The 144,179-nt window shown below is 35.3% G+C and overlaps 10 protein-coding genes, 2 non-coding genes and 1 pseudogene across 22 annotated transcripts; 4 read left to right on the forward strand and 9 right to left on the reverse strand.

Annotated features, from left to right (window-relative positions):
* Positions 1-2,774: 2,774 nt before the first annotated feature.
* On the reverse strand, positions 2,775-2,867 carry TRNAY-GUA (transfer RNA tyrosine (anticodon GUA)). The gene is made up of 2 exons: positions 2,831-2,867; positions 2,775-2,810 (listed from the first exon to the last, which is right to left on the reverse strand). It is a non-coding gene; the product is annotated as a tRNA-Tyr (tRNA).
* A 4,329-nt stretch (positions 2,868-7,196) lies between these two features.
* On the reverse strand, positions 7,197-22,893 carry LOC109806845 (SNARE-interacting protein KEULE). The gene is made up of 21 exons (XM_020369373.3): positions 22,417-22,893; positions 20,371-20,429; positions 19,219-19,300; positions 17,727-17,805; positions 16,741-16,791; positions 16,551-16,647; positions 16,414-16,446; positions 15,624-15,749; positions 15,319-15,510; positions 15,138-15,221; positions 14,927-15,025; positions 14,730-14,806; positions 13,815-13,911; positions 9,416-9,541; positions 9,162-9,257; positions 8,912-9,031; positions 8,760-8,837; positions 8,185-8,390; positions 7,813-7,903; positions 7,633-7,722; positions 7,197-7,537 (listed from the first exon to the last, which is right to left on the reverse strand). Exons 1-21 carry the CDS (start codon positions 22,490-22,492, stop codon positions 7,484-7,486), a joined length of 2,013 nt encoding a protein of 670 aa, XP_020224962.2. The 5' UTR covers positions 22,493-22,893; the 3' UTR covers positions 7,197-7,483.
* A 2,383-nt stretch (positions 22,894-25,276) lies between these two features.
* On the reverse strand, positions 25,277-31,166 carry LOC109808649 (Intron maturase, type II family protein). 9 transcript variants are annotated; one of them, XM_020371720.3, is made up of 4 exons: positions 30,871-31,166; positions 28,292-30,779; positions 27,165-27,239; positions 25,277-25,699 (listed from the first exon to the last, which is right to left on the reverse strand). In XM_020371720.3, the coding sequence occupies exons 1-2, from the start codon at positions 30,974-30,976 to the stop codon at positions 28,489-28,491; spliced, it is 2,397 nt and encodes a 798-aa protein (XP_020227309.1). In that variant the 5' UTR covers positions 30,977-31,166; the 3' UTR covers positions 25,277-25,699; positions 27,165-27,239; positions 28,292-28,488. The 9 variants fall into 9 exon arrangements, with proteins under 9 accessions (XP_020227309.1, XP_020227305.1, XP_082931524.1 ...); XM_020371716.3 differs by having other exon boundaries at positions 27,133-27,239; XM_083075398.1 differs by having other exon boundaries at positions 26,847-27,239.
* Positions 31,167-33,987: 2,821 nt separating this feature from the next.
* Positions 33,988-39,783, forward strand: LOC109808557 (glycine-rich protein). The gene is made up of 7 exons (XM_020371599.3): positions 33,988-34,146; positions 34,611-35,080; positions 35,198-35,400; positions 35,488-35,568; positions 35,730-35,805; positions 37,683-37,757; positions 39,369-39,783. The coding sequence occupies exons 2-7, from the start codon at positions 34,636-34,638 to the stop codon at positions 39,572-39,574; spliced, it is 1,086 nt and encodes a 361-aa protein (XP_020227188.1). The 5' UTR covers positions 33,988-34,146; positions 34,611-34,635; the 3' UTR covers positions 39,575-39,783.
* Positions 39,784-43,041: 3,258 nt separating this feature from the next.
* Positions 43,042-46,521, forward strand: LOC109806839 (Class I peptide chain release factor). Of its 2 annotated transcripts, XM_083075402.1 has the most exons (8): positions 43,057-43,404; positions 43,477-43,536; positions 43,645-43,727; positions 43,973-44,037; positions 44,121-44,154; positions 45,824-45,894; positions 46,041-46,171; positions 46,281-46,521. In XM_083075402.1, exons 1-7 carry the CDS (start codon positions 43,137-43,139, stop codon positions 46,129-46,131), a joined length of 672 nt encoding a protein of 223 aa, XP_082931528.1. In that variant the 5' UTR covers positions 43,057-43,136; the 3' UTR covers positions 46,132-46,171; positions 46,281-46,521. The 2 variants fall into 2 exon arrangements, with proteins under 2 accessions (XP_082931529.1, XP_082931528.1); XM_083075403.1 differs by lacking the exon at positions 46,281-46,521 and having other exon boundaries at positions 43,042-43,404; positions 45,992-46,131.
* Positions 46,522-47,841: 1,320 nt separating this feature from the next.
* Positions 47,842-48,890, reverse strand: LOC109809435 (uncharacterized). Its single transcript, XR_014434117.1, has 2 exons — positions 48,755-48,890; positions 47,842-48,665 (listed from the first exon to the last, which is right to left on the reverse strand). It is a non-coding gene; the product is annotated as an uncharacterized LOC109809435 (transcript).
* Positions 48,891-56,044: 7,154 nt separating this feature from the next.
* Positions 56,045-57,001, reverse strand: LOC109807167 (uncharacterized). Its single transcript, XM_020369692.2, has one exon. The coding sequence runs from the start codon at positions 56,999-57,001 to the stop codon at positions 56,045-56,047; it is 957 nt and encodes a 318-aa protein (XP_020225281.2).
* A 36,818-nt stretch (positions 57,002-93,819) lies between these two features.
* Positions 93,820-97,171, reverse strand: LOC109807528 (uncharacterized). Of its 2 annotated transcripts, XM_020370069.3 has the most exons (5): positions 97,064-97,171; positions 96,350-96,958; positions 95,755-96,015; positions 94,788-95,660; positions 93,820-94,455 (listed from the first exon to the last, which is right to left on the reverse strand). In XM_020370069.3, the coding sequence occupies exons 2-5, from the start codon at positions 96,783-96,785 to the stop codon at positions 93,971-93,973; spliced, it is 2,055 nt and encodes a 684-aa protein (XP_020225658.1). In that variant the 5' UTR covers positions 96,786-96,958; positions 97,064-97,171; the 3' UTR covers positions 93,820-93,970. The 2 variants fall into 2 exon arrangements, with proteins under 2 accessions (XP_020225658.1, XP_082931531.1); XM_083075405.1 differs by having other exon boundaries at positions 96,350-97,096.
* Positions 97,172-106,610: 9,439 nt separating this feature from the next.
* On the forward strand, positions 106,611-107,320 carry LOC109809180 (putative calcium-binding protein CML13). Its single transcript, XM_020372419.3, has one exon. It carries the CDS (start codon positions 106,709-106,711, stop codon positions 107,150-107,152), a length of 444 nt encoding a protein of 147 aa, XP_020228008.1. The 5' UTR covers positions 106,611-106,708; the 3' UTR covers positions 107,153-107,320.
* Positions 107,321-113,902: 6,582 nt separating this feature from the next.
* Positions 113,903-115,821, forward strand: LOC109808584 (small ribosomal subunit protein uS15). Its single transcript, XM_020371635.3, has 5 exons — positions 113,903-114,058; positions 114,151-114,223; positions 114,318-114,456; positions 114,718-114,904; positions 115,505-115,821. Exons 1-5 carry the CDS (start codon positions 114,036-114,038, stop codon positions 115,536-115,538), a joined length of 456 nt encoding a protein of 151 aa, XP_020227224.2. The 5' UTR covers positions 113,903-114,035; the 3' UTR covers positions 115,539-115,821.
* A 2,594-nt stretch (positions 115,822-118,415) lies between these two features.
* Positions 118,416-124,239, reverse strand: LOC109809268 (alpha/beta-Hydrolases superfamily protein). The gene is made up of 8 exons (XM_020372523.3): positions 124,007-124,239; positions 123,773-123,898; positions 122,605-122,703; positions 121,142-121,284; positions 120,512-120,620; positions 119,633-119,740; positions 119,130-119,270; positions 118,416-119,051 (listed from the first exon to the last, which is right to left on the reverse strand). Exons 1-8 carry the CDS (start codon positions 124,076-124,078, stop codon positions 118,629-118,631), a joined length of 1,221 nt encoding a protein of 406 aa, XP_020228112.1. The 5' UTR covers positions 124,079-124,239; the 3' UTR covers positions 118,416-118,628.
* Positions 124,240-131,516: 7,277 nt separating this feature from the next.
* Positions 131,517-133,187, reverse strand: GAE5 (UDP-D-glucuronate 4-epimerase 5). The gene has a single exon (XM_020373181.3). It carries the CDS (start codon positions 133,038-133,040, stop codon positions 131,751-131,753), a length of 1,290 nt encoding a protein of 429 aa, XP_020228770.2. The 5' UTR covers positions 133,041-133,187; the 3' UTR covers positions 131,517-131,750.
* Positions 133,188-143,053: 9,866 nt separating this feature from the next.
* Positions 143,054-144,179, reverse strand: part of LOC145958374 (flavonoid 3',5'-hydroxylase CYP75B138-like) — a 2,002-nt pseudogene continuing 876 nt past the window's right edge.

Here is a 144,179-nt window from a genome sequence, read left to right on the forward strand (position 1 = left end):
AGAAAAAAAACTATAGTTATATATAAATAATATAACCTTTTTGTAGAGGAGGGAAAGGGGTGTTTAAGTAAACTCCTTCATATGTGCCAAAGTGTTGATGACTTACTTTTACGGCTTTTTAAATCCTTGAGAGACCTAATTATATGGCGTACATTTCAGCCTGGCCCTCACAATTTATTCGGACCGTCTTTCTTCTTTATGAAAGAAACTTTTTTTTTTTTTTTTAATTTCCCTCGGATCAATTTAGCATTATGAAAAGAAAAACTCTCTCACGTGCTGATATTTATAATTTATATATAAACTAATCAAGCATACAGATTCCATTAAATAACACCTTCCTCCAATTAAGATCGATATTAACGATGTAAGACATCTAATTTATTCGATGAGTTATGTGTCACGATCACTGAAAAACATTATGTAGGTAGTCACATTTTCAGAATACATTAAACTAAACTACTGTGATGATAAAAAAGTTCAACCCAGAGTTTTAATTTTTTTGATCTTATTATACCACTATAATTGCGTAACTCTGCAACGTGGACAGCTAAAACTAGATACACATGATGGTTGCTGATGGGCATGTTTTTGTGAAATGACAAATATAGGGTTAATAGAATTAAGAATCCAATGCAAGGGAGGGTGGAAAGTGTAGTTTGTGTTTGGGTTTGAGAATCCGAATGAAGTTGCTTTTGTTGCCTGTTTGTTCCTGTACAGAATCTCTAAACGAGATATGGTGGGTACGAGTATTGGCATTTGATTGGGTAGCTTAGTGCTAAAGAAAATTTTGGTTGGATTAGTTATCCACTTTCACATGATATGATGGCTAAGCACAACTTTTAAATTTTCCCCAATTGCTCAAATTACAAGTCACCTCGCCCAGTCATAGAGGAAACACGACAAATACCACCCACTGTGTAAATTGTACCAACATATATACGTGATAAATAATACTCAAAATATGATATTAATCAACAGGGCCTTGCTTGTTTTTTCAGTGGTGCTACACAAAATATTTGCTACCACTAGCAACTCATGTCAAGTAGGTTTTTCTGTCAGCCATAGTGTGTGAATCCGTTTCTATGGCTAATTGTTTTGTTTAGATCTTTGAATTTAGCCACTCGTCAATATATGCACACAAAATAACCGAAAGGGATTGATCTGTAAGGTTTATACGTTCAACGTTTTCGACTTGACGAGGATCATCATTTTATCGTTGAATGTTTCACACATCCTCTTTTACTTTTGGACCAACATGATTTCAAACGAGATACTCTTGTGTCCATGTCCGTGTCCATGTCCTCCTGTATTATGTACATTATATTCTGGAATTATATTAAGCCCGTAATTGTGCATTTATATCGTTTTTTTTTTTTGTCCTTGGAGTAACTACTGTCGATAACAGTGACTAATTTCCTTGTTACGTTAGAGGTATGAGATAGTTGATCTCAAGATTTAACGTGTATTCACGTCGTCAGAAGTCAAACCTAACAACGCGGTTATTAACTCGGAATGGTTTAAAATGTTTTTTTTAAGAGATTGTTTATAAATAAGTCGTTTTTACAAAAAGTCATAAACACACACTAGGACCTGAGATTAAATGTTTCACCGAATGGGGGAAAAGTTTTAGTGAAAGAAAAAATGTCATTATATTTATTATTACTAAACTCAAAATAATAATCATAATTAATTGAATATTTGTTAATGTATATTTCCTAAAACAAGGGAAAGAGGAAAATCTTATTCCTTCTCTTCCATTTTTTGTATGGGCATGACTGAATGAGTAAGTGAGGAAAAAATATTATATGCTATGAGATTATTCTCTCAAATCTTAATTAATCATGATACTTAATTAACTGTTATTGGGTTTTTTTAAAATTAGAAATATTGACTACATGTCATATAAAAATTAGTTAGCACTACAAACAATATTCATTCAAATTTATATCATTTTTCCTCATTTTTTCTTTAAATGAGGAAGATTGAACATGGCCCAATTAGAAAAATCTCATTAATTTTTTTTAATATTTTATAAGTGTTTTACAATATATAGATATTTAGAGATCTCTAAGATTGGTTAGCATAGCTTTATAATACAATCACAACCACAATCATGTTCTTCACATAGTCATATTAGTTGGTTAAGGATTTTAGAAGGCTATAATAAACTTAATTGTGATAGAGCGATTTCAGTAGAATCTATTGATTTTTATAGAAATGTTATTTGAAATCATTATGACCATTTTATAATTGTTTTCTCTTACAAGTTGAGATTGTGTTGGGTGATCCAGACCAAATTGTGGATCATTTATCTTGTGAATCATTTATCGTGGATTGAATATCATTAGAGAAAAAATATTTTCTCAAAATGTGTTAATAGAATCAGACTCTACTTTAATAGTTTTAAATTACTAAAAAAAGTTTGTAACAGTGAATATTCATATTATGTTTTTGTTAATAAAGTAGATAGTATAGTCAGTCTAAATTAACATATTGATTATTCTCATATCTTAAAAGGAAGTTAATTAACATACTAAAATATGTCTTTCATTAGAAGTCGATATTCTTGTTTATGAGCCTCTTTAGATTTATTCTTCTATGCTTCCAGTTATTTCTAATGTAACTCTTCCGTGAATTTTAATTTGGACTTATGACCCTTCTTATATATTTTAAAAAAAATGTATTCATAGCAAAAATTAACAGATATCAGATTTTAGTATTTTATAAGTGCAAGAGAATGCATTCCTATTACTGATAGGAACAAATTAAAAACATCCGACCTGCCGGATTCGAACCAGCGACCTAAGGATTACTCTGAGTATCAGACCCACTACAGTCCTCCGCTCTACCAACTGAGCTAAGGTCGGATTTTATTTCGGTGGCAGCATATTTATTATAAAAACGTATTTTCTTTTGTGGTGATTTGTTGGTTTTTGTGGAAATCGAGAAACGATGAAACAATAAACAATAAAATTTGGCAAAACTGGTATATTGTTAATCAAATAAAAGCCTTCGTGCTATCATCCACAGCCACACTAATGATTAGCATGCGAGAGCTAGTCCTCCTCTTCAAGTTTGTTGGGTTCCCCCACCTTATGGTGTCTTCAAACTTAACATAGATGGCAATCTTGGGTCATCCGAGTTTGGAGGTGTTATTAGGATAGTTGGGGTAACTCGATCATTGAATTCTATGGCTCTTGTGGTCATACAACATCCTTAGCAGCTGAACTTTTTACAATCTATCATGGCCCACATATTGCTTGGGATAAAAGAATCTCGACCTTGATCTGCAAAACTGATTCAAAGTTGGCTTTACAACCTATTCATCTGAGCGACATTACGTTCCACCCCTATGCTACTATCATAAGGAAGATCCAAACTTTTCAGGCATTGGATTGGGAGATACGTTTTAGCATACATATAGAGAGGCTAATATGTGTGCAGATGGACTTGCTAAGGAGGGTTCCTCTACCCATACTGTGATTAAGTTATTTGATTCTTGTCCTACCATTATTTCACCTTTAGTTTTAGCCAATATTTCAAGTGTAACTTACCTGCACTAGGTTTATTTTCTAGTTTTGTTTTTTCTTTTGTTTCCTATTCATAAAAATAATTGTTGAAAAATAATTTTAAAATGATTAATTTTGTTTAGATACAACAAAAAAAAATAATCAGTTTTTATGTAGTATAACAATTGTAGGAGAAAAAAAGTTGTTAAGGAAATAATCATAAATGTCAAATTTTCAAATTAAAGAAAACAACTTAATTTTAACGGAAAAAAAGTTATTTACAAATTAAAGTTATTGTACCAAACAATCAACTTTTTTGTTTTTTTGCAAACAGATTTTTCTTTAAAGAACAATTGAAACGAAGGGGAAAAAAGTTTTTCTAAACGCTATAAGTACATGTTTGAGTTCTTTCGTTGAAATAATATTTAACATAAATTTGGTCCAATGTAATAAAATATTATTTTTACACTATCTACTCTTGTAAAGTACTTGAGAACATCTCTGACCATGAATCAGGTTGAGTTCTTAATTCAAATTTAGTAGTTCCACAATATCACCTAATATTTAAGAATTTTAATTATTTTTTACTCTAATTATGCTACTCCCAAAAGAGAAACGATGCTAACAAGTTTTCATTTTTCCCTAAAAATTTGAGATTAAAAATATTATGATTTTTTAAAAGTTTGTAAGCATCTTTGTGCATCCGTTTTACTTAATAAAAATAAGTATTTTTCTATTTAATTTTGTCCATTTTGATGTATAGGAAACTATAGTTGAATCTATTTCGAGGATTAGATGATTTTGTAATTTTCATTGATGATCATACTCATGGAACATGGACTTACCTTATAAAAACAAATTCAAGATTTATCAAATATTTTTCATTTTTTTATCTTATCAAAAATCAATTTGGTAGGTTTATCAAAAGATTTTTGTCAAACAACACAACTGAATATGTTGATCTTGAATTTTTTAAGTTTGTTACACGATAAGATATTATTCATGAATTAACTTATGTTATTACCTCAAATAAAGTGGGGTTGCATAAAAAAAATGTAACCTACTTAAGGTCACCAAAGTTATATTTTTTGAAGTGTTTGTTCGTAATGTATATGGGAGAAGTTGTCCTAAATGTCACCTTTCTCCTATTTTACAAAATAATAGTTTAGTTGAACCCATGTTGTCTTGTCATTTTTTTTCTCCCCTACTATTAAGTCTCTCATGTATTAGGTTGTGTAGCATTTGCTCATTCTCATAATTCTCATCATGGTAAGTTATATCCACTAGTTGAATATATATTTGAGCATACATAATACACTTAATAATTGATGCATGTGAAATTGCTTCCACATGTTTTTGTTCTTGATCCTTTTTAGGACATTGTACAAAATTAAACTTGTTTCCTTTTCAAATTAGAATGATTGGTGCTCAACACTTTTCCATTTTGAATCTCTTTTGTACTTTATTGATATATATTTGTCTCACCCATATTTGTAATTTTCAACTTAGCAAAAAGAAACTTTTAAGTCTCAAGTAGAACAAAGATCTCTAGTTGTAAGCAAGTTATCATTAACATATAAAATAAAACAACATATGTATTTCCCCTAACATTTAGATATATACACCAATCTACAATGTTTTCCTTAAATTCAAAGGAAATAATTATATCATTAAAATTTTTATACAATTAGCGAAAAGTTTATTTAAATTTGTATATTAATTACTTTAATTTGCACATTAGATGTTATTTTCTATCAACTAAAAATTTTATTGGTTGATCCATGTAAACATTCTCTAAATCTTCGTTAAGAAAAGAGATTTTACATTCATCTAATGCAATGTCAAGTCTTAATGAGATATCAATACCATAAATCCTAAAAAAATCCTTCAATGTGACAAGTAAAAATGTCTTTTTAAAATCAATGTCATCATTATGAGTAAAACTCTTTGAAATAAGTCTAAAATTATAGCTTTCAAGGCTCTCATGAGAGTTACATTTAGAATTTGTTTGGATAAATTTATTCTGAAGCTTTTAGAAAGGAAAAATGAAATAAGTTACTTCATAAGCTAAAATTAGCTTATACATAAGCTAATTTTAGTACAAGCTTTTTCATGTTACTTCTCTAAAATAATTGCATATTAGTTTATGTATAAACTAGTTTTATCTTATGGAGAAATTTATTTTATTTTTTATTTATATTTTTTTTCATAAAAGTATTTCTAGAGAAATTTATCTAAACATACTCTTACATTTTAATACTCATTTACAATTGATTTTCTTGCAACCTTATAACAAATCTACAAAATCTCAAAAACTATTTTGTTCCATAGATTTTAACTTTGTTTTTATAGAATTTAACCACTTGTTAGAATTATCATAATTTCTTAAAAATGAGACTAGATCATTATTGCTAATGCTTAAATTAGTTTTCGACTCTTGTAAATATACTACATAATCAATTAAAATAACTTATCCTTTTTTTTTTTTTTTTTCTGAGACTTCAATGCTACATGTGATTTGTCTACAATTAAGCTCATTATGAATCATAGGTTCATTATTGTGTGATACATCCAAAAAAAAAGTCATTTTAGTGCTAGTCACAAGTCAAAGAGTCTTATACTTTAACTTTTTTCTTATTATTATTATTTCCACATATCATGGAATTTACTCTCATTGATGCACCAATTTTAATAAACCTTCATTTTTTAGTTTTAACTAATGATATTATCTGATATATCCTAATATATCTTATAAGATATTTGAGATTATCTGACATATCTTCTAAAATATTTAAGATTATGTCACATATCTTATAAGATATTTGATATATTTGTATATCTTGTATGATATCTAAGATCATCTCATTATTAACCATTCTTATGTTATAAGTAGGACAATAAAATATATTCCTTTAATTTTTTAGGTAACCCATAAAATATCCATTAACTGATCTTACATCTAATTTTTTTTTCTTACAGATTAGAAATTCTTATTTCTATTTGGTCGCCCTAAACATGTATATACCTTAAATTAAGTGTTCTATTAATCTATAGTTAAAAAGGTATCTTATAAATTACCTGACTAGAAACTTTATTCAACAAGTACATAACATTTTTCGAGACATGCATCCACAAGGATATAGGTAAGGGTAAATTCTTCAACATTCTCCTAACCATATTCATCAATGTTTTCACTTTTTATACACCATGAATTAATGTGTCCCCATCCCAAGAGAGGAGTGTATCTTTAGACTAATATTATTACAACTCTGTCTAGTCTTCTTCCAAAACTCTCATAAAAGATTTTTTTTTTATTAATTTACAATATTTATTGTTTATTGCTAATAAAAATAATGTAAATATTTAAGATATTTTTATTTAAAAAAATAATTACAATGAAAAACAATTTAAAAGAAATCTTATTAAAAGAACCAAAAAAAATATTATCAATAACTTCTTATATAAAAGCGCAAATGTAGTATTGAAAATATTACAAACCTCGTTTGAATTGTAAATAATGCTTCAAAAAAAAATATTGAGATGTTTAAAGATGAAAATGTGGGATTGAGAAAGGTTGAAGAAGTTCCCGGAGATTGGCAAATGGGTGAAGCGGTGTGGTAAGAAAAGAAGTAAAATAGGAATTTATTAAAATAAATATATAAAATAGAGAAGTGTGAAAATCATAGGTCAATATGAAAGAGATAATTTGTTACCCAACTCATTCTGCGCCTAATATCCAATGCAACCAATTCTTGTAAAACGGCTTGAACGATAACATTGACCACAAATTTTTTAAAACTATCGTCTCTAACCAATGAAAAGTTCCTAACATATGCACAGTTTAATATTCAGTGGCTTGGCTGTACCACAGATCAAATGTCCAAAGAATTTGTTACATGAGATGAATAAACTATATGGTTACAACACTATATTAGACAAGCAGAAGACATCTTCCGGTTTTCAAATCCGTCACATCATATTTGGAGATCATCCAATGAAAGTTCTTGTGTTGCTAGCATCTTCAATTTCTACAAAAGACCAAAAACAGTATGCAGGGCGGTTATGTAAAATTGTAATTTAAGGAACACATTTAACCTTTAATAAAAGATAAACACTTCAATACCGTAATAAATTGTGCAGGATCATCAATACTTGACGAGCCCAGAATAACTTCCCTCTTCAGCTTTCCAGTAAGCTTGTGGCAAATCCTAAGCTGATGATTAAAACGATATATCAGCCCAGAAAAGCTCGAAGGAAAAAGTGTGAATGTGACAATCTCTTTGTATCAAATTAATATTCAAACCTCAGATCTGGTCGCTCCACCAACAATGAATATAAATATTCGTTGCCCCATTTTCTTGAAATCACTGGATGCATGTTTTAGCACTGAATCGCTATATACCAGAAGAAAAATATTAAAATTAAATGTGAGTTTTGGAACGGCTGGTCCTAGTTTGAAATTCCAACATATACTCAATAGTTCCCTACAAATTATCTAATAGCAAGCTCATGCAAGTATACACATGTACATTGCTCAGAAGTTAGGAAGAAACATACGGTGGTGGCAGAGAGAGATCAAGATTCATAAATGAAGTGAAAAAAATAACTGATCTCATTAGAAGGGCAGATGCTTATAATATTAATGACTTGTACTGACGAGGAAAGAAAGTAAAACCTTGAATATCCATCATCAGAGCCTCTAGGTCGTGCCCAAGTTGGTGTGCGCCTTGACCTCATTGAATGAGCAGGAGGATTGTGGGTTACTGATCCAGCATACGGTGATCCAGCATAAGGTGTACCGTGGACAGTAGGACTTGGGTCATTTAGACAAGGATAGTCCTGTTTCGATAATTCATTTTTGCTAACTTTTTCGATGAGTTCCTGAATAATGGGCCATACAGTCACCATATGAGGCTTATAAACAACCAATCAAATCATTATAAACTAAAGTTCCACAATGTGGAAATATGGTGTCCTTAATTTTCATTTTAATACAGTGAGACTAAGTAGAAAACAACCATTAGCTGAGTGAGAATCCTACTCTTTGTTAACCAGCATATTTACAACATAACTTGTACGAATATTAAAACAACCAATTACATGAAATTCTTTAGACCCTAGAAAAAAAAAACTATAGGCTCATCTATCATGCAAAGTTCATAAACAAGGCCATAAGATTGTTCAACAATAGTTTACATCCTCCCCGCGAAATGTTCATTTGTGGGAAAATTGTATTAACTTAATTCCTACCTCTATTATGGGATAAAAACGCGATAACTGCCATGTCTCCTCTTCACCAGAACGATCTTTCCTTGCTGCACGCTTTTTCTGACAATTTAAAGAAACACTTTTTAGAAATAACCAATGAAAATTCATCTATTTAAACAATAAATTGCTTTTACCTTGTGCATATCAAACTTAAGAGCAAACGAACTTGTTGAAGTCTTTTTGGTATCAGGTTCTCCCCCAAGCATTCTCAAATTATTTATAGCAATCGCATCCTCATCTGTCAACCTTGCTACCTGAAAAGCATTTGAAAGGTTACAAGAATATTGCTTAGTACCATTATTGATAACAGTATTTATTATTTGACATATTAAATGAACACGCCTAGAGGCAATTTAGTTGACAACAAGTCTAAAGAAACATCACCCTCATCAAATTCTGACCCTTTTCACCCTCAAATTTCTCGGGATATATGGCTGCAAGAATCATTAACAAGCGCAACTTATTTTCACGACTTGTATCCTGCATAAAAAAAGTACTTAGATGAATTTTAACAAATAAAAAAGGAAAAAAAAATTTCTAATTTCATGACCCTTTTTCTGCAATAGAAAAAGCTTTAATTTTTCATCCACTAACTAGGTGTAAGGTACACCCTTTTCATTATCTTAAGAGTTACTTACTTCTTTTGTAGTCAAAAATTTGATCACGTCTTTCATTCCTGCATCTCCAAAAACAATATCTTGCTCCAGCTGCCCAAGTTCCCGAAGTCCTGTCTCCCTAATGATTCTGTTAATTTTTCCTGCAATCTGGACAAAGAAGCTCATCATTTATACACGTGAAACCCATGATCATAATCTGCTCCACTAAAGTAATAAAATCATTCAACACGTTAAAACCTTAATATCAATTGCTGAAGAAAGAAATAACAGAAATATTCAAATATCTAATAAACTTGAGCACAATATTTTTGTTGGGGGCGGGGGGATATCTGGCCAAGGTATCGCCAACATTTGAATAGACATCAATATTTAGTACTGCAAATATTCAAATGTTCACACTTCTAGTTCTTATTAAGTTGGGCAATAATTCACATGCTAACAAGATATAAATGAATTATCATAATGTTAAATCATGCTAGGCTTACCTTTTCTTCTAGGCTGCAGCTCATAAATACAAAATAGTACAAAGGAAACTGTTAATTTGGATAGGGTTAAACTTAAATTTTTTTGTCTTAATAAATTTTTTAATTTTGATTCTAGTCCCTAATAAGTTTTTCACCCAAAATTTGTCCCCATTGATTCAGTGTATACTAAATTAGTCCTTGCCATCAATTATGTGCATTAAGTGATGACACCGTGCTGCTAACAAAATTCCATGTCATCAGTCAAACATGACAAAAGAGGTGGTTAATTATATTTTTTATTCCTATGCAATTAGTGAATTTCCATTTTTGGTCTTGGTTAAATTTTTTTCTTTATTTTGGTGCCTATTTAACTAAATGTTCATAATTGATCCTCGATGTTGATTAAGTGACAAGTTATCAAACAGATATCCATATCAATAACCCACTTGTCATTCACGTCATCGTTAAAGGTCATCCTTTGAAATTTTATACAACTAAGCAAGCTACGGGAGTTGCATGTGGCTTCTCCTTCTACCAAATTATCAAATTCAAACCTCACTAGTACAGTAGCACCCTAGCCAGATTTGTCTTCATGAAGATTACTGAATCACTGCAGACGCAGTTCCCTTCAATATTTAACTTCTATTGTCAAAAAAATCATGACTACCAACATTTTCCTGCCCATTTCACCGTAATAAGCCTTTAGGGAAGGAGGAATTAGATTCTCATTTCTTTTTTGTTTACAAAATATTTTCTCAACAAAAACAACTTCATATTATCCCACTAGGTGTGGTCAGTTACATGGATCACAAAATACCATTGAAGTCGGTCAGAAACCAAACTCCTCATATATTATTCACCATGAAGTCACTTTTAATAATTTCCTCCAATGTCCTTGGTCTCCCTTTACACCTCTTCATGGGACTAGAAAACATGCAATTGACTCTCATTTAATGGTCTTCTTTACACGAGTCCAAATTACTTAAACCGATTTTCTATCATCTTTTCTTCAATAATTGTCTAACCAATATCTCCTTGTATAGGTGTCATTTTGGCCTTAAGCCCTATGGCAAGCCAACTCAGCCCTATATTTTTAGCCCACCAAATGAAGGGGCTCAAAAGTCCCCAACCCACACAGCCCTTAGTAAGGGAGGCTAGGGCAAGGACTTAAGGTGAGTCCGCCTACATGTTATGACTATTTTAAGAATGCTTTTTTTCTCAAGTATACAAAAAATATATTCAACTCAAACCTAGCTAGAGTATTTCAAGATGGCCTTAACTAGAGCATCGTTCACTTGGTCTTGGCCAGGGCATCTTTGGCTCAAATTCGACCAAGGCATCTTCAACTCAAGCTCAAAAAGGGCATTTTTGACTAGTCCTCAGCCAAGTCATTTTCGGCTTGACTTTAAGCAAGATATCTTTGACTCGACCTCAATCAAGACATCTTTGACTCAGCCTAATTTGACATTTAATGCAAAGCCTCGGTTATGACATCTTCAACTCAACCAACACATCTTTGACTCAATCTCGATTAGGACATTTTGAACTTGACCTCAGTTAGGGCATCTTTGACTCGGCTTCAACCTCACTATGTAAATCTTCATCTTGGCCTTGAATATGGAATTTTCAACTCAAATTCGGACAAGACAATACAACTCATCTAGTCATTTTCAACTCGACCAAGGCATCTTTGGCTTGGTATTGGCCGAAGCATCTTCAACTCAGCCTTAACCAAGGCATCTTCGGCTTGACCTGAGACAAGTCTTTTACAACTCAGTCTCAATCACAACATCTTCAACTTAACCTCTGGCAAGGCATCTCCAACTTGGCTTTGGCTAAAGTATCTTCAACTTGCCTCAACTATAGTATCTTCAAATTGAGTCCAACCAAAGTATGTTCAAATCGATCTTAGAGTATTTACAACCTGATTTTGGGTAGTATTTTCAATTCTGTCTCAACCAAAATATTTTCAACTCAATCTCGGCCAGAGTATCTTCAAATCAATTTTGGTTAGAGTATGTTCATCTCGATCATGACCAAAGTATCTTTAACTCAATCTTGGTCAGTGTATCTTCAACTCAAATTTGGCTAGAGTATTTTCAACTCAATCTCGTCCAAGTGTTTTCTACTTGATTTCAACCAAGTATTTTCAACTTGGTTTCAGCTAGAGTATCTTCAACTTGGCCTCAACTAAAGTATTTTCAATTTGATCTTGGCTAGAGTATCCTTAACTTGGCTGAAGCCAAAGTATTCTTAACTCTTCTTTGGTCCAAGTATCTTTAACAGTTTAACTCAATTCCGGTCCCAATATCATAAACTTAGACTCGCTCATAGTATCTTTAGCTCAGCATTGTGTAGAGTATTAAAAAGTAGGGCAAATTATTCAAATTTAAGACTCATGGGCCAACCCTACCATGGAAGTCAAAATCACAATTCAACACATAGAATCACACAATTCTACGCTTTTGCCATGCTTGGGTGAGTTCGTCTGTGAACAAAATCGCTGGAAAGTAGAATCGATAGACTCGCTATGCAAGATCGTAAAAACAGTGGAATCAACGTTTTTTTCCGAGTTCGTTGGTCCAATTCATTTTTGCATTATGTTTTACGTTTTGGGTCAAGTTTCATTTTTTTTTATTGTTTTGGGCTTTTGAAAACTTTGGCCTGTAAAATGCAAGCCCTAAAACCTAAGTTTACTCTAACCAAGCACTTAGAATGAAGAAAAAACATGCCACTGAATTGTTGTATTTTTCAACCATTTTCCCAAACGGCAAACCCTCCTCCAAAACTGCCGCACAACTATTGTGACAACTGACCATAGCTCTCCTCCACCACATCTGGAGCTCTTCTCAGCCACATTTGAAATTGTTGTTCCACTGCCTCTATTATGAAGCAAAGAATTTTTGTGCTCCTTCCTGTAGTTGTCATTCTCGTAGTTCTCTTCTGACTGTTTTTTCCTTTACTCCTGTGACTTTGTTTGCTCACAAGTCATTGGTTATCTTTCTTAGTTTCTGTTTTTTATGATTTTAATTTGGATGATCAATTTTAGTCTTAGAGTTAAAGGTCTAAACTAGGTGTTTTAAGCTGTGTTTTGCTACTGTAATGGAGTACTTTAAGTTGTTTGGTTGGTCATTTCAGTTCTGTATGAAGTTTATTTATTGACTTTATTCTGCTTATAAATCTAGAATTGTGAATTGAAGCTCAAAATGGTTTTTTCCTCTTATTCATATTATATTAGATGCATATATACAAATTTATATCCATATATTTGGACTTAGACTCTTATGTTTCACATTACGATTCCATGAGTTACGATTCTGCAACCCTTTCCTGAGTCCAACTAGAATCTCGATTTTGACTACCTTGAACCTCCCTACCCATAAGGCTTTGTGAAAGCATTTTGGTCCTGTGGGCTGTTTTATGAAGGGCTTTTTGACCCTATGGGCTTTTCTTGACCTTGGCCAACATGGGCAAGGCCTAGCCATTTTTTGACAGCTCTAATGGTAATGGTATACAATCATTTTGTATCTTCTTTCCTATGTGGTCACACAACCATGTTAATATTCTCATTCATTCAACATAAATAAATAAAGGCCATTACGTTGGTGTCACTTTCCTTCTCTTTCTTTTTTTCAAATCAATGATAAGGTGGTAGGTAATAAAGGCAAAAACAAAACTCAAACAAATGCCCAACTAATTAACCTTATTTTTTTTTTTTTGAGAACCAACTAATTAACCTATATCAATTAAAATATGGTATTACCTGAGTGTAAATAAAAATTCACTCAGGTGTACATCAACTGATCAACACACAGTCTCTTGCTTTGTTTCTGCGTGAAGATAGCGCCATTTTTCCAAGCATAATCATACAATTACTCTTTCTTTTTTTGTTTGGGGGAAGGGGGGAGCTGGGGGCGGGCAGGGTGGAATCAAGATTGCATTACAGCAGAACTAACCTCTACATGGAGGGAGAGCTTGTCAATTTGTTCACTGTATTGTGGAAGTGCTTGAACCATCTTCTGCAAGTCCCTCGTCGACATTTCCCCACTACCTCTATAAATGAAATGCAAAGTTGTGAAGTTTATGATGACAGTAACTAGATAATGAACAAACATATTAGAATCATTTTGGACAAGAAGTGACAAAGGTATTTCTGTTGGAACTTCGATTCATGATATTAGAGGAGCCCAAGATTATTTTGGACAGTAATCAAACAAGTCCAAACTGGTCAAATTATGCATTCACATGGTGCAAATATCATTGTGAAACGATATCTGATAGGAACAAGTTCAGATTATGCACAAAAGGAATGAATTTTATTAAGAACCCCAATCCGGGCCCCAATTTCAGAATCAAGAACAAGTCAAAGACAATGAAATCAACAGTTGTTCCCACACAAATAGGACAATCAAGGGGTCCAAGTCAATTCCTTCACAAATTCCCACACAAAATAATTCCTTCCCAATCCTAATTATAAACATAATCACCCACTTGACTCACTAACTAACTAACTAACCAAAGGTAACCTTTCGATATTCAAATGTCATTTGTAGCAGTGATAAGTGGTGGTGTGACTACTGACTATAATATTTAAGGGTAATAGATTAACAGAACCATCAACACTCCATGTATATGCCCCCGCATATGCACACACAAAAGAGTTTCTTTCTAGCATGGCTAGTCACAAAGTTGAGCATCAAAAACTACAAAATTTCCATATCTTCCCAAGTCATAAAAACTTTGGATAAGAATTACCAAATATGACATTTTTATTTTCAACACATTTTACATCATTGCTACAATTAGGACATAGTCAATATCCTCTTGGATCACAATGTCATTAATGAAAAACCCACAAAATTAAAACTAACCTAGAACCATGTTGGATCTGTGCAGCTTTGTTCTTCGAAATGAAGCTGGTCATCTTCTCGTGGAGCCGTTCACTAGCCTGGTAAGGCCATCAATATACAAAGGTTCATGTCACTTAAGTTGTAAATAGAAGAGATGACCGTAAATAGTAAACATAAAGCCTACACTACAAATACCAAATAGTAAAAGCAAGACATACATCTGCGATATGTGCATGACGAAGTTCAAGCCATATAGGATCATGATCCTCCAAGAGAACCTCTTTTCGCTCAGGTGGACCACCAGTCTTGCTAGGAACCTTAAGAATACAGTAGATTTGTGTTCATAACAAGAAATTGGAGACAACAATTTAGAGCGGGGCGGGGGGGGGGGGGGGGGGGGGTGTTGGCAGGGAATAAATTGTTGAATACCTCGTGAACATATTTATTTCCCTCCATATTCAACAAATCACGGCACATGGCATCATATGTCCACTCATGTATCACAGGAGCAATCTATATATCAAGAATAGCATCCTCATTATAAGCAATATGATAATAGTTTATTGAAATAATACTACATGTCAATGACTGGCAAATGGAGATAAGAAACCTGATCAATAGTTCTATCAATGATGAGCAACTCGCAGGTCTCAGTCTGAGGAAAATTAGGTATAGTTTTTTTATATTTCACAAGACAGTCCCAGACACCAGCAGCAAGTTTTGTAGGAATAAGATCATGGAAGGTAGTCATTGTTGTTGCATCTAGGGACTTGGCAGCACGAAACCGAACAAAAGGAAATTCCTAGAGAAATATTTACATGATATAGAAAGTTCTCAATCATTTGTTTGAACAATTAAAGAACTGATTACAACCTTTTAATTTCTATCACAAAGAGCAAAGCAATGACTGCGTACTCTTAACGAAGCAAAAACTGTAGCAATCCGAGTGGCCATCACATGTAAACATTCAACAGCTTTACGATTATTCACCTCATCCCCAAATAGCTCCTCTAAAGCTCTCTCATTGTTTGTAATGAAGCCCTGCATTATCATGACAAAGATTACACAGCAGAAGAATGAAGACACCAAATAATGGGATGATGATGACATTAGAAACTAACAAAGAAGTCCTAATGAGCACATTTGAAGGTTGATAAAATTTCCAAAGGGGAAAGAACCTCAGCAAGCAGGTTTCATTAATTTTGAGTTCCAATAATGTAGCACTTCATGTCAATTTTTTTAGTTGGTGAGATATTGTAAAAGTAATATTCATAATGATTAAAGTTGCCAACTTGTACACATTTTAGGAGTATAGGACGTCCAATCCATATATCTCATAGTAGTTTTATTTTTCACTTCTCAGATAAAACTTCAATTTACTACTCGTTAGACCCCTAATTTTACAGATCCGAACAGTTTGTTACTCTGTTCAATTTATTTAGCTTTGAATAACAAACTTTGTATCTGAAGAAGGTTTTCTTTAACATCTAACAAATTCCAATTGTTTTAACTAGAAGAATATTGTGATCCATCACTTGACTCTCATTCATGGCTACATAGAACTGAACAAAAACGTGTTGCCCTTGTACATCTCATAAATTTTGAAAGTTACTAAGGAAACAAAAGGAAAGTAATACTATTCATATGAAAAAGATGACACTGATAGTTGAACAGTGAAATAAAGTATAAATGTACAACCACATACCTGACTGTCTATGGTAAAATACTCCAAGTTCATCTGCATTCAAAGAAGGTGACAAAATCACAATAAGCAAAATATGAAAATTGTTTTGGGGAAACTTCAATTTCCATGTAGATTCTTAATTAAAAAAAAATCTTCACCTCTCTTAGAGCACCTATACGAGGCAACACCTGTGCATCTTTTTTAATTTCCATAACCAATTCTCTGGCAATAGGTGAACTAAAGAAAACAAATGCCCTACAAGAATACATAATAAAATAAGATTGAAAAACAATAAGAGGAAGTCAAGATAAACTAGCACTGACAGGAGATAGAATAAAAATAACATACTTCCTGTACAAGGGTTTCCTTCCAGACATGTCTGACAAAAACATAATTATACTGCCAACAAACATGAATAAGAAAAATCATTAGGTATGGAACAATTCTATAAAACCCTATTGCATACACAGGTTAACTATAACCTCCATCAAAGCTAAATGGAAACATTTTACAGCCACAAAAGTTTAGATTATTTATGATTCAATAACTTAAATAATACACGCATAACTAGAAGAGAGAGAAAGAGAGACGAAGTGATAGAAAGAATGACAGTGCAATAGTTATGAGTCATGATACAGATATATTTTGTAGACAAAGGAAAAAATAAATTAAAAAAAAAGTTTAATCAATGAAATATTGAGTATAAACATCAAGGAGGAAGTTAAAAAAATAATCAGATTCATAAAAAATGAACTAAAAAGGAAAGTAGTTGGCAGAGAATATAAGAGACCAAAGGGCAAAATTAAAAGAAATAATAATCTCAAATTCAGAACCCGATAACAACTGAGAAATTTTATTTTCAACCAAGAGAAAGAGAGTTATGCTCACAAAATAATTTCAAAAATGCATGTGTCAATATTAGTGACATACTCCACAACAAACTTTTAAATTTACATCTACATACAAAACAAGCAGAGAAAGTCTCTCGTGCACAACAAAAATAATTCCCTGTACTGTTTCAAAACAATAATGCTAAAACTGAAAACTATGAAAAACATAATCTCTCCTTTTGTTTTCTTGACTAGCATCAACACTCTTAGTCACTTTTCTCACCACAAGTATTTTTAACATGTTGCCAAACAATAATCTTCAGCATGAGCAAATTTAATTTTTACAATAGAACTAACAGAAATCATGCAAAAGCAACCATGATAGACCAACAAAAAACCAGCTTCTAGGCCTGCTACTACTTTGTTTAGAGTCTATAAGCAATCTCAAGTTAATTTAAGACAATTCATTAAGTATGCCACAGACATGGAAGAGAGAATATGTACTTTTCTTTGATTGGCTGGATGAAGTATATAGCATCCATGGTGGGCAATGGCTGCCTGCGCTTGTATATGTCTTCGACCACTACAAAAAGAAAAACAATCTCATACCATACAAGAAAAAGAACTAGTTGTGCAAAATTACGGTGTCTATAGAATAATTTTCTTCTATTGCAATATTAATTAAATCCACTATTGATATTTAAGAAAAATATTTCTTAAATGGAATGATTTAAGTGTATTAAAACTTAGCTTAACAAGACATGTAATTAAACCACAAAAGTTGCAAGTTTAACAAGTAGGAAAACATCAATGTTACAATTGAATTTCTAAAGGCACAAAACTATCATCAAATCTTAAAACTAGCTGGCAGCTAATGCAGGATGAAATAAGAGAGGGTGGAAAGGAAACAACTCTCATTGCTTGGAAGTTAAAATATTTATGAAGGGCAATGGAATGTAGAAATTGCATTTTTATTCCCCTCTATTATATTGGTGTGTAATTAGGGAGAATAGCCTTGCTTTTATTTCTACAACATGGTATTTATGACTTTAGCCCATGAGTTGAATTAATTATATTTTCCTTTACCTACTCCTTTCTTGCCTAGTTAATTATCCAAACAAAGGGAACTCTATTCCATTCCATTCTTTCACTTCCCTTTCCATTTTATTACTCCTCTTTTCATTCCATGCTATGCTCACTTCCAAACATAAGAAAAGGAATGCCTAAAAACAGCCAGATTAGAAGTCCCAATAAACTTCATAAAGAAAAGAAAGAAACAAATCAGTTCATTAGAATTCATAGTTCAAATTCAAATAGCTGTTACTTAGAGACAGTGATAAGATGATAATTGTCTGTCCAAGTTCTGAGTTTCTTTCTGAAAAGTGAAAATCAAAGACTTCTAAGTGATGCGTTATGACAATTAATATCAGCAATTAGTAAGTGAAGGCTCAGCTTCTCCCAGAGTTCAAATGTCATATAAAAGGGAATGATATTACACAGTTGAACAGACAACAGAGTGAAAAGTGTAATCATATTCCTTCATTTATAAGTCATTTTTTTCAACAAAGATGGATACAATAGAAGAACATGGAGTCACATTCTTATCTATTCACTACTACACCTGTCTCACCATTACTACTAATCTCAAAATACTTCTTCAGTGGCATCAAGCTAGAAAGGATTTACCAAAAAAAATAAATCAAGCTAGAAAAGAAACAATTGTTCTTTTTTCTTAACTCTTTTGTTTAGGTAAATTTTTCTTTTAATTTTTAGTAGAGAGAAAATGAAGGCAAGGAGAGGGTATTAGACAACAAATTAACAAAAAAAAAAAAAAAAATAGCCACATTTAACAGACTTAAAATTATCTTGAATATCAGAAGAGAATAAATCAACAAACATGCCATTAAATCCAAATCATAGAAAATTAATGAAAAGTCTTTTACTGACAGTAGACAGAAGAAAAACGATTACTTAAGAATAATCTTGTGACTCTTACATGAAACACCTTCGTCAGTGATATCAGCCATCTTGCAAGAATGAGACATTATCTTTACGGTAAGTTTGTCCATTATTAATACCTGCAGGCAAGCAGCTCATGAACCAATACAAAATGGTAAACAATTGAAGTATCAATGTTTTTAGTAGTTTTCAAGCTCAGGCAAGTTTCTTGAAAAAGAGATGCACGTGTGTGACTGTGTGTGGACTAAAAGTCATCCTCCTCGTGAAGAACCAAGAATCCTAAAAGCTTATATTATGGGAGAAAGCTCATGCATGGTTTGAAATCTAACAGTCCTACCAAGGCACATAAGAAAAATACATTGAAAGGAAAGAACATTGCAAAAGCTCTAAAATCACTCTGCATACTAAAAAGGAGAATACACCTTGAGCAGAAAACTGAAGAGAACAAAAAAAAATATTGTTTTTTACTCCACAGCAATGGTAAAGACAATATAAAGTTCATCCCAATAAACTGCTAAATCTAAATGTCAGATTAACCTTAAATTGAAAGGAAAAAGACTCAAAGGTTGTAATTCTTTAGCAATCTCCTAATGAGACAACCATTTTGTAATTCATCCCAATAAACTGCTAAATCTAAATATCAGATTAACCTTAAATTGAAAGGAAAAAGACTCAAAGGTTGTAATTCTTTAGCAATCTCCTAATGAGGCAACCATTTTGTCTCAAAACTCAATCCCCCCCCCCTTTCTCTTTCTGACACTAATGTGTATTCATTAGTTTCTTCAAGCTTTCATGTTGTACCCCTCATTCAAGAACATATATTTATAGTCTGAACTCAGAAGAAGGCATAGTCATCAAACTCTGCTGATCAGTTAGTAGTTAATAGTAGTACAAAATGTACAGAAAAATGATAAATTTTCCACAATGATCCCATTTGAAACTATGCTAAGTAGCAACCATATACATGATTTTAGCTAATTCACTGACCTTACAAGGTGAAATATTGAAGAAAACAAATTGCTAAATCTATCCTATGTCCAATCATCAACATTATAAAATGATTTTTTTTCTGAAGATTTGTACAATGAAACTATAAACTGAAGCCTAAACAGGCAGAAGGCTGGTCCATTTGAATTTATGGTGAATTAAAAAACAAAGGCATAACTCATTTAACTAATAGTATTTATACCTTCCATGTAGATTTTGAATCCCCTGTTTTCGCTGACCTGAGCATTTCATGTAATAATCCTGCAGAAAATTTTAAAAGAGGTGATCAAATAAGAAAGCAATTGATCATGGTTAACTTTTAAGCATTTTACTATTTAATTGTTTAAAGAAAGAAAAGAAAATACAAAAATATGCAATCCTTGCAAAGGAATTACCCACTTCAACAATTCAAAATATGTTTAAGACTTTCAATTAGTCTCTCTGCTTATAAGAAGGATAAAACAGTGTTAATATTGATTTTGGCGTCAATATTATTTTTTAACAGCAAAAAAGTTCATAGGGCATGTAAAGTAGAAGACTGGTCTCTCAACTCTTTAAAGAACTGAACAAATTATTTGGAGTGATATCATTCATCTTAAAACTTTCCTTGTTTTCTTTCCAGGAGACATAAGTGTGATATACAGTTAGAGAAGAAAAATGATGTATAATAACAAAGAAAAAGATAACCAACTAAAGAAAGGAAAAACACAAAAAGCCTACAAACAAGAAAGACACATAAATTAACCAAATTATGCCAGTCTCCATACATGTCTTCTAAAAAGAGCCCTCTAAAATAATTAAGCTGCAAAGCATAAGAACATTAGGAACTAGGAAGACATAACTTCTAGCCTGATTTTATACCATTTGAAATGGAGTTTTGCCATTAAAACACTCCAAAACAGTTTTTACCAAAGCAAAAAAAATGTTGTGGTGGTGTAACAGAGATTCAGACAAGCTCTTCATCCCATAAAGATAAAATGGTTAATAGCAAGAAATTATCCCAAAACTCGTCATTCCTCTCTAACTATAAGCACCAAGTAATAACAAAAATTAAAGTGCTCCAAACTCAATCAACAGATCCAACTTTGAGCAAAAATTACCAAACATCCTACACCACAAATATCTGGCAGCTAGACAGCCAAAAGATAAATGGCTACAAGTATCAAATTGAAGACAAACATATAACACCAACATTTGGTGAGAGAGATCTGTTTGTTCATCAACAACCAATAAAGAAAGACTTCGCATAAAAAGGTGAGCTTAGACTTCCAAAAGGAGATTAGCAATAATAAAATATTCAAAGAGTTAAGAACCAGAATAGTGTTTGTGCCTCCAAGGGCACACCCCAGAGAAGTCTAAAGTCCAAATTTTAACATCCACTAAGGAATAGTTGCAAAGAGGGTCAAGCAAAGCAATTCAGATCAGTGCAGCCAATAAGGTTTTGGAGAAAATGGACCTTCAAAAGAGATTATAGATTTCCCCAAATAACAGAAGCTGCAAATGGTTCCTATTTTTAACATCACAAATCTTAAAGATCATTTCTGCCAGCCATATTTCCAGGGATCTATGAATATTATAACAAAGAATGCAAGCATACTAGTCTCACATACAGTAGTCTAATTCTTAAAACATCAGCCACAACATCCTTTGACAATAAGTAATAAGCTTCTCCATTTAGCAAGGCAGAACATCATATCAAACAGACTAGCATTAACCTCGTATTTTTTTACAGCTTGGGGTAAGTTCATCAGTGAAAAGAAAATCAGCAATTTTCATCCCAAACAAGAAAAATGCAGAAACTAGATATTAATGGCTGAAAGTCAATTTAGCAGCTTCCTTAGCTCCTGGACTAAAAGATTCCAAATCCCATTAAGTCAATGTTCGCAGAGTTCCCCTTAAAGCAACTGAATCTGTCGTTCAGCAGGTGCCACTGCCGTCAAGCTTCACATCTTGACGCACCAGCTGCAGACTTACCTCCACGAGCTTTGACATTTAGCCGATAACACTTTCAAACAATAAAGCACACACCAAACACAAATTCTATTTGAATTCAACTATTCACCGAGATCAGAACCAAGCATGACGAAACGGTCAATAAGCAAACACTATTGAGTATCCTCTAACAGCGAAAAAGAGAATTAAACGGAATAAAAGTTTACTAGATTAAAGATACTTGAAGTGAGTTGAGAACTTCATGCGAGGAACGAATCAGGAATCAAATCAATTATAAAAAGGGAGAGAGACTCACGCTCGCGGCTAACTTGTTTGAGGCTTTTGTATTCGGCGCCATAAGAGGAGGAGGAATCGGAATCCGACAAGGACATGGTGGATGGGTCTCTGAACCCTAAACCTCAATCGGAGACAAGTGATCGCGAGCAGAAGGAGATCGCCGGCGAATCGGAAGCGTGATCAGGGAGTGAGGAAAGAAAGAGAGAGAAACGGAAGCGGTTTCTTGGATTTCAATGAATGGAATGGTGAGGGGGAAAAGTAGAAGAACGGGGGAGTTAATTTATGAGGAAGCGAGCATCAGCGAGAGTTGAAGGGAGCATAACGTGTTGAATGGTGCAAAGGTTGAAGGAGCTGCAATTCGAAAAGGAGAGAGTCAGAGACGAAGAAATTTCGCAGAAGCGGAGTGGACCGATTGAGGACGAGGTCCTGAGCCGGAACCGCATGTTGCTGAACCGCCAGTGGGCTCCACACCCTAACGCCAACTCATTCCGCTACAATGCGCCTCCTCTCCCTTGTTATCGTCGCATTCGATTACTTTTCATTTTATCCAATTTGTTAATTTTTTTTCCTTTTTTTTAAGTAAAATTGCCTATCAAATCTGTTCAATTTTCAACAAACTATTTTTTCCCTTTGCGTGGACATTTTTGTTTTCTTTCTTTGTTTAAAAGGTTGGAAAAGCCTGTACGTTCAAAAATTGGTTAAATCAGTAACTTATTAAATAGAGTACATTAATTAATCAGGTCTGTAATGAGATTTAAAATATTAAAAAATTACAATACATTTTTATGAAATGTAATATGTCAATAACTATAATTTTTCTCATACACTCAGTCTAATGGTGTAATTGAATTTGTCGATGGACACAATAATGTACTGTATGGTTGAAGAAAGAATTTTATTCTAATCTTAATTTTCATGGAAGGTGTAAAATAGGTTGGATTGGATTGGCTCACTTAATCTGACTTATACAAATTAATTATTATTTTAGATTAAGTTAGTTTGATAAAAAAAATTGAATTATAATTATTTTACTCAATTTGATTTATATTGGATCAAGCCTAATTGATTTAATTAAGGAATATATTTTAAAAAGAAATAAATATATTTTATAACGAAGAAAAAATTATAACATAATTAATTGATATTATATTTTGTCATGAAACACCTTATAATTTTACATGTACACAATTTTTCATAATCATTGCATTTGTATTTATTTATCTCATCAATCAAACCAATATTTTTATCATAATTTCATACTTCAAAGGTATTAGACTTAATTTTCTTAGTATTTTCAATATCTTGGTCTTTGTTATTAGTACCGTACTCTTACTTTTATCGTAACTTCATAAGTAGATGCACAAACATAATCATGTCTCTGCCTTTTTCAACAAACGAAACAAAAATGACTAACCATGAACTCAATTTATAAGGACACAATGAGAGTAGTAAAATTCTTATAACGACTAATTCTAACTCTAAGTTTATAATCACAACTTTATTAGCAAACACAAAAGAATGAAAAACTATTACTATTATTATATTATATTTTATTATTTTATAATACATTATAAATTTATAAATTAACAATAATTCAAATTATTTCACTTATTAATTTATCAAGTCAACCCATAAGACTATAGATAAGCCTGACCTGGACTCATTTGACCTGTTAAACTTAGCGAGTTAAATTAAAATAGTCTTGTTCTTATTTAAGTTATTTATTTTTTAAAAGATTCAATCTAACTTTATTTGCAAATTGGTTGAACCCAAATTAACAACTTTAATTTTCACCCATCACAAGTCATATTTAATCTTACATTATCTTTTTCTATAATTATTTAATCTGACATTATAATAACACAAGTTGTTCTAACCCGACAAACATACATACTCGTATGTCTATATATCTATCGTAATTCTTATATCGATAATGGATCTCATGCATGTACTTTAGAGAAATATCAAATTATCCATCATACTTTAACTCCTCTTGATAAAATAAAATCCATAAACTAATAAAAACATAGATATTAGCTGCCTTTAATGTTCAAAAGAAGGGATATATTGGATCAAGATTTTACAAGATTTTTTTAACATAAAAGAATGTTGTAAATTTTAAAAGATTTTATTGAAATTTAAGTATTTTTAAGTTTTTTTAAAAGGCTTTTTAATCAAGATTTTGTAATATAAATTTTAATAAATTTGTATCTTAAATTTATATAATTTGAAAAGATTTTAAAGGGTAATATGGATTTTTAAAAAAAATTGCAATTAATAAAAAGAATAATGTAAATGACAAAGTTTGAATAAAGAAAATAAAATCAATAAATTTTTTAATATTTTAACAAATAATTGATTATGATTTGATGCTCACTTAAGTAATATTTATCGACATATAACCTTCTATACATTTATATTTTCACAATCATACTATTTAATTTGAATAATATGTTCAAATTTATAATATTTATTAACCAGGAGAATTATCATAATATATTTTTAACATATGTTTACAAATTTAATATTTCAATATCAAATTTTATTAAAAATAAACATTTGTTAAATTTTAATAATTTTAAAATAATTAAAACAAATATTGATACATTATATATTAATATCGATAAATAAAATTGTAACAAAATATATTGATAGATGAGATAAGGAGAAGAGAGAGGAGAAAGAGAATAAAAAGAGAAGATGAAAGAGAGAAAGAGAGTGAGAGAGGAAAACTTAGAAAGAAGCAAAAGAGGGCAAAAGAGAAAAAAAGAAGAAAAATAAACGATAAAAAAAAGTCACACGAAATTTCAAGAATTTTTATAAAATTGTTAGGTGAGTAAATTATGTCAATTTTACTAAAAAATTTCACAAAATCCATCTATCAAAATAATCCATTAAAATCTCTATATTTTTTAATATCACTATACTTATTGTAAGTGAAAAATTCAAACATGACGGAATAGCAGCCACATTAGCGGACAGAATCTTGATTGCGGATCCAAGGAATTCTGCAATGAAATAGCATTATAGTGCCGTTATAGTGGCTATTTAACAGCACTGCATCACCTTAACCAATTTCTTGTCATTTTTTCCTCACTTGGTGTTACACTAATATTTTTTCGTATACAAACATTTTGCATTCTGTCCTTTCTTGTGTAGTCACTTGTGTGCGAGACGAGCCAACATCATCTCTAGCTTCAGATATTGTTCCCGCAGGATGACTATGCTCCAAAGACTGAAAGAAGGAAGCGCCAGAACTCCATGCCTTGACTGCTCAGCTTGTCCATTATTATGGCTAGCTTCTAAAATAACAAAGAGCACAAATTAAAGATTAGATGACAAAAACATATGGACCGTTGCTGCTTTGAAGGAAAAAATATTCACTCAACAGCCATAATACAAAGTATTTAGAGATCACTTCATATTACAACCAGTGATTATTACATTGTCATAGTACTATTTGAATGATGCTCCCAATGAAATTTGATATTTGGTTTGCATCTTTTCTAATTTATGTAGAAAAGATGATGGCTACGAGACAGTAAATTTACAAATATAATAGATAAACGAGAATATGTCAACATTAAGAAGCATACTAACAACAGATGCACATTGTTCATCAATCATACTATAGCATTTAAAATACAATTAACCATACTGATAATCAACAATGAAGCCATCCTCTCCATGCCACTGAATGCAATGTGCATCTCTGGCATTGTAACCTTTTACTTCTCACCAATAAAGAACACAAGCTAAGAATATCATCATAATCATGATTGTTTTATTTTTCTGTGCAATACTACGATTGCAAATTCACAACTATGTACACTAAAAAGCACATACATACGGATCTACTTAATTTGCACTGATTTCCGTCAAATAAAAAAACTTGGGATATCCAGCATTTTTGTATTATAGTTATCAATCTTGATAGTGGCAATAGTGGGATTGACCCCAAAAACAACAGTGAGATAGCTGAAAGCAGGATGACAGCTATTCTGAATTTTTTTTTATTACATAAATAATTAAATAGCTGTTTTTTTTTTTCCAAAGAAATCAGAGCACAGAAAAATTTAACAAAAACACTAGAAACCAAAAAGAACAGGGGAAACAATTGAATATGAATTTAAAAACAATAAGACACAGAATAAAGGGGACAAGAAAGTGGTTCTGAACCTACTGAACAGTAGGCAGGAAAACAGCAACAGGGGGAAAACAAAGAAACGCGGATTGAGTCACAGCGGTGCCGGCTGGAAAATGCAGGTGAGAAGCCTGGGCCACACACACTCAGGAGGCAGAGCATCCCATAAAGACATTGCTAGTTCATTTCATATACAACAAAAATTGTACAGTTTCATTTTATGAAAACTCATGCAAATACCTAAAACAACCCTGTTAAAACTTAAAGCCAAAGATTTAAGGGCATTTTAAGGATATCAGGAAGACCTAGCCAAATTGCACGCAGCAGGCTGTCATAGCTGACACTAAACCGTGATGTTGCAGTGTTCAAACAGCAGCCACTGGCATCTCCGCTGTATAGCAGACTATTGATAACCTAGTTCTTTACTAAATTGTTTTATGATTTATTTTCTTGAATTTTAATCATTCAAGTAAACTAGCACTTATAATGCAGTAAATATAACTTTTGGTACAGATATGTACACATAAAACTATCGATATTCTCAAATAAATTGTAGAGATATTTTCTAGAGAATAGATATTAATCACCCACATCCCCAAGTAGCAGAAAGGATAATTATTCACCAATACTTCCAGTCCATCCAGGCAAATAATTTTTACCCTTTCCTTTCCATTCTTCTTCAAAGCCAGCAAGTTCATCTACAAATCACAACCCAAAACCTTCAGGAATGCTGAAATACATGGATATGGAACTGTACAAGTAGATATCAGATAAATAGTTATCAGTCCAGGATAGTGGTTCAAAACTACTATAACAGGATAGCAAATAGTAGGATGACCACAACTAACTACCCATGATTAGATATATAAATCATCAAAAATTAGAAAACTACCCATAATTAAAAGCGTGTTCATAATTAATATTTAAAAGTTATCATTTTAGCCAAATATAAGTTAATAACAATAAGGGTCAAATAAAATAAAAGGAAAAGAAGGTACAGCAAGAAGGGTAACACAAGGCTTACCTATTTGAACACAACACTGAAAGAAAGAGAAAACAAAACAAAGACATTAAAATATGCACACACACACATTTGAAATAAAACATAAACCCTTCATCAAACCCCAAAAGATGTGAACAGAACAGTGTGCATGAGTCCCCCAGAATGTGGGTTAGCCAGAAATGCAGCTGAAAGCTCTGGGTCAGATAGTTTGCTTTAAAGAGAGAACGGCCAATAAGAGTAGTGCAATAGTTAGCCTTTGAAAGAAAGGGAACTGGAAAATAGGGTTCGTGTCCTGATGAAAAGGGGAAGAAATTCTAACTTTTACCCACCGCCCCCACTCCAAAAGCAACAACCGATATTGTTCGGGTGGCCAAAATAGGGGTTATCACCTTTGATGCAATAGTGGTTGTGATAGTATCAAGGGTCCACAGCACTAAAGGCCTGACAGTGCGCTGCAACGCACCGGGCTTCCAAGGAGCAGCCCATAGCCACAACCATGATAGTTGAATCAGGATTCAAATCATGAATCAAAAGGTCTATTTTCGAAATCACAAATCAAACTGTGTCGTGAATCTTAAGATTCATGATCAATAATAAAACATAACATATACAACAAACAAAGACATAAAAGGACAAATTCATAATCAATAACTAAAAACATAACTCCAGAAGCAGTTAAAACATAGAGAAACATACCAAATATCAAAACACATAAAACTTATTCCAGATCTATTGTTGGACACCTACATTTGCCATGCTCCAAGCCGGTAGCTTTGGGTGTGAGGGAGTGTTGGAAAACCACCTTAATTATGGTCACTCCTAGCCCACCTTTGTTGTTGCTTCTTTGGGGACTGCCTTAATTGCAGCCTCAAGGAAGGTGGTCAGTCTCAGTTGAGTTAAACCCTAAAAGCAAATTCTAAGAATAATTGTTTCCCTGCACCACATCACTTCCATGCACCAAAATCAATGGACTGAAGTGATATATGACCAAGATACAAATCCCTCAAATGCTGCTTACACAACCCAACTCGCCGTTTATTTAAGCTTGGGTGAATGCAAGTTGAAAATCCAGTCTTCCAGCTAGGAGATTTCTGTCTTTCCATAACATGAAGAGTATAGACTCTCGGTGCGGAAGATGAGCACCCTATTACAAAACAATTACATGGTCTTGCTTTGGTAACAATTCTTGCTAAAGACAACAAACACAGACCACTATAAGCAATTCCATACGTTAATGCCTCATCATTTTCAAAAGCTTGAACATCCGATGCTTCATTTATCATCCCATTGTCTGCGTCCTCTATTGATGGAATCCTGCTTAGTTCTACATCAAACCGCTTTTCTATCTCAGTTTCATGTACCCGATACTTTGCTGCTAAAGTACGAATGCATGATTTCCTAACATCATCTGAAATCAAGAGCTTTATCTCATCAAAGTTAGAACAATTTTCATACCATTTCAGCCAGCGGCAAGAAATCCCTGAAAACCAGTCAATAATTTCAGTTGTATCTAGCATGATGAGCAAATTAGCAGATCGGGGGAATCCCTTAGTTGTAGTCAATCCATATCTCAGGAGACGCATTTTTATGACATGGATAGGAGCAATAATCTCAGTTTTCGCAATTGGATGTTCTGTTGAGCTGTTATTATTTGGCAAAAGCTTGAGAATAGAATCTGCCTCAGCAGATATATACTGCTCTGCCTGCTTTATAAATTCATAAAAGGAATCTTTTAGCTCTTGTGGAAGAGCTGGCTCTGCAATGCACTTCGATAAAATATTTTCTTTACTCTGGGCAGTTTTTGCTTGAACATCTTGCATCCATATCTTCAACAAGTGCTTATACCAATGATCAGTCTTCATTCCAGACTTGCGGAAACACGAGACCCTATTCAGGAGGGAGCTACTATCAGCTAAATGCCTGATTTCTGATTCCTTAACTTTCTTCAAACCATGACCCAACCATTTCTTCCCTATTCTTACCGTCCCATATTCCCAAGCCTCCACCTTTTGCATAGTAAATAGCTCCACTTTTTCTTTCAACTTGTGAACAGCTTTTACAGCAGGACTCTCCCTGGCAGTTCTTCTCACCAAAGTTCCCAAAAACCGGATACTATGAGGCCCCTCACAGGGCAATATATCCGTTTCATCACCCACATCCAACAGCAAAGAACTCTTCAAATAACTCTGGACCTCAGACATAAAATTAACAGCAGCATCCCTGGAACCAGAAACTGCAAAAAACATCTCGTCCATATATCGACAAGAGTAAACTTTCACACCAGAACTCTTCCTAGCATCAACACCATCCAATTGTCTCCTGAACCAACCACGCAACATGGAACCAGACCTATCTGGATCACTTAACCCTCCATCGTCACATATACCTTCATATTTCATCGACAGCCTGCAAAATTCACTGTCAAAGAGGTCAAGGTAAATATTCATCAGAATGGGAGACAAGACCCCTTCTTGGGGGAGACCATGTCCCTTGGGGAAACCACCAAACTCAAGATTTAACACTCGAGCATCAAACATGCTCCGAATGAAACCATATAACCAAGGATCTTCTATCTTATCCTCCATTATGGAAATCAGCTTTTCCAACACAACAGCATCCAATTTCTTATGCGCAAGCACCGAGAACCACCAATCAGGACTCAAAACACCCTTGCATATATACTTCAACGCGGCGGCGCGGCCCCTCCCACTCCGGCAGCCGTGCGAAATCTTCGAGAAATGCGGCTTGTAAACAACCTCCAACGCTATTCTCATAGCCTCCTGAACAACCTTTAGCTTCAAATTAGGAAGCACCAATATCTCCTTGTTCGCGGAACCTTTCCTCGTCGAAAACGACGACGTATTCACGCACACGTCGAAATCCCCTTTGCCGAGCTCTTCTGCTAGGTCATCCAAAAAGGAAGCGTCGTGGTTCGGAGCGGCGTCGAGTGCGTTGGAGTTGATCCTGATGCAGTGGTAAGCATCGCGAAGGGTTTCTGCATTGGAAATCACGGTTTTCATTAGGTTATGAAACTTGCCATTGGCGTGTTGCTCCTTGACCCGTTTTTTTATTCGGAGCTCGAGAAAGCGCTTCAGCTCCATACGGCTCTTGGGTTTGGGTTTGGATTGAGGTTCCTCGAGTAAAGAAGCGAGGTCCGTCGCCAACGTTGAGTTTCCGATGTGCTCATTATCCGGTGAATATGTGGCGCCGTGCGGTGTTTCAATGTGGGGCTTGTCTGGGGGAAAAAAAATAGATGGTGATTGATTTTTAATTTTGTTATTATAATAGAAAGGCGTGAATGGAATTGGAAGAGGTGCTTCGCTTACCGTTGAGCAGAAAGGAAAGAGAAGAGGAGAGTCTGAGAAAGTGGAGGTTGTGGAGTGATTTGAGAAAGTTGGTGGTGGTGGTGGTGGTGGTAGTGATAATGCGCATAGTTATGCTGTCGTTTCACACAAAAGCAAAACGCAGCTAACACCACTGTCTGTGGTCGGAGCAAGGAAGAGGAAGGGGTGATTAAGTTCCTGCTCCTCCTTAGTCCTTAGTTAAACATTGTCGCTTCCCGCTACACTCAGGTTTGTCTTTTGTTCACCGCATTTTCACTTGTTGCCTACTACTAGGATTCCATTTCCACCCCATGGGCTTTTTAGCCAAATTCCATTTCCATCCCCGCTACGCTGGGGCAATTTTATCTTTATATTTAAAATATAAGAAATAATAGCAAAATAAATAAATTTTTAAATTTAAATTATAGTAAAATTATTTATTTTAAATAAAAAAATATTGTAATATAAGTTTATTTTAACTTTAAATATGAGTATTTTCAATTTAAGACTATTTGAACTTAGTGAGTGAATTTATTTTAAGATTATTTTTTAAAATTATATTAGAATATTTAAATTGATCTAAAATTAAAATTAAAATATAATTAGTAAAAAATAAAAATAGAGTTAAATAAAATTAACTAAAAAATTCATGGTTAAAAACTAAAATATCTAGTAATTAGGTGTACAAAAAATCTAGTAGTAATTATATATATATATGGACTTATTGTAAAAGTTAAATTTATTTAAATTTATTTTACTTAATAATTCATGTTTTATATTTAATTTTAACGATCTAATTATTAAATTATAAATTTTTAATATATAGATCAAGTCTACAAATTTTTTAAAAATTAAAAATTATTTATATATAAAATAATTTTATACTTATTTAAATTTAAATTAATAAAATGAAATATTAAATGATTTTTAAATTTTTTAAAAATTTGTACACTTGATTTATACATTAAAAACTTAAAATTCATCGGTTGAATTGTTAAAATTTGATGTAAAATATGAGTTATTAAATTAAATAAGTTTAAGTATACTTATTCTTTGAGTAAATACATCCCTCTTATATATATATAATTATATATATATAATTATATATATATAATTATATATATATAATTATATATATATAATTATATATATATAATTATATATATATAATTATATATATATAATTATATCTATAATCTATAATGATAGATAAATCTGAAAATATTTTTGACAACACATTTGATTATGCTTTTTTTACTTTTTTTTATCAAATTATATCTTATATTTTCTTTTATAATACAGGACAAATTAATAAATTTTATGAATTATATGAATATAGTAATTAATTAATTAATACTGAATTACTCCACAACTCTTCAAATCGTTTATCAACACTCATTATGAACAACACGATTTATCACCTTAATGGAACTAAGGAAGCCAAAATAAAAATAGTATTTCTTTTATGCACAAAATTATAATTATCTCAGGATTTAACTTAAATAAAAAATATATAAATACAAAGTATCTTTATTTTACTATATTTAATTATATTGATATATCGATGATGATTATTTAACCTTTAACCACTAAACTAACATGCTCTTAAATAACTTATATAATGTTTTAAATTTTAAATTATATATTAATATGCAGTTCAACTCATCTATAATTTAATTACTCTATTAGTATTGTATTGATTACAAAATTTTCTTATTTACTTTAAGACATGATGTGTTTAATTGATATTGTATGTATAAAAGATATATGATATTATTTTTTTTTAAAATTAATTAGAAACAAAATTTAACCGATACATTAACCTGTTCGATCACTAGACCAAATTTTAAAATTATGGTATAAAACTTTTTTTTTGTTAAACATATGTCAAAATTGTTTATTAGTAGTTGGGGTTTTAAAACTATGGTATAATTTTTTTTTTTTGTTAAACATATCCGTCAAAGTTGTTTGTTACCTATTACTTGTTAGTATAACATATCAAATACTCAAATGATATTGAGTTCAACTCTCATCAAGTATATAGTTATAAATAAGTTGAGCTGTATTCATCTCAACTTGACTTAATAAACATTTAATTCAATTTGATATATAAAAAAAAAATTTGGTTCAAACTAAATTCGATTTAAGTTTGATTCAACTTGTTAGTTCAAATTATATGAACTAAAACTCAATTTCATTTTTTTATTTATATATTTAAAATTTTTAATTTAATGATAAATTTTAGATAAATAATTTTTTTAAAATCAGACAAAACATAACTTATTTTATTAATTTTGTAACATTATAAAGTATGATTATAAAGAAATATAATTGCAACTAAAGTATGTACAAATTAAAACTAATTCACCTTACATAAAATAATAAAAAAACTCAATTCATGACCATGAAATTTTAAAGTGTTAAATTTATTATTATTAACTTATAAGTTATAATTGTAAATTTTAAAGTTTTTTTTTTAATTTAATGAGTTAAAATTAAATAGACAGTTAATTATATATTTATAAGTCAAACTTATTCATGAACTAAAGGGGTCAAACTTTCCACTACTAAAGTTTGACTCATTTATTTATTGTGTTTATTCCAAAGTTTAACAAGTTAATTATTGAGTTTTGAATTATTTTCAAATTGTTTCAATTCATTGTTATCCTTAATTAAATGTAAATTTATTTTATTTTTAAATTTTTAATGAATAAAAGATTCATTTACTTTATGAATATTTATATTTATTTTGTTAATTAACTTATATTTAAGTTTACAAACTTTTAAAATAATTAAAATTATTTAATATTTCATTTCATTAATTCAATTCAACGTATAAAATGAATTAAAATGTTAAATAATTTTTAAATTTTTAAAAAATTTATAAACTTAATTTATATATTAAATTTTTTTAATTTAATTATTAAATAATTAAAATTTAATATTAAATATAAAGTATTAAATAAAATAAGTTTAGACAAATTTATTCATTATTTTTAAAATAAAGAGATGCCTTCATCAAACTTATCTTAGAATTTAACAAAATTATTGTCTTCCCTAAGTGGTTCCGATGCTTTTCTTTTATTTTAAGGCCATTTTATTATGGTTGTCCAAGTTTTTAAATAATTTTTAATATAAATTTCACACATACTCACCACATAAATTTCTGAGTTCGGTGAAGACATGATGGGAGCTGGATAGCGTGCCTAAGCGCATCGATCATCCTAAAATAAAATACTCAGAGAACTATTTTACCTCTATACTCCTGCTGCTTCTCAGGTATTCGCATCTTTCATCCTCCCGTTTTCATTCTAGGGCTTTGAATTTTAATTATGTTGATCTCTTTTCATGTTATGCTCATCATAGGTATAACTTGTCTCTTGTCCACCTATCTTCGTGTTTAATTTGACTCCTCTTGATGCTGTTCAGCTGATTTATTCTGTATTTGAAATTCGATGTATGTAAATAAGCCTTTTGTTTTTCTTCTCTTAGGCCTCTCTGGGGATTATGATGAAGCCGCTAGGGTTTGTAGTAAAAGAAAAATTAAGATTAATATTACCTCCTCTAACAGCTTACGTATGAACGTATGCATTAAGAATTTAACAAAAATATAAAATCATTAGGCTTCCTGAGGATAGGAGTATTATTGATAAGATTATATTCTTAAAAAACTTGTGTTGAATCCTTTAGTACTATTCGGTCTATTGATATTTAATTACCTTGTCTGCATCTTGTACTTCCAGTGAAAACTGCACTTAGAGAGACAAGATGCAAGGACGCGGGGGTGGTAGGGATCCTTTCTTCGATTTCGGTGACCCTTTTGGTGGTTTTGGAGGCTTTGGTTCCTTTGGACCTCCCAGGAGTTTAATCTCAAGCTTTTTTGGGGGAAGGGATCCGTTTGATGATCCTTTCTTCACCCGACCTTTTGGAGGGATGTTTGAGTCAGGTTTTTTTAGTCGTCCTACTGGATTTTCTTTCCCTCCCGGTATGCATCCATCTAGGTTCCTTGAGCATCCACCTCCGGGTATGCATCCATCTGGGTTCCTTGAGCGTCAAGCTCCGGAGCCTAGTAGGCGAAGGGGACCAATCATTCAGGAGTTGGACTCTGATGATGAAAATGAGGACACAACAGAGGAGAAGAAAGAAAATCCTAGAAAGCATCGAAGGTCAAACGATGAACCCTTCATTGAACATCCAGATGATGAAAGTGAAGGTAAGGCGTTATGTGTGTTTTTCCTTAAGCAATAGGTGCTTTTGCTCTATCTCCCAAAATAGGGCTAGCTTGATTTTGCTTAGGCTGATTTATTTTCTTTTTGGGTTCATCTTGCAGGGAAGAAGAGCAAACATTTGCAGGCTGGAAATGAGTACAACAGATCTGATACAACCGTGTCTCAGCCTCAACCTCACAGCTATTCCACTGCGGCTCAACCTAGATCTCACAGCTTCTGCTTCCAGAGCTCAACAGTTAGCTATGGTGGTCCAAATGGAACATATTATACTTCCTCGAGGACAAGGAGGAGTGGTAGTGATGGAGTAAGCATTTGGATTATTGATTAAAAGCTAGACTGAATCCAAGATTCGCAGAATGTTATTCTTCTGATGCCATCTTTGTTGTGTTAGGTAACCTTTGAAGAAAGCAAGGAGGCTGGTAGTTCAACAAGGGAAGCTTCTCACATAATTTCTAGAGGCATTCATGGCAAGGTATTCATACACGGTTCTCTAAAGTTGCTTTAGATTCAGTTGTTTTGGTTTAGGAATAACTTTTGCTGTCAAATTTTTAATGGTTTAACTTCTATCAGGTTTTTTTACTCATTTTTATTGTTTTATACTTTTATTTGTATATGATATTTTATATTTTATAGGGCCATTCCCTGTCAAGAAAACTGAAGTCAGATGGCAATGTGGATACTATGCAGACTTTGCACAATATAAATGAAGGTATGTCATGAATCTGATCATGGTTCTTATGGTGTGATATGTCCATAGTAGTCAATGGTGCGTTATACTGTTAAAGTGACACTATAGTGGTGTTACTGAGGTTTGTGGCCATTGTTATCAATATTGTACGATTCACAATATGATTAGTTCCATGACTTTGTTGATACAAATCGTGCTTCAAATCATTTTTGTACTTGAACCATAGATAAATCATTTGAATCATACATGAATTGCATGAATCACATGATTCACATCTCACTCATAAATTGTTTGATTCAGGTCATGCTCTTCCCAGTTCTGAGAAATCCCTATAAATGCTTCTTTGTTTTTTAAACAAAATTACGTAAAATGATGGAGGAAAGGCCAGTTTTTCCCCTCCAATCTGACCTAAGGTGGCCCACTTTTTTTTTTCTTTCATGTTTTCACTCGTTGTCTCCTTTCATTTCTTCACCCGTTCTTTGTTCCTCCCGATAAAAGAGTGACCCACTCTCCTCTTCTTTTCTTTGTATTTTATTGTGTCGTCTTTTGCTCGTTATTCCATTACACATGCAAGCATGGTGGTATCTCTCCTTTTGGTGGCTTAGTGTGTTTTTCTGCTGCTGGTTGGTGATCCCCTGCCCTGTTATGTATATTCTTGATGTGTGCAACTTGTTTAGCAGCAACCAATGTCTTTTTGGCCTTGTGGTTGTTATGATTTGGATCTTTGTTTGTTTTGAAGTTTATATGTCACTTTGTTAGCTACTCAACTTCAAAATGCTAATATGTGTGCGTGTTTTGATTTTTGGTTTGTTTCTTTATGTTAAACTGCTCGTAGAGTAATGTCTTTTAGCTATTGATTATGAACTTGTCCTTTTATGTGTGTTTTGATATTTGGTATGTTTCTTTATGTTAAACTGCTCCTGGAGATATGTTTTTTAGTTATCGATTATGAATTTGTCCTTTTATGTCTTTGTTTGTTGTATATATTATGTTTTATTATTGATCACAAATCTTACAATTCATGATACAGTTTGATTTGCAATTTGGAAAATAGATCTTCTGATTCCCAATTTGAATCCTGATTCAACTACCATGGTTGTTGTGGCTATGGGCTGCTCCATGGAAGCCAGGTGCGTCACAGCTCATTGTCACACCTAGAGTGTCATGAACCCTTGATGCTATCACGACCACTATTGTTTCAAAGGCAATAGCCCCTATTTTGGCCACCTGAACAATGTCGGTTGTTGCTTTTGGGGTGGCGGTGCATGGGTAAATGTTAGGATTTCCTCCCCCTTTTCATTAAGACATGAACCCTATTTTCCATCTCCCTTCCTTTCAAAGGCTAACTATTGCAATATCCTTACTGGTCGTTCTCTCTTTAAAGCAACCTATCTGTCCCAGGGCTTTCAGTTGCATTTCTGGCCAACCCACATTCTGTGGAACCCAGGAACACTGTTCTGTTCACATCCTTTGGGGTTTGATGAGGGGTTTATGTTTTGTTTTATAAGTTTAATGTCTTTGTTCTGTTTTCTCTTTCTTTCAGCAGTGTGTTCAAATAGGTAAACCTTATGTTACCTTCTTGCTGTACCTTCTTTTCCTTTTATTTTATCTGACCCTTATTGTTATTAACTTGTGTTTTGCTAAAACTATAACTCTTAAATATTAATTATGAATATGCCTTTAATTGTGAGTAATTTTCTTATTTTTGAGGTATGTAATGTAAATTATTTATTTTATATGGAGAAATTTCGTAATTGTGGTCATCCTACTATCTGTTATTCTGCTAGTGGTTTTGAACCACTATCCTGGATTGATAACCATTGATCTGATATCCACTTTCACAGTTCCATATCCTTTTATTTCAGCATTGTTGAAGGTTTTGGGTTGTGATTTTGTAGATGAACTTGCTGGCTTTGAAGAAGAATGGAAAGGAAAAGGTCAAAGGCACTTGCCTGGATGGGCTGGAAGCATTGGTGAGTAATTATCCTTTCTGCTACTTGGGGATGTGGATGATTAATATCTATTCTCTAGAAAATATCTCTGCAATTTATTTGAGAATATTGATAGTTTTATGTTTACATATCTGTACCAAAAGGTATATTACTGGATTATAAGTGCTAGTTTAGTTGAATAATTAAAATTCAAGAAAATAAAACAAAAAATAATTTAGTAAAGAATTAGGTTATCAATAGTGTGCTATACAACACAGATGCGAATGGCTGCTGTTCGCACACTGTAACATCACTATTTAGTTCCCAGCCATGGCAGCCTGTTGCGTGCGGTTGTTTTAGGTATTTGCATGAGTTTTCATAAAAAGGAACTGTAGAATTTTTGTTGTATATGAAATAAACTGGCAATGTCTTTGTGGGATTCTCTGCCTCCTGAGTGTGTGACCCAGGCTTCTCACCTGCATTTTCTAGCTGGCACCTCTGTGACCCAATCCATGTTTCTTTGTTTTCTCCCTGTTGCTGTTTTCCTGCCTACTGTCCAGTACGTTCAGAACCACTTTCTTGTCCCCGTTTTTCTGTGTCTTGTTGTTTTTAAATTCATATTCAATTGTTTCCCCTGTTCTTTTTGGTTTCTAGTGTTTTTTGTTAAATTTTTCTTTGCTCTGTTTTCTTGGAAAAAAAAACAGCTATTTAATTATTTATGCAATAAAAAATAAAATTCAGAATAGTTGTCATCCTGCTTTCCACTATCCCACTATAGTTTTTAGGGTCAATTCCACTCTTGCCACTATCCGGATTGATAACTATGATGCAAAAATCCTGGATACCACAAGTTTTTTTTTTTATATTTTTTTTTGACGAAAATCAGTGCAAATTAAATGACACACTGTTCTGCTATTTTTCAAAACTACGAGGTCAGCTTATTCATGAGCACTTCTTTAGCACCACTCTTTGTGTATTTCCATTTCCAGTCTTTTTTTCTTCATTCTCACTTTCATTTGTGTCAACTTCCACATTCTTTCAAACAATTTTTGAAATAATTTTTAACATGAATGTACAACATATGCCCACTTCTAGTACGTGTGAAGAGAAATGGCTTTCACATACGTATGTGCTTTGTACTGTACATGTGAGTTTGCTATCTTAGTATTGCATAGAAAACTAAAACAATTATGATTATGATCATATTCTTGGCTTGTGTTCTTTATTGGTGAGAATTAAAGGTTTCAATGGCAGAGATGCACAGTGCATCCAGTGGTATGGAGAGGATGGATTCATTGTTAGTATGGTTAATTGTATTTTAAATGCTATAGTATGATTGATGAAACAATGTGCATCTGTTGTGGGTATGCTTCTTAATGTTGACATATTTTCGTTTATCAATTATATTTGCAAATTTACCGTCTCGTGGCCATCATGTTTCTACATAAATTAGAAAAGATGCAAACCAAATATCACATTTCATTGGGAGCATCAGTCAAATAATACTATGACGTTGTAATAGACAGTAATAATCACTGGTTGTAATATGATGTGATCTCTATATACTGTTGAGGGAATATTTTTTCCTTCAAAGCAGCAACAGCCATAATGTTTTTGTCATCTAATCTTAGTTTGTGCTCTTTGTTATTTTAGAAGCTAGCCATAATAATGGACAAGCTGAGCAGTCAAGGCAGGGAGTTCTGGCGCTTCCTTCTTTGGAGCATAATCATCCTGCGGGAACAATATCTGAAGCTAGAGATGATATTGGTTCTTCTCGCACACAAGGGGGGGTAAGGCGTGTTTCAGTGCCAGGAGTACTAAAATTAAAGAACCCTCCAGGAAGGCGTGGCCAAAATTAAAGTACTAATGACAATATCCCTTTGGCATAGCGTCTGATAGATTGTGTGATTCGTCTTTCCTTTCCCTTCCCTATAGGTGTATGACGATGTTTCTTGTGCTTTTATAGGATGCTTTTGTTCATTGAAATTTCACGGTGATGATAGGGATTGTCTGAGACATGCAATATACACAAAATTGCCTCATTCATGATGCATGCGGTGTTTAGTTATCTTCTGACGTGCATGAGTTGTTTTTCTTGTCATCTGCAAGGATAATTTTTATTCCATAGAACGTGTGCATGAGATATTTTACTTGCACCATGTCCAGATCAATAGTTGTGCAAATTCATTGGTGAGTTTAAAAGGACATGCTTTTCAAACGAGCCACTTCTGTTGGGTGGCGCCCTAAATTATGTTTTGCAAAACTAAGGTTGGGTGGTGTCGTCATGTCGTGTTGAAAAGGATTCTATTACTCCATCTAGTTCTCTATATTTTAAATTGGATAATCATTGGATAAATAATGAATCATCCAATGTGATTTGAAATTTAGTAGGTCAAAGTAGTTTAAAATGACTTTTAAACCCTACTGTTTTAACACTTAAGTATGCACTTTTTTTGTAACTAATAAAAAATATTCGAAAGCATAATTCAATCTCTTTTCTTGTTTTTTTTTATTTACCCTTAATGGCCTGACGTAAAAAATTGTTTATAACAACTTTTTAGATGAGCACAAGAACCTACCTCTAAAGTTTTTTTTTTTTTTTTTTTGGATAAATTATCTCTAAACAAGTTAATTGGCTTAAGCTTGTATTAAGTTAGTCAACTTTAGTCTTTGAAAAGAGGCCAACAAATATATATATATATATATATATATATATATATATATATTAAAATAAGTGAGGCTAACATTAGATTTTCTAATTATATTTTGGTTTGATCTTCTTACATTTTGTTTATTTATTATGATCCCTTTTATATTATTTTATTTTAAGTTGATTTTTTTATACACGTTACTGGTTTTAGTAATGATAAAAAAATTGTCAAAGTTGATAAAAACTATCATTATTGATTAAAAAATGAAATAAAAACGAAATAGAGGAACAGAATGTGTTAATCAAGTGAAACCAACTCAAGGGGGTGGATTCAATTCTTAATGAAATTAAAAAGGGAAAACTTCTCCAATCAAAACTTTTCAACACATTTTCAATTCAATTAGATGAATAGAATGTCAATTTATAATGACAAATAATAATGATAGTCTGGAATTCGCAATGATGGATTAATAATAGAGTCACCTGAATTTTGATGGGGAAAGGTCTAATTATATACTATTTTTAATCAATTATATAGTAAAATAATGATTCTTAAAAGTATAAAGAGGGTTAAGTGTTGAGAAAAACGAATATAATGAAATTATTTATACTAGTTCAGGAAATGTGGTTTATATCAATGGGATATGAGGCCTAATATAACAATTTTCAAAAAAGTTGCTTTAGAAAGTTTAAATTAGTGCACCGTGGGTTAGTGCAAAAAAATTGCCAATTAAAACTATGTGAATTATAATTTTTTTAGCGATATTGTTTCAACGTGACAAAGTGTAATATAATTAGTAGATGAGCTTATTTTTTAAATATGTAGATAGGAATTTGATTTCTAATTGAGAAAAATATTTGTTGAGAGAAATGTATTCTTTAAATAAATTTTAGTATATAAAAAAATAAATCCTTAACTTTTGATTAAGAGATATTTTTTATTAAAATAAAAGAAAAAATGTCATCTTTTAATGTGCATTGCTCTATGTGTTTTTTTATGTTCTTTTAGTATAATATATATTTCGTGTTCTCTTTATATTTCGGAAAAAAAAAATCTATTTATATGATAATTGAATGAACAAATTTAAGAAAAATAAGTTAAATGAGTCAAAAGAAGGAAAATAAATTAAAAATCGATTATTTTGATTTAACAACTATAATTTATTTTCACCGGATCATCTTTATAAAAATGAATTGATTTTTAAGATCGTAATTACATATCTGGATTATAGTTCTTAATTAAAAAAAAAAAAAGTTGCAAATCACTTGAGATGATAATTTTTGACGGTGCACTACTTTTTCTATACTCTATTATTTAAAACATTTCTAAATTATTTTTATTATTTAAATATTTTTCAATGATTAAACATATTAAATCAGTCAAATCTAGTGAATTGAGAACTCCCATAATAAGCTAAATCATGTTTCCTAATAATCTTTGCTTGATTAAAATCCATGTTTATATCATCAAAAGAATTTCAATAGAAGAGTGTATGCAGTTCGAAAGTAAGGGATCATTCATATTTTCAATTGTTGCATCGTTCATCCTTACCAAATGAAATACCAAAAATTATGGATTAAAACAAAATAAAAGTTACAGAGGAATAAAAAATTAATTTTAATGTAAAAAAAATTATAGTAAAAATGAATACAATAATAATACTTATTAAAAAGGATAACAATATCAATATTATAATTATGTTAATTAGATACATTAAATAAGTCACTTTGTCAAACACTTTTTTAAAATAACTTAATTCTATGTGTTACTCTTTTTTTTTTTTGGTATATAGTATTAAATGATTTTGTCAATAATTAATTATTGTTAAAAAATCTAACTGATTATTTTTAATGAATCTTTTTATCGGAACTAAAATTTTTTCTATCCACTCTTGGATTTGAAACTTTACTTTAAAGTTATAAGCATTGATTATATTTTGATTTATATATAATTTTTTTTCTATATTTAGATATAAATTTAAAATTACTTTTAAATTTATTCAGAATAAAAAATATTTTTTATAGAGAAGTTTTCAAAAATATTTTAAATTTATATTTAAACATGTTCTAACAAATTAATAAACATGACTAATATGACATTTTATTTATTTATTATAAAAGTTAACACATTTCTATTTTTTTAATTAAATGATCATATAATATTATTTTACATTATTAGTATATAATCTATTTATTTTACAATTTAATTCTTATACTTTCATTTCATCATAACTGAAAAAATTAAGAATAGGAAGTAAAACAAGTAATAATTCCTCTATCTATATATATAAAGAAAAAAATGCTTAAATCTTTTGGACTGAAATATAAATAAATTTCAATCAATGAAAATATTATTTATTATAAATATGTTTTAAAATATTTTAAAAAATATAATATATATTTTATATAAAATTATAAAAATTAAATGCTAACTTTTTTAATATATATGAAATTAATTTATTTTTCTTTATATATAAGTAATCGCTGTAAGGATTAAATTATACCATCCATATGATCAATTTTGTCCCTTAAAGCATGTGATGAAAGAACATGGAAGCATTAATCCCTAACTCCCTCCCAATTAGAAGATACATGGGTTTACCAAAAGAATACAAGAACTAAATAATTAATTAAATTTTCATAAATAAGTTTAATTTTATTTCAACCTGAGGTTAGCACTAAAACTAAAAGAAAGAAAACGACAAAATCAAAATGTGAAATTGTGAATTGAAGATCAACAACAACCTGGGAAAAGAAGAGGGTTGTGGCTTATGCTTATGGCCACCGCCACCACCAGAATGCTAGCGAAGGAGATGTTGCACCTCTCGTTTTCTCCGCTTCGCCTCCGCGCCCTCTCTCCTTCTCTCACCTTCTCACTTCAATTTCCACGGTCGCGCCCTGCAATCCGATGCGCTTCCTCCGACTCCGACGCCGCCAACAAAGTATCATCCCGCCTATCGCAGGTTCAGCAGCTTCTTCAGCAAGCCGAACACCGTGCTCTCTCCGCCGACCAAACTCCTCCTCCTAAAATCACCTTAGGTTACTTCCCTCATCTCTTCCTCAATTTTCGAATAAATGTGAAAACGTAATCGCTTTCTCTTTTGCTTTCAGATCATGTTACTGTGAGCTTTGCCAGAAGTGGAGGACCTGGAGGTCAGAATGTCAATAAAGGTTGGTTGCTTGTTTATTTATTTATTTATTTATTTTTATTTTTATATATATCTCTTTGTGCTATGTTGGGGTTCGTTAGTGTTACTCATTAGACTGCTGATTCAACAGTGAACACCAAGGTGGATATGCGCTTCAACGTTAAAAATGCATATTGGTTAAGTGACAGAATCAGGGAGAAGATTTTGCAATTGGTATGTCACAACTCGAATATCCTGTAATTATCTGTTTAGCCTTATTAGCTCCTTCTTGGAAGTACATAATATTGTTTTATGTGTATTAATATTTGTGCAGTAATTACATACTTCGTAACTTAACTGGTCACTTTTTTTTTTTTAATCTCTCTGATTTTGGTTTGAATTATCATCTACCTTACGTGAGTTACGTCTACGGTCAACCTTATTTTTTAGTGATGTTTAATTTTGTTGGTGCTGAGCAGGAGAAAAATCGTATTAACAAGGATGGGGAGCTTGTGATTTCTTCAACCAAAACAAGGACGCAGAAGTTTGTTTCTTCCTTTTTGTCTGTTTCCCTTGTATACTGCAAGATTGGTTGGTCTTATTCCACCTTTTTTTTCTTCTTCTCAGGGGTAACATCGAGGATGCTTTGGCAAAGCTTCAGGTAACTTAGGAATTTAGTATATAGAAGTTCTTTTATTAAAATTGTTCAAAAGAGTGCTTTAAGATCAGGATGTTATTGTTGAAGAATTATCTCCCCTTAAAGCTTAAATTGTTTGGTGGAGACCCAAATGGTTTTTCCTTTTGGTTTTTGACAGTTATCATTGCTAGGTACATTTGGAATTGATTACGATTCTATATCTGTTGTCTTCTTACTGGAAATACATCGAAAAGAAAGTAATATTTTTGTACTTATTAATGAAAATAAAATATGTAAATAGAAAATTTTCCTTAAACCAAATGGACACTTATTTTTTAAAAAAAAGAAAAATAGAGATTTTGGCACCTTAAAGTGGACTTTTCTAGCATAAAAGACTATTTCTGCTAAGTAGCATCAACTATAGTAGACAAACTAACTTTCTGGTATCTCTGAATTTGATTACTTCTTATGCTTCCCTGGTTTTGGGTTTTGGAGGTGTTCCCTTGTGAAAAATGTGAGGTTTGTAATAATTCTATATCTTGCTTATAAATAAACCAGTGGAAGAATGTAACTTAGGATAGTGATTTGGTAGTAGAGATACCTCTCCCTCATTTTCTGTATTCTTGTTGTGTATTCTGACATGCTGACATGGTAAGTCAAATTTGAAGAATTCTGGTGGTGACTATTTTTGTGATTCTCTAAGGAGTTAAGAATAACATTTTAACGGGAAATGGAATATCCGAATACTCCTTGGAGGAGTTTGTACAATGGTTCCTTATTGTTGAGTGGGTTGATTTTCATGTCCACATTTTGGAACATTTCATTCCCCCAATCGTGGGTCATTTGTGATCCAAAATGCACTTAGTAGTGTTCCAGCTTTCAGACCTTATAGGAGCATAGGACAGTGACTTTACCCTGCTTCTGCATATGCGACTCTTCTCTGTTCCTGTGTTTGGAGAAGGCTCTGCATAAGGAGGTGGCCACAGGGGAGATAGAGAATTAAAGGATGAAATATTTTGAAAACAAAACCTGACTGCTGCTTTGTGCATAACATCACTTGATGGCAATGTTCAGATAATGGATCTAGTCCTATCGAGTTAGTTCAAGCACACAAACTTTTCACTCTATATGTTGTTAACTTTTACTGCCTGTTAGTATAGTAGAACTTAATGCTTATTGCCTAGCACTTAGCAATTTAATGCTAAGCGAACTTCGATCTTAAGTAGCAAACCAAATGGTATACCCCTCTGTACCACATGCCAAATTGTATTGCAAACCATGTATATCACTGGTCCATGGTATACTTGTTTGGATCCCAATATGGACAATAGGATGGGAAATGTCTTAGTTTTATGCAATATATAAAATATATTTTATTTGAGAAAACATGCATGCTGGTGTTTCTCTTGAAAAATATTATGTCTGGTCCATGGTATACTTTTTCGGATCCAGATAAGGAGAATGGGATGGGAAAGCGTTTCACTTGAAAAATATTACGTCGTATCCCTCCTTGGTAGTATCCTCTATGATATCATGTGCTTATTTGGATGTTAGACTTGAGAAGTTGAGTTATCTAATCTTCTTCCCCATTTCAACAATATAGATTGAGTTTATTCACTGCTTTTCTGGTTCCTAAAAATGAGCTTGTACTTAGCAATGGTGTTTTTATGTTTATTTACTGGCAAAAAAATAGGAAATCATTGATGCGGCATCTTATGTCCCGCCACCCCCCTCAGAAGAGCAAAAGAAGAAAATTGCAAAGATGTGAGATTATTTCTCTTTTTGACATTTTCTAATTCTTCCGGTTAAACACAATTTCTTATTTTGGGTACCATCTTGGGTGTGGCTTCTATTACACTAGAATCACTTGATGGTGAAGGGCATGTAACTGACAGATGTTACTTTTGAAGGGCTGCCATAGGAGAACAGAAACGCCTTAAAAGCAAGAAGGTGCTTTCAGATAAGAAAGCCTTTAGGAGAAGTAAAAACAGCTGGGACTAATACGTTGTTGTCCAGAATTTCAGACTGTTTCATCATTTTAGTAAGATCACATTATTGGTTACTTGAGATTCGTTTATCAAATATTCTATTGTTGATTTCATTATGCCTATATTCTCAATTAAACTCTTTTCTGAATCTTGGGGCTGCAGGGTGCAGGAGCACAATCCTCTTATACTACCATATTGGATACACACATTATATAAGTGGTTGAATCGGTTATAACCATGAATTCGAGGTGTATAAGCCCAACAAGCAACCATCGCGCTGGAGGGACCTCAAAGGTGGTTTGTAGCAGCTGCCTATTGGTAGTTAGCCAAAATTGTGATGTTGTTAGGATTTAAACGGATACGATCTTTTCAAATAGAAATGTCATATATTGGTTGAATCTTATGTTTTCTTTGTTAACTTATCCCCTTTTACTGAGCCTTTTGCACGTGTCCTGATCGGTAGATCTACAGACATTGTAGGTCAACAACCCTGGGAACTTGTTTCAACTTGAAAATATGTCGACATATGCTGCTGCTATGGCAACGGATTTTGTAATTTAGGTAGCTGCGAAGGTCGGTTCTTTAGTAGGTTCGTATTGGTACATTTCCGTGATAAAATTTTTAATCTTATCCAAACAGGTAGAACAATGTCATTTGTATTACACACGGAATTTGTTAAAAATTAAAACTTTGATGTATTGCTCTAAAGTCTACACAAATAGACGATAAATATCGTGTCATTTTCTTATTGCTTTGAACTTGATCCATAGCTCATAGTGGTCCTATAAACTATAAGATTTGGGATGTGACAACTAAAATGTGCTTTCGCGTTGGGCATAGGGCCTTGATCTCATGTGTTTTCCGAGAAATTTATCTAAATATGACTTAAATATTTAATTCAGAGGATATTTTCCAAAAAATAATTTAGTTTTCTTATAAAATATTTGTAGTTCTCTTAATAGATGATAAAATATTGAATGCATTTAATGTTTTAAAACATTAAATGTCTGTATTTTTTATTTAATAATTATTTAAACTAGTATTTTAACATGTAAAATATATAAATAAGTTTATTATATTTAATTAAAATTTATAATAAATTATGTACAAATAAATAATATGTTTGAATATATAAATTATATTTAAATTTTATATAAATAGATACTTTTAAACATAAAAATTATATTTTTATTTTATGATAATTTATATTGTATTAAAAAAACTATCTTTATACTAATAATTAATTTTAAAATATTAATATTTAATTCATAACTAATTATGAAAAATAAAAATTAAATTAAATAATAAATTAAAATAACTTACAAATCCTTTAATTGAATAAAAGTCTCTAAAAATACTCTTTTTACAATATAGTCAATCTTATTTATTTAATATATACAATTTAGTTATAAGAGAATTTGTGAAAATGTTTAAAAAAGTGTCATCTACAAACATGGATGAAGAAATGATGAAATAAAAAATAAAAAAAAAAGGCCCATTTACAAATATCATAGAAAGGTAGTATATAACGGATATAAAAGAAAGAATTAATTAGCCATACATTGTTATTGTAAAATTTTTAACGCTAACAACCAATTATATATTTTAAATTATCTTATTTTATTCTTATTTCATTAAATAAGTAAATGACATGATATTATTAAAAAATATGATTAGTTGTCAGTGAAAGAAGTGAAAAAAAAACTTTACATAGTATGGATGATTATATCTAAAAGAAATGGAATGGTCTATGGCATATAAATTCATGCTGTATAAGTGTATTTACAAAATAAAAGAAAAAGAAAAGGTGAATAGTAGAATACAATGGTGGGTTTGGTTAAATGAGTAAACACAGAAGAAGAGTAATTAAGGTTTGGGTTGTTGTGTTTTTGGCTATCCCTAAATTAAAGCAGTGTTTGTTAAAAGTTAAAAGTTAAAAGTAAAATGATGGGCAGAGTTAGGGAATTGAGTATTCATCGTCTAATAACATGAACCTCCCCTGATTGCTGATCAATATGCTTAATCCATCTCTTAGCAGCCGAAGCCCCAACAGCCGACACGTGGGCGATGTCAAGGCCCTTACCAACAGGAAGAAACACGGAGCGAACAAGACGGCGCGACGCTCCCTCAGCCACACTCCGCCACCCAAACCCATTCACGCCCGAGTTAACATTCTTGCATATCAGCACAGCCCCTTTCGCACTCAGCTTCGCCAGGCCCAGCACTCGGGAGAAGTCATCGCGCGTCGAATCCACCACCATGAAGTCCACCCCCGCCAGCCCCTCCATCACCTCCTCCGCCTCCCCCACCGCCATCTCCGCCCGCATCCCCGCCTCCGCCATCCGCTCCGCGTACTCCGACCTCGACCTCTCGTCCGGGACCACGCACACGTGCCGCCCACCCGTGTGCCCCCTGGCCACCGCCAGACCCACGCTCGTCGCCATTGCTCCCCCCCTCCGACCACGTCTCCACGATCAGCTGCGCCTTCCACCCCGCCGCCATCGCCGACACCAGCTCCGCCACCCCCGATTCCCGGAAAACCCGGCACTGCACAAAAAATAAAAAAGCAAAAAGGGTTAGAGGCTTATAGATGGAAGTGGAACTAATGCAGCAAACACGAGTTAGCGCTTTCTTACGGATTGTACTGTTTGGATGTATGCCTTGGATGCTGTTTCTGGAGACCAAACTAGTTTCATTTTCCTTCGATGCGTTGCGTTGCGTTGGTGATTGTGAATATGGGAATATATGGCCAATGAGAGGGATTAATTATATATAAGCGAGAGAGAGAGAGAGAGAGAGAGAGTAGGGTAGGAGCGTTGACATTTATTCCGCGCCAATCTGACGTGTGTATTAGATTCGGATAACTCCGCTTTTCTGTTTCTCTATTCAACTGTTTTTTTGTTTCTCTGTCGCCATTAAGCGATCGATGCTTTCCCTGTCATGTCTTACGTGTATCATACAACTACAACTTACTGTTCCACATTCCAATAAAGGATAAATGGACACAAATAAATAAATTATTTAATTCATTTTTTCTTGTACCAATATCATATACAAGGAAATCAAACTCTGAGATCAAATCAATTATGTAACCGCGACAAATAAGAAATAAATTATGAACTTGTAAATATTTCATGTACGAATATTACATTGTTCCTTCTAGAAAACACATCTCTTAGAAATTTCTTCGGTTTGAACTCAAGAAATTCCTAACAAGTTCCGCAATGCATGACCTCAATGAAGTGCTTAAGGCACATTTAACAAGTGTGTTTTCTTCCTCTAATATGTTTTTTTTTTGAAAGGTGTGTAAATATGTGAATGTGACCTTAAATGAGTGTGGGAGAAGGGGTGCCTGGGGTGGTAAGGATTGAGAATGGTGTCTTAGTCACATGTGAAAAGGTCCAAAGATTATAGACTCCCAAGTTCTTTGCAGTTTAGGGCCTCCCCAGCCATTAATGTGATAGGGTCATAGTACTAGGTTGATACTATAGGTGTACATGTTAAATCGTTAGTAAGTGTTGGCAGTATGTGTACCACTCCAAATTATAAAGTATATTATAAGAACTGTAAGAATAATAAAAAATGATTTTTTGTTGTACAAATATTAATTTCTTTCTATTTTATTTTGGCTGACGTTTAATATTTTTTTTTCACATGCACTAAAAAAATGCAATTAATATCTTAAATTTCATGAAATTTGTTATGTAATTTCTTAATATACTATTTATTTTTCATATTAGATAATTCACTTTCACACACACACACACACACACACACACACACACACACACACATATATATATATATATATATATATATATATATATTATTCTTACCGGAATTTGACCGTAGGGGTGATCCGTCCAGTAAGATCGGTGAGCCTCCTTTGCTTGATGTATTGGTGCTCCAAGATGGGGGATGTACCTGCAAAAGAGACTCTGATGTCAAAGTTAGGGTTTGTATGAGTAATAGTCTCGTATAAGTAATGCACGTACCTTGGAGCGAATTAGGTTTTCTTTGGGCTCTGGGCCTGAGATAATATATGATAGCGGATCTCGTCTGGGGCGAGATCCTCGGTAATCAGTGATTAGATAATGGGTCTCGTATGGGCGAGATCCTCGGGAATCAGTTGTGATTCACCTGAATGCCGAGCTGACGTCGCACGACGCGTGCCCGAGATCATCTTGCACTGTGATGCCGAGCTTGGAGCTCGGCTTCGCGGTACGGTCAGTACACTAGCCCCCCGAGCTCCGAAGACCGTAGGTCGAGGAGTTAAGACCGAGCTCGCTAGGGGGAAGTGACCCTTCACGTATGTCCGCCTGTCGAGATGCCACGCGTGCAAAAGTCGTTTCATGTTTCGAAACTCGAGGTCGGCGCGTTAGTGGTCATGATGGTTATGCAATGATGGCTTTCTCTGTCATAATGGGTCTCATTTAATGCGTGGTCAGGCGTGTCCCTTGGGTGACACGTGTCGTGACCGTTTTGAAATTCTGGGGGAGAGTTTTTTCTTTTCTTTCACTCGCGCCTCTTGGCCTTTTTCACTTTGCTCTTTTCCATTATTGTGGCTTCTTGTGCATGTCGTTGCTCTCGCTTTCGTCCATTCTCCGTCTCCGTTTCAGTCACCGTTTCCGGTAACCCCTTCGTTGTTAGGGTTATTTTCTGAAGAGGAGTATCAGGTACTTCCTTTTTACTGTCTTCTTTTCTCTTCTTCCTGGTTTTTCTTCGAGTCTTTCTTTTCTTTTTCATGGCTAGGGGGAGTAGTGCCGGTTCTTCTGCGCCTTCTCGGGGTAAGGCGCGTGGTAAGGCAGTGGCTGTCGGGAAGGCTACCGCCGAAAAGAGGGATCCGCCCCAGGGCCTGGAGCCAGGCATTCCTGGTTATGACTGGGTCAAGTGTGAGATGGCGGGGGTCCAAAGCGTCTTTCGGACCTTTCTTGATGTTAACAGGATCTCTAGGTCGTGTAGGGTTTGTGACCCTTCTATCTCCCATATGATTCGGCTTGAGCCTTGTCAGGTCGATGAGGGCATGTACATGGGGAAGTCTACTGATCCTCCCCATTTCTATATGTACCTAAGCTTTTTTAGGGATTTAGGTGTCTGCCTTCCCTTCACCCGATTTGAGTGCAATTTTTTGAACTTCATCAACTCAGCTCCTTGTCAGTTGCACCCCAATAGCTGGGGTTTTTTGAGGGCTTTTCAAGTCCTGTGTACAGTGCTGGGGATAGAGGTGTCTCTTCGCGTCTTTCTTCATTTTTATCAACTGAAGTTAGGCGCTCCGCCTTATGGTATTTTGTCTTTGAATGGGAGTAGGGATGGGGGTTTGTTTACTCTCTACTCCCAATCATATAAAAACTTCAAACAGGAGTTCTTCCGGGTTGCCCTTGTGGGTATTGACCCCTTGGAGGATGAGGTGTTCCACTTCGGCGGCTTGTCGAAGTTTCCTTTTTACTGGTGTTCCAAACCGTCTAGGTTTCATGGTTTGGGTAACCTGGAGGTGACGGCTTCGGAGGCAACCGCCATCGAAAACCTTGCCGCGCTCCCTCCCCCGCTGGATTGCAAGCTCGTTCTGTCGCTTACGAATTCGCCCTATAGGGAGAGGGGCTTAGAGAGTGAGTATTTCGTGTTTTGGTGGTTTGCTAGGGTTCGTGTAATTTCCTTTTGCTGATGTGTTTCCGTTTTTGTTTGCAGGCATTATGGGGAAAAACTTGTGGCGTGAGCTTAAGCACCGCTACAACGTTGCCGAGCTCGAGGTTCCCGAGCCTCTGGAGGAGGATGTTGCCCCCCTGAAGGCTAGTCGGAAGAGAAAGAGGGGGGGGGGGGAAAGAGGTCGGGGGAACCTCGGTCCCTCCAGGTGTCGAGGAGGTGACCTCCAAGGCCGCTGATGCTGATGCGGTGGATCTCACTGAGAGTCCACCGCCCCGGGTGGCCTCTGAGGAGGTGGCTCAGACTGCTGAGCCTACTGTGCAGGCCGCCGAGGTGAGTGTCCTTTCTCTTCATGCGCGTCTTTTGCGCTGACTTTGTTTGGTTTATTGAGGCGGAGTGTATCCTTTCGCAGGTCGGGGTGACCGCTGCCGAGGTGGGAGACCAAGCTGCTGAGCGAGTTGCTCGGGTAGCCGGGGTGGTAAGTATCTTGTTTCTTGGGTTTTTCGTTAATACTTTTATTGTGCTTTCTGGTCGCTTGACCTAGGGCCATTTTTTGCAGGCAGGAAATGCCCCTGAGGCAGCGACGCAGGCTGCCGAGTGGGTTGCCCAAGCTGCTAAGGTAGGTAGCATTTGTTTGCTTGATTTTGTGGTTCCCCATATGTCACCTGGTTTATTTTTGACATGGGGTTAATTTTCGCAGGAAAGGTCGGGGGTCCCCATTGTGGACTTTCTGGATCCCGAGCAGGGGACGCCGACTTCCGTCGCTGCTGAGGCCCGTGGAGGAGGCCCTAGTCATGAGGTTCCTTCGTCTGCGGCTGCCGCTTCGGCGTCGCCTCTTTGCCCTTCGCAGGAGGCTTCCCGGAGCCGATATCTGACTCACCGTTTCGGGAAGGGTCTTTCCAAAGTGCGGCTGGACCACGTGAGCGCCTCCGCCGACATGGATTCGCTGTGGAGCGCGGGGGTGACCGGGGAGAAGTTCTACCCTCAGGGTTCGTTGAGCTCCGAGGACCAGGGGTTGATAGACGGGACCGGTCCCGAAGAGAGTTTTGATGCGGCCCAGGTCCTTCTGCAGAGGGTTATGGGCATATTGGGCCATTGGAAGCCCAGGTGGGGCCAACAGCGGGAGAATTTGGTCAAGCAACAAGAGGACCTGGCCAAGTTGAGGGGCCGACTTCAACCTTGGAAGGAGGCAAACAAGATCCTGAGGGAAGAGAATAAAGCTCTTAGCGTAGCCCTTGATGAGGCAAAGCGGCACGAGGCTGAGCTCTGCTCTGCGTGTGGCGACCTTGCACGGGTGCAAAAGTCTCTTGAGATTGCGTTGCGATCCAATGAAGCTTATGCCTCTCAGGTGGGGGAGCTGCAGGAGCTCGTCGCCTTCTCTCGAGGCCGCGCTCGCTCCTTGGAGGATGAGGAGACCTCTTCTCGTGGCCAAGTGCGGGCTTTGGAGGACGTTGTGACCTCCCTTAAGGGAGAGTTGGCGGCGACGGATGAGGAACGCCTCCGTAGCGAGGTCATTCTTGGTGGCCGTGAGGACGAAATTGCCACCTTGAAGGCGGAGCTCGCGGAGCTGGGGGCGGGGAAGGCGGCTACGGACAAGAGGCTCGCGGAGGTCGAACGCTCCGTTGTGGTTGAGCACAAGAGGGGTTTCCAAAAGGCTGCTCGTCAGGCTTGGCTTCTTGCTCTCGGATTCAACTTTTCTTTCATGCATGTGGAGAAATTCGTCCGCTTTGGGAGGCTAGTCAAGGAGGACGATGCCGACGACAGTTCTAGCGGGGATGCTTCAGCCTAGGCCGCCTTCGTAATAGCTAGATTTATTTTTCTTTGGCTTGAATTGATGTACTGAATTTTGAGAACTTTGTTTGTATATATATATTTTGCTCTATCTTGTCCGTATTTGCGTTCAATTTTGGCTATTCGCGCTGTTTGAGGCACATGTTTGGTGTCTGTTATATACTTTTGTATATGGTGATACTTCTACCTTGAGTTGGTGAAGTCGAGATTCGAGGTCGGCCTTAGTTTTTGTTTAGTAGGACTTTTTGTGGGAGTTCGAACCCGGCCGTAAATGAATGTGTTAAGATTCGTATTTGACCCCGAATTTTGACTAAGTAATTGTTGTGAGAGTTCATAAATGACCCTAGACTGGAGTCAAGGTCAGAATTCGACCTTAAGTCGGTCGTGCCGGGGTTTGAATTCGACCCCGATATTGAGAGTGGGGTGTGTTTTGCCAGGGTTCAAAGTCGTCCTCAGGTTTGTGGTTTGGGCTCGACCTTTATCGGGAGTGTCGAGGCTCATATTCGCCCTTACACTTCGATTTTGAGCAACTGATTGATTTTATTGTGGTTTGGATTTGACCGATTTTATTAAGGTTCGGGTTTGACCTTGAAAGTGCCGAGGTTCGTATCCGACCTTAGGCTTTGGTGGGGTTCGGGTTTGATCTTAGATTTGAGCAAAATGATTTAGCTAAGGTTCGAACTCGACTTTTAAGCGGGGACATTGAGGTTCATACCGACCTCGATTTCGAATAAAATGAAGTTTTTGGCGAGGTTTGTATTCGACCTCGCATCTGGATGCTGTGGTTCGTACTCGACCTCCTATGCTAAGGGAGGTTCAGGCTCGACCTCGGACTTCTGTTTGAGTGAGCATTTCTGTGAAGGTTCGATGACCTTGCTTTATTGGCGCCGAGGTTCTGAGCCGACCTCAAACCGGAGTGTAGTGAATTGGATAAGTTGTCCGTATCCGCCCTTAAGTTTAGGGTCATGTATGTTTCGTCACGGTTCGAACTTGACCTTAGGTATACGGCTCGTACTCGGCTTTTAACAATAGTGTCGAGGTTCGTACTCGACCTTAGATTTAGGGTGGTGCATGTTTCATTGAGGTTCGAACTCGATCTCGGATATGTGGTTCGGACTCGACTGCCGAATAAGTTATTAAGGTTCGAACTCGACCCTTGACAAGAGCGTCGGGGTTCGTATTCGACCTCGGATTCGAGTGAAGTGATTTGATTAAGGTTCTGAATCGACCTTTAAAGAAAGCGCCGGGGTTCGTACTCGACCTCGGAAATGTCGAGGTTCGGACTCGACCTCAAATTTGAGATATGCTATTTAGCTAAGGTTTGAACTCAACTTTTAACGAGAGCGTCAAGGTTCGTACTCGACCTCAGGTTTGAGATAAATTATTTAATTAGGGTTCGAACTCGACCTTTAACGGAAGCATCAAGGTTCGTACTCGACCTTTAAAGGAAGCGTCGGGGTTCGTACTCGACCTCGGAGATGTCGAGGTTCGGACTCGACCTCAAATTTGAGATATGCTATTTAGCTAAGGTTCGAAATCGACTTTTAACGAGAGCGTCAAGGTTCGTACTCGACCTCGAATTTCAGCGTTTGCACAGTTAGAGTTCGTTTTCGTCCTTTAGATAATCAGGAAAATAAGAATATGAGATGAGCAAAAGGAGTAGTTTTATTTATGGTGCTTGTGTGCCTCGTTAAAAACCCTTTCAGTCAAAGGCTGAGGCGGGAAAAGAGTGCACAGCTTTGTTCACACTGAAAGAAGAAGAGAGACTTAAAAACTTAAGGGGCTATGGTGGGGGGATTCCCCTTGCTTTGCTAGCTTGACGAGGAAGTCTTCAGGCTCTCGGCGTAGCATTGCCGAGCTGTTTTCTGATTAGCTTTGACGGAGATGACTTTACCGTCCTTGCCCGGGAACTTCATGGTGAGGTTTGGGGTTGACACTACCGCTCCGAGTTGGTTCAAGGTTGGCCTCCCGATGATGATGTTGTAGGAAGTGTTGGCTTCCACGAGGAGGTACCAGACCATGACCCGCCTTCTATCCGGTGGCGTTCTGAAAGTTGTCAGCAAGTCTACGTATCCCCGGGTGTGAACTCGCTCTCCTGCGAAGCCGACTAGGGGCTCCGTGTGAGGCTGGATGAGAGAGTGAGGGACGTCTAGTTTGAGGAATGTTGGCCAGTACAGGACGTCAGCCGAGCTTCCCTGGTCGATGAGTGTTTTCTGCACTTTCCAGTTGGCTATCTCCACAACGATGACCATGGGATCGTCCTGGTTAGGGTTAACGCCGGCGTAGTCTTCGTCGGAGAAGGAGATCGGCGGTGAGCTTTGGTGCGGGGCCGAGGTGGTAGAGTGGACGTAGTTGATGTTTTGTAGGTGTCTTCTTCGGGCCAAGCTGCTGGCGCCTCCTCCCGCAAAACCACCTGCAATCGTGTTGATTATTCCCCGCAAGGGGGCTGAGTCTGTCTCCTGACTTATTTCGGCCTGTACCGTGCCATCAGCATTTTACTGGGACCCTGTGGGTAAGTCTGTGCGAGCTCCTAACCCGCGGCCTCTCCCGCGGCCCCGGCCTCCAGAGCCACCTCGGGAACCTGGCTGTCGCTGGATGTAGTGGCCGAGGTGGCCTGCCTGGATGAGTTCTTCGATGCGGTCCCGGAGCGTGCAGTGCTCGTCAGTGGTGTGACCGTAGTTCCTATGGTACCGGTAGTGTTTGGACTTATCGGCGTTGTTGGGGGTGTGGCCGGGTGGTGGAAGGGCTAGTAGGTTATTGTTACTGGCTTCTTCCAAGATGTGGACTCTCGGGGCATTTAGGGGAGTGTAGAAGTCATACCTCCCGCTTCTGTTGGGTCTGGCCGGCTTCTTGAATTGGCTGTCATTATTGACTTTTACCTTATCTTTGTGGCCCTGTTCTGGTTTTGCGGGGCCCTCCCCGCGAACTTGGTCGCGGAAGGCCGAGTGCTCTTCCATCTGAATGTAGCCGGCAGCGCGGGCACGCAGGTCATCCATGTCGCGGGGGGCGTCGCGGCATAGGCTGTCGACGAACGATCCGGGTTTCAGTGCCATGAGCATGGCGTGCAGGGTGACCTCCGGGTTTAGATTCCGGATCCGAACCGAGATGTTGGAGAAGCGCTCCATGAAAGCTCGTAGAGATTCATCGTCGTTCTGCCTGAGGTTGGCCAAGGCGGCCGAGGTTGTGTGGTGAGGCCGGTTGGTGGCGTATTGTTCCATGAATCGCCGCACCAAGGTGGCAAAGCTGTCGATGGATCCGGCTGGTAGTTGGGTGTACCAATGAAGCGCGGGTCCCTTGAGTGAGGTCGGAAAAACCCTACACAATATAGCGTCGCTGTTAGTGTAAAGGTTTACCTGAGTTGTGTACGAGTCTATGTGCTCGTCGGGGTCCGTGGTGTCGTCGTAGCGGTCAAGGTGGAGGGGCTTCCACCCGCGGGGTAGCGGGGTCTCCATGATGCCATCCACAAAGGGATGACGGCGGAAGGGTTCTTGGCCCTCGGAGACGTGGGTGGGGCCCTGCTGGTACCCTGCCTTGTTCTATGCGTTGATGCATGAGACTAGTGCGTGGCAGGTCGTGAAGTCGGTGCCTTAGTCGTCGCTCGGGATTGGGAGGCTGAATATGTCTCCTCCTCATGATCGTCATTGTCGTGTGGAGGTTGATTGGAGTGATGTCGAGGGAGCTGGGCGCGGATGCGCTCATTCTCGGCGCGTAACGCCGCGAGGTCTGCTTCATTAGCGGTTCGCATTGTTGCGAGGTCATTCTCATACTGGGCACGCATGTTCTGGAGGTCGGCATCGTGCTGTTGTCGCATCTGCTCGACTTGGTCGATCAACCGCCTTAGGGTTGCAGCGTCGCTGTCCATGGTAGTTGAGTGGCTTGCGTGGTCTGCTGCTCGTCTGATGTGGCTTCTAGTAGAGACCATGCAGGTGGCCGATAAGAGTTGTCTTGATCGGCCCCAGGGCGCCAAATGTTCTTACCGGAATTTGACCGTAGGGGTGATCCGTCTAGTAAGATCGGTGAGCCTCCTTTGCTTGATGTATTGGTGCTCCAAGATGGGGGAGGTACTTGCAAAAGAGACTCCGATGCCAAAGTTAGGGTTTGTATGAGTAATAGTCTCGTATAAGTAATGCACGTACCTTGGAGCGAATTAGGTTTTCTTTGGGCTCTAGGCCTGAGATAATATATGATAGCGGATCTCGTCTGGGGCGAGATCCTCGGTAATCAGTGATTAGATAATGGGTCTCGTATGGGCGAGATCCTCGGGAATCAGTTGTGATTCACCTTAATGCCGAGCTGACGTCGCACGATGCGTGCCCGAGATCATCTTGCACTGTGATGCCGAGCTTGGAGCTCGGCTTCGCGGTAAGGTCAGTACATATATATATATATATATATATATATATATATATATTCTTATTTCATAAAAATTAGTTAAGAAAATAATATAAAATTATATTTAATATTTAGAAGGCATTTTCTTCTTATTGAGTTGATTTATTTTCAAGTCATATAAGTGTTATTCTGCATGTTTTTGGGATTTAAATGACTCATTATAATAATGTAGTAAGAGTGCGTATTTATTGTGCTTGGTTTTTTTTATATTGGATTAGTGGAGTTATTATTGTTAGGTTGACTTTTTTAAAATCTTACTCAATGTGTTTCCTTGTAATGGATTAGAATATTTATTATACTTTCTATAATTAATTTTTTTTCTATAAAAAATTATATTTAATATTTATTTAAAATTATAAACTAATAATCAATTTTTTTAAATGTCCATCAAAATAGACCAGATAAATAACTCTTAAAAATGAAATCATGAACAAAAAGTCGTTAGTATAAGTAATTCTATACTTAAACTTCTTTAAAAAAAAGTATGATTCAAATTTTCAGCTTGGCCATAAAATCTATATGAGATACACTTTATTTATATATGAATGACTTTGGTAAAAATAAATAATATCTCTTTATTAAATATAAATAAATAAATGAAATCATGTTGTTAGCCTTAGCCAATAGAGATGGAAGTTACTTTCCTCCTCTTACTGCCCTTGGTTTTGGGTTGAATCCCAGTGCCGCTTGTCATGCACTCACCACTGAAAATAACATCTAACGCATGACCAGGTGTCGGCTATTAATAATTTCATAATTGAAAAAACCCTATTTTAAAATACATATCTATCACTACTACAACATACGTTTTTTACATCGGTCCCGTGAAGCCATCTACATCAGTTTTGAAATCGATGTAAAATAGAGCGACGTAAAAAATATATAGATTTCTACATCGGTTCTGAGAACCAATGTAGATTAGGAATCCTTGTTTTGCTTCTTGCACGCCTCAAGCGCCTCCTCCACTCTCCTCTCAGCAACATTCTGAGAGGCTCATTGGACTCCAAAGTCGCCATCATGAGGCCGTGGAAGGCCTCCACGCGGAGCGGGTCTCGCTTGAGGATTTCCTCGAATAGGTTTCGTGCCTGAGCGTGTTCACCTTCAACAGCGGCCACTCGTACTCCTCCAGTTCGACTTCAATCAAACGATCCAAACCGCCATCGCTTCCTCGATGCGGGCTCTGATTTTGCACTCCATGAGTGCGTGGAGCACGTCGGTGTCGTCGGGATTGGCGGTGAGGCGCTCTTCAAGAGCTCTCTCCACTTGCTGGTCGACCTCCTCCGTAGACTCGGCCTGCGACGGCAACGAGAGCGAGGCGGCAAAGGTGGGCGCGTGGAAGCGCATGAAGAAGAAGGCGGTGGCAGCGACAACGATGCAGGAGGTTTCAACGAGGGGGGAGAAGAATGAGGTTAGGGTTTGGATAAGAGGAGACGAGGGTTCACGAAGAGTTCTCAATATTACATCAGTTACTAGGTGAACCGATGTAGATTTATTTATAATTATTTACAAAATTGTCATCGCGTATTCAATACTACATCGATTTTACTAAAAACGATGTAGAACATTCAATATTTACATCGGTTCCAGTCATAACTGATGTAAATATACTTTATATTATATACTTATTTACAAAAATGCCACCGCATTTAATTTCTACATCGGTTTTACATAAACCGATGTAGAATTGACGATATTAAATAGTAACTTTCTAGTAGTGTATTTATATATAATAAAACGTTTCCTAATTCTAATTTATTAATTGTATCTATATTCTTTACTCTATGAATGTATTTCAGTGTCCTTTCCGTCACGCAAGTATCAAAAGAAACATCACACCACGGTTGCTACTTGCTAGAATATGCATACGCGAGTGTTTTGATTTCTATATTGAATGAATAAAATTATCTCAATAAATACCAAGTATTTTCTTGATAAATCTCTAAATACTAGTGCATGTCATTTTCATTTTATAGAACAATTATAAGATTTTTACATAAAAATATCTTCAAGCATCAAGCCTTAAAAATTAGCTAATTCTAGAATAGAGATAAGAAAACTTCATGCGCGCCTGTCGGAAAGGAATGCCTTGTTGTCTGTAATGAATAAAGTTGGGAAAACGACTTCAACTCCCATATCCTACGTTTGTCAAACATAAATAAAATATAGAACAAAAGACAGAAAGAATAGATGGGTCGTGAGTCATGAGATGATATAAAAGAAAGTATGAAAAATGGAGAATTGGACCTATTCAAATAAATGACTTTACTTAACTCGTGGGTGCATTTTAGGAGAATAAGAATTCAGGTCAGATGAGGGCGGTATTAGATTACTTCCAGAAGCACATATTTATTTGTCAATTCAAGGTCACCGCGTCTAAACGATATTGATATGAAGAGGATCATAGTCCCATTCAAAACCATATTTTCCAAGTATCTATGCTGACATGGTTATGATATGTTCGAATACTTACTCAAACCTGATTTGATTCCATTTTAAAATAATTTGCCCAATTTTCATAAAAAAGAAAAGATGCTACGTATACTTAGCTTTGATGCTACGCTTACAGTAACTCCACAAAGCCAACTACTACTACTTCTATTACATCACAAATCACATTCCATCTGTTGATTAACGTCACCTAGTTAGGTTAGGTTCTTATCCTCCCCTTACTATCGACCTTTTTGCGCAGTCCACGTATCTGGACCATTTGGGTGCACGTATACAGTTTTTTTCTTAAAGTTAAACTTATAACCCTATGATTTAATATTTAAATTAATATACGTAATGACGATAGTCAAATAATTGTTTCTTGTGTGGTGATACAAATCATGGGCTTGCATTACGGGATTTAAACTATGGTGGCCCACTTTCTGGTTATGAGCCTCCGAAGCTATCAGAACCAACGATTCATTTCACCTGCTCCATTTTAGTATAAAGTATATTCCTTCGCGGATTAAGAATTGACACTTATGACTAACCCCGCTGTTTGATTGAGACAGTACGAGAGAACAAAATAAAAGAAAAAATAAATGGAAGAAAATTAGAAGAAGAAAAAAAAACTTTTGTTTTTAAATTCTAAGAGTCTAATTTGTCTTCTTTATTTCTTGTCTTATCAAACAAAAATATTATTATTTATATTTATCTCTTATTTATTTTCTTTCTTCTTATCTTCGTAAAATCATTAAGCAATTTGTTCAAAGAGAGTAATCTTTTATGTACCATTAGTATAAAAAGAATTACATGGCTAATTAATCATAAATTATGTTTAGTATGAATATTAAATTAGTTGTTATAAAAGTTAATAAGATTATCATTTATATAAATAGAGAGAGAGGAGAGATCTGTTTACTTTAGAAGTAAGTCTATCTACACTTACTTCGTTCAATAACTCGTGTTCTACATCAAATTTTAACAATATAATAGTTGCATTTAAAGTCCTTAATGCATATAATAAGTCTGTAAATTTTTAAAAATTTTGAAAATTATTTGATATTTCATTTCATTAATTCAAATTAACGGATTATCATAAAATCATTTTATACATGGATTTGAATTAATGAAATAAATATCAAATTGTTGAAATTTGATGAAGAACATGAGTTATTGAACGGAGTAAGTCTAGGTATATATATAAGGGAGGGTTCAATAACTTTTACTAAGTATTACACCGCCCAATAACTTTATATTAAATGTGAATTTTAGAAATCCAACCGTTAAATTAGAAGTTATTTACTCTTAAATCATATATACAAAATTTTATATTAATCCAAGATGATTTGATACTTCATTCTTATAAAACAAAATTGACATAATATATACATTTCAAAATATAATAAAATATGAACTATAAGAATAGGAATGAAGTAGAGAGAGAGAGGAGGGATCCGTTTACTTTAGGAGTAAGCCTACCTAAACTTATTCTGTTCAATAATTCATATTTTACATCAAATTTCAACAATCTAACTGTTGAATTTAAAGTTTTTAATGCATAAATCAAATTTGCAAATTTTTAGAAAATTTAAAAATCATTTAACACTTCATTTCATTAATTCAAACTAATGTATAAAATGATTTTATGATTATCTGTCAATTTAAATTAATAAAAATAAATCTCTCCTTTTATATATATATATATATATTAGTTAATTGATAATGTAAAAATCATTTATATTGTTTTCTAATGATTGCAACATTTTGTAAGAAAATATGAGAAACTGGTATAAAATTATTTTTTATGCAAAAAGCTACTACTATTCATAAACTCTTGGAACTAAATTTGATTCCAATAAATAAAGAAGAAAAAAAATGGTCATTCATGTGACACATGGACCTAGTGTGCATATAGCTTTTTTATATAAAAATTTGGGCTATATACCACAACAATGAGTTTCACCAATTAATACATATACTCTTGGTTACTAACATGATGGTTTGAGTAAAACTTTTGTAAACTCCTTAATGCTATGCTTAGAAAAGAGGTGAAATTAAAAGGAAGTGAAAAAATAAATAAGAAATGATTTGATAAAAAAATAAAGTTAAATTTATGTTTAACTAATAAACTAGAATAGGTGTGAAATATAGAAAAACTGATATTTTAAAATTATATTTAATTATATTTTTATATAAAATAAATAATACATATAATTACCATTTTATTCTTATCTCTTTATTCACGTTTGTTGTTCCATTGTTTTTTTATATGATTATTGTATTAGCATAATACATTACCATTTTATTATATTGTAATATAGTGATTTTCATGATGATAATTGTATGAGCATAATGCATTACCATTCTAGCATAATGCATTATCATCCTCTCTTTATGCTTCCCAATTCAATACATTATAGTAGCATACACCATTTAGCAAGTCACAGACTCAGACTAGTTAAAAATAAAAGAGGGTTAATTTTGTCAATCATGAAAATTTCACGCCAATCCCCTTGCCATAGAGGATAAATTTTAATCAGTGGGACCCGTCTACATTTTCTCGCCAATCCATCCTATCAAGCACAATTGATTTTTCTATATTACTTTCTTATTATCTTCCTTCTCTCAAATATCCTCTAAATCCACCCACCAAACACACTGTAAATGATTAAAAAATGTGACTGAGAAGGTGATTAGTTAGATCCTTCAATGAAAATTAGTCAATTACAAATTTATGTTAAGAATATGTATAAATATCTTTAAGAAAATAAATAAGTTTTAATAAAAATATTTTATTTATGTTTTAAATATTTAAATTTAATTTGTTTTAATTATTTTGATTTATTTTCTTATTTTTTAGAATAGGATAATATTAATATTTAATTATTGTATCACAATGTTTTTTTATATGTAGAGTTTCTGAATAAAATTATATTATGTTCCTCTAATAAAAATATATCTTTATAAAATATAAATACAAAATATTTCATCATTGATATATCAGAGTCAAGTTCTTGTGACTTATGGATATGTAAGTAAAAACAAATTTTTTACAAATTTTTCTACATATTTTTGGTGAAAAAAGTTATGATCTTTGAACAATGAGAATGGAGACATATCTAGAGATTTTAGATCTTTAGAAAATTGTAAAACAAGATTATGATGTGCACTACTAGACCATCCCACTATTGAAAATTTACAATGAAATAAAAATCAAGAAGGCTAAGCCAAGAATTTGTTTGTTAGCTTGTGTCTCACTAAATGTTTTCACCAAGATCATGACTCTTAAATATTACTTGAAGGAAAAATATGTTGGAGATGAAAGTATTCCATGTATGTGTTGAATTTAATGAGAGAATTTAAGTTACAAAGAATAAAGAAGTCAAAGATAATCAAATTATTATGGACCAAATTAAAATCAAGAGTGTAAAATTAACACACTAGGAGTGCAACCAGAACGGGCCGTTCTAGTTTCAGAATGAGCTGTTCTGGTTCCAAATACATTAAATCATTTTTGCATCCACATATGCATTCACGTGGCATCCACGTGACCAACAGTTAATTCTGTCTAAATAATTTGAACAGAAGCCCAATATTACAATAATTTAAATTATTAGAAACCAAATTAAAACCAAAAATTAAAATAAAATTAAATTGAAACAAATAAATATTATAACCAACTAAATTAGGTTTTTAAGCCTTAACGATATTATTTTACTAATTTTTTAACTTACGACACAGTTAAAGAAACACATATTCCTAGAACTGAGAAAACCATGTCTTACTACTTTTTACATAAAGAAAAATACAATGTTATACAATTACCAAATACCAATGTTCATATAAAATGGAGGATGACATCATTAATATATATTATGACTTCGTCGTACAGTAGAAGTAAAAAAAATGTAATAAAAAAAAGGGGAGACAAGAGAAGGAGGAATCTCAATTCAAATTCAAACAAGACAAAAAGTAAAATTGCAATCGTACGTCCTTCATGAAGCGCAATGAAATTGAAAATCATATTGCTTGAAAAAATGACTAATTGTACGTCTTCAGTTATACGAACATTCAAACCCAGGCACTGTGAATACAAAAAAATCTCTGGTAATGGAATTTACTTTGCAAAAAAAATTTATCTCTCAAATATTGGAACTGAGTCTCTTTTTATAAGAGAATTTCCTTATAACCAAAAATCTCCATTATCTATCCCTTCCCCTTTTTTCTAGCTAACCCTTTTTATCTTTTGAAGAATAAATCTTCACATTATCTTCCTTTTTTTATCTTCTTTTATATATATATATATATATATATATATATATATATATATATTAAAATTTATTTCTTTTTAGAAGGTGATTAATTAGATTATTCGATGAAAATTAGTCAATAACAAATTTATGTTAAAAATATATCTTAATATCTTTTGATAGACATATTTTATTTATATTTCAAATATTTAAATTTAATTTGTTTTTAATTATTTTAGGATTTGTTTTCTTATTTTTAAAATAGGATAATATCAATATTTAATTTTTGTATCATAATTTTTCTCTTTATATATAGTGTTCTTACCGGAAATTTGCTGTAGAGCTGATCCGCCGGGTAAGATCGGCGAGCCTCCTTCACTGGTACGCTGGTGCTCCAAGATGGGGGTGGTACCTGCAAAAGAGACTTCGATGCTAAAGTTAGTGTTTGTGGGAGTATGAGTCTCGTATAAATAATGCACATACCTTTGTGTGAATTAGGGTTGTCTTGGGCCTTGGGCATGAGATAAGACATGATATGATAAGATATCATATGATATGATATGATATGATATGATGAGATATAATATGATATAATTGGAGGGCGGTTCTGATCTGGGACGAGATCCCCGGGTTCGGGAATGATCTGCCCAAATACCGGGCCCCAAATACCGGGCTGACGTCGCTTAGCGTGTGCCTGGGGTGGCTTTGTATCGCTAATCCGGGCTCGATCCTCAAGTGAGCCTGTTGAGGTTCGTACTCGACCTCAGAATTTTAACGAGGTTCGTACTCGACCTCAAATTTTGAGTAAAATGATTTAATATTAGGGTTTTTACTGTCTACCGGTACATTGGCATTGTTAGGGTTTTACCTTGTGATTGCGGTGCGGTGACAAAATTGTATTTTTATTCGTTTGATGACGTGGCATCTTTGGGCCGATGTGGTATTTCGATATCCATGTTTCATGGCCGAGCTGAGGAACTCGACAATAATGAGTTTGCTACTTGGTTAGGCTAGTAAACCTTTGACCGGGTCAATAGATTGGTGAGGGACAAGTTGGCAACTCTGCTGGCCAGTACACTTGCCCCCCAGCACCGAGTGATGTAAGAGCAAAGGGGCTTCTGAGGAGCTCCCAAATTTGATGTTTGAATGTTCTAATTCGATCTTGTTAAGTAGATGTGATTTTTAAGGGTCGAGCTCGACCTTGACATATCAAGGTTCGAACTCGATCTTGGTTAATAAAATGTGATCTCAAGGTTCGGACTCGACCTTGGCATATCAAGGTTCAAACTCGACCTTGGTTGATAAAATGTGATCTCGAGGTTCGGACTCGACCTCGGCATAACAAGGTTCGAACTCGACCTTGGTTAAGAAAATGTGATCTCAAGGTTCAGACTCGACCTTGGCATATCAAGGTTCGAACTGGACCTTGGTTGATAAAATGTGATCTCGAGGTTCGGACTCGACCTCGGCATAACAAGGTTCAAACTCGACCTTGGTTAAGAGAATGTGATCTCGAGGTTTGGATTCGATCTCGGATGAGAGTATTGAGGTTCGTATTCGACCTCAAACCAAAGTTGGATGAACTTTTAACGAGGTTCGAATTCGACCTCGGATGAGAGTATTGAGGTTCGTATTCGACCTCAAACTAAAGTTGGATGAACTTTTAACGAGGTTCGGATTCGACCTCGGATGAGAGTATTGAGGTTCATATTCGACCTCAAACTAAAGATGGCTGAACTTTAAACGAGGTTTGGATTCGACCTCAGATGAGAGTATTGAGGTTCGTATCTGACCTTGTAGACCCCTAAAATTGTCCGGGTCGGAAATAAGACTCGAAGACTATCAAAGATCAATGGAAAGTCAGCCAGAAGGACTCCCAGAAGACCATAGGATGACTATCTGTAGGTTTAGAGGTCTTAGAGTAGCTAAAAATAAGAAAGTGAGAGGAGTGGAGCTCAATACGGCCTCTTTGGAGCTCAGTACGGCCCGTATTGCATTTTTGAACTGCAATACGGCCGTACTGAAACCAATACGACCGTATTGATGTTTTTGAAATTCAATACGGCCGTATTGAATTCAATACGGCCGTATTGAATTCAATACGGCCGTATTGAAGTTCAAAACTTCAATACGGGCTGTATTGACACCAGGGGCCGTACTACGCCTCACCCCTATAAATAAGACGTCATTTGGACGTCATTTGACACTTTTTCACACTTCTTGGACTCTCTCCTTGAGTATTCTGGGGTTTTTGAGCAGTGTTCTGCCCTAGGAATCTCTCCGAGAGCCGATCCGATGAAGTTCTTGAGTTCTGAGCATTTAGCTTGAGAATTCGAACTAGTCGAAGGGAAATCTTTTTGATTTCCATAGTAAAGATTAATTTTTAGGGAAGGAGCGAGCGAGCGTGTAGTGGGAGGGAGCGCCAAAAAGCCTCCTAACATCTGTTTAGATATATAAAAGCACGCTTCAATAGGTTTTCCTTAAAATCCCTTCTTTTATTGCTTTCTGATTGTCGCATATTTAATTTTGTCATCATGTAGATATTTAATTTATAATCGTTTATAATAAATAGGGGTAATTTAGTAATTTTGCACTGTTATTTATGAAATAATCCGTCATAGGGAACCCGAAAGGGGCGTTGTGGGGTGCTAACACCTTCCCCGCACGTAACCGACTCCCTTACCCGACTCTGGTTGTAATGACCAAGGTTGATTTATGAAATCAATTGCCTTATCCCTTTTTCCAATGTTTTGAGTAAAACATTGGTGGCGACTCCAAGAACCCTACCTTTTGCGAAAACCACTAATCCATGGAGGGTCCCGCTTGGGGTTAACATGGATTGGTGAACCATTTTAATAAAATTGTTAGTTCGACAAGGTCTCAGTTTGAGAATAAGTCGTTCTAACAATCCACCACTTTTCAAAACATTAAAACGAGTCCGACCATCGTCGCGAATGCCAAGGTCCATTTCGGCGGGTGGCGACAGATGGCGACTCCACTGGGGAAGCCTCGAGAGTCAATCCCATTTAGTGATGGATTCTTTTCAAAATAATAGTTTAAAATTACTTTATTACCCCTCACTTGTATGATAACATGTTTATCTATTTGGCTTTAATAACTGTTGTATGTTTAAATTCTCGCAATTGTTTGAAATACAAACTGTACACGAACCTTTGCACACAACAGTTCCCTCTATACCCGGGGGCATGAGTGGAAAGCCATAGGGAGTGGATGCTAGTACGGCCGGTTGTCGAATGGGTCTATAGGTGCCCGTAGACCGTTGTCGGAAAACATCACTCAAGGTGATAACCATGAACTCAAGTCTGACAGTGCGTTGGAACTTTCCATCGACTTACGACGAGAGGAATTGGGTCCCTATAATGGGGGCACCTTGGGGGCCTCAGACCAGTGAGAACAGTTAGAACCTCCTTGAATATGCACTTTTCTGCAGGATACCCCTACCTCGTGATTCGCTCGTGACTGTTCGTGGATGAGTGAATTGTTTGTGCATCGTTTACGTGACATTGTTTGAGCATACATTGCATTCTTTAAACATACAACATTCCTTTTTTAAAATAAGAATAAATAGGAATAAGAATCTTCCATTACATGGTGTTAACATCTACCTTCATCACATTCATATAGGTAGTTTCCCTTTTCACCCAAAAAAATACAAAAAACAAAATACCCAAAAAAAAGAAAAAAGGGTTATTTATCCAAACCAAGCAATATCATGCATCATCTTAGGGACATCCTAAAAACATGATAATGCTTAGTTGAATAAACACAATGCATGCATATTCATCGCCATCATCTCATATCATGCATTCTTATCAAAGATCATGGAGGGATCTAGTTTTGCATTTCATACATCCCTCCTGGTAATTCATTAGAAAAAAAACATTAATAAAAAGAAAGGATCAATCGATGCGTATGTTCAAAGAATGGATCGCATGCCGTTCGTTATCAAGTGTAAGCCAACAATCGTGCCAAGCGAACACACGTCAACTCCGTTGTTGGTAATCAAGACGAATAAAGGGGAAGGTCCGACACCGTTAAGGATCACTGCTCCAAGACCTTTCCCCTACGAATCGAATAAGGCTGTGCCATGGATATACGACATCCATTCTTCTGCCGACAGCGATATCTCTAACATCGCTGGACTTGGGGGCATGACTAGGAGTGGCAGGATCTACACTCCCGAAGATCTTCATGACAAAGCTCCCAAGAATAAAGAAAAAGAAAAAGATAAAACCGAGGAAAAAGAATCCGAGGAGGAGACAGACGAGCTGTTAAAGTTTATCCGACAAAGCGAGTACTCCATCGTGGATCAACTTCACAGGACGCCAGCAAAGATTACGCTGTTGTCTTTGATCCTAAGCTCCGAACCGCATCGACAAGCTCTGTTGAAAGTCTTGAACGAGGCATATGTGTCGCACACTATCTCCCAAGACAAATTTGAGGGGATTGTTAGTCACATCACGGCTAGTGATCACCTCTCTTTCACCGATGAAGAGATCCCCGCTGAGGGACCAAACCACAATAAGCCCTTGCACATCTCTGTAAAGTGCAAGGAATATCACATCGCTAAAGTCTTGGTGGATAATGGATCTTCCTTGAACGTGATGCCAAAAAGAACGCTTGATCAAGTGGCAATCAAGGGAATCCAAATGCGCCCGAGCAACATGATCGTTCGAGCTTTCGACGGTTCTAAAAGAGAAGTGGTGGGAGAAGTCAATCTCCCAATCCAAATTGGACCCACCATCTTCAACGTCGAATTTCAAGTGATGGACATTACTCCCGCATACAGCTGTCTCCTCGGCCGACCTTGGATTCATGATGCGAAAGCTGTTCCTTCTACGCTCCACCAGAAAATCAAATTCATAGTGGGTGACAAGCTGGTGACTGTACAAGCTGAAGATGACATACTCATCAGTAAGCTATCCACCATACCTTACGTGGATGCAGCAGAGGAAGCTTTAGAAACCGCCTTCCAAGCATTGGAGATTGCCAATGTTGAAACGTTTCCCCGAGAAATGAAGAAGGTAGCCTACATGCTCACCAAGAACGGATACTTGCCGGGACAAGGACTTGGCAAGGATTCCCAAGGAATTCCCGAGCTACCCACTATCAAAGATAATCCGGGAAAACAAGGGTTAGGATACAACCCTAATAAAGATCAAAGGACGAAGAGGAACCAAGATCCTTCTCGACGTTCTTTAAGCCAGATCTTTAGGAAGGCCGGTTCACAAGCGTCAAGGCCGGTCGTCGTCATCAAGTGTTCTTCTCCTTCCGATAGGGATATATAGACCTGATGACTATTAGAGATTACTCCTCGGGGATAGCCCGACCCCCGAGTCTCGATAGGGCACATGTTTCCATTATGATTATAATAAAATCATTCTTTATTCATTTCTTATTGCTTCTTTTCTCGCTTACAATAAACTTCTAGGCCGCATTATTTAACCCTGTTTGAATAAGCATAAATGAGGTTAAAATTGTCTTAATAATAATAAACCCGCATCATTTTTATGTGGAAGTGTGCGATAACTTAGAACACCTTCCCTTGGCCTCGACAAGTGCCATCATGGATAAAAAGAAATCTTTTAAAATAAAAGAAAGCTCGGCAGGAAACCCAAAAAGGGGGCTGCGCAAAAATAAGAGCAAAAGACCCGCTAGGAATCCCACGAAAGGGTGACCTAGGCAAAAGTTAGGGTTGCAAAAATGAACAAAAACAAAAGTCCGCTAAGACGCCACAAAAGGGTGTTTTAGGCAAAAATAAGGACAATCAAAAAACAAAAGAAATCCATGATGGTACCATGAGCCGAATTCAAAAAAGGTTCAAGGGAAGCTATCTAAGTTGTCAAAATCACAACGTCAATAACAAGATTTTCTTAACTTCATAAGTGTTTAATCAAACAAGCCTAAACACATAAGCCTACCTTGGCCAACCATTCTTACAAAAACCATTTTTGAAAAATAAATCCCCTCTAAAACACAAACTTCAGAACAAAAATATCTTTCCTTTCTTTTCTCTCTTGTCCCAAACGATTTTAGAATAATCTGGTGGAAGCATGGAGAAATAAATCATCACTGAAAATGGATCTAATCTGAATAATAAAATGGTGGAAGAACTGTGCCAAGAATTCAAGATCCAACACCACAACTCTTCCCCATATCGGCCGAAGATGAATGGGGCAATCAAGGCAACCAATAAGAACATCAAGAAAATAGTGCAAAAGATGGTTGTCTCATTTAAAGACTAGCACGAGATGTTACCCTTCGCTCTTCATGGTTATAGGACTTCAGTACGCACATCTACAGGAGCTACTCCATTCTCCCTCGTCTATGGGATGGAGGCAGTTCTACCCGTCGAAGTCGAAATACCTTCTCTAAGGGTAATCATGGAAGCAAAACTTTCCGAGGCAGAATGGGTTCAAAGCCGATACGACCAGTTGAACCTTATCAAAGAGAAACGGCTGAACGCCATATGCCATGGTCAAGCCTATCAGAGGAAGATCAAAAAAGGCTTTTGACAAGAAAGTCCACCCTCGAGTCTACCATGAGGGAGAGTTGGTAATGAAGAAGTTGCTACCAGTTCAAAAGGACAAAATCGGAAAGTGGGCCCCGAATTACGAAGGACCATACGTGGTGAAGCGAGCCTTCTCAGGAGGAGCATTGATCCTCACAGACATGGATGGAGAAGAACTTCGATACCTAGTCAACGCTGACGCGGTAAAGAAGTGCTATGCTTGAAGACGTTGCTTGCATAGGCCCGCTAGGATGAAAACCCGAAAAGGGCGTCCTAGGCAAAAGTTAGGGCAAAATAAAAAGCCCGCCAGTACAAGGGTACTAGGCAAAACAAAGGCAAATTTATCCCCACTAGGATACGTCCTAGGCAAAAATTAGGGGCAAAAGAATAAGACACAAAAACAAAGCAAGCAACGATCACTTGAATCGAAAACCGAAAGGCGGTTCAAGTGATTATCTTCTAGAAGCAAGCGTCTTGCAGTATCTACACTCCTGGCTCAGGCATCTCACCCGAAGCAACTATGGGAACGTAAAGAGCAACAATTACAGATATAATTGTTAAGCCCAATGTATATAGCCTACCCTGGCCAGCCATTCTTCAGAAATTTCCTTCTGTATATCTTTTTGTAAAAACACTTGTGAATATCAATAAAATATCTATTCATTTCTTTTCTCTCTTGACCATGTGATTATGCCTCTAAATTGGTATTTCATAAAAATTGTACGAAATTCCTTTAATAATCGGTCAATAAAGAAAATTGAAGGGGTTCCTATAAAATTTGTAATCTCCTGCGAAAAAGGCTCACAAAGATATTCCCTCACATTGACAACAGAAATTCCTCCAAGAAAAGGAGGATAGGGAGAGCCATTCATTTTTTCTAAAAAGCATTAATAAAATAATTAAACTTGCATTTGTGCATCACACACACATTAGTTGCACATTCAAAGACCTTATCATGAGGCAATCGCATAAAATAGAAAAAATAGAAAAATTGCTTGTGTATAACAGCAGTCAACAGAAAGACCAAAAAAACGACAAAAAAGGCAAAAATACAGAAAAAGCAAAAAAACAAAAAGGCAAAAATATAGAAAAAGTCAAAATTCGACGAAAAAGGCAAAAGATTTAGAAAATCAACCGCATCGTACAGAATAATTGAGCCTGGAGAGGCTTGCCGAAATAATACTCGTACAGAATAATTGAGCCTGGAGAGGCTTGCCGAAATAATACTCGTACAGAATAATTGAGTCTGGAGAGGCTTGCCGAAATAATACTCATACAAAATAACTGAGCCTGGAGAGGCTTGCCGAAATAATACTCCCCAAGGGACATCTCAGCTTGCGCTCTTCGGCTGAACAGAAAATACAGCATTGTACAGAATAACTGAGCCTGGAGAGGCTTGCCGAAATAATACTCCCCAGAGATATCTCAGCTTCTACTCACAGGCCAAATTCCCCAGTGAGAGCTATCAAACCAAGATCAAGCAAGATTCCCCAAGGGAGGCTTGATCATCTAAATAGAATATCCAAGTCGAAAGGACTCATACTTCCTCAGTGGAAGATAGCTTTCCAACTCAAGCAATGAGTGAAGCTAAGCCTGAAGAGGCTTTCTAAATAATACTCTGGGATACATAAAATCCTCAATCCACATTTGCCTACTCAGAGGCACTCCTTCAAAAAAGAGAAAAAATCGAAAAGATCAATAATCATTCCCCAAGCGGAATTCGGCATCAAGCCAATCATTGAACGTCAAGATGATCTGTCTAACAGAAGAGGCTAATCACAATTAATGACAAAATCCCCCAGTGGATAATAGCCTACACAGAGGCAACAAAAACTGGAAAATCAAAAGAGTCACCCGAATAAGGATAACCGGGATACTCCACCAACGTCGAAAGGACGTCAGCCAAATCATAAGGCGCCGCTCACATCAGAAAGAGCATCTTTGTGTCTACATCCCCAAGGAATCAGAAATTCCCCAGTGGGTACCAACTACGCAATGGAAAGTTGGGACACAAGAACTTATGAAATAACTGCACATCCCCTAGATGGATCCCTGCGTTATCCAGCCCTCAGCGGCATCAAAATCAAAAACAGTCGTCGAAGCAGCATCGTGGACTGTGGAGACAAAACTATCACAAATCCCTGGAGAGGGCAAACTCACGTTACCAAAGTGACCAGAAGCACCGAGGTACGCATCTTCCGGCTCGGGCGTCGAGTGAAGCTGACCCTGGAGAGGGCAAACTCATGCTACCGAGGTCGTCAGAAACACCGAGGTATGCAACGAGCCTGGAGAGGCGACGACTAATACTCACCATACCCCGTCGTCAGAAACACGGAGGTATGCAACTTCCAGCTCGGGCGTCGAGTGAAGTTGACCCTGGAGAGGGCAAACTCACATTACCAAAGTGACTAGAAGCACCGAAGTACGCAGCTTCCGGCTCGGGCGTCGAGTGAAGCTGACCCTGGAGAGGGCAAACTCATGCTACCGAGGTTGTCAGAAACACCGAGGTATGCAACGAGCCTGGAGAGGCGACGACTAATACTCACACTACCCCGTCGTCAGAAACACGGAGGTAGGCAACTTCCAACTCGGGCGTCGAGTGAAGTTGAGCCTGGAGAGGCGGTACTCAGCTACCAAGGTTGTCAGGAACACCGAGGTATGCAACGAGCCTGGAGAGGCGACGACTAATACTCAACCTGGAGAGGCTACTCAACAATTTTCCACCGGAAGACACTACAAGTCGGAAGGGTGGCTTATTCCCCGGACAATTGGGTCAACTCCTTTACTTGTCAACCGGTACACTAAAAAGCCGCTTGACTAAGTAAAGGGGGGGCAGCTGTAGACCCCTAAAATTGTCCGGGTCGGAAATAAGACTCGAAGACTATCAAAGATCAATGGAAATTCAGCCAGAAGGACTCCCAGAAGACCATAGGATGACTATCTGTAGGTTTAGAGGTCTTAGAGTAGCTAAAAATAAGAAAGTGAGAGGAGTGGAGCTCAATACGGCCTCTTTGGAGCTCAGTACGGCCTGTATTGCATTTTTGAACTGCAATACGACCGTACTAAAACCAATACGGCCGTATTGATGTTTTTGAAATTCAATACGGCCGTATTGAATTCAATACGGCCGTATTGAAGTTCAAAACTTCAATACGGGCCGTATTGACACCAGGGGCCGTACTACGCCTCACCCCTATAAATAAGACGTCATTTGGACGTCATTTGACACTTTTTCACACTTCTTGGACTCTCTCCTTGAGTATTCTGGGGTTTTTGAGCAGTGTTCTGCCCTAAGAATCTCTCCGAGAGCCGATCCAACGAAGTTCTTGAGTTCTGAGCATTTAGCTTGAGAATTCGAACTAGTCGAAGGGAAATCTTTTTGATTTCCATAGTAAAGATTAATTTTTAGGGAAGGAGCGAGCGAGCGTGTAGTGGGAGGGAGCGCCAAAAAGCCTCCTAACATCTGTTTAGATATATAAAAGCACGCTTCAAGAGGTTTTCCTTAAAATCCCTTCTTTTATTGCTTTCTGATTGTCGCATATTTAATTTTGTCATCATGTAGATATTTAATTTATAATCGTTTATAATAAATAGGGGTAATTTAGTAATTTTGCACTGTTATTTATGAAATAATCCGTCATAGGGAACCCGAAAGGGGCGTTGTGGGGTGCTAACACCTTCCCCGCACGTAACCGACTCCCTTACCCGACTCTGGTTGTAATGACCAAGGTTGATTTATGAAATCAATTGCCTTATCCCTTTTTCCAATGTTTTGAGTAAAACATTGGTGGCGACTCCAAGAACCCTACCTTTTGCGAAAACCACTAATCCATGGAGGGTCCTGCTTGGGGTTAACATGGATTGGTGAACCATTTTAATAAAATTGTTAGTTCGACAAGGTCTCAGTTTGAGAATAAGTCGTTCTAACAATCCACCACTTTTCAAAACATTAAAACGAGTCCGACCATCGTCGCGAATGCCAAGGTCCGTTTCGGCGGGTGGCGACAGACCTCAACTTCGAGTGAAACGATTGAACTAAGGTTCGAATTCGACCTTAGGTGAGAGTATCGAGGTTCGTATTCGACCTCAACTTTGAGTGAAACGATTGAACTAAGGTTCGAATTCGACCTTGGGTGAGAGTATTGAGGTTCGTATTCAACCTCAAACTAAAGTTGGATGAACTTTTAACGAGGTTCGAATTCGACCTCGGATGAGATACTGAGGTGGAGCCCCAAGTTGCTGAGCAGGTCGCTCCAGCTACTGATGTGAGTGGTGTGGCCTGTGGCTTTTTCTATTTGGTGTCTGGTTTCTCTGTTTGGTTTTTGTCTGAACTTTAACGAGGTTCGGATTCGACCTCGGATTAGAGTATTGAGGTTCGTATTCGTCCTCAAACTAAAGTTGGATGAACTTTTAACGAGGTTCAGATTCGACCTCGGATGAGAGTATTGAGGTTCATATTCGACCTCAAACTAAAGATGGCTTAACTTTAAACGAGGTTCGGATTCGACCTCGGATGAGAGTATTGAGGTTCGTATCCAACCTCAACTTCGAGTGAAACGATTGAACTAAGGTTCGAATTCGACCTTAGGTGAGAGTATCGAGGTTCGTATTCGACCTCAACTTTGAGTGAAACGATTGAACTAAGGTTCGAATTCGACCTTGGGTGAGAGTATCGAGGTTCGTATTCGACCTCAAACCGAGTGAAACGATTGACCTAAGGTTCGAATTCGACCTTGGGTGAGAGTATCGAGGTTCGTATTCGACCTCAAACCGAGTGAAACGATTGAACTAAGGTTCGAATTCGACCTTAGGTGAAAGTATCGAGGTTCGTATCCGACCTCAAATTCGAATGGAACGTTTGAACTAAGGTTCGAACTTGAACCTTGGTTAAGAAAATATAGTCTCAAGGTTCTGACTCGACCTTGGCGTAATAAGGTTCGAACTCGACCTTGGAATTTTAACGAGGTTCATTCCCGACCTCGGGTAAGAATATTTAAGGTTCGTGCTCGACCTTATAATTTCAACGAGGTTCGTTCTTGACCTCGGGTAAGAATGTTTAAGGTTCGTACTCGACCTCAGAATTTTAACGAGGTTCGTTCTCGACCTCGGGTAAGAATGTTTAAGGTTCGTACTCGACCTCAGAATTTTAACGAGGTTCGTTCTTGACCTCGGGTAAGAATGTTTAAGGTTCGTACTCGACCTCGGAGTTTTAACGAGGTTCGTTCTCGACCTCGGGTAAGAATGTTTAAGGTTCGTACTCGACCTCAGAATTTTAGCGAGGTTCGTTCTCGACCTCGGGTAAGAATGTTTAAGGTTCGTACTCGACCTCATAATTTTAACGAGGTTCGTTCTCGACCTCGGGTAAGAATGTTTAAGGTTCGTACTCGACCTCAGAATTTTAACAAGGTTCGTTCTCGACCTCGGGTAAGAATGTTTAAGGTTCGTACTCGACCTCAGAATTTTAACAAGGTTCGTTCTCGACCTCGGATAGGAATGTTTAAGGTTCGTACTCTACCTCAGAATTTTAACAAGGTTCGTTCTCGACCTCGGATAGGAATGTTTAAGGTTCGTACTCGACCTCAGAATTTTAAATGTTTAAATGTTTGTGGCCTGACCTTGGTCTTGCTTTCCTTGTGGTTTTCCGCGATCCTGGTCACGGAAGGCGGAGTGTTCTCCCATCTGGATGTATCCAGCAGCACGGGCGCGTAGCTCGTCCATGTCGCGAGGAGCTTCGCGACATAGGCTGTCGACAAACGGTCTGGGCTTGAGTGCCATGAGCATGGCGTGTAGGGCGACCTCGGGATTCAAATTTTGAATTTTCACCGAGATGCTGACAAAGCGTTGCATGAACGTCCGTAGTGGTTCGTCATCGCTCTGTCTGAGGCTGGCCAGAGCAGCTGATGTTATGTGATGAGGCCGACCTGTCGCATACTGCGCTGTGAACCGTCTGGGTGGTGTATAGATTGATATGCTCGTCCGAGTTGGTTGTGCCGTCGTAGCGGTCGAGGTGGAAAGGCTTCCGCCCAAAGGGGAGAGGTGTCTCCATGATACTGTCCACGAAAGGATGGCGGCGGAAGATCGTCTGAATCCCCGTGCCGTGGACAGGGGCGTTGCTGACGTCGTGCATCGACCTGTTCGTCGGCGCGTGAGACGGATGTGTGGGAGGCTTGGGAGTCGGTGCCCTAGCCGGTGTTGGCGGTTGTGAAACCGAGTGCCCTTCATCCTTATTCAGGTTACTCTGCGGAGGGGGTTGATCTGAGGGGCGCCGAGGGAGTTGGGTGTGAATGTGCTCGTTCTCGGCGCGTAGTGCCGCTAGGTCGGCTTCATTAGCGGTGCGCGTTGCTGCTAGATCAGTTTCGTGCTTGGCACGCATGCTTTGTAGGTCGGCGGCGTGTTGTTTCCGCATCTGTTCGACCTGGTCGATCAACCTCCTCAATGTTGCTGCATCACTATCCATGGTAGTTGAGCGATCTAGGTCATCTGTTGCGCGTCAGTTATGGCTTCTAGTGAAAACCATAAGAATGGCCGAGAAGAGCTGGTCTTGATCGGCCCCACGGTGGGCGCCAAATGTTCTTACCGGAAATTTGCTGTAGAGTTGATCCACCGGGTAAGATCGGCGAGCCTCCTTCACTGGTACGCTGGTGCTCCAAGATGGGGGTGGTACCTGCAAAAGAGACTCCGATGCTAAAGTTAGTGTTTGTGGGAGTATGAGTCTCGTATAAATAATGCACATACCTTTGTGTGAATTAGGGTTGTCTTGGGCCTTGGGCATGAGATAAGACATGATATGATAAGATATCATATGATATGATATGATATGATATGATATGATGAGATATGATATGATATAATTGGAGGGTGGTTCTGATCTGGGACGAGATCCCCGGGTTCGGGAATGATCTGCCCAAATACCGGGCCCCAATTACCAGGCTGACGTTGCTCAGCGTGTGCCCGGGGTGGCTTTGTATCGCTAATCCGGGCTCGGAGCCCGGGTGCGAAGTACGGTCAGTACATATAGAAAGTTCATGAATAAAATTAAATGATATAAAATCTGATAAAAATATATTTTTATAAAATAAAAATATAAAATATCTCATCAATTTGATGATAAATTTAGTAAATATTTTGTATCAATAATATAATATTAAAAAAATATGCCCTCTATTAAAAAATAGCTATATTCTTTTTAAAAAGAATGTTCATTAATTAATAATATAGTCAAAATATTCCTTATAAGATCAAAATATTTTTTCTTGAATTGTTTTTAAAAGAAAGTCAGGTCTTGTCTGTTTTTAATATAAAGTATCAATTTTCAGTTAAGAAACAAGAAAAGGTAAAAAAGGAATAAAGAGAAAAATTCCTTCCACTTGGGTCCGAATTCTTTCATTCAGATGTTCACAAGCTTTAAGATCATTTTAGCTAATTTCAATAATTTTGATTTTGTTTATTTGGACTTGCTTTTGTTTGTCCCCTTATAAATAAGCAACTTGCAAACGATATGCACTTTATAAAATTAATTAAACTAACCAAACAAATCGAGAAGCCTTGACAATTTAGTGTACAAAACAAAACAACTCTTTTAAAATTTGGTGCACTACTTTATACAGATATTAGAGAACACTACAAATTCTTGCATCTCATCATTTTGCTTGTTCAAATTTTACTTTAATCAAAACATAGATGATAGATAACCAAAACAACTACCACAACAAGTTTCCCAATAACACCTATAATTAATATATGTTTCGACGGGGCAATCATCAACGAAATTTGTACTATAAATAATTGCCTTTGATTTATTGTTAGCGCACATCCAAATCAATCTAAGGGGTGTGTATTAGATTAGAATTTTAAAATATTTTTTTAGTTAAAAAAAAGTCTTATGGATAAGAAGTGTGTGAGAGGATTATAAAAAATAATAGCCTTTAATTTATTGTTTATACGGATCCAAGTCAATCTAAGAAATGTGTGAGAAGGTAAATTTAAATGAACTTTTTTATATATATATAAATTACATTCACAATAATGAAATTTGAATATAATATTATTATTACATATTATTTTAATTTCTAATGGATTCAATAATTTCAAACATCTGTTTTAAATTATCTATACTTAAATCTAAACACAACTAAAATGGTTAGATTTACCATTATTGTTGTCCAAAATATATTATCCACCACATAAGTAAACTTTTGTTTTAATAGGATTTAGTGAGGGTCCCAACCATTAGGAACGATAGAATTTTTTTAACAGTATTTATAACAATCAAATTGTATTTTATAATGTATTTTTTTGAAAAGACTGATATGAGTGTGAGAGGGATATATGTGATGGAAAAAAATGAGTAGAATATGTACAATAATAATAGAACATACAAAAAGAAAAGAAAAAAGAAAAAATCATCATACAACTTCATTTAACATGGTTCACCTTCTGTTCCTGTGTTAGGGTACACACTCCAATTATCTTAGTTGTGATGGGTCGTCTCGGGTCTCGATCTTCTCGTCTTTATCCGGGTAGTTCGAAGCAAGGTGGGGGTGCCTGCAAAGACACTCCGACGCTCAAGTCAGTGCTCGGCGTAATAAATGTGGTAGTTGAAAAATCAAATACGTACCTCGTTGGGGCCCTATATATAGTTGTTGTTATTGGGCCTCGATTAGGGACTGGGCCCCGAAAAATTAGGGGGCTAATCCTATGCATTATGTTAATTAATCTCTCCGTAATCATCCTGGTGAAAACACGGAGTTTGGCCGAGCATACCGACACGTTCTGGTCCGATTGCTACTGTCGGTGGTCTCGGGTATTCGGCGACCCTCCTCGGGTATCTGTGTTCGGCCTGGTCGACCGCGGGTTTCGTCTTCGGCCTAGTCGGCCACCAGTGGATTGATTTAAGGATAATCTAGAAGAAACGTATAGGCATGATTACGTTCTGGAGAGCAGCCGCGGAAGTGTTTTGTGTGACCGGGGAATGTACTGTAGCCCTACGCATTTATAATCGTTGTAAATTAAAGCAACTGCTTCCTATTCGGTCGGGTCGGCTATGGACTCAAGACTTTAGCCTAGTCGACCCCTATACGGTATACAACCCCCGCAGCGTCGAGGATGTGAAAGACGAAGACGGTTACAAGTCATAAAGTCGGGGTTTTCCGTGTGGAGAAAAGGAAATAAGAAAAAAGGGGTGGACAACCCCTAGACCGAGGGCTCGATTGGGTAAAGCCTTAGACGAAATGTAGGCCGAGGCCTTATTCGTATAAAGACCATTATTGGGCTTCGGCTGAACGAAGTGTAGGTCGCGACCTTTGGTAGACGAAGTCTAGACCGAGGGCTCGACTAGGTAAGTCCTTAGACGCAATGTAGGCCGAGGCCTTATTCGTATGAGACTTCGGCTGAATGTAGTGTAGGCCGAGACCTTTGGTAGACGAAGTCTAGGCCGAGGGCTCGTCTGGGTAAGTCCTGGCCGAAGCCTTAGACGTAGGAAACCCACATGAAGGCCTTGATTATACGAAATCCAAGTCGGGACCTCCAACATGAATATCCGCATCGAGATGCCAAGCGATTGGAAATTACGCCGAGACCTCGGTGGGTGTGGCCTGCCACATTGGCCGTAGCGGTTACAAGCCCAACGGTTACTAAATCTGGACCATTGGATGATCCAGATCGGACAGTTGTGGTGTCGGGACGCCTTTTCACCTCCCGCGTTTACCTCACCTATAAATAGGAGGAGGGCTGTGTGGAAATTTACTTACTGTAAATTTGCCGAGTGCTCTCGACATCGAATCCGTCCGAGCTCACCGATCAAGGTAAATTTTGTATTCTTTATTTTTAGTAATAAATGGACAAGGGTTACTCTTCGGCTAGGAGTTGGACGTCATCGGAGGCGTCGGGCGCTGAGTCATATAAAGAGGGGTCAGATTCGAGTGAGATATCGAGGTTGCCACCGCTGCAATGTGAAGTGGTATTCCCTTCCGACCACCCCGAACAGGACGATAGCGGGGATGAAGTGGTCGAGGTATCACCTCCTATGACCTTAGCCATGGCTTTGGCATGGGCCACCGAGGTGGATGAAAGAGGATTAGGGCGGGTCAGCCAACCGAGACCGCCCGCTGAGGTCATTCAGGTCGAAATAAGCGGAGAGAAGTTGGAGATGCGTGATGATGCCCGAGGTAAAGGTGTGGTCGGTCCGAGCCGTCGGCCAAAGGCAAAGATTGATTACGGCACGGTAGAGATCTCCGGGTATGAATGGGTGGAAGGAGAGGTCGGCGTCTATTTTTCTAAGTTATCCGACCAAGGTTTGTTAGAAACCTTCGTGTCTTTGGAAAAGTGCTTCGGGAGTGAGGACGAGTTTCCGTTACTCGCCGAGGCGTGCGCGGACGATGGGCTGGATACGGACTTCGTTTTTTGGAGCCGGGGTCCGATGAGGACGACTACTTTTACGCCTACATGTGTTGGTTCGAAGACCTCGGCATACAGTTGCCCCTTGACGATTTTCAAATGGGGGTGCTTCGGATACTAAACGTAGCGCCGGCCCAATTGCATCCGAACGCTTGGGCTGCGATGCAGGCATTTCGTAACCTATGTTTGTGCCTTGGTCTCACTCCCCGACCCCTGGCCTTCCTTTATTATTACACCTGTCGTCCGAGCAAGCCGGTGAAATAGGTGTCGCTGGCTCGAGTTCTGAAGCGGGGATTCCTCCGGGCATTCAGATCCTCCTACAAAGGGTTTAAGAGCGGCTTTTTCAAAGTCCGTTGGGGGTCAGAGTTGCAAAACTGCTTTTATGACCGAGACGGAACTCCTTTGTTTCCTTTTTATTGGACGAGGCGACCGACGCGCTTTGAGGCGATACCAGAATCCCAACTCCCTGCCGAGGACAAAGAGATTGTGGATCTCCTCAACCGTTTGCCGAAAGGCTTGCCTGTCCGAGGCCTTTTAGACATTTTTGAGACGTCTCATTTTGAGACAGCCTTGCTAGGTATGTGTTTTTGGTTTCGGAAATTTTGTAGTGTTGAATTGATGTTAAGATTTATTTTGTTGCAGGTTTAATGGCCGGAGGCAAGTTAGATGTGACTGCTATGCTGGCCCAGAAGGCGAAGGAGGCGAAGGCTAGTGGGAAGGTCCCGCCGGCGAGGTCGGATTTGAAAAATCCGCGGGATAAGCCCGCCCACGTGATCATACCCGTGGCCGATGCTAGGAGGAAGGGCAGCACTTCGTGGGTGAGAACTTCCGAGCACAATATAGAGCCGGATCGTCCGAGCTCTTCATCCAAGCGCCCAAAGCAGTTGTCGCTGGAGCAATCGGGTTGCGGCAACTTCGCCATCCCAGCCATCGTCGCCGGCTCCAACTTCCTTGCTCCCAATGTACAGACAGAGAACATGGTCGGCCTGGACCTTGTTACTGGGGGCGGGCTGCAATATTTGGAGGGCATGTCTGCCGAGGCCGCGTACAAGCTTTTTTGTGAGCTTGATACTCGGACCTCCCTCGTTGCCAAACACGTCATGAACAGGCATGTCGTGTCGGAGGAAAGGATCTATGGCCGACTCAGGGATGCCGAGGCCACAGTGAAGGAGGCGTTGGCTGTGAACGCCAAGTTAACTGAGTCGGCTGAGGAACTGAAGAGGGCCACCAACGCCCACAAGAGGGAGGCCGATGACTTGAAGTTGGCAGTGCAGAGAATGAAGGCCGATGCTGCCGCGTCCGTGAACGAGATCGCTCGGTTGAAGGAGGCTGCCGCCAAGTTTGAGGCCGAAGCTACCGAGCAGATACTCGCCCAACACGATGCCGGCTTCCAGCATGCGGTTAGGCAAGCTTATCACTTCTGCGAGGTCCCGGCTGACTTTCAGTTCAATGTTAGCCGAGACTTTTTAGGTGGCAAGTTCATGAGTTTTGCTGAGTTTCCCCAAGGGGCCCAGCCCGATACCGAGGCCCCTCGTCAAGGTATTTCCACCCAAACCCGTGTACAATCACCCGAATAGGAGGATCCCATTATTGATGTTGTTGGCGACGGTGACAGAGGTAATCCTGGCGGCTCGGCAGCTGCTTGAGGGCTCGGCTTGTTAATAGTTAGGTTTAATTACTATTTTTTGTAACCGGGCCGTGAGTGCCTTTTGTTATTTTGGCCATTGGTGCCGGTCGAAAGACAATTTTTTGTAACTAGCCGTTTGGTCGGCCACACTCTTAATGAAACTTTGTTTTGCAATTTGCATGTTTGTGTTTATGTTTATGTATCGGCCTGTAGCTGAACTGTATGCCTAGCTAAAGAGATAAATTTGTAGTTATTGACGGTGTTCGTTTGGAAAGTGCTCGGTCGCGAAATCGTGGAGTGCGCGTTTAATGTACGGGTGTTTGGCCTAAACGTGTTCAGCGGCAGAACTAAGATTTGTAACGCTCGACGTAGATGAATCCTCAGCCGAGGGATTGCTCGGCATGGTAGCATGTAGGGCTCACATGTTGAGTGATCGCCCGCGGGTACTTGCCCTTGGTATATCCTTAGCCTAGGAGGGTACTCGGGAAGAAGACCTGGGGCTCGAGTGAACGTTCGAGTGGTCGGCCAAGTATTGCTCGGCGTTGTCGTGTTTGTTCGTAGTTCTCGGCCTAGGTACATCCTTAATCGAGGAGGTTACTCGGGAGGGAAACCTGTAGGGCTCGAGTGAACGTTGGAGTGGTCGGCCGGGTATTGCTTGGCGTTGTTGTGTTTGTTCGTAGTTCTCGGCCTAGGTACATCCTTAGCCGAGGAGGTTACTCGGGAGGGAAACCTGTAGGGCGCGAGTGAACGTTCGAGTGGTCAACCGAGTATTGCTTGGCGTTGTTGTGTTTGTTCGTAGTATTCGGCCTAATGTCCGACCTAAACAACAATAAAAAATAGGAAACGATGAGATTTGTTTTTATTGATAAAGTGCCTCGTTAAAAACCTTGCCGAGCCAAAACCCTCCTTAGGGAAAAAAGATTTGGCCAAGGAAAAGAGTGCACTATTACATCAACTATAATACACTTTCAAATGTGAGGAATTCCAGGTTCTCGGAATTGGTTCTCCTGATAAGTACTCTAGTTTGTATGCTCCATTGTTTAGGTTGTGTCATATTCGGAAGGGTCCGTCCCAATTCGGGGCAAACTTTCCTTGTCTCGGATCTTTTCTTGCTTCGCCCGTGGCTCTCCAAACGAGATTCCCTTCTCGGAATTCTCTAGGTTTCACCTTGCTGTCGAATCTTCTTTTGTAGCGCTGCTTGGTGGCCTCGGCTACGACTTGTGCTCGGTCCCGAATATTTTCCACGGTGTCCAGGCTAACCCGGAGCTGGGCCTCATTGTTTGATTCGTCGAAGTGAGCTCGGCGGAATGAGGGCTCGCCAATTTCGACCGGAATCATTGCGTCGGTCCCGAAGACTAGCCGAAAGGGGGTCTCTTGTGTGGTCGACTGAGGCGTGCATCGGTAAGCCCAAAGTACCTCAGGTAACTACTCAGCCCATGCTCCCTTTGCTTCTCCTAGTCGTTTCTTTAATTCTGTCAGGATGACCTTGTTGGCGGACTCGGCCTGACCGTTCATTTGTGAATGCTCGACCGACGTGACTTTGTGTTGTACTCCTAGGCCGGCTAGGAACTCGTTAAGTTTTCGGTCGGTGAACTGAAGGCCGTTGTCGGTCACTAGGGTGTGCGGGATGCCGAACCGAGTCATGATGTTCCTCCATAAAATTTTTTGAACTTGATGAGCCGAAATACATGCCAAGGGCTCGAATTCGATCCACTTAGTGAAAAGGTCGACGGAAACGATGAGGAATTTGCACTTCCCTTTGGTAATCGGGAAAGGACCGAGAATGTCGGCCCCCCATGTGGCGAATGGCCACGCTGGGGGAATGCAGTGTAGTTGCTCTGCCGGCTGGTGAATCAAGTTGCCGTGCTTCTGACATGGTTGACACTTCTTCACAAAGGATTCGCAGTCGGTGTTCATGGTCGGCCAGTAGTACCCGGGGCGTAAAAGCTTAGAGACGGTCGTCCTCGCACCTGAATGCATTCCGCAAATGCCCTGGTGTACTTCTCTCATTACGTAATCGACCTCGGCAGGGTCTAGGCACTTTAGTAGCGGGGTAGAGAAGCCACATTTGTAAAGCTGACCGGCGATGACGACATACCTGCTAGCTTGAGTTCTCAACCGTTTGGCCTCGGTCGGATCGACGGGTATGATTCCATCGGTGACGAATGCCTTGATTTTATGTCGCCAGTCAGCGGAGTTATTTTGACAGAAGTGATCGGCTTCAACGCTTGCTACTACTTCCGCTTCGACATTAGGGTGGTCGATTTCTTGCTGAATGATGGTTCTTAGTTGGCCCGGCTTCTTGGTCGCGGCCAACCGAGCCAACTGGTCGGCTCGGGCATTGTCCTCGCGCGGGATGTGCTCGACCAAGATCTCTTGAAAGTTTGCCTTCAACTTTTGATAGGCATGGTAGTATTTCATCATGTTGTGATCTTTCACTTGGAAGTTACCACCTACCTGCTCGGCCACAACCTTGGAATCAGTCAAGCATTTAACTCTCGAAGCGCCCATGTCTTCGGCCAGCCTCAATCCGGCCAATAGGACTTCATACTCGGCTTGGTTATTCGAGGCCTTGAATCGAAAGCGGAGGGATTGTTCTAAAACTACCCCTTTGGGTCCCTCCAGGATTACTCCTGCTCCGCTTCCTTGGCAGTTCGAGGAGCCGTCCACATGAAGGGTCCACCAGTGTTCTTCGAACCGGCCGTGCGGATGGAGTTCGTTCACAAAATCAGCCAGGCATTGAGCTTTGATCGGCCCTCTCGGTTTGAAGGCGATGTCGAACTGTGAGAGTTCCATGGACCATGCCATCATTCTTCCGGCGAGTTCAGGTTTGCCTAAGACCTTTGAGATCGGGCAATCGGTATGGACCACTACTCGGTGGCTCTAGAAATAGTTTCGTAGGCGTCGGGAAGTATGCACTAAGCCAAGTGCCATTTTTTCTATCAGCTGATATCGGGTTTCGGCGTCTTGTAAGAGTCGGCTGATGAAATATATGGGAGCTTGGGTTCTTTCTTTTTCCTGAACCAGAACCGAGCTGATCGCTTCTTCAGAAACAACCAAATACACGAGTAGAGGACTCAAAGGATCTGGTCTCGTGAGGATCGGCGGCGGCGTCAAGGTTCTTTTCAATGTTGCGAAGGCTTCTTCGCATTGTTCGTTCCACGAAAATGTCGACACCTTGCGCAGGAGCTTCGTCATCGGTCTAATCTTGTCGGCCAAGCGAGGAAGGAATCGAGACAGCGCGACCAACCTTCCTGTCAAACGCTGTAATTCCTTGAGGTTGCTTGGGCTTCGCATGTCTAATACAGCCTGGCACTTGTCTCGGTTTGCTTCGATCCCTCTTTCCGAAAGCATAAACCCTAGAAATTTGCCCCCCTTGACCCCGAAGGTGCATTTCTCGGGGTTGAGTCTCATGTTGTGTTTGCGTAGCTCGCCGAAGATTTCGGGTAGGTTGGCTACGTGATTGGCCAGGGAATCGGACTTGACGACCATGTCATCAACGTAAATTTCAATGTTTCGACCGATTTGACCTTGAAACACTTTGTCCATTAGCCTCTGGTAGGTCACCCCGACATTCTTTAGTCCGAACAGCATGACTTGGTAACAAAAGTTGGCATTCTCGGTGATGAACGTCGTTTTCTCCTCGTCGGCCGGGTGCATTCTTATCTGGTTGTAGCCGGAATAGGCGTCGAGAAAACTGAAGATGGAGTGTCCGGACGCACCATCGACAAGCCGGTCGATGCAAGGGAGTGGGTAGGCGTCCTTGGGGCAGGCTTTGTTGAGGTCGGTGTAATCGGTGCATATTCTCCATTTTTTGTTCGGCTTTTTGACCAGAACCACATTAGCTAGCCAAGTCGTGTACGTGACCTCCCTTATGAACTTAGCTTGTAACAACTTTTCTACTTCGGCATTTGCAGCCTTTCTCTTCTCGTCCCCCATTTTTCTTTTCTTTTGCGCGACCGGTCGCGCGTCTCGGCATACGGCTAGTCGGTGGCATAAGAATTTGGGATCAATTCCTGGCATGTCCGACGCTGCCCACGCGAAGAGGTCTCGGTTATCCCTGACTACACACTTGACTCGGCTCGAGTCGGTCTCGTTCAACTGAGATCCCATGTTTGTGACTTGTTCGGATGTTCTGCCGAGTTGAAAGGGCATGAGGTCCTCGGCTGGCTCAATTCGTTCTTCTTCACCCAACCGAGGATCGAGGTCGATGTCCTCCGATGTCTGCTGCCTTACTACATTTACACCCTTCGTCTTCGGGAGGTCAGCCAATGGCTGTACTTTAAGGCTTGAGAGATAGCATTCTCTTGCCGTTTTTTGGTCGGCATGTACGGTTATCACTTGTCCATCTCTCGACGGAAACTTCATGCACAAGTGGGGAGTCGAGACAATCGCCCCTAGGGAATTAATGAAGGGTCATCCCAGTAGGATGTTGTACGACGTGTTTCCATGCACGATAATGTATCAGATTTTGATCTCCCGGGAGGACTTCTGGTCGAATCTGAAACGAGTGTACAGGTCAATACACCCTCTCGTCATTACTCTCTCGCCGGAGAAACCCACTAGCGGCTCGTGATACGGGTCTAGGCTTTCTTCGGGGATCCCTAACTGTACGAAAGTGTTCCAATACAAGATATTGGCCGAGCTTCCCTGGTCGACCAACGTCTTCTTCACATTGCAGTTGTGCATTTCAACCGAAATCACCATGGGGTCATCTTGGATGGGATCGACGCCCCGGAAATCCCGGTCAGAAAGGTTATAGGTGGCATTCTCGGTAGTCTCGGTTGATTAACACTGTTCACTGATCGGATGGCGCGGAGGTGTCACTTTCGCGCGAAAGAGGTGGATCCGCCCCCGGTGAAGCCTCCGACTATTGTGTTGATCACCTTCCGCGGACGGTCATTGTCTTTCCTGGAGTGCCGTGACCGATCCTGCCTCTCGGCTGAACGGGATCGCCGACGTCAGTCTCTCGGCTGACGAGCTTCGCGAGACTGGTGGCTTCTCTCCCTAGGATGATGGTCTTGGGGGGTGACGAAGCTCCTGAGGTGGCCCTATTTGATAAGGTCTTCTAGCTTGTCTTTCAGTGCTGAACACTCTTCAGTGGAGTGCCCCCGGTTTCGGTGGAATCAGCAATTCTTTGCTTTGTCGGCTCTAGGGGGCATGTTCGCTCTTTTTGGCATCACAAGGATTTCTGACGCAAGAGCCTGCTCCATTACTTTGGCCCTGCTTGCATTGAGGGGAGTATATGCTGTATAGCGGGGTCCTCTTGGGGGGCGGGTGTTTAGGGGCTCGGCATTGGTCTTTCTCACCAGTTCTCGTCCGGGCTCTTTTCGGCTATAACCCTCCTCGGCTCTGGCCTGATTTCGGGTTTCCGCCAACTCCTCCATTTGCATGTACTTTTCGGCTCGGCGTCGGAGGTCATTCATATCCAATGGCGGTTTCTTGCACAAGCTGTTTACGAAGGGTCCGGGCCTGAGTGTCGTGCTCAGCCGGTCCATTGCCACGGCAGGGTTGAGGTTGCCAATTTCCATAGTGATCTTGTTAAACCGATCCATGAAAGTCCTCAGACTCTCTTTCTTCTCCTAACGAACCCCCGCTAAGGCTAACGAGGTCGTCCTGTACGGCTTGCTCGTCGCGAACTGGAGAGAGAATTGGGACGACAATTCGTTGAATGAGTCGATGGAAGAGCTTGGTAGCCTTGTGAACCAACCCAAGACCCTTCCTTTCAGAGACGTGGGGAATATTCGGCACAAAGTCGAGTCGTCTTGAGTGGAGAGAGTTGCTTTAGTCAAGAAAACATTCAAGTGCTCCTCGGGGTCGGACGATCCGTCATACTTCTTGATCGGCATGCTCTTCCAATGGTCCAGCAGGGTTGCCTCCATTATTCTTCTGGAAAAATGATGCCTTAGGGAGTGAACGGTGGTGTCGGCCTTGTTGGCTATTCAAGATGTGACCGGAGTTCGGGTGACCTGGTCTGTTGGGGCGTGATAGGCCGACTCTTCCGCGAGTGTGGGAGTGGACGGCACGTATGTTTGGTTCAGGTTCCGGAGCTCAACATTTTGCCAACGTAGCTCGGCCAGCTCTTGGGCGTCGGCCTCTCTTTGCCTTTGGATGGTTGCCATTTCCTCGCGAAGTGCTCGCAAGTCATCTTGGAAGTTCGGTTGAGTTTGATTGGTGCTTGGCTGGACTTGTTGTATACAGGTTCCGGTTGGGTCTGAGGCATCCCGTACGGGTAGCGCTCTTGGTTGGTCATGACGGGATTGTCTTCGGGGTTAACGTTGATGTTAGGAATCGGTTGGGTCGTTGTTGATTGTCCTTTGCGCATAACTACCATGTCTCGGTCTCAGTTGGTAGAGTTAAAAGGGGCTGAAACGTCTCTTCGGCCCCACGGTGGGCGCCAAATGTTCTTGTGTTAGGATACACACTCCAATTATCCTAATTGTGATGGGTCGTCTCGGGTCTCGATCTTCTCGTCTTTATCTGGGTAGTCCGAAGCAAGGTGGGGGGTGCCTACAAAGACACTCCGACGCTCAAGTCAGTGCTTGGCGTAATAAATGCGGTAGTTGAAAAATCAAATACGTACCTCGTTGGGGCCCTATATATAGTGGTTGTTATTGGGCCTCGATTAGGGACTGAGCCCCGAAAAATTAGGGGGCTAATCCTATGCATTATGTTAATTAATCTCTCTGTAATCATCCTGGTGAAAACATGGAGTTTGGCCGAGCATACCGACACGTTCTGGTCCGATTGCTACTGGTCGGTGGTCTCGGGTATTCGGCGACCCTCCTCGGGTATCTGTGTTCGGCCTGGTCGACCGCGGGTTTCGTATTCGGCCTAGTCGGCCGCCAGTGGATTGATTTAAGTATAATCTAGAAGAAACGTATAGGCATGATTACATTCTAGAGAGCAGCCGTGGAAGTGTTTTGTGTGACCGGGGAATGTATTGTAGCCCTACGCATTTATAATCGTAGTAAATTAAAGCAACTGCTTCCTATTCGGTCAGGTCAGTTATGGACTCAAGACTTTAGCCTAGTCGACCCCTATACGACATACCTTCTATGCCCATGTTCATGACATTTCAATGAATGTTCATTATTACAGCATTAGATTTTTTTAAGCAAAATTTGAGAAACTTTATATGTTTTTTATGGAAATTTAATAAGCTTTTCTCACAAATTTTTTTCTATGAGAATTAACAAACTTTCTTTTTATATGACCTCTCTTTTATTTATGGTGATGACCTTTATTATAGGTCAAATTCTGTTTCTCATTTATAAAATGTATCAACAATATAAAATATAAGTGTGTTTAACTAGTCATTTCAATAATTTATAAACTCATTTAATTAGTTTATAAGTTAATTTAATTATAATAAATTTGTTTTGTATGAAAATTTATAATTTATAAATTTTCCACTCTTATAAGTTAATTTTATCAAACACAACTTTAAATTAATCTCTCAATATAATCATATATTTAGAGTAGGTTTCGGACAACTTATGATACCTACTTTTAGCTATCTTTTTTTAGGAAAAAAACTATTTGTAAAATAAATTGTATGTTTGGAAAACCTGCTGAAGTTTGTAAACAATTTTTTCTTTTGAAAATGACTTGTTTTCATGAACTTAAAAACTTGAAACTTAAATGATTATTTTTAATATTTTTTCTCTTTTAAATTTTTTATTTTTATTTTTCACATAAAACTGATCATTTTCTTGCATTCAAATAAAATTAAACATCTTAAAATCATTTTTTAGCAAACTTGTATAAACAAAATTTCATTTTAATTATAAAAAAATCAATTATTTATTTAATTGTTATTAGAATAATTAAATTTTTATAGTTTCTTCAAACATATTCTTATCGTAATAAAAACATTTTATCATAATATATTTCATAAAGAGTCAAAGGCCAGTGGAGGCAAGGCTTTTGTCCTTAGATTTGTCATTAAGCATGTATTTTTAAGTGAAAACTTTAATTAATATATTCTATTTCATCATTTACATGTGTTAGATTTTGGTTGGATAAATTTATCCATAAATATTCATATCAAGAAAAATAAATAAATTTTTATAGAGGTTAAATTAACTTAATTTTTATTAAGTTAAAATTATGTTTATAAAAAAATTAACATAGAATTTCTATCTATCGACTTAAATTATTTTTTTTTAAATTATTTCATTCCATTTTCTTTTTCTATAAATATAAATATTTAGGGAGAAATTTATTCAAATATATCTGGATTTAAATACTTAACCATTCATTGGATCACTAACGAAATCCATTACAACAATCAACTAATTAATTCAAAGGGAGAAGACTGAAGTTAGTTAAACTATTTTTCTAATAAGGTAAGAGTCGAGTTAGTTAAGACTTAATTAAGAGGCAATCTTGAGTGTTGACAGGTGTAGAAAAGTCGTAAAAGGAAAATTTGAAAAGGTTGACCAAACACGGGAAGGTTACGCGCTTTTGCTCTGAATCAGCATCAAGTGCATGTTTGGATTAGCTCTTAAAACATGATTGTCCATTCTGTCTCCATGTTAGATATCAATTTTAGGTGGAAGCAAAAAAAGAAACGTGAAAAAAATTTTGCTTCAAGCAAACCAAACATGCATATATGAATTATTAGTCCAAAATTGTAGATTTCAATATGTATAATCGTACAAAAATATATATGATAAATTACATTCTCTTTTAGGAAGAACGCTCAAATTAATTATTAAAAAAATATATTCTCATGAGAAACAAAATATACCATGCATACTTTTGTAATTTGCTTTTCCCATGGTACATTATTTTTATTTATGCTTAGAAGTTCTTCTTCTCAGATAATTTTTATACTCTTAAATTAATAAATTTTATATTTTTGCGTATGTATTACCCTTTTTCCACTTTGTCTTTCAAATGAATTATTTTAAGACTATTTCTCCCAACAAACTAATGTATAATAGGTTCAACGCGGTTTAGTATTGAGTATACTTGACAAATATACTTTTAAAATTATTTTAAATGAATTATAAATATTTTATAATATATTTTTTATGCATAGGTGACATAAATTGGTTGTTACCTTTTTGTTTTATTTCCATATAAAAGTTTAGAAGGAAATAAAAAAAATGTTGCATAAAATTATTTAAAGTTATACCACTAAGATTGGTAGGGTTTAATGCACAAAATCTTACCTTCCAATTCTGATATTATTATTGTAATTTTAATGGATAAAAAAATATTTAAGTTTAATCCAAAAATTGTTGACTACATGCATGCATGCAACGAAGTATTTGAATAATGAGTGGAAATTTTTGGTTTGCTCTCCGACAAACAAACTAAGTCACCCGTTGTTTAATAAAGGAGTCTAGATGTTATGCTTGTCTATACGATTTTTATTTGATTCCATTGTCCCTTTTTATTTTAAATTATATGATATGAGTAATTTCCTGTAAAAAAATTAACAGCCTACTAAATTAATGACAATTTTAAATCACCTCATTTAATATCAATTTTAGGGTTTGACTTAACCGAAATGCTTCATGAATCATGTGTTAGCGGGTGAATAGTTGGCTTTCAGTTTAGTTTTTGAGTTAATAACTCATACATTGTTGGTGTAAAATTTTTTATACTGGCAACCAATAATATTTTTTAATAGTATCATGTCATTTATTTATTTAATTAAATAAGAATAAAATAAAATATATTAAAAGATATGATTGGTTGTCAGTGTAAAAAATTTTACACTGACAATATATGAGTGATTAACTCTTATTTTTTGTCCGGAAAAACATTTCATGTTAAAATGAGGGAAACTATACCAAATAATCAATGTTATTGGGCTGATCTAATCTCAACCCAGAAGCGCTCCTAAGCCCGCTGATCTCAACCTGCCAGCGACTGGGCTACTCTTTTTGGTCTGGATGTGAATACACCCCTAATATTTTTAGCTTAATAAACATGCATAATAAGTGTAAGTTTTTACATTATCAAAATTATTTTTAATGTAATTTTTATTTTAATTACATTAATTTTTAAAAAATAAAAATTTTATTATATAGAAATATGTAATTAAACAATAATATAAAAATATCTGTGCATATATTATTTATTCATATTTTATTTTCAATACATTATTTTTTATTATTTAAAATTCATCTTAATTGTAATATCGTGTCACATTTTTTCATTAATTAAAATTTATTAAAAATCACAAAATAGTTAAAATTTATTAGAAACGATAAAAACATGATTGAGGATCATTAATTAGAGAGTGAGAGATACTAAATTTTGTAATTTTTAATAAATTTTAACTAATTAAAAAAATATATGTTCAAAAGAATATGAGATAATGTGTTGTTATCATTTTTAAGAAATTGTATTAACATTTCTAAAGTAAAAATATCGTTAGTTATTGTCTCTGCAGTGCCATGGTGTCGCAAGTAGTTTATTTGTAACAAAATTTATTTTAAGACCAATTGATAAAAAGATTATCCTTCAGTGTTAAAAAATAAATCATGAGTTATGATATGATTATTAACAATTTATTTCATCATCTAAAGTTAAGTAGGTACCTTTGAAGGCCCTTCGATCTAACGATTTATAGTAAATGCGTAATGGACATCCTTCGACGCTATTAATCGTGTAGAAATAGAATAAACAAAACAGGATTTCACTTAGATTTAGATTTACAATTATTTGTCAATGGATAAGTTACATGTTACAACTACGCAAAGAGCAAGACAAGGATGAGCCGAGATGTTAGGAAATGTTCAAAAGTCTCATTATTCACATAGAAAGTGGTAGATCATGAAGAATGAGCAGGAAACATGGTCAACTCCTGAATCACCTCCACCATGGTTGGCCTTTGCTCTGGCACTTCATGGGTGCACAGAATTGCAAGCTTTGAAAGAATTGCAGCTTCGGATTTTGAATAATCTCCCTTCAGATTTGAGTCAACAAAATCTTCAAATCTGAAAGATTCAACTGCCACCCGGATTGAACCCCCTATCAATGTCTTTCCAGATAGAAGTTGAAGAACAATAACCCCAAATGCATATATGTCACTCTTCTCTGTGAAGCGTCCAGTAGTGATATATTCAGGAGCCAGGTATCCCATGGCAGCACTCGCTTTAAGAGCTGAGAAAACAACATCATTCGCAAGAAGCTTGGGGAGGCCAGCATCCATGATCAAGGGGTTAAATTCATGGTCAAGAATAACCTTTTCAACTGAAATATTTTGGTGTACTATTGTAGGCTTGCTTGCTTCATTGTTGTGCAGATAACAAATACCTGGTCATAAAGGAATTGGCTTATGGTGAGGAATTTGAATAGTTTGCACTAAGTTCTATGTTCTCATCTATCACTGTCATTGTACATTTATAAAAAAAGATATTATCCAACATTCCATGCAAAACTGGAGAAATTATTAGATAATTTAAGATGATAAAGTATTCATTGTCTTAGTCAATCACTATGTAACATGCATTTAAGTTTTTTAATTTAAAAAAAAATTAATAACTCTTGATTAGTAATTACATGTTATGTATAGATACTAGTTAAAGATCATGCAGTTTAGAAGCACCAAATAATTTATGGCAAAATTGGGGGTAAGAAAAACTAACCTTTTGCAATACCCCTGATGATAGAAACCCTCTTGGACCATTCAAGTACATGGTCACTTCCATCTTCTTTGTCCAGATATTGTGACAGATTACCTTTGGTGGCAAAGTCATAGACAAAAAACCACTCACCTCTACTTCTTGAGAAACAGAAACCTTTCATCTTAACAATGTTTTCATGTCTCAGTGAGGTTAATAGGGTCAAGCCCTTCAGAAATTCAACTTCCTCGGTTTTGCAGTAAGTCACACTAATGCTTCTAATAGCCACAAGAGAACCATCTCTGAGAACTCCTTTATAAACTGCGGAGAATTTGCTCTTACCCAATAAGCTGGACTCAGAAAGGTGCTGTGTTGCTGATTCAATCTCATCAATATTAAATCTAAAACGGTTCAAATATTCATGGGATAATCCACTGGCATTTTGACCATCAAGTGAATCCCAATCATTATACAAATACTCAAGATTAACAAGTGGAGACGAACTTCTGTAGAACTCTTTAGGCTGGTATTGGTAAGGACTAAGTTGGCCTTCAGAATAATCTGATGTGTTCCTAACCCTCTGCCTTTGACGGCGATATATGACAAATATGAAAGTTCCAAAACCAATCAATGTGATAGTAGTGGTTGTAACACTTGCTGCAATGATAACATGAAGAAACCCTCTTGATTTTGAGCAAAGGGTCTGGTTACAATGCAACGTATTTTCAGGCTTCGGGAAAGTTATTGGATGATTTCTGTTTATGGATATATTTGGGGCACTAATCTGACTAACGTCAAATGTTTTATCTTTGTTACAAGCTTTCAAATTAGAAAACCCCTCTCCACAAAGATCTCGGTTGTTTGCACCTTGGAACCCTTCTTTTAATCTCTTCAATGCTTCATTTTCATTTCAAAAGCATTAATTAGAATACGTCCAAAAAGTACAAAAGCAGGTGAATTTTGTTGCAATGAAAAAAGGATAGAGCCATACCAGAAGGAACAGTCCCCAAAAGAGAATTGTTTCGCACATCTAGAACTTCCAAGTTGGCAATATCAGCTAGTGTTGCAGGGATGATGCCATTGAATTTGTTGTAGCTCAAATTTAGCCTCCTTAGCTTCTCCAAGTTACCCAAGCTGAGAGGAATTTGACCAGTTAATTTGTTGTGCTGCAAAGCAACAGCATTAAGCTGCTTCAACAAACCCAGTTGCTCAGGTATGTTCCCCTCTAACTGGTTATAGCCTAACTGCAGCACTAAAAGTATAAAGAACAAAGGAAATGGATTAACAAACAGAACTTAACTAACAGTGTTTGGCAAATTATTTACATAATTTAAATCAATTCAATTCATTTTCCCCCTTTAAAAGTCTTCAACAAGATGCAATTCATGGAATTTAAGATTAAGTAATGAAGTTTCCACCCCCTGTTTTTTTAAAGTCAATTTCAGTCGTGATTGTATCCAAGTTATACAACTAGAATTAAGATATATTCTCCACCGACATAAATTTAAACGCAAAACAGCTTACTAGGTAAAAACAAAATCAGTGTAGACAATTGAGAATAAACTAGCACGAAACTATATGCTAACCTTGGAGGCTAGTCATGTTCCCAATACCAGGAGGAATGGTTCCAGATAGATTATTAAAATTGAGATAGAGATCCAACAATTCTTTAAGATTTGCAATCTCTCTGGGTATGTCTCCAGAGAGATTGTTGTAATGCAAGAATAAACCTGACAAACATTTGAGTTCAGCCACAGCTGGAGAGACACGACCAGAAAGACCCCTTCCTGGCAATGATATATTAGCCACTTTGTTGTGCTCGTTGCACTCAACCCCCAAGAATGAACCACTGCATGGATCACCATCACGGGTCCATGAGCCAAGGAACTTGTCTTCTGGGTCCAGAGAGGATTTCAAGTCCATGAGAGCTCTTAGCTCTGCATTTCCATGAACCATCTGTGGAATGGAAAATGCAACCAAAACCAATAGACACAGAGGAAGGAAAAGATTAAGGAAATTCATTTCCAAATTTGGAGTGAAAATTCTCCAAAACTAAGACGAAAGAGAGGCCCCCATGTGAGCTTTTGTTTCAAAAATTCTAACTTTGGCTTTGGGTTGTAGGACAAATGGTCAATGGTCACTTTGTTTCTAAACTTTGTCTAAGACATTGAATGTGGTAGTTTGTAATAGTGCTTCTGCATAGAGAATGAAGTGAAGGAGGTGTTAAGCATTTTCAAAGAGGGAACAAAGTTAATTAATTAACTTTATGAGTTGCTGACAGACAGGTTGGTTCACATTACCTCTCGCAGAGGAGATGAGAGTCAGCGACGATTTGGAAAACATTTTCTATAGTACAATATTTAAGTCTAATGAATGATGTGGGCACTGTGGACCAACTCACTTTGACTATATGGTTTTCAACTTTTCAATTTGGCTAGAAAAATCGAAAAGTAATTCTGTAGTGCTCCGTATTTTCTAATTTTCTTCTAACGAGATTGGTTACGTTGTCTTTACTCTAAGGTTCTGCTCCAGTGTTTCTTCATCTTGGATTCTTTTCACGATGTAAATGATTATTATCACGACAAATTATCCTGTTTTACCGAACCCAAATTGATTTGTGTGTATATATATAGGTCTATGTCTGAAGAGTTTAATATATAAATTTGCACTTTATCATCACTTTACATTAACGAGTAAAATGATGTGACAAAATCATTAATATTTATTAAGTATAATCTACATTAAAAAAATCATATAAAAAAGAGTACGAGAAGTTATTGTGGTGTGAATGGATATAATAGTATAATACTTGACATACTCTTTTTAGAAATGAATTCCCTTATTATTACGCAAGAGAAGCATAAGGATGATGTGTGAAAAAACACCAAGGGCAAGGGAAGCATAGGGTGTGAAAAGGGTCCAACGTGTGGATGATTGTACCTATGCTTAAATCATGGGCTTTTAGAACGTAGACTTAGGGATCATTAAATATTTTGAACTGGAAAAAGCCAGGGCTGGCCCTGGGATGTGTGATCCACTTCATCAAACACCGGTCCTGCATTGTCAATAAGCCTGTTTAAAGAGAAACTTTCGCTAATGGGAGGAAAAAGCGTAATAGCGATCTTTCCATTTTGCATTTGTTTGTTTCTGTTGAAAGAGACATTACTCGTCCTTAAGTCAAGACTACATAAAAAGTTAAAAATCATGCCGCGCCACTCTGCCACCATACTCGATATGATTGACATAAGAAAACATGTTTTTTTAATTAATATTGAAGTAAAGTATTTCTTATTAAAAATAATGATTAATCTACATTAAAGATCCTCAACACCAATAAAGTAAATTCTTTTTAATATAAAAAAGATATATTTAACACAAAGAAAATTTAAATTCGCTTGATTTTTTTCAAAGAATTTGTGTTTGTTGAAATTATTGTGAAACTATGTTGAGATTAATTTTGAGAAAACAATTATTTGTTGATTTTTAAAATTAATAAAGTTTTATGGATATTTTTTCATCTTCTTATGAAAAATAGTTTTTTTTTATCAAATTAGATAGTAAGTTGTTACTATTATATAATAAATAAAAATAATAAATAAAATGAGAAAAAATTGTGAGAGTGTAGTGAAAAAAAAAATGTGTCACTTAACGGTGATCATGAAGTCATGTTGGATCAAGCTTATTATTGTTCATATCCAACTTAATTTTTTGATGGAATCATTTTTAAAAACTCAAACCCAACTTGACATATGGAACAATGACAGGTCAATCCAACTTTTTTATGTGCAAACACTATGTTTTTTTTTTTTTTTCCTTTTGAAATGTATATATATATATTTAAGAAAATGTCAATTTGACTCAACCAATAACAATGTAACCCCATAAAAAAATAAATTATGTTGTCCCACTTCTCATCCCTTAGCCTTTCAAGTTGGGTCAAGTAAGTCAATTTTAATAATCATAATCTTGATATAACTCTTTCTTTATTAACCCTATTATAATATTGCAGGTTGTTAAGTATTTTTTTTCTTCCAAATTTTCAATTCCTTCATATTTTAATAAGTTAGTAGTTTGAGTTTTTACTCTTTATTCAATGTTCTTAGAAAAATAAAGATGAATATTTTTTTTTTGTAAACTAATTGACTCGAGTTAGCACAAAACATATCAATACAAGCTTTGATAATTTATACTTGTATGTTACCATCCATAAACAATACAATATTATCAATAAATACAAGATGAAAAAGTTAAGCATCTTTTTTGAAAAGTTGAATAGGTTTCTATTACCCTTAGTCTACTACCTTTGGCTCAATAACTTAAGACTATATTTCTAGACAAATAATGAAAAGGTACGATAATAAAGAGTGACTTTGTTAGGTGTCTTGTGAAGTTAACTATTTTAAAACCTTTTCATTATAGATGACACACATAGCTATTGGTGGTTGTTATAAAATGAGAGCCCAAATTGATAAATGATGAGGATACTTAATCACTTTAAGTGTATATATGGTGAGGCCATTTCAGTTTGTCAAATGCCTTTTTTAAATTACACTTAATAATCATCTACTCTTTCATACATTGTCTACTATCCATAGAAATAACCTCACAAGCTATTATTATGTTGTTGTAGCTTTGTCTATTCACAACAAAATTACATTTGGTATACATCATAACACATTTCAATATCTGAGATAAGACTTTAATATAAGGATCCTGTACATAACTAAATGTAATACTTTTTTAGTCATGCTTCAAATCATATTTTGCAAACAACATAATTTCTACTAATTTGGTTATCTCAATGCATTAAACACAACTCAATTAAATACTTTTATTAAAGTAATTGAAAGAGAAAAGATGTGTTGGATATAAATAATTAATATATAGTGTAGAGTGTTGAATCCAAAAGCATTCCTTTCAATAATTTATGAGTGTTGTACTTATTTCTATTTATAAAGATTTATGTTGGACAATCATGGAATAGGGATGACAACTAGAGGTGTTTTCTTTTATAGAATAATACCAAATTTCTCCAATGTATTCAACTGGGAAACCTTGTTTTCTTTTTTAGGCACATCCTTAGATGAAGGGATCCTCGATAGGAAAACCTTATTTGTTTTTATAGGTATCTCCTTAGTCAAGGGATCCTTGGGAGAAAAAATATTTATTTTTATTGGCACATCCTTAGCCAATGGAGTCCTTGATAGGAAAACCTTATTATTTTTATAGGCACATCTTTATTCAAGGGAGTCCTTGGCAGGGAAGCCTTATTTGTTTTATAGGTACGTCCTTAGTCAAGGAGATTCTCGGGAGGAAGGTTTTGTTTGTTTTTATAGGTACATTCTTAGTCGAGGGGATCTTCGAGAGGAAATCTTGTTTGTTTTTATAAGCGCATCTTTCGTTGAGAGGATCTTCGAAAGGAAAGCCTTTGAAAATATTTGCGAGCGTAACATTGTTTATCAAAAAGTTTCTCGTATTATTGATTCATTATAGGTGTCTTGTTTGAAATTTTCTTAGCAAAATCTCTTTCACACTTTTTTTAGGGATAAAAAGCTAAGTAATGAAAAGAATACACTATAATACAAGAGTTTTTAACTATAATATATTTTTAAATGTATGGTGTTCCATGTCCTCAAAATCAATTTTCCATTTAACTCCTCAAGCTTATATGCTCCATTCTTCAAATTCTATTGAATCCTATACAATTCCTCCCAATTAGTTGAGAGCTTTCTTTCTCTGTAATCTCTTCTTGCTTCTTCAGTGGGTTTCCATACTAGATTGTCTTCATGAAACTCTCAGGATTTTACTCCCAGATTGAATATTCTTGTCATTGTCATTTTGCATGCTTCAACATTTATAAGTGCTTTATCTTTATTTTATTCCATTAAATCAAACTCGAATTTCAATTCTTCTAAAATTTGACCTTCTTGAAAATGAATTCTTCTATATGAAGTTCACCAACCTCCACTTGAATCATAGCATTATTTTAATATCTAAGTTTGAAGGGTGTTTCTTTTATGGTAGACCGAGGAATACATTCTTATGCCCATAATACTTCAGGTAATTGTTCAATTCACACACCCTTAGTCGAACCTAACCTCTTCTTCAACTCTGAAAGTATAATCTCGTTTGCTGACTTTACATGCCCACTTGACTGTTGATGCTCCACCAAAGTCATTTATGTTTGATTCATAAGCTTGTTAAGAAGTCATTCAACTTTTTATCAATGAATTGGAGTCTATTATTAGTGATAATTGTGTAAGGTGTTCCTAAATGAGTAATAATATTTTTTAAAACAATTTTTTGTACATTTCAAATCGAGATTGTAGCTAAGGGCTCTTCTTCTGTCCATTTTATGAAAAAGTCTATGGCTATCAAGAGAAATTTTACTTGTCTTTTTGGCCATTAGAAATAGACCGATGATGTTCATTCCCCAAATTGCAAATGGCTAAAGGAAAGTGATGCCATGTAACTCTTTCGTTGGTGCTCTTATCATATTATCATGTTGTTGGCATGGCTCACGTTTATTTACAAACTTTTCACAACCGATTTTGAGGGTTGGAAAATAATAACCAATCCTCAAAATTTTTATTGTTGTTATTCTTGCTCCTGAATGAAATCCACAAATTCCTTCATGCACTTCACTTAATACATAATAGGTTGTTCAGTTGCTAAACATTTAAGTAAAGGTGTCAAAACTCCCCTTCGATACAGATCTCCAACTATCAACACGTACCAAGTTGACTTCATTTTCAATTTGTTTGCTTCTAAGTATTCTTCAGACAATAATCCTGTGTTCATATATTCTACTATATCATCCATCCACTCCTTTCTTAGAGGCTCCACCTAACAACATTCTTCATTCACTATACTAGAAACTTGTAATTTTTGTTGAAGAAATGTATGCAATTGTCCCGACTTCTGACTGCTAGTCAATCTTGCTAGTTGATATGCTTTTTCATTACCAATTTGAGGAGTGTATTTTATTTGTACTTCTTCAGAATTTTCTTTTATTCTTTGGAACATATGAAAATAACTCAACAAATGAGGTTCTTTTAATTGGAATGTTTCGTTAATTTGTTCTATTGGAACCTTATAATCAATGTAACATATCACTCTTTGAGCATTCATCGCATTAGCTGACTGAAGACTTGCCAACAAGGCTTCATATTCTGCTTGTGTTGCTTGATGTTTTGAAATTAAACCAAAGAGGTTGTTTAATTGACATTCTGTTTGGCCCTTCTAGTATAATACCAACACCACTTCCTCATTTATTCAAAGAATAGAGATGGTAATGGTGCCCCGTGAGGGTGAGTAGTAGGATACTCTTACATGCCTTGTTAAATAAAAATTCCCTTTGTACTCGCCCCATACTCGCATGGGTATCCATTTAGTGGGTACCTGCAAATTTTATAAATACCTATGAGTATTCATAGATATTTGTGAATTATTTTAAATTTTTTAAAAAGTATTATAAATAACTTTAAGCTTATATTTGATGTTAAGTATAATGAAATATTAAAGATAAAAAAAATTGATATTAATTTTTGAACTTGTAATTAATGATAATTTATTTTTTAAATATTAAAAAAATAATATAAAAGATGTAAGATAAAAATATGAATATTTAAGTAATATTATTTAGTGAGTACTCGTGGGTATGGATACTACCATACCTGCCCTCGCCCCATTTATAAATGGGTAAAAAAACTTGTACACGTTATGTGTGAGTATCCATTTAGACTATCAATTTATTATCTGTAATATATTTTATTTGCGGATACCCATAGTCAAAGGTATTTTTGCCATCCTTATCGAAGACCCATCAATATGTAGTGTCCACCATGTTGATTCAACTCTCTTCTAGGTGTAATTTGTTGATGAAATCAACTAAGCATTAAGCTTTGATGAGCCATCTCTATTTAAACCGAATAGCAAATTCTGATAACTATATTACCCATGTCATCATTTTTCCTACTAATTCAGGTTTTCTTAGAATCTTGGATATAAAATAATATGTTTTTACAACCACAAAATGACTTTGAAAGTATTATCAAAGTCTTCTTGCAACATATATTGAACTTAAAGTCATTTTCTTTATCAATTGGTAACCAGTCTCGACATCATGTAGTATTTGATTGACAAAATAAACTAGTTGTTGTTTTCCCTTTTCCTCTTAGACTAGTACTACACTAACTGCTTCTTTAAATACTGATAAGTAAATAATGAGATCTTTTGCTATATTTGGCTTCATTAAAACTAGAAGAGAAGCTATTGTTTACTTTAGAACCCAAAAAGCCTTTTCACACTCTTTGGTGCATTAAAATTCGCTTATTTTTCTCAATAATTTGATTATTGATTTTGTTCTTTTAGCCAACCTAGGTATCAACTAGGATAATGACATTAGTCTTCCATTCAATTGTTGCACCTCTTTCAAGTATTTTGAATTTATTGTCTATTACTATCTGACACTTATCCATATTTCCCCGAATACTTTTTTCCAGTCTTTTATGTGTTCTTTTACATTGTTGGGTTTTACCATCATATAATCAACATATACTTCCACATTCCTTTTGATTTATTTATTAAAGATTTTATCCATCATCTTGTGATATGAAGCTTCTGCATTTTTCAACTCAAAGGGTATCACCTTATAACAATAATTTGTTGACTCGATTATAAAGGCCATTTTTGTTTCATCTCTCGAGTACATCCTTATCTAATTAATTCCTGAACATGCATCCAATAAACTGAAATTTTGATGTCTAGTTGCACCATCTATAATTCGATCTATATTTAGAAGCGGATATGCATCTTTAGGACATGCTTTGTTTATAAAATATAATATGTGTACATTCTCCATTTTCTATTTGTCTTTTTAACCATAACTACATTGGCTACATCCTTATCTAATTAATTCCTGAACATGCATCCAATAAACTGAAATTTTGATGTCTAGTTGCACCATCTATAATTCGATCTATATTTAGAAGCGGATATGCATCTTTAGGACATGCTTTGTTTATAAAATATAATATGTGTACATTCTCCATTTTCTATTTGTCTTTTTAACCATAACTACATTGGCTAACCAAGTAGTATATTGAACTTCTCTTATGAACTAAGCACTCAATAACTTTTGAACTTCTATCTTCATTACTTTTCTTCTATCCTCCCCTATTTTTCTTTTATGTTGTGCTATCAGCTTTGCTTCCCTGTATAACACTAACTAATGTCAATGAAAGTTGGGATTAATTATTAACATGTTAGTAGTTGTCCATGCAAAAAACTTAGCATTTTTTTTCAAAGTTCTTTGAATTATTTCTCACTTACACTAGTTAAGTTCAGATCCAATATAAGTGTTTTGTCCAGACTTGTCTCCCAATTGAAATGGTAATGATTCCTCATTTGGCTTCATTCTAAAATTGTTGTTACTTATCTTGGGGTCTAAGTTTATTAAGGTTGATGTATCCTCGACTATGATTGATACCATGTGTACATTATTATCCTCCTCTTCTACAATAGGTGCTACTTTTAGGCTTTTCATATAACACTATTTGACTGCCTTTTGATCAGCATACACCGTAATTATCTTTCAAGATTCAATAGAAAATTTCATGGCAGGATAAGGGGTAGAGATAATAACATCAAAAGCATTTATGTATGGTTTTCTAAGTATAATGTTATAAGAAATATTAGCATTTACAATGTACCTGAACTTTATAGTTTTGCTAACTTGTTGATCAAAATCAAAGCACGTGTAAAGATCAATACATCCCCTTGTTGTTACATGCTCACCCGAGAAGCCCGTGAAGGGTTCATTATAATACTTCAATTCTTATTTTGGTATTACCATTTGCTTGAACGTCTTTCAATATAATATATTGGTCAAACTCCATTAATCTACCAAAGTTTTCTTTATGATACAATTATTGATCTCCACATTGATTATCATAGGGTCGTCTTGCATGGGATTTATTTCTTGAAAATCTTCATTAGTGAAAGTTATTGTAGGCATCCTAGCTCTTCTTCTATCTTCCACTACTTTCATTATCACCCCTTCTTCCTTTCCTTTCTCTAGATTGACTTTGTTCTCGCTCTAGTTTTTTTTTCTTCATTTTTCTTTGACTCTCTTCCTTGAGATACATAACTTTCTCCCCTTCGATCTTGTCCTTTATTGGACTCGTACTTTTCAACATGATTTTTTACTTGCCCCTACTTTATGAGGTCTTCCACCTAATCCTTCAAAGTTACACACTCTTTAGTTGAATGTCTATGATTTTGATGATATGAACATGACTTTGATAGATCTGTTATAGGAGGTGTATGAGCATTTTTAGGAATAGTTAAGATTTTTAAGGCAAGTGCTTGTTTTAAGATTCTTGCTCTATTCATGTTTAGTGGGGTGTAATTTGCATATTGAGGCCCCATTGTCCGATAACCCTTCGAATTATCCCCTCCCCTATTTTTTTGATATGTTTCTCTTTCATTTTCTTTTTTACTAGGGATCAGCTCCACTTTTGTTTGATTTCTTAGCTCTGCCAACTCTTTCATTTGCATATGTTTTTTAGCCCTCATTCTCAAATCATTCATATCCATAGGGTTCTTTTTTGCACAAACTATTTACAAATAACCCAAGTTTTAGTGCAGTGTTCAACCTATTCATAGCAACCGTGAGGTTCAAATTTCTAATTTTCATAGCAATTTTATTAAAACGATCTCTTTTTTCTCCTACCTGATATTAGCCAATGCCAATGATGTCAGTTGGCATGACCAACTAGTAGCAAACTCTATAATGAACAAAGATGACAACTCATCAAATTAATTTATAGATCTTGGAGGAAGCTTAATGAACCAACTTAGTGTTTGACCCTTCAATGATGTAGGAAAACTATGGCATAAAGCAACATATTGTGTCAATAGAGTAACTTACGTAAGGTATGCATTCAAATGTTCATCAAGATCAGATGATCCATCGTACTTCTTTAGAGGAAGACTCCTCTAATTATCGAATAATATTGTATCCATGATTCTTTGAGTAAAAAGGTGCTTATAATTTCTAATCATTATTCCAGACCGAGGGAGAGCTTGCTTTGAAACAATTGAGAACTGCACTAACAAAACCTGTGCTTAAGGGGTTGTTGGTATATGGTATGAAGATACTTCGTTATTAGTTTGACTAGTAGAGATCCAAGTTCTATTTAAGTTCCTTAATTTAGCATTTTTTTTCCTAAGTGCCTCAAGCTCCTAAGCACCCTTTCACGAGTTTGACAAATAGCTACCATTTCTTCACGAAGCAACCTTATAACATTAGAGAGATCAATTTGATTTTCCATAGCCACTAGTCCAGAAACTTGTTCACGTTGAACAAAATTGGTATTCTTTCTTGTATTTATTTTAAAAAATAAGATGTTATACATAGGGGTGGAGAGAGAATTACATAAGGAGAGGGTCAAATAAAATTTTGAAGTCGAGTAAAATTTATGCATATAAATTTTCAAATATATATTATTATATGTTTAGTAAAGTTTAATTATATTATAATTTAATGTATACTAGTAAAGAACTAATAAAAAAATGTCTTTTTTTTTCATTTAACATAAGTAAGAAGTGTATTTTCCGCTACTAGTTTATTATAAGTAAGATAATTAGAATATAACTTGGTTTTAACATTTTCTTTTCCTTTGAGTTTAATGATATACATGAGTTTTGATTTTTTAATCCATTACTCACATCACATTCGTCACTTGGGTAAAGAATTAAAAGACTACCATGAAACGACACCGTATCGTATGCATGCAAATGCAATTCTCATCGTGGCAGCAACGAGTTAATATATATATTTTTATTTTTTAAAAAGAGAGAGAGGGTAACACGTTTGGAAAAAGTAGAAGAGAAGAGAAGTTTGATTGATTCGAGCAGAGAAGGTGAAAAGGCAAAAAACAATGGGGAAGGATTTAAGCGAGGAGCAAGTTTCGGCGATGAAGGAAGCGTTCACGCTGTTCGACACGGACCGCGACGGTCGGATCGCGCCATCGGAGATTGGGATCCTGATGCGCTCTCTGGGCGGGAATCCGACCCAGGCCCAACTAAAGTCCATCGTGGCCGAAGAGAGCCTCACCGAACCCTTCGATTTCCCGCGCTTCCTCGATCTCATGGGGAAGCACATGAAGGTCGAACCCTTCGATCGCCAGCTCCGCGACGCCTTCAAGGTCATCGACAAGGAATCCACCGGCCTCGTCTCCGTCACCGAGCTCCGCCACATCCTCACCAACATCGGCGAGAAGCTCGAGCCCTCCGAGTTCGACGAGTGGATCAAGGAGGCCAATGTCGTCTCCGATGGTAAGATCCGTTACGAAGATTTCATCGCCAAAATGGTCGCCAAGTGAGATCCCATTTCCAATTCATTTTCCTTTCTTTCTTTCTTTTTCAATTCAATTGAATTGGAATGGAATGCGCTATCGTTAATTTCTCCTTTGTTGTTTCTTTACTTTAGTGAACCAATCGATTAACCCACTTATGCTAAATTTTTAATATATATATTTTTTGTTGTTTAATTATTTTTAGTTTTTATGAGTTTGTCTACACGAGCTGGAATTGTTTCTTTGCCTTATTTAGGAAATGTGTCTGATAGTTCAACATTTGAGTTATTGTTCGTGTCGGTGTTTGTGTCTGTATATATACGTATATCGAGAAAGCAGGTTGGCGTATTGCACTTTTAGGAAGCATATATCATGCTATAGTGTATGTGTGGGGACTGGGGAGTGTGATGTTTTTCCTTATGTGAAATTTAGATTACTTGTTCAACTCTTGATTCTTGTTCTGTAGGGAACTAATTCTAAACAAGTCTTTAGTTCAGGCTTGGAAGATCTAAAAGTTATTCTGTCCTTTAAGGCTGTAACAGTCTTGGATTAGATTGGAATGTAGCCTTTGACATTCTGAAAATAGCATTGGGAGAGTGAATTTGTTCTAATATCAATAAGTTGTATGATCTAAATATTAGTTTTTATCAGGAAATAAAAGGATAGATTGATAGGTGTCTAGGTGATGTAGAAGTGAACCCCTGCTATGAAGCTGATCCTCCATTTCAAATGGGAGATCTGTCATCCTTAGGTTGATTTTATGTACAAATGTTATGAGTTTTGGTTACTTATAAGTATTTTGTAGTGATAAATACCTGTGCAACATTAACTTTGGGATAATAGTGTTGTCCATGTATGGATAAACATCAATACGACAGTTTTATGTTTTAAATTTCCAATGCCAGAATGAAATAGACAATGGTTTGGTGCTTATCAGCACCAAACACATCACTTCACATCTGTCTAAGATGGCTGAATCATTGTGTGGATATGTAGAAAACAGAACAAGGTCAGACCGGGTGTAGTTAAATGGTTAAAGATATATGTAAATATAAGATGATGTGTATGTTTAGGTACTAGGTAGCATTGTTCGAATGAAAATTAATGTCAAAACTCAATATTGAAACATGACTCATATTTCATAATACCTAATTCTTTGACTGTTCAACGTATTTGAACACCACTTAATAGCCATATCAGGCACCTAATATTTATTGATGATTGTCAGGATCGATGACTCTAAGGCTATTTTTTATTTGTGGAAAGAGATGAGATGAAATAGAATGAAATAAAATGGAATAGAGCGGAGTGGAATTGAGTATGATGGAATAAAATCTCCGTTCTATTGCTTAGATATGTTATGATAGAGTGGAACACAATTCTTATTACATCTCATTCCTCCCAAATTGGAAGAAAAGAAAAATGAAGGCAAACAGAGACAAATAAGATGGGATATATTCTATTAGTTTTCATTATATTATTGTATTATCATTTTACCAATCCAAACAATTGAACATAAATATTTTATTCTCTTTCACCAATCGAAACATAGCTTAAGATTACCGGAATGAAGATGAAATGTCTTGTTGATTCAATTGTCATTTTTACTAGGGGTGTGAAAAAATCCAAATTGATCTGAACTGATCCATAACCAATCCGATCCATATTGAAAAATTCGATCTATTTTGAAAAAAAATCTGAACCGAACCACTTTATAAAACCGGTTCAATTATCCGATCCACTTTTACAAAGTGGTTTGGTTTGATTTTTTAAAAACACCGATTCATATATGAGTAAAAAGTGGATAACTGTACCGTACTGAACCGATCCAATTTCAAAAAAACCAATCCATATTTTAAAAAAATCAAACCGATCCATTTTATAAAAAATGGATCGGTTAACCGATCCACTTTTATAAAATGGTTTGGATCGGTTTGGATCGATTTTTTAAAAAAATCTGAACACCCCTAATTTTTACTCTGCGTGAGTGTGTGCTTGTATATCTATATTTTGTGAAAAAAATGTCATCATTACTAGTCTATTTATGTTACTTTTCTTCCTTTTCTAAATACTTAAGACTTGCCTAGTGGCTGAAGTATAAATAAGAGAAAACCTATTCCTTCCGAAAATGTTTGTCGATCCAATTAAAATTTACATCTGGCATGCATTTGATTATAAATTAATTTTAATTTTTTAAAGTTTTTATCTTTGATCCAAGGATTGTTCTAGCTTATTTGTTTAGGAGGATATATCTATACTCTATAAATAATCCTTGTCCTATTGCACATCAACACTGTATATGGGAACGTATCAATTGCGAGTGCTTGATATTTGGGAGTGCAAATCTTAATATTAAAATTCATTCTCTAGTAAAGTAGATAATTTACATTTGCAATTTTTAACTTTATATAATATACATGTGTTGTTTTACTAAAATTTTGTGTAAGTCAATTTTAACTGCCTGCTACTCCAAATATGTAACTACCAAACTGAACTTTCTTTGGGTTTGCACAATCAGTCGTTTAAATCACTTTGCAAGTCGTTATGTTTTTAAAAAAAATATCTAAATAGATCCTCTACTGTTATTTACAAATAGACTCTTATGGTTTAAGAGGGAGAGGGTTGTTCTTATAACAGGTAATCCAGGGATTCAATTTAAAAGGTTTCTGAAACTGAGATGTAAATATAAATTATAAACTATAGGCATTTTAAAGGAGGGGAGGCAGGAATTTTAATGGAGGAGAAGGGAAGAGAGAAGTTATAAATTTTGTTTGGATGAGTGGAGGAAAGAGGAGGTAATTTTTTTTTTCTTGTTTAAGGTTTACAAAATTATAAGGTGAAAGTAGAAAATTTAAAAATTAATTTATTTTTGTATCTTTATAATTTTAAATTTAATAAGACAAGGATATTTATTATATTATACAAAAAAATATTTTAAAATCTTTTTTCTCTTCTTCAAATCTTTCAATATTATAGTGGAATTAAAATTATGTTAAGAGGGATTTTGCTCCCCTCTCCTCTTAAAAATTGAACCAAAAGGTTTTTTAAAAAATTTCTCGTTCCCTCTATTTCTGAGCAACCAAATATTGTAAGGATAAGATTAAGACACATACAATGAGATTATCAGCAATTTAACCTCAAGTATTATTATAATTTTTTGCCAACTAGTTTAGTTGTCCAATAATTTGACCCCAACATTCTCCCCCCCTCTCTCTTCTCCCCCCCCCCCTCTCTCTTCTCCTTACATATCGATTAAAATTTATTTATAACTTTAAAATTATAAGCATAGCTTGATAAATAAGAAGTATTCACAATTGTGATTTTCAATCATTTGTAATTTTTAATAAATTTTAACCAATAATAAAAAAAAAAGTTTAGATACATAATGTCTTACTAGCACTTCTCTGATCATTGATATTGAGGCGTGTTGAAGCTTATTTCATTCACCCCATTTTTAAGCACTAATTCATCTACCCAAAGTTGATAAGACAGTTTCTTTATTCAACGTTATCTTGTTAATTAGTGTTCTCCATGAATGTTGAGTATCTAAATTTATTTAAATTTATGATGTGTAATGTAAGATTTATATGATATTTTTATTATTACATTATCGTTATAACTATAATTAATTACAAGAATTAAAAATAATTTTAAAATATTTGATTATTTAAAATTAATTAAAATTATAAAGTTATTATATCTTATTAATTCTGATTTTAATTAGATTTTAATACCTGTAATAAATACAATAATTATTTTGAATTTAAATTTAAAACAATTTTGTAAATAAATTAACCTTTTTAAAATATCTTAAAATATATAACAAATAGTTTATGCAACTTTAATGCAAGTTAAGGGTTCATAATCTTTTTTCTATTTTTTTTGTAAGTTTACATGCTAGCGCATCCAATTTTTGTGCAAATTTGTTGGGAAAAGATGGATGGACAAATAATTAAAGATATGCATACACAGTCTAGACGCTGCAGAAAAGATTAAGACAAATTAAAAAAACTTGCATATAGTAACATAAATATATATTACACTAATTTCATTCTTTTCTTAATTCCTACTTATCTAAAAAATAAAAAATGAGAGCATATTTTAAAATTTTTGAACATCTTCAAGATTCTCTAATTTCTGAACTCGATATATTAGAATAGATCACCAACAAAATTGCTAAAAACATCATTAGCACCGCCACGTCCTGTTGACAAGCACCAACAGGCAACAGCAGCACGACCTAAATATCCATCTTCATAAATTGGGAGAGAAAAATAAGATAAAGGGAGAGCACCAGCAGCACCTCATATTGGTCAGCCATTGGTAGGAGAAACTCCAAATGCAGCAACTCAAGAATAAAAAATAAAAAATAAAGCACCTTGAGCACAACCTCAAGCCGCAACTCAAGCACCCAAAGCAGTCCCTGAATCATAACCTCAAGCACAATGAATCTTGCATCACCTCTTATTAGATAGTTGGTACTGATTCTGCAGAACAGGTTCAAGCTTTGGGCATTCTATTTATTGATGTTAGATGAAAACAATTGAAGCCTCGCAAGTCACACTCACAACCACAAAGTAGCTGGTGCATTTAGAGGGGTTTATGTCTAGGGACCAGATTGCTCAACTCGTACTAAGGTCCAATGTTGGTGGTTTATTTATTTAATTTGATGTATGAAATGGTAAAGAGCTTAGAGACCAATTTTATTTTTAAAAAATTATTATAGTATTTTTCAAGCTTTTTTGAGATCGTTTGTTATCATAAATGGGTGCATACGGGACAAAGTGAACTTTGGTATCTAAAAATTTGTTGACTTATACTTACCAAATTTTTTAGAATGAGTAAGTCAACAAATTACGTGTGGATATATTTTAAAGAATATTTTAATTATAATTTACTAATATACTAATTTTAAAAATGAAGTGGAAGTACATTAACAAATTTTATAAGTAAATGCTAGCTTATACTTATTTATTTTTTAGTTGGAATAAATTAGCGAGTTGCACTTAGATGTATTTTTATATATATATAAATTATAGTTATAGTTTGCTAATTCAATGGTTCTAAAAAATAGGCAGATATAAGTTAGCAAATCTATGTTATATCTATATTATAAATAAACTAAATCAGATGTTTAAAGATATCAACCACTACAACCTATGTAGTAGTGAAGTAGAAGTAATATGTATTAAACCTCATATTTGATTTTTGTTGTTATTATTATAATTATTGATAAAAAAGATATTTATGATCATTCTCCATGAGATTAAGTTGTCATGAAAAATGAACTATTAGTGTTATTCTCATTATAATTTTTATAGATTAAAGAAAGGTTATGATTAAAAGTCACTATCAAAATTAAAGTACAATATAAACATCATATTTTGAGGCATCTAAAAATTACTTGCAAATGTTGATCATGATCCACAAATAATATATAATAAAAATAAGATGTTCTCAATAATAAATAAGTTATAATATATTTTGACATAATAGTGTATGAAGTGAAAATTGTTCGTGCAATGTACAAACTAAATATTTATTACATGTACATAAAATTTATAATAAATAATATATATAAATAAATATTATATTTGAATATATAGATTATATTTAAAATTTGTATAAATATATATTTTTTCAAATATATAAATTATATTTTAGATTTATGATAAATTTTATATTGTAGTATAATATTATTTTATTTATTGATAATTTATTTATAAATATTAAAATTGAACTCATAAATTATTATGATAAATAAAAATTAAATTTGATAAAAAATTTAAAAAATCCCTAAAAACTCTCTTGTCGAAAAACAAAATTTAAAAATTTTAAGATAAAGCTTTATGTTTAATATAAAAAGGGTTGATGTATTTGTTTTTTAAAAATATAAAATTTAATTCATAAATAATTATAATAAATAAATCAAATTAGATAAGAAATTATAAAAATCTCTAAAATCCTTTCCCTTAAAAACTTTCATGTAAGATAAAGATTTGTGTTGAATATATAGAAGTTAATTTATATTGTAAGATAAAAATATTTGTAATTATTGATATTTAAAAAAAAATGAAATTTAATATAAATAAGAAAATTAAAAAGAGACAAAAAATTATTATATTTTTTTAAAAATGTATTCATCGTGGAAAAAATTAATTAAAAACACTATTGTTAAATAATAATTCTTTAAAATATTTTTGATAATCATTCTAATATATTAAATATGAGAATAGTTATCTCCACAACTTCTTTAAGATATTTTCTTTGATAAAATATTTTTAGAAAATTTTTAAATTCCTATTTAATTTAATTTTTATTTAAATAATTATTTATGTATTAAATTTTAATGTTTTCAAAATAAATTATTAATAAATAAAAATATCATTTTATAATATAAATTAATTATTATAAACCTAAAACACAATTTATATATTTAAAAATATCTATTTATATAAATTTTAATTATAATTTATATATTTAAATATAATTATATATATAATTTGTTATAAATTTTAGCTATATATTTAATCTATGTAATATACAAGATGAAATACTGGTGATTCTAATTTATATATAGAGAAAAATATTATTTCTATTATTATTTAAAATAACATGATATTAAAAATTACTTTATTTTGTTTTTAATATATTAATTAAATTTTCAATAAATATAAAATGTTATTAAGTATATAAAATTTTTAATTATTTAATTAAAGACACCGTTAAGAATTATCTTTTAAATTTTTGTTTGTTTACATGAAACGACGTAGTATCAGTATAAATGGGTTGTTTCTTTTATAAAAGGTAGACAAGTTGTCACAGTTTAGGGTTTCAGAGTGGTGGATTGGGCGGAAGAGCATCACAACCCTAATCAGAAGAAGCGCAGCATCAACCACAACCAGCAACCATGGGTCGTATGCACAGTCGCGGGTTCGTACTCATTCTTTCAATCTTTAACATCAATTTGTTCTCTTCTCTCCCACAAACTAAATTCAAAATTTGCTTTTTTCCTTTGGTTCCAGTAAGGGTATATCCTCATCTGCTTTGCCCTACAAGAGGACACCTCCAAGCTGGCTCAAGATCTCTTCACAAGATGTAACACTCGCTGTCTATTATTAAGAGATTTTTTGGTTCCCTTGTATGATGTTTTTATCGCATTGTTGATGATGTTATGTTTTTTGTTTTCTAGGTGGAAGAAAACATCTGCAAGTTTGCGAAGAAGGGTTTGACCCCATCTCAGATTGGTGTCATTCTTCGAGATTCTCACGGTATTGCCCAGGTCAAGAGCGTCACTGGCAGCAAAATCCTGCGAATCCTCAAAGCTCATGGTTTGTGTTTTGTATCTCGATTGCTCCTACAATCTCTGTTTGTTTTAGGTAGTATTATGTTAATGAAAATGTAATGGATAGTTGTAAGGAAGAGAGGTTGAAAGGGGGAATAAAGAAGAGAAAATGAAATATGTGATAAGTGATGGGAGTGAGAAAAAGGAGAAAATAAAGGGAAAAAAAGATGGAAGAGAAAGTGGTTGTGGGTGTGTATATTTTTTATATCTTAATATTGAAAAAAATTGTTTTGGTGGTTGGTTTCAGGACTTGCGCCTGAGATTCCAGAGGATCTGTACCATTTGATTAAGAAGGCAGTTTCAATAAGGAAGCATTTGGAGAGGAACAGGAAGGACAAGGACTCGAAGTTCAGGTTGATTCTTGTGGAGAGCAGAATCCACCGTCTTGCTCGATACTACAAGAAGACTAAGAAGCTCCCACCAGTCTGGAAGTAGTAAGTACCTTCCCATCTTCCACTTATTTGTTACATTGCTAGTTTGCTACCATATGGTCATTTTTCTATTCTTTTATCAAGTCATTTCGTGTAGAATAAAATAATGCTTAGGCTTTGTAGTTTGTAGTTTTTGTTATATTGCTGTGCATGAAGCTTTTGAGCATTGTGAAATGAAGTGCAAGTGAAAGGAAGTGGTTTGGTTCTCTTTTTCCCTGCCTATTTGGCATTGGAGCATTAGAATATTTCAAATTTAGTGCTTCAGATTCTATATAACATAAAGTTCAATTCTGTTGTCAATTGTTTTTGTGATCTATTTGCTACCTGGTGTTGGGCAGAGAGACATACTGACATGCTTTATTAGGTATGTTGTTCAGTAGGTGTCGGTTATGCTTATTTGGTATTATTTGGATATTACGGATGATGCTTCTCTTATTGAAATTCTATTGATGTTTACTGCTAGTTATATATTTTTTATTTTGAGTGCACACTTGCATGATGCTTTCTAAGAGCTTGGTGCATTTGTAATTTGAAAGCCAATCTTGTTCCTTTTTCGTTATTTGCACCATCACTTTCCGGATATTAATTAATGGTCATTTTCAGCGAATCAACAACTGCTAGCACTTTGGTTGCTTAGAGAATGTATCCACTTTCATGGGTTTTGCTACCTGGCAGTCGCTGTTGAGCTAGCAATTTTCCATTGATGTTTACTTGAAGGAAGGCTGAATAGGTAATGTGTCTAAGTTTGCTAAGAACCTGTGGTTAGACTGAGAAAGGTACTTGAACTAGTTAAATCAATTTATCAATGTTGTGTTCTTTTTCTTTTAGCTGTTGGAAGTTGTCATTTGGACAGATGGCTGACTGCGGTTTTGGTTTAAATTTTAAGTAATATATAAGTTGAGAAGTTTTGAAGGAACGCATTTCTTGCTGGTTTTGTACTATATTTTTATGCATTCGGCAGTTTTCCAAGGAAAAACGGGTCTGTTATTTTAGTCTTGGGATAAGTCAGTTCTCCATAAATACAAATGGAGCCAAATTAAAATTAGTTTTCTAAGATAATTTTTTTTTAATTTTAATGAAAGCTTTTGAAAGTTAGTCCTTCTAAATACTTTTTTCTTTTTTTATCTATTAAAGAGGTATAACTCTTTTTTACTGGCTCTATCCTATTGGGGAAAGTGGTACCTGCGGCAATGATTCCCAGTGTGTTTGTTTATTGTAAAAAATTCTTAACCGCCCGTTGAAAGGGAAAGTTACAAATTGTTACTTCTCATTTTTCTGCTTTGGAATGAGAAAATTTCCGTTCACATCATTTTAAATGATAATCCAAAAAGCACTCCATGTCCAAGCTAGGGGTCAAATTCTGTTTCTTGACTTAGAAACATGAGTGCAAGCTATATTAACTTGTGGTCCTCCAAATACAAATACGATTTCCAAATTCTATCATGTGTTTCTGTTCATTTCGTTTATCATCAAAATGGTGTTTTAAGTTAGCTGGTAGGTATTATGTGCATACATTTGCTTGTATAATAGTTGATTTGTGAGAATTTATAGGCGAATTAAGGTTTATGCGGGGCCCATTCTGTGTATCACACATCGGTCTGCGCAGTATAGTCCACATCGAAACGATTGAAGAAAATAAAACCCAATAAAAACACGTATGCAACACGATAGCAGCCAAAACTCTTTCTCTTATTTTTCAAGCGCTTCTTGCTACCTGTGGAGTAGAGGTATTTCAATCCTTAATGAATATATTTTAATAAAAATAAAGAGACAAAATACGATTGTAGAAGAAAATTACGTTGGAAATGGGTGAGTGAGGGCAGAAATAACTGATGGTGAAAACAGGGCTCCAAAGAGAGAAAAGGTTTCAAAAAAAGAGAAAAAGAAATAAAGGACAATTGACACATGAGTAATGTGATTTAAGAGTAAAATGGAGATAGAAAAGCAGTCAAGGTGGAATAAATTCTTTTTAAATATTTTTATATATTACTGATCTTTCGAATTTTTTTGCTAAAATATATTTTAGTAGGAATGTTTTCGCTTTATACTTGACAATATCACAATATTATGGTTTTTTAAAATAACCGCTGCATGTTAAGGCTTGAGCTTATTATTTTGTACATGTTACTCTAATTTTATTAATAAGCGGACTATAGTGGTTCACAATATTAGAGTTTTAGGCATGTATTTTAAATTTTGAAATATGCTAACCAAGTTACATCTTTTTATCTCTAAAGTTAGAATATACAATATAATAGATCAGAATATATAATATATAATATATGATTTGGATAAATTAGAATTTGTAATTTGGATGTTGAGATTTTTGCTCTACTTGCTGAATTAGACATTTTATATATTTATCTTGTGTCAAAATGTATTTGATCATCTGAATTCTTATTTTTAATCCATTATCTTCTATTTTGAAATTGTTTTAATAAATTTATAAAAAAATTTAGAATTGAAAATATTACTTGGTTTAAATTATTTATTGTCATTTTGAAAGGAAATTAATACATTTAAAAAATATACTGTGAATTTTAATTATAATATAATTTATATATATTAAAAATATTTATTATAAATTTTAATTATACGAACTTAAATGTTTATCGTGTATAATATACGTTAAAATACTATTATAAATTTTCTGAAAGATGTCATTTCAATTAATTTGTGTACTTCATATCATCACTAATTAACAAATGGAAGAAAATATTTTTCCATTAGAAACACTAATTGATACCGTTTTCATTCATGCTTGTTAACCACTATTATGTACGTGCTGAATTTTGCTCCGAGAACTCTTTGGATACCACTTTCTCTCTTAAGTGTATATGTCATAACAACTACAGCAATATTTGCATCCCTTTTCGATTGAGTAGAATAAAAAAATTAAAAAAAAATTGAAGTATCCACCATATTTGATGACCCAGTAAAGCTTATCCGCGTGAATACTATGTAGCTCTATCACTAAATGCACCCGTCATAAATAAGCCAGTGTTTTTTTCTTCAGTATTAAATACGTGCATAATATGGTGAATTCAAGCTAAACAATCATAAAGTGGCGAGTTTATGTTGTTACAAAAAAAAAAAAAAAAAAAAAAGAAGCCGGTGGTGGATTTATGTTGTCACATGTTTAGAGATGTATCGAAATGGAATTGTGGTAAAATTTTAGATTTCAGGAACGAGGTAGTATTTTGGTTGATATGTGTTGAATGTTGATGCTGTTCTGCGGCTCCGACTAGGGTAAATACCCCACTTGGCCACTTGCTTGAGCATAGAAATTCTGCTTATTCGCAATTTAGCCAGTTAGTCTATAGACTCGTTGAACTACAACTTAAGAATAAGACTACATTTCAATGTTTTATCATCATTATGAATTATCGTTTCGAGTCTGTTCTGTGTTTTCCAAAATCGCATTTGTATTTGAAATCAAAACAATCACAAAAATAAAGTTAAAAGTTGGAATTCTACATGAACACTCTCCGACTTCAGAGAGAGACAGCTAAAATTTCACAAACCATCTCACCTCACGAAGGAATTTAAAACACGAAATATAAAATTTGATTGTTGACAGTTTAAACCCTAACTCCAAATTGCAAATAACTTGCAAAGTAGCTATGAGCTATCTCAAGACTCAAGTTCATCCAGGCAAAGGAACTCAGAAACCCAGTCCACAAATTGTGGTTCTTATGATACAAAATATATCCAAAAGAATTCCGACTTACACAACTTGCCTAAATTCCAAAGAATAGTTCCAGATAATGTACAGAGAACTTATGTAACGAAGAAGATGAAAAAGAACAATATATCCCCCCACGAAATGTACAGGAGTTCCTGGAGGCACAATGTGCTTTTCCTTTGTGAATCCATCAGGAAAGACATGTAAGGTGAGTTCATGATCCAAGTGGCAACATTCTGAACTATCGAGTGGCTGCTTGTCTAAATTACGGGATCCTGAGCTTTCAGGGGTAGGATTTATCTCATAGTCAGCAGGTGGATTTTCAGAGCCTCCCCTATCATCCTCATGTGACTTGTCAGAGTCATCTCCGTTATTTTCTTTGCTAGGACTTCCTCCAAGATCACCTTTAGGAATGTTGTGAACCAAATCTGGCCGAGCTTCCACACCAACGCGCCTAAGGTGTAACTGCCATGATATAGACAAGTTAAAACATAAATCCGTAAACCTGTGAAATAAGTAAGAGAAGTCAGATTTAACAAATACCTGAAGATGCAAGTTGACTTCATCCGGTCTTGAAAGAAAAGGAAAATCTCCACCTGTTTTCAAATGTGCACGCCTTGCCTCAGGATACCTTTCACCCAGTTGATCTTTAAGTTGTTGGGGAATTGCACAGTAGTCATTAGTCTTTGAGAAAGGAGGAAGACCATGTAAAAGGATGTAAGTGGAGTAATTAAAAACTTTATATCATACTATTCTGTGTCATAACAATAAATATTAATGAGAAGGAAAACAGCGCTGGACATTATCTTCACAATGTCACAAGCAAAATGTATATAATTACGTTGATGGAAATAACTGGTGCCAGCAGAATTTAACATAACTAGCGTGCAATGGTATAACTAAAATATAAAAGCTTGCTAGCCACATCAAAACAATAAGACACCAATTAATCTAGAGATTGAATAGTTAAGATTTATTTAAGAAAAGAGTCATGCAAAAACAAACCGATTATAGTGATATGCAAATTACGACTTGAGATGACATACATCCATTATAGTGATACATGAATCCGAAACAAGAAGAGGTCCCACTGAAGCATCATCAGTTGTCAGTGACAATCTGGAAGCCAAGTCTTCTCTAGAGAGGGTTTCCACCTATATATCAAGTAAATCAAGCAAGGTCCTTAACACAATTTATGCAAACATAAACGAGTTTCTTATAAATAGGATATAGATTAGCATTTTAAGGAAATGTAGTGTCTAGGGGTGACAAATGAATTCATTTATCCATCATCCATGCATAAGTAAATTCATCAAATCCATCCATTACAATAAAAATAAATAATGGATCAAATTAAATTCATCTATTTAATTTTATAGATGGTTAATGATCCATCCACTAGTTTTTCAAAATTCATTAGATTAATATATCGAGTGTTTATTGGATTGATGGACTGAGATTTTAAAAGACTATTTTGACATAAAAAAAACCCTTGTAAATTTTAAAAGACTATATGATAATGTAATAACTTATAAAGAAAAGAAAGAGAAATACAATATTTTTAAATTAAAAATTATTTAATTTTTAAAACATTACTTTTAAGGATGGATTGGATATCCATTTATGAAAAAATTGCTAATAGATGTATTAGATGTTTTTTTTTTTGCTTTAAATGAATTGGATTTTATGTGAATTTTTAATGAATTATTTTTATTCGGTCCATTATGATCTGCTTAAAAATTTATCCGATCCATTCATTTGTCACCTCTAAGTGTGCCTGAGGATAGTTGACTGGTCCCCACAGTCTAAAGTACAATGGATACTATTTATTGTTTCAAAACCAGAAAAAAAAAAATCTTGCGTACTGAAAAGGCACGAACAGCAGATTGCTAATATGCATTAGATTATGCAAGACAACAGATTACCTGAGAAACAACAAAGTCTACTGAGTCTGCAATAAATGGTTCATGGGGACCATCACGAATTCCTGTTAAGACATACCGCTTCAGCAAAAAGGAAGGAGTCCAACTAACACTGGAGATGCAATAGTAAAGCTGGATCAGTTAATAGATGGAAAACAGAATTGATCTGATGAAGAACTATCAGGAAGTATAACAAAAAATTCCCAAGTAAGACAGGTGATGAGTTTTTTTGTTGTACAAAAAAGTTTAAGGGGAGGAGATACTGTATCCATTATAAGGTCAGACATACTATATGTATCGGCAAGTGCTCACAATAGCAATTATGGATGATGCTTAGTTTCATGGAATAATAAGGAGTAATTTATCTAATGACAAATAAATCCGTAATTTAGAAGATATTATTCTAGTTTCCTTGTGATTATACCTATCAGGCTATCATCATTTCCTGACAGTGCATGTAGCCCTACATGTATAGGTAAAGTAATCATTGATGCTTTCCTTTGCTAGAAATTTCACAAGGTCCGAGCACACATTGCAGTTTATCTTCCATAATTAAAATTACACAACCATAGACAGTTCGCTCATATAAAGCCTATATCTATTACTCTTTACAGTAGAATCTGAGAAAAGTACATGGGAGCCCATGGCATTGCAGCAGAGAAACTTCGTGTCTCCAAAAATGTGTTTGATAGAACTAATGACCGGACTCTTCTAGGACGATGCTGAGCAAAGAGCTGTGCTAGGAAGCCACCAAGTGATGTACCATAAAGATGTATCTGTAAGAGAGATTAAACTAATTTACTAAACATTTTCTCAAGTTGTTTGAGGCTGTCACCAAATAATATATTCTAACTTCAGATGACATTACATAGACAGAAATTTGGATATATTGAGCCATTAGTGGAAAGATTTGTTGTAAAAAACTACTAAAAACATGTATTGTGTAGTTTATACTCAACAATCATATGAATAATAGATTGGATGTATGGTTATAACTTTCCTTTTATAAGAAATTTCCCTATTGTTGATACTAGACAAAATTAACTTCCAAAAGATATTAATCCTATACATATACAAGTGATGAAAATACAATTGAAGGACCATAACTTAAGTCTTGACCAAACGAGACATATTTCCAACGGCAATCCACATCCTCACAGAAATGGTTGTGGTGAAAACATTTGGAATTTTATCCAAATACACCTAAAATTTAACTATAAAAACCATGCACAATATTATGAGTGACAAGTGGCTTGAACAACCATGAAAACTTAAAAAGCAGGCTAGCCTGTATCTTAGGCAGAATTGGAATATATTTATGTTCACATACTGAGTCTACAAATATACTGCAAAAGAACTTGGCTTCAAAAATCTGGTAAGGAAGGAAGATATATCAACTTAATTCAGTTCAAACAATCAGTTCATTGAAATTAACAATTTAAATTGAGAAAATTCAGAGAGGCCCACAAACTCAGTATTAAGCCTTGTTATAGTGTACAGTTCCATATTTGGGATGATACTCCAAGAATTGTAAGTAGATTGGGGTTAGGATTTAGCTTGTGCTTGTGTTGTTTGGCCTAATTACATCCTATATCATGTCACAAAATTTTGGAGACGTCTAGGAATCATTCCCTCCTTAAGGTTAAGGTACATGTGTATAGTATAGACTACAGACATCCCACACAATATCCAAAGTTGCAACATGTTCCCAATGAAATTAAAATGGTGCATAACAGAACTAAAAGCTTTTTCTATTATATATGAACACTAGAGGATGTGCGAAACTGAATTATAAGAACCTCAAAAGATTTTAACATAACTGTTTATAGTTAATACTAATTGCAGACTAGCTATGCAGGGCTTTCCATTCGGAATGACTAACGTCTCCAACATAGAATAAAGGTATCAAATTCTTTGATATGAAATTAAGCATAAGTAGCTTCAAAAGTAAAAAAATTATAGATTTAGCATCTATATGAGAAGACATCTAATGACTAATAAAATATGATACACAGAAAAAACACAAGATAATGCTAAATACCAGTTTTATGAGTAAAAAGTTGGTAGTAGAAAGCATGATGAGTTTGGGATCATACATGGTGTACATCAATAGCATCCAAGAACTTTTCAAATGCTTGAATCCACTCAGTATTATTCCACACGCGAGGTATGTCAACAGATATGACACGGTAACCCTGTACAAAATGAAAAGTTTGGTTCTTAGAATTGCAATATGAGGATTAATAAAAGTTAATACAAGCGTACAACCAATAAATAAACAAAACTCGAGTCAGCTCCTGTTGGCAGGCAATATACGATGAGATTTTATTGTATAGCGCTATTTATCACAAAAGATAATACACAATTTGTATTACTAATACACAATCCCCGTCCCTTTCTATCAGTTATAAGAGTATAATATGTACCTATTTGGATAAATTTCTCCATAAATACTTCTAGGAGAGAGAATAAGAAGAAAAATGAAAATGAATCCCTTCATAAGCTAAAATTAACTTATGCATAAATTAAAAATAAGATTTTGGAGAAGCTAATAGAAGGGAACTTCTACAAATTAGCATATGCATAAGTTAATTTTAACATATGAAGAAACTCATTTCTTTTTTCCTTTCTATTTTTCTTTCTTCAAAGTACTTTTGCAAAAGTTTACCTAACGAGACCCTATATCAAATACAAAGATGATGAACACATTTTAAAAATACACACATATCACAACAAGCATCTTTTACGCACGATTTATTAAAATCCAATTCATATTTTTTAGCATTTAGCTTTATTACTGGTAAACCACTTAAATATCCTAAACAAGTTTAATCATTAACTATACTTAATCCTGCAGTTAGCTGAGTTTCCAGGTTATTGTTCTCTCTTGTTTAGCAGCAGGAGAACTGCAAACGATCATTCTCTAAGTCAGCTATCTATTGCCTAGCGAAGCTCTTGTGCGTGTTTGGCTTTGCAGCACACAAAGAGGGAGAGGGAAAGAGAGAGAGCATATCAACTTAAAGGAGAAACATGGACGATGTGTCGGTCATTTCAGCAAGCACAATTTGGAGGCACCAAATCTTAACAATTGGATCAAGCATGTATGGCCAAGATTAAAACATAAAGTCAAGTGAGTCATTAAGTGCTTCCAATATCGAGTATTGATGTCAAAATTAGTGGAAACACATTGGATGTGATAATAGTTAGGTCATTTCAAACCCCACTCTCACTTAATGGCGATTAGGAAATTGCAAGAAGCAGTACCTTCATAGATAACGACATGATCTGTTTATAGTATACATCAGCGGTTCCCGCCGTTCCGGGAAGACATATAAGCGGAGGTACAACTTTTGGACCGAAATCGTAATATCGCCACTGCTTAGTGCCAATCTGTTAAGAGAATAGTGGAAATTCCGAATTGATTCATTCAGATATGGTATGCAATTGTAAAACCTAAAAGTGTGGAACTGGAAGAAAGAGAGGAAAATAGAAACGTACTGGGATTTTGTGAAGAGGAACTTGGGATTTGAAGTGTACGTAATCACCGGGCGCCGAAAAGACGCCTTTCATGGCTAAAGCTAATTCGCAACCTATGCCAATGCCAATGCCAATGCCATGACTATCCTTCAATTCCAGCTATGACTTTGCATTATTGGGATTGCAGGCACATGCCTTCTAATCTATGGTATGGACCCCTTGATGTGAAGTTAAATCATGCGCTCTACAATTTACGCTACTAATAACAAATCGTAATTAAATATTATATAGTTCACTCTTTTTTTCTTTTTTTTTTCTCCTTTCATTTTAATGGACTTTTTCGGACATGCACTTATGTGGTGTTTTATGACTTGGTCTCACCTTCAAACGAGACAATAATTCCTATCGTGATTTTTTTTTTAATGAAAAATAACGAGGTTGTCTCGTTTCAAAGTATGCTAGCTTCAACTGGTCACCAATAGGAGTTCATTGAAAGGGAAGTTTGTGATGTTATGTTTCGTATCAATTATTTTCAATTGGATACTCTTAAATAACTTTCAAAGGTTATGCTTTAATAATGTAAAATAAATAAATAAATAAAATCACTATTATATGAATTTTAACTATTTTGATATCGAGGAAGAGTTATTCTTCAACTTAGTTTCACAGTAGTTTTTGTGATTATGACTATAAACTCGAGAAATTCAATAGAAACACTTGTAAGGATTTCGATAGTAAAGTTAATAATAACTTTAGTTATTTGTAAAAATAAGTAATGACAAGTACTTTTGTGAATGAGTTCTCTTTCACAAAGAATGTTCAATAAGAAAATTAGTTACATATTTACATTTATTATAAGCATTTATACAAAGTGAAATGTCTTAAAGCGAGTAATGTATCAAGTGAAAAGTGTTTTGTAACAAATGTCGAGCTAAATATATTATGTATGAGTATATTCACTTATCATTAATTGTAAGTGAGATGGTAGTTAGGGAGGGAGAGCTAAAGATGTCTTCCATCATAGGAAGAAATTGTAGAAATTATATTATTTTAAAAATAAATAATTGATATATTTCTTTACTTTTGATTTATTTTTCTATTTTTTTTCTCTACTTTCCGAAATTCTCTCTTGACCTCTCCTCTCATAACTTTTAGAATAATAAATTTGAATCTAACTCAAGTTTCGATTTTTTCCAGTATACTATCTCACGTCTAAAATTATTGGGCTTGGTACGTAAATAAATAGTAGATAACCCTTTTGAATGATCTAGGACATGTGACTTTTTTTTTAATGATCTAGTATAACTCTGATACCATCTTAGAATAGTGATTTTAAACTTAACTCAACTTTACAAAATCGATTTATAAGATAAAGGTTATTTTTTACTTATATACCCTTTAATTGTCTTATTTTTAATTGATGTGAGACTTTAATTTTTTTCAATAACGACAATTCTAACAGGTTCCTTTACTATTTTAGCTTTTTGCTTTAGCTATCTAATAACCAAAATTCTGAAACGATAATATAAAAATAGTTTTAATTAATAATTATAAAATATTAAATTCAAAATTAATTACATTCTTTATTTTAATATCATTAAGTACTAATTAAATATAATTAAATTTTGCTAATTTGATTAGATAAATAACTATATATTTGTTAATATAATTAAATTCATAAGGTTTAATCCAAATTTCTATCACTAATTTTGAGTATATGTTGAGAGTGTTTTCCATGCGTGTTGCTACTGGATAAGTGAGGGTGTTTTTCTTCCATCTCTTATGATAGAAACTAGAATGTCTACAAAATTCTTGCCAAGGTGCTTGCTGATAGGTTAAGGGAGGTTATAGACAAATGTGTCTCTGAGAAACAATTAGCTTCTGTGCCCAGGAGGTCTATTATTGATAATGCTTTGGTGGCTTTTGAAACCATGCATTACTAAAGTGTAGGAGAAGAGGAAAAAAAGTTGTTGTGGGCTCAAGATTGATATTAGTAAGGCTTATGACTAGGGCTGGGCAAAATTAACTTAACTTAACTAAAACTATTAATAACTGAATTATTTTAAACTAAAAAACTATAACTATTTAAAATAAAACTAAACTAAACTATTTTTTAATTCAGTTTTAAAAAATTGAACTTATTTAAGTTATAGTTTAGTTAACTAAAATTAACTCCATGTTAAAAAATAAAACCACGCACGACTGCACGACCACGGCACGGGTTGCAAATTGCAATTAAACTACGCACACACGCTACCCTTTTCTATGCGAAATTGGAATCCCTAATTCACCAGCCACCGCCCACCGGTAAATGCAAAAATGCAATCTTTCCTTTTCCCTAATTCGTAAGTATTCTCTTTTCTCTATGTGTGAAAAGCTTCTTATCTTCATTTGGACTTGAGATTGTGCATTGGTTTCAAGGGTTTGAGGTTCTACGAATGATTTTCTGAGTTGGGGGTATGATTGACGTACATATGTTTTCAAAGAATTTTGCTTTTTTTTTATAAACATGATTTATACAATATCTTAAAATTAATAGTTAAGAATTAATTATACTTACGATAATTTGTATTGATGAAATATTATCTTAACATTAAAAAAAATAGTTATATTTTTTTTTTTTTATAAACATGATTTATACAATATCTTAAAATAGTGCAGTTCATCAACAGTTCATTAATTGGTGGCATAGTTTAGAAGCGGTTCATAAATAGTTCAGTTCAAAAATAGTGCAGTTCAGAAACAAATTAAGGTGTATAGCAGTTCAGTTTAGTTTATATTATAGTTCAGTATAATTCAGTACAGTTCAGTACAGTACAGTTTAATAGAATAAAAACAGTTCAGTTCAGTTTTTGTAATCTAATTTTCAGTTCAGTTCAGTTCATGAAAACTATTTTTAAGTTCAATATAGTTTTTATAAGTTCAGTTCAGTTCAGTTAATTTTGCCCACCCCTACTTATGACCGTATTGACGGGGATATCTTCAAGTTATGATGCTTAAGCTTGAATTTCACAACATCTTTGTCAATCGGATTATATGTTGTGTTTCACGTCAGCCCAATTTTTTTAAATTTTTATTTATTTAATGTTAATGATGATGTGGTTGGGCCATTGCCCATTACTCCTAAGCGAGGTCTTCAGCGAAGGGACCACTATCCCCTTATTTTTTATTGTTGGTGTTGAAGGGCATTTGTGTTAATTAAGGACGCTGAAAGAAGAGGTTTTCTTCATGGGGTGAAGGTACGTAAGCGAGCTCCTATTATTTCGAAGGATGACAACTTCTTGTTTTTTTAGACCACAAGAGGATGAGGCTAAAATTATATATATAGGAGAGGAGTGTTACTTAAACAATAAATCTATTTACACTTACTCAATTCAACAACTTATATTATATATTAAATTTTAACAATTTAATTATTAAAATAAAAATTATTATTATATAGATTAAATAGTTTTTAAAATTTTTAAAACTTTGCAAATTTGAAAGGATTTTTAATTAAACGATTGAATCGTTAAAATTTGAGTAGAGTAAGTCTATGGAGACTTCCTCTTAAGGGGCGTTTAGTAGGGTATAAGTTTTTTCATACCTAGAAATCATGATTCCTAAAAAATTACAAATATTAAGAATCATGATTCTTGAAAATAGTTAAAATATGTTTAGTTACTCATAAAATTCTTAAAAATTAAAGATTTTCATGGTTAATTACAATAATATATTCCTGAGTTTATAAATATTTTTTTTACAATAATATCCTTTATTAAAATAAATTTATTATATATATTTATTTAAATCTTATTACACATAGGATATTAAATTATTTTAAAAAGTTAAAAACTTATTAAAATTATTTAAATATAAAATTCAACAAAAATAAATAAAAATGCTACATTATAATTAAGAAGAATAAAAATATTATTTTATTTCATTAAAATAATAATAATAATAATAATAATAAAGTGTTAACAAATACTATTAAAAAATATAAAAATAAAATAGAATTTAATAATATTATTAGAATTGAGAAGATCAAGAAATAATGAGATATAAGAAAGAGAAAGAGAAATAGAGATATGGGAGGAAAAGAGAAAGTGAAGGGAGGGGGAGAGGTGGGGGAGAGGAAGAAGGAGAGACGAAGAAAATAACATTTTGGAATGGACCGTTTAGATTCAAATTTTGTTCATAACAAACCAACCTAGAACGGCCCATTTCAATGACGAGAATGACTGTTCCAATTGGTTCTAACGCGTATAAATAGGCATCTCGTGCACAGTGCAAAAAGACCGAAGTTGAACCAAAAAAGTAACAACTTTTGACTTTTTTTTAGTTTTAGTTCAGAAATACTTTCTCTTTTTTCTCTTCTATATTTCTTGAGTTATTGTGAGGATTATTTATAGTTTAAAAGGTTATCAAAAAGTACTTGGGTCTCATATTTCAAAGGAGATTCTATAAAAGCTTGCTTCGGAGGTACTTTCATCAAATTCCTTCAAACGTGTGGGCTTTAAAACCCCTACTTTTTATTAAGTGATTATAATTTAATATGTAAGTAATTAGCAAAAGGAAGATAGATATTCAAATTATTATTCTTTATCGTGATAATTTTATCATAGGATACCGATTTAGGGTATTGTAGGGTGTTTAATACATTCTTTACACGTAAACGACCATCGAACCCAATTTTGACTATAAAAGTCATAATTGATTTGCGAAAACCTTTTTTTCTTTTTTTCGATGTTTTGAGTAAAATATTGGTAACGACTTCTTTGAACCTTTTTTCAAAAAAACATTGATTAGGAATTATTCTAATTTCTAGGCATTCTTTAACCGGTGAAATTTTCAAATGGAGGTCCAAACCATCTATAAGTAAGATTGAAAATTTTCAGGTTCTGACAAGGTGAATAACAAATAATTTATGTTGTAGCACAAAATTATTTTTAATTATTTCAATAATTTATTTTAAAATTATTAAACTTTAATTCATAGAAAAATACAATAAATAAAAATTGATTTAGATAAAATTTAAAATAATTTTTATAAATTCTCTCATTAAAGAGAAGTTTCTAAAATTACTATCACATAAAATAGAAGTTTGTGTTTAATATATAGAAGTAAGTAATAAATAATTTATATTGTAACACAATTATTTTTAATTGTTGATATTTTATTTTAAAAATATTATAATTTAATTCATAAATAAATATTATAAACAAAAAATTGAATTAAATAAGTTAAAAAATCCTTAAAAATATTTTCGTGTAAGATAAATATAACTAACCATGTTATAATCAAATTTAATTTGGTTCTTAATTAAATATAATTAAATCAATTAAATTTAATTATGCCTTATCAACTATTATAAAATGTTATAAGTTACCCTGTTACTTAGTGTTATAGTTCTTTATGGAAAGACTTAGTTAAATATTATAAATAATTATACATTATCGACTATTGTGAAGAAAAAAAAAGTCATTTTTTCATTCACAAAATTCAAATCGAAATCTTGCTTAAAATCTAACCTAGTCAAACCAAAAACTTGTTGAAAAGTTGAAGTCCCATATCAAAATTAATATTTAGTTATCAAAATAACATTAATGCGAGCAAAATAACTATTCATTAAATGCAATTAAGAACATTAGTTTTATTTTATTTGTTAGAGGGATTGTAGTGAGGACACCTAAATCCCTTAGATATTATTCTAACCCCATATCTGTAGGCAACATACTACTCAAACCCCTAACTACTAGAGATACTCTAGTGATTCAAGTACATTAATTTTAATTTTAATTTTAATTTTTTTGTTTTTGGTACCGAAGTACATTAAATTTGATTACACCTATCAACGACTATTATAAAATGAGTTTTTATTTTATTCATATAAAATACATAAACTCTAAACCTTACTTAAAAGTGAATCAAATGTCACATAACCAGCCACCCGTTAGTAAAATTTACAGTACCAAAGTGAAGAAAGGCTAACGATATAAAAAATTCGAAACTAGTCCAAAATAAATTTGTACCAAGATAAACCCAATCCCGGAAAGGAGTTTGCATACTTGGGCGACATTGTGAGCAAATTCACAACAGGAAGATGTCCTTCTATGGAGTGGGGTTGAGTGAGCCATCTAAGAAATGAACAAAGCTTGATCTACCTATTTAGACGCGTTTGTTAAATGATTCATACGGCCATGGTGTGCCACTGATATGGTCTGCAATGCTTACTTCACATCTTTCTCTTTAGTCCCTCACATAAAAGTGGTGGATGGTTAGGATTTGCAAGTCAGAAATCACCTAACCCGCAGAATAAGTCATGTGGCCAGTTGGACTCTCCCAACTAACTAGGCAATGATGATATCAACGGGCGGCCCGAAGCCCCAGCCTCGTTATAGGTATAGGAAAAGAAGCTTCTGTTTAATCTTAGGAGAATCAATAGTGTGTCGCCTAAAATGACAGGAATCAAGACTTAACAATCCAACTTCACATGGTATGAAGCTTCTTCAATCACTGTCTGGCAACAACGCAAGAGTTGCAGCAAGATAACCTGTCACCAATCAATCTCTAGGTGACAAATGAAATTTTACTTACTTTCAACTCCCAAAACAGTTTAAAAAATGGCACTAGATTTAATAAAATTCCCTTTGAATGCAAGAATTTTGAGCTGCTACGGATTATAACCTCCAATGGTATTAAGATTTGATGTGAACATTAAGCAAATGAAAGCGAATGCTGCAGCTCCACCGCCTACTCTACTCATCTGTAGGTTGCAGCTACTAGCAATTGCCCTGTCCATTTACTCCTACACAAAAGCTTATTTGAAAAACTGGGAGGAGGGGGGGTTTACACTTAATAGTTAATAGTTATACCTATTTGAAACTGAGGAAAGCTTATTAAAAATCTTTTCATGATAACATTAAGACTGAGAGTCTAATTCACACAGTATCTGTATCTGATCTTATAAATGTATTCATGGTTTAACTTTTGATCATTCAGAACAAGACAAAAATCCCCCAAAAATCTGAAAGAATCGCATGAATTTCTATGAAGTATTTGATTCAAAATAATCACCATCAAACTTCCTTGAATATCACACTACCCACCAGACTATAGTGTCATCCATGACCAAGTACATATTTATAATATTCGCTCTGTTAGAATATCACTTATCAACAATAGTCGGTTGTTAATTGTTGAGTCATCAACCAAAAGTTGCTGCCACAAACTGACATAAATAGGTAAAAATAAAATAAAAAAATACCAGAGGCTATACCAAGCGACAATCTAAAACCAAATAGCATTCTGAACGAAAATTCAACAGAACTCTGATGAATTAGAGTCACTAAAATTGGCCTATTGATGCACATTTGCATTTATTAGCACTCCCCATTACCATCCGGAATCAGATCAAACATACCCCATGCACAGAAGAATTCAAATTCTTCAAGACTGATCTCCGAGAGTAGCATTAGAATTGAAACTAAAAGCATGTAATTCATGACGAAATAACAAATTAAACCAAAAGCAAGTCAAAAGGAGTCCATAAGCAAAATAAGTAATATCAATTCGATCTCTCAAGTCTCAACTAAAAAATGTACAACGGCTAACCTAAAAGGCAAGCATAGAATTGAAAATGAAAAAAAGCCAAAATTACAAGAAAGAAAAAAGACAGAACAGATGATCCTTAACCCCTAATACAACGGTAAACCTCCAATTACAAGCAACAGCAGGACGAAAAGAATAGGAGCATAGTGCAGCAAAGCAAAAGAATCACCGTTCACCAAGAGCTCTTCTTGGAGTAAAAGTCAAGGTACCACTTGACAAACTTCCTGAGCCCAGTCTCCAAATCAGTGACGGGCCTGTACCCAAGGTCCCTATGGGCCAAACTAATATTAGCATGAGTGAACTTGACATCACCATTTGCGGGCATGGGAAGCACCTTCTTCTTGGCCTTCACCTTGAGAAGCTTCTGCAAAATCGCCACGAGCTCACTCACGGGAACAGGGGAAGTATTGCCCAAATTGAAAACCCTCAATTGCGCAGGCCCTTTCTTCTTCCCGCCACTCCCAGTACTCTTCTTCGCGGTATCCAAAGCGCCCAAACACCCCTTAACAATATCATCAATGTAGGTGAAATCCCTCGCCACAGTTCCGCCGTCGGGGGATTCAAATATCGTAATCTGCTTCCCCTTCAGAATATCCTTCGTGAAGAAGAAATAAGCCATGTCGGGCCGGCCCCACGGCCCATAAACCGTGAAGAATCGCAGCCCAGTGATGGAAAGCCCATAGATGTGGTTATAGCTGTGGGCGATTTCCTCCCCGGCTTTCTTCGTGGCCGCGTAGAGGCTCGCGGGCTGATCCGTACGGTCCTTCTCGGAAAACGGGACTTTGGAATTGAGCCCGTAAACGGAACTGGACGAGGCCCAAACCACCGCGGGCTGGGGGTTGGCGGATTTGCAGGCTTCGAGAAGGTTCACGAAGCCCGCGATGTTGCTGTGGACGTAGGATCCGGGGTTCTGCATCGCGTACCGGACCCCAGCCTGGGCGGCGAGGTGCATCACGTGCGTGAAGGGGACCACGTCGAACAGCTTGCGGAGGAGCGCCGCGTCGTTCACGTCGCCGTCGACCACGAAGACGCCGGCGCGGTCGAGGAGGCGGTGGCGCGCGCGCTTGAGAGCGGGGTCGTAGTAGCGGTTGAAGTTGTCGAGGCCGAGGACGCCGTCGCCGCGGCGCTTGAGGGCGAGGGAGACGTGGGTGCCGACGAAGCCGGCGGCGCCGGTGACGAGGACGGCGAGGCTGGAGGCGGAGGAGCGGCGGGCGGATTTGGCGACGCGATTCTCCCAGTGGGAGCCGCCCCAGGAGTCGCCGAGGGCGCGGCGGGGGGAGGCGGAGGGGGAGGGAGGGGAGAGGATGAAGAGGAAGAGGATGAAGGCGAGGAAGAAGGAGGACCAGAGCGTGAGCTTGGAGAGTGAGGAATGGATTCGGAGGCGGTGGTTGATGTATGGAGATTTTTCTGGCTTCAATTTCCCTGGCGTTGAGGGTGCGTGCTGATCGTTCACCTGCGACATTTCATTCAACCACTGCTCAACCCTCAACCTCAACCTCCACTCACTAAGGGTTTTTCTTTACTTTTTTTTTTTTTTTTTTTTTGAGGTTTAAAAATGTTTGATTACTTTTTCCTCTTTGCTTTTTCCTTGCACCACCCAACTCTGATCGCAGCTAGATATGTCTTTTATTTATACCACGTTTCCATTCGGACGCTTCCAAAATACGCACGTGCCACTGACTTTTCTTTTATCTACGGCAGATATTCATGCTTTATTATTTTTTTCGTAACTCATCCACGCTTTATTTGGAAAAAAGTTAAATAAATAATCAGAAAATGCATTATTTAGATTCATGAAAATAAGAATGAAAATTTTATATTTTTTTATTAGAATAAATGAAGGAGTAATATAAATAAATTATACTCTTTTATGTCTTTTATATAAAATATAAAATTTTATTTTTCTAATTATAAAAAATATATATCTACTTTAAAAAATATTGATTATTAATTTTCTTTTTCAGTAATAAAATACGTACTCGTGTGAAAGTTCAGTTAGATGAAATATACCTTTTACCTTAAACTAATTAAGGATATTTCAATTAAAAATAATTAATGTAAGAGATTATCTGAAAAAAGCCTTATTAAAAAAGATATTTTTTTTAAAAAAAGTGCTTTATATGTAAGGAAATACATTTAATAGAAGTGGAAGTTTAGGTTACATATATCATATCTAAAGTTTGAATATTAGTGCGATAATTACTATAAAAAAAAGTATTGGTAGAATTACTACATATAATCGCTCCTTAAATCATTTTTTGGTGCTCAAATATACTGAAAGCTCGAATCTATATATTACTTCATTCTATGTCATGAGGGCATGCTAGTGGATTTAAACTATTTTAATTTAAAGGATGTTTTTAGAATAAAATTTAAATTTATAATATTATTAATTAAAATTAATTAACTTAACTATTTTTATTGGTTTCAATGAAATTAATTAGTTTTTAAAATATAAATTACGAGGAGATATTAAATGTATTTCCTCTATCTTGTGTTAAGTGTTGTATAAAAAGAATTAAATTTTAAAATAATTTTATTTTGACTTTTCAATGTAACATGAATTATATTTTTCTGTTTATATCCCAAATAATATCTTTATAAAATTACTATAACATTGTGTTGTGGGTTGTATATTATCTTTATAAAATTACTATAACATTGTGTTGTGGGTTGTATATTATCTTTATAAAATTACTATAACATTGTGATGTGGGTTGTATATTTTTTAATATATATTGCATGTTATGTGATTTTTGTGTTGATATGTTGTTTTTGGTATTTTTAAAATTCTAAGAATTAAAAAAATAGTTATTTAAAATTGTTTTTGTTGAGGTCAAAGTTAATTAAAAGTGAGAAAAAATATATATAAGGTTTTTAGAAAACTTGAACTTCAAAAGCCAATTTTCCAAAGTTTTAGAGATATATAAGCTTTGGCGTCAAGGAAGATGTGCTCTTCTTGTAACAACTAAGACACACCAGAATGAGATGAATCTAGAGATTTGTATAGGTATAAGATCGTACAACTAAAGATGACTTAAAGGACTTAATTAATACTACTTATACAAATAAGATATATCTAATTTCGATAGCTTATCACTTAAGAATTTCAGAGTTAAGCCTGTTTGACTTGGAGTGATTTAGGGATGAGTGACATCTTGAGAAATTTACCAAAAAATGTGTGAGTGAGGACAAAGTATATTGAAAAGTCTTATGTTGATTTATTGGGTTAGTCGTTGATCTAAAGGCGAGCGAACATCTTATAAAGGGCTACCCAGGAAGAGTTTTGATCAATGATGGGTTCTCACCAACAAGGGATTATGTGAAGTGTCACCATGTGAAGTGTCGTGGGGTGAACCCAACAAGATATCAAATTTGAGGGGTGTTGCACTTCTTCTAACTTCATAGAAGCGTTTAAATCCTTCCTCTAAAGCAACATTGTGTTACCTTAGTATATATTTGAAGATGAAGAGCTAAGAATTAATGGTTGAAGTTGTTGTACAACTAGTTCTTGAAGCTATTGTTCTTCGTCATTCTTCCTCCCTTTCCTTGATTTATAGAGTAATTGAGGTAAGTGAAACTTGTAAATTATTTTCTTTTGTGTTGTATATGTTGAATTCTATGTTGATCTTTGCCTTTGTTGACTTTGGTGTTGAATTAATATGTGAAAACAATAATGGTGGTTTGAAAGAAGAATTGATATTCTTGGATAAATAAGCGGTTACATTTTGAATTTTCTTGGTTGTATAAGTTATATGATGTAAGTAGATGATGAATTCTAAGTTGCATGTATGGATCATGAAGTATGATGAGAAGATTCTAAGTGAGAAGTTGAGTTTTCTTGGGTGAAAACCTTGTTCTCACCTAACAAGATGAGATGGTGCGCAATGAGCATTCATCATTTGAAAAAAACCTACCCGAGATCATTGTCTTGCTCAGCAACAGAAGCATCATCCAACGACAAATGGAGAGGAGTTTGATGTCTGACGAACCAAATCCCACCCAATGAGGAAAGCCACAAAACATTTCCAAAATTATTTTTTCGTGTTCAATGATACTAAATGTTCGATCAAAGACATTGTGCATATTACCTCATCCCGTTGTCATAAGGACAACTTTAATGAATCAATATTTAAAGCATTTTAATTTAAAGTATATTTTTAGAATAAAATTTAAATCTATAATATCATTAATTAAAATTAAATAACTTAACTATTTTTATTGGTCTTGATGAATTAATTATTTGTTTCTTAAATAAAAATTTAGTGAGAATATTATATGAACTTCTTTCGTCTCATATTAAGTGTTGTATAAAAAGGAAAATTAAATTCTAAAATAAATGTCATTTTGACTTTTCAATGAAACATCAAATTGTATTTCCAATTTATACCCCAATAATATCTTTAAAAATTGTAGTTCATTGCATTTTTTCTTGTAAATAAGGTTTTTTTATACGTCTGAAATAGAAAATAAGACAGAAGAAAGAATTAAGAGTGAATGTGGGTTACACCCATCATATCAGCTAATAGGAAATGTGCTAACAAAGAGAGCCCTCATTCCAAACTTATAAGGTGTCTTTAGGGTTTGCTTCATATTTAGCCAACTATTCGTCACATGAAGTCCTTTCATGTAGAGTGTGACAAAACTACAATGTCTAGTTAAAAGTTTTGAAACCCTAAATCAGGTTGATTAAAGGTTTGTGAGGGTGAACATCTGGTACATCTTTATCAATAAGTTCCAAAGCTAGTGTTAAGTCAAAAGACAATCTTGGATCTCTCAAGATTTCATGTTTTAATGATAACAAACAAATTTTTTTAAGAGAAAATGTTTCTATAAGAAATGCTATCAGACGAAGTGTAAAATGCTACTTATAGTTAGACATTGTTCAATCAATTGAAATATATTGTCTATTAGACTAACATTTATTCTATATCACTTATGATGTCTAACAATGAAGTTATGTGTTTGAATGATTCCTTAATGGGTCAATTCTTAAAAGCTTCCTTGGAACTCCAAATCTATTAAAAAAAAGACAAAGACATGCTTTGCATAAAAAATATTACAAACGGATCCATGTAATCGTAGAAAGGGTCAGTTAAAGTTGTTTCAAAACTACACAACGCTGACACACATTTTGTTTCATCCATTTGGTACCTAAAAGATGATAAGTAGTTTCCTTGATCAAATAAGAAGTGATTTTTTTTTGTGAAATGCATTTAATGCATCGATGAACTTATTTCCTCAAGGAACCAGATACAAAGATAGACAAAATAAGCTTGTGAGAAATACTCAAAGTACTGCAACAATCATCTTCAACATGGCCACTATATAAGAAGGTTGACACTTAGAAAAAAAATAAGAGAAGCCTTTGTACAAATTATTATTCATTCATTCATTTTGTTCTTAATTGATTGTATCATGTATTATTTGTAAGATGAAGCAACATTTGTAAAACATGACCCAAATATAACTATTTGTTATTGGATTGAGTCTAGAGAGACTTGTTTGTAAAAAAATATTTGGTTATTTAAGCCTAGAGAGGTTTGATGTACAAAGAATACTTGGGTTGTTATTTGAAGAGGCAAGCCAAAGAACATTTGTGGTTGAGCTAGAAGTGACTTGGGAAAAAAATACTTGTATCTTTGTTAAAGATAATAGAACTCAATCTAGTTGAATTAAAAACAGGACGTAATCTCGATGGTTGAGACAAATCAGTATAAAAATTTGTGTGTTTAGTTTCTTGACTCTTTGTAAAGCATTTTTTGTAGTTTGTGTTACTACTTCACTATTTTAAAAAAAGTTTTTGATAAACTATTCAACCTCCTTCTATCTTTTTCTCCACAACTAGTAATGAATTTGATTCACAAATAACAAACCTGAAACCATCATCCCATACTCTACTAAGGTCGTAATAAATAGGAAATAACTCAGGTCTAAGGTCGATTGAGATACCACACAATCCTGTTATCCCAATGATCCAATCTCCAACAGAGTTTTAGATGATTCCTCCAAATCTAGAAATGTCAGGATTGTCCTATGAGATTCCATCTGTGTTGAGTTTAACAAAAGGTGAAGCAGGGAAGGACCAATCTACATAACAACAAGTCTTGAACAACTTGGGTTTATGAAAAGCATCCATGATATCTGCATGAAGTTGTTGAACTTGGTCGATGATTTTCTAAACATCCCAAGGTAAAGTTTGAAAGATATAGTTGCATTTCAATTCTTCCAAATCATCCAACAAGTTGTGGCAAATAGCACACCACTCGTACTCTCTATGTTGGTCACCAACCAGTTCGTGAAATTAGTAGAGTAGAAATTGGCTTGAGATTAATAACAAGCTTAATTTTTTAAAATTATTATTCTCTTCTATTTATTTATAAGTTTTTTTTGCTATGTAAAAAAATCTTAGAAAACACTTATTATTGGATAGAAGAAGTAACAAAAATTTATTTATAACATATTTAATATAATTTATTATTACAATTTTTTGTTACAACACAAATTCAAATTTAAATATATACTCATAAAGACATTTATAGCTAATGTTTTTCTATGTATTGATTATTCAACAAGGTTAATTTTTGATAAAGATACATGCGTCCATTCTTTTTAAAATTAAAAATAATTTTAAAAAATTGATTTTTTTAAAAGTAGATTTTCTAAGAAGCGAGCATGAGATTTTTTTAAAAAAATAGTTTAGACAAAACATTAACAAAAATTTAAAAATGCTTAGTTGTTTTTAAAAAGTACTTATAAAAAACGTAAACAAAATGGCTCATAAGAAACCCGTTGTTTATTACTTTGTATTAAATTTATTTATTTTTTAAACAACTAAAAAAGTAAGAAATGAAAAATACATTTCCTTTTTACTTTTAGAACATCTTAGGAAAATATTTTTATAGAAGAAATTCAAAAAAGAATAATTTATTCTTACTTTTTCTCAAATAGACAATAAAAACATATTATATCCAAATTATCTATCATACTTCCATATTCTTTTCCTCTATGAATGTGTTTGGATGAGTGTTAACAAAATTGCTTTTAAAATAATGTAATTTACGTTCAAATATTTCTGTTATTCGATAAAATCAAATTAGTAAAATATTTGTATAAATTTTTTTTATCGAATGACAATAGTACTTAAAATTACTTCAATTGATAATAATTTATTTTAGTCTAGAATTAAATTTTTAGTATAAAACAAAAAATGTAAGGATTAACCTAAATCACAGATGTTAATTTAGTATTTTAATAAAATTATCGAGAATATAGTAAAATCAAATATGCATTGTCTAACTTATCCAAACACGATTAACGTGATTAATTGCACAATATAAAGATGGTGTAAAATTGATCACTATCTACTCTTTTCTAAGAATTTATAGGGTTATTGTAATCATTCCCAAATCAAGAAAGTTATAAAAGATATTGGCTACCTACATTGGCAATTTGACATGGTATAAAGATATAGAGATCTGAGTTTATGTTGTTTGGAAAATTAATTTGTCAATTATAATACACTATTACTTGTCTAGTAGAAAATTGGATTTTTTAGAAGTTTGGATCGTTCATATGATTGTTTGGTAAAGGATCATTTATTGGTTTGTCCAGTTTTAGATCATCCATAGTCAAAGCCATTGAATACAAGACTCATATAGTGGCTAAAGGTTATAACCATAGGGAAGGTGTGGACTATAATGAGGTGTTCTCTCTTGTGGTCAGGCACACATCCACCTAGGTCTTACTTTTGCAACAATTTTGGACATGGAGTTGGAGTAAGTTGATGTGAAAACAACATTTCTTTGTGAGATAAGGAGGACTAGGCATGCAAGCTGAAAAGGTCTCTTTAAAGATAACAATACCTAAGAATATGGTACAAGAGATTCGATCGATTTATCATCTCTTAAGGGTACAATAGGAATCCTTATGATTCATGTGTCTATCATAAGAAGGTGAAGGATGGTTATTTAATCTATCTAATTTTGTATGTGGACGACATGTTGATAACATCATATAAAAAAAGTTAGAAATTTAGAAGCTAAAGTCATTACTCAATAGTGAATTTGAGATGAAGGACATGAGTGAAAAAATTGTGAACAAAATAAGCTTTTCTTGTGTTAGATGAAATACATTCAAAAAGTGTTAAAATGGTTTAGAATGGCATCTACCTATCTAGTATGTACTCTATTGATTACTTCCATTCGTCTCTTTGAACTTAATGCTACTTAATCTATATTGGAGAAGAAATACGTCTCATGTTCCTTACACCACTGTAGTAGGTAGTCTTACATATGTGATGGTGTGCATCAGACCATACCTAATACTAGTTATTAGTGTTGTGAGTAGATATGTGCACAATGCGAGGAAGGAACATTGGCATGCAATGGAACGCATCTCCAAGTACCTTAAGGATACAACTAATATTGGACTCATCTAGAGTAGTGGCATTTCTTGTGCACTTGCTAGTTTCTTAGACATTGATTCTCAAAAAGGTCAATGACGTAGTATGCTTTTACATTTAACAATTCCCTTATTAGTTGGAAAAAAACTCTCCAACTTACACTTGCTTAGTCAACAATCGAAGTTGAGTACATGGATTTGGCTGAAGCAACAAAGAAAGACATTTAATTAAAGGGTCTTATTAGGGATCTTGGGTTTCCAGAAGATAAAACTATCATACTATGTGATAGTCTAAGTGTAATTTTTTTGGCCAAGGGGTCAATATATACATCATGATTGGACCAAGAACTTTGTTGTCCAATACCACTTCATTCAAACTAAGAAGATGATTGAAATGCAAAAGATTCATGTGAGGGAGAACCCAACAAATATGTTTACAAAGCTTGTTCCAAAAGGAAAGTTCATATATTGTTTGGACTTTAAATAGATTGTTGGATGTAGCATTGCATTTTAAGGATTTGTGTCAAGGTGAACAATTAGAGTCCTTATATATATGGACGCCTTGTGTTGGTAAGAAAAGCAGAGCTAGTAGACGTAGGTGTGAGAGATTAGTTGATCGTCTGGTCATCGTTTAGTGTAATTCTCGCATGCTCTTAAATCAATATAGAGTTCATCTTCTTCATTCATTTTACATTCTTTCATTATTTTGTTTGTTGTCTATTTTTATTCAATCTTGCACAACATTACCACATTTAGAACTGTCAAAAACACTTGTTCCCCATGTTCATCGAACACCCCACTCGATCATACAAATACACTACTATTTTGAGCATCTTGTTGCGATGGATATCATACACGAAATTCAGAGTGGTGTTTCTTAGCATCTTCAACACACATACTTTCCACAACATTTTTTCCATTCAAATTTGTAAGAGTCCATATTATTTTTGAAGTCGTCGTAGGTGGCAACCTTGTCAATGGTGGGAATGTCATCGTGGCCTTTAAACACCTTGCGAGCCATGGTCGATGAAGTTATCATGATGACGAGTTTGCTCATGAGTCAAATCTAGAAAATTGGGCCATGGATGTGGGCAAGACTAGCAAAGTAAGTGTGAAGGTCGAGGTCCAATGATAGAAGGTTACCTAAGAAAGGAATGCCTAGTGACAACCTTGGTTGTTGAGTTTGAAGAAGTAAAGCCATGTGTACCAAATAACCATGGAAATGAAAAAAATAAGAATAATAAGGAATGTTCTATAATTGTACCAAAACTCCCTCAAGTTCATGTTTTAATTTTATCACTAGTTTTTCAGCTAGTAGGGGAATTGCTCTTTCTACCTAGACGAGGCATAAGAAGTACTGTCTTGGTTGACAAGAAATAGAGGTTGGTCATGATAAGAATGTGACCTTTTTCAATTGCCAGAAGTAGTAAAGGCACATTAATTAGTATTTACTGTCCTTATCCCTAGAAATAACAAATGAGTGGTGGTCAGAGCTCTCCAACTGGACAATCAAAGACTACCAGAAGATTTTTACTCTAAGTGGTGCTAAATCGTCGAAGTCGGATGACGTAATACAATGTACATGTCTCATAGATAACACCCATTTGGTTATATTATTTGATTTTGGTGCAACTCAGTATTTCATGTCCCTTGCATGTGTAAAAGATCTAAACTTATTTCATGTATTTTCTTTAAAATCTAATTTGGTTGTGGAAACACCAACTAATGGTTCCATAGTTACTTCTGATGTGTGCTTAAACTATAATGTTTACTTAATTTTTTTTGCCTTTAGTTAACTAGATGTAATTCTTGGTATAAACTAGTCATATTCCAATCATGTCCTATTGAATTGCTTTGATTAAATAATAGTCTTTGGTGAAAGTAAAAATGTGGATTTTATTACTCTTAACTAAGTTAAAATATGTTTGAAAGAAAATGTCCAAGTATACATGATACTTGCCTTTTTAAAACTTTAGAAAAAATTTGAGATTGATGACACCACTTAGTGAGATATTTTTTAGAAGTTTTCCCTAAATATATGTTTAGTTTATCCCCTGAGAGAATGGTAGAGTTTTCCATAGATTTGGTACATGGTACAAGACCCATATCCATAACACCTTATAAGATGTCATCGTGTTAGTTGAGCTTAAGTAACAAACGAAAAAACATTTAGAAAAAAAAACATTTTGTTAAGCCCGGTGACCTTAGAGAGTGCCTGTGTTGTTAGTGAAAAAAAATATGATAGTGTAAGGTTGTGTACATAAGCTATCGTGAACTAAATAAGGTAATCATCAAGAATTGGTATCTTCTTCCTAAGATAGGTGACCTTATGGACTAGTTGGTTGAGGCTAGTGTTTTCAGTAAGATAGGTTTGAGGTTAGGTTACCATCAAATTGGAGTAAAGTATAAAGACATTCCAAAGACTATTGTTAGGACTCACTACTGACACTATAAATAGTCACAACCAATTTATAATACAATACTTTCTATACTAGTTATTTATACGACTGGTGTTAATTTGTTCCTCTTTTTACATCAACGAGAACAACATCAATTCCCTAAACGATATAAAAATGACTTTTTAACCATTGTAAAAGACCCTATTACACTAGTCATGTATTTTTGTAATCACCTAATTCACTATATTTTGTGAATTAAAAAAAAATAGTGACATTTGGGCAAACAAAAAATGAATGTGATGATGCTACATGGTATTTATCTATGTAATAAAACTTTTTTTCATACACACAGACAAACACACACTATTTTGTATTATGTTAAATATACAAGATTTAATAAAATAACATGTATCAATACTCATCAATAATTAAAAATATGAAATTTAAAAATTAAAATGAGATGATAGTAAATTATTCTATAACATTTCAACATCATAATATGGCGTGATAGTAATAATATTGTTGTACTTCTAAACCATATTATTCAATTAGTACAATATCAAATAATTTGTTTAGTAAAGAAACTTAAGATCGAAACGAATAATAAATTAATGTTTATTGCTTAATGTCCAAAGTTGAGCCTTGCAAATAACATAGAAGTACAAATATGTAGTATCGAGGATAAAGGATTGTTAAGTGTTGAATATAGAAATATTTCGTATATTACATTCAAAAATAAAGATTTAGGTTGGAAATCCGTGGGTTAGGATTGCAACCAAGAGTGTTTTCTTTTTTAGAACAATACCAAAATTTTCATATACATCTAACTTTTCTCTTTGGGGTATTGTCCAATCACAAAAGTGCGTAAGTGTGGCAAGGAAATATAAAACCATCCTCTTAGCCATTAGTATTCCTGCACAAATTCTTCTTCCAGATCCAAAGGGAAAATAATTGAAGTCATTGTCACTGAAATCCCATTTTGTATCTAAGAACCTTGGAGGATCAAATTCTAGACTCTAGTGGTTTCTCCCAAACTGAAGGGTCTCTATGTATAGCTCACACATTCACGAAGACTCGAGATCCCTTTGGAATCGTGTAGCTTCCCACAGTAGCAATTTCACAAGGGCAATGAGGGACTAGAAGGGGAAGTGCAGGATGTAATCGAAGAGCTTCTTTCATTATTTCTTGCAAGTAAGAGCACCTGCAGCAGGTGCTTAGTGTGTTGCTTATTGTTAAGCAACGGTGCTTGCTAGAAACTGCCATTGGAATGATCCTACGTGGCACTTAAGTTGCTTAAAAATTGGTCAGCGTTGCTTCTACAAGGAACGTTGCTTAGCATGGAGGAGAGAACTCTGATTGGCTAAAATGCATTTACCTGGAAAATGGTTCAGATTTAAGAAAATAAAAAAAAAATTGAAAAGAACGTAGCTCATGTTCGTCTCCTCCGACACCCTCCGCGCATGACCAGAATGGCAGCCGGCGACCATCGCGTGACCAGAACGGCAGCCAGAACCACCGCAACCACCGCGAGTGCCAGAACCCCCCGCGTGCGACCCAGATCCGCTCCGCGTGCGACCCAGAACCCCGCGTGCCCCTCCGCGCGCGACCTCCTTCCCCCATGCGCGCAGCTCCCACCAGACCCCCTCCACCTACGCGCGGCTGCCGACCGGAACCCCCTCCTGCGCGCGCGGCTGCCGACCGGAACCCCCTCCTCCTGCGCGTGCGGCTGCCGACCGGAACTCCCTCCCCGCGTGCGTGGCTCAGCAAATAGAGAGAAAGGGAGACGTTCCTTTTAGAAT

Source organism: Cajanus cajan, chromosome 5, assembly GCF_000230855.2.
Source record: "Cajanus cajan strain Asha chromosome 5, NIPB_CcT2T_4, whole genome shotgun sequence".
NCBI lineage: Eukaryota > Viridiplantae > Streptophyta > Magnoliopsida > Fabales > Fabaceae > Cajanus > Cajanus cajan.

Coding starts and splice junctions, on each gene's coding strand:
- LOC109806845 (XM_020369373.3), bottom strand. CDS start 22,492: ATGTCCTTGTCGGATTCCGATTCCTCCTCCTCTTATGGCGCCGAATAC. Junction 15,511..15,623: donor CAGTTTTTGCTTCGTTAAGA/GTACGCAGTCAT, acceptor ATATTTCTCTAG/GAATTTCCTTTTGTTCGGTT. Junction 7,723..7,812: donor GTGGAGCGACCAGATCTGAG/GTTTGAATATTA, acceptor TTTAATCATCAG/CTTAGGATTTGCCACAAGCT.
- LOC109808649 (XM_020371721.3), bottom strand. CDS start 30,976: ATGCGCATTATCACTACCACCACCACCACCACCACCAACTTTCTCAAA. Junction 30,780..30,870: donor TCTTTCCTTTCTGCTCAACG/GTAAGCGAAGCA, acceptor TTTTTCCCCCAG/ACAAGCCCCACATTGAAACA.
- LOC109808557 (XM_020371599.3), top strand. CDS start 34,636: ATGCAAGGACGCGGGGGTGGTAGGGATCCTTTCTTCGATTTCGGTGAC. Junction 35,081..35,197: donor TCCAGATGATGAAAGTGAAG/GTAAGGCGTTAT, acceptor TTCATCTTGCAG/GGAAGAAGAGCAAACATTTG. Junction 35,401..35,487: donor GGAGGAGTGGTAGTGATGGA/GTAAGCATTTGG, acceptor TTGTTGTGTTAG/GTAACCTTTGAAGAAAGCAA.
- LOC109806839 (XM_083075402.1), top strand. CDS start 43,137: ATGCTTATGGCCACCGCCACCACCAGAATGCTAGCGAAGGAGATGTTG. Junction 43,728..43,972: donor GGGAGAAGATTTTGCAATTG/GTATGTCACAAC, acceptor GGTGCTGAGCAG/GAGAAAAATCGTATTAACAA. Junction 44,038..44,120: donor ACCAAAACAAGGACGCAGAA/GTTTGTTTCTTC, acceptor TCTTCTTCTCAG/GGGTAACATCGAGGATGCTT.
- LOC109807167 (XM_020369692.2), bottom strand. CDS start 57,001: ATGGAGACCCCGCTACCCCGCGGGTGGAAGCCCCTCCACCTTGACCGC.
- LOC109807528 (XM_020370069.3), bottom strand. CDS start 96,785: ATGAATTTCCTTAATCTTTTCCTTCCTCTGTGTCTATTGGTTTTGGTT. Junction 96,016..96,349: donor GAACATGACTAGCCTCCAAG/GTTAGCATATAG, acceptor TTATACTTTTAG/TGCTGCAGTTAGGCTATAAC. Junction 95,661..95,754: donor TTTGGGGACTGTTCCTTCTG/GTATGGCTCTAT, acceptor ATGAAAATGAAG/CATTGAAGAGATTAAAAGAA.
- LOC109809180 (XM_020372419.3), top strand. CDS start 106,709: ATGGGGAAGGATTTAAGCGAGGAGCAAGTTTCGGCGATGAAGGAAGCG.
- LOC109808584 (XM_020371635.3), top strand. CDS start 114,036: ATGGGTCGTATGCACAGTCGCGG. Junction 114,059..114,150: donor GGTCGTATGCACAGTCGCGG/GTTCGTACTCAT, acceptor CTTTGGTTCCAG/TAAGGGTATATCCTCATCTG. Junction 114,905..115,504: donor CTCCCACCAGTCTGGAAGTA/GTAAGTACCTTC, acceptor GGTCATTTTCAG/CGAATCAACAACTGCTAGCA.
- LOC109809268 (XM_020372523.3), bottom strand. CDS start 124,078: ATGAAAGGCGTCTTTTCGGCGCCCGGTGATTACGTACACTTCAAATCC. Junction 120,621..121,141: donor GCAATGCCATGGGCTCCCAT/GTACTTTTCTCA, acceptor TTGCATCTCCAG/TGTTAGTTGGACTCCTTCCT. Junction 119,271..119,632: donor CATGTATCACTATAATGGAT/GTATGTCATCTC, acceptor CCTTTCTCAAAG/ACTAATGACTACTGTGCAAT.
- GAE5 (XM_020373181.3), bottom strand. CDS start 133,040: ATGTCGCAGGTGAACGATCAGCACGCACCCTCAACGCCAGGGAAATTG.